Source organism: Thermobia domestica, chromosome 9, assembly GCF_964235325.1.
Source record: "Thermobia domestica chromosome 9, izTheDome1.hap1.1, whole genome shotgun sequence".
Lineage (NCBI taxonomy): Eukaryota > Metazoa > Arthropoda > Insecta > Zygentoma > Lepismatidae > Thermobia > Thermobia domestica.
Window position 1 is genome coordinate 235,643,686 of NC_137462.1, and position 136,079 is coordinate 235,779,764.

The 136,079-nt window shown below is 35.9% G+C and overlaps 1 protein-coding gene across 3 annotated transcripts; it reads left to right on the forward strand.

The window, feature by feature from the left end:
• The first annotated feature begins 19,655 nt into the window (after positions 1-19,655).
• On the forward strand, positions 19,656-117,527 carry LOC145660621 (TIMELESS-interacting protein). Of its 3 annotated transcripts, none has more exons than XM_081725903.1 (6): positions 19,656-19,958; positions 51,736-51,899; positions 61,589-61,670; positions 95,977-96,175; positions 107,421-107,648; positions 116,395-117,527. In XM_081725903.1, the coding sequence occupies exons 2-6, from the start codon at positions 51,746-51,748 to the stop codon at positions 116,722-116,724; spliced, it is 993 nt and encodes a 330-aa protein (XP_081582029.1). In that variant the 5' UTR covers positions 19,656-19,958; positions 51,736-51,745; the 3' UTR covers positions 116,725-117,527. The 3 variants fall into 3 exon arrangements, with proteins under 3 accessions (XP_081582029.1, XP_081582028.1, XP_081582027.1); XM_081725902.1 differs by lacking the exon at positions 19,656-19,958 and adding an exon at positions 20,917-21,148; XM_081725901.1 differs by lacking the exon at positions 19,656-19,958 and adding an exon at positions 20,917-21,136.
• The last annotated feature ends 18,552 nt before the right edge of the window (positions 117,528-136,079 follow it).

Consider the following 136,079-nt stretch of genomic DNA (forward strand, 5'->3'; position numbering starts at 1 on the left):
TAGCCACTCCACCTTATTATTATTCATCATTATTGTGTTGGTGTCTTTTGGTATGCATAGTTGTCTTCTATAGCTACCTGCACCTCACACTGTCCTATAGAGACTTCTTATCTTCCATGTTCAATTCTCATGTCGATTTTACTTTGCTGAGTTCGTGCCAAGTTATCAGTTCTGATCCGAGGATCCTACGAATATATCTGAACAAGCCTTTTATTTACAAGATTTTTTGTTAGCCCCACACCAAATCCCCAAGCTGGAGGATATCCCCTTGTCTGTGCGCGACTGCTTATTCAGTATATTCTCAGCTAACCTCTATATCCCAGAGGCCTTCTCCTCGATCACCTGAGGACGCGTCGTGCCGTGGTGACAGGAAGACCACATTTTACGGAAATTAATATATAAGTAGCTATATTTAGAATTACAATAGGTACTGATTATCCGTACACTGATTTAAAACACACAGGAACAATCAATATGCTCGGATATATGGATGCATATTAAGACTGTGAAACCTTCGATCCCGTAAAAATCGTAAATTAGGGACTAGTGTCAGTGTAGTATTTCATGAATGCATCGTACGTTTGACTATCCGAACTATTCTTGATGTATCGCGTTGTTTCGTTTTATAGCTACATAACTATAATATTTTTGTACTCTTTACCTGTTCTCTACCAATAGCAACTGTATGAATTTATAATACAAAACTGAAATACAGAAGAATAAAATTTTAAAAAATGTGATATTTCGCGGGGCATCTCATGTAAAGGGCGCCTTGTATTCTTCGCAGCTTGTTTATTAACAATCACTATTTGAATTTATTATATAAAGCTGGTACACAGGATAAGTAAAACCACTTATCTATAATGTGATGTTTCGTAGGGCGCCTTATGTAAAAGGCGACTGCACCTTTCACGGGTTCTTTATCAATATTAACTGTATGTATTTATTGTACGGAACTGTGGTATACAGAAGAGTAAATGAAATCGTTCATCTTTGATGTGGACTTGCAAGGACGCCTAATGTAAAGGGCGCACTGCACCTTTCACGGGTTCTTTACCAATAAAACTGTAAGAATTTATTACTAAAATCTTGTACCTTTATTTATACTGTGATGTTTCGGAGGGCGCACCGGGACACGTCCCGGTGTCCCGGTGGGCCAGCACGGGCCTGGTTTCGAGTATATATTCTAAATAAGTAAAATATATTTAATATATGTACCTATCAAGATCAAAATGTGAATATGATAATGGTATCTTAGAATGTTATTTTTTTCCCTTTGCCATCCATCATTTATTATGTTTAAATGCTATTGAAGTGTGTTTTTAATAATGCAATAATGTGTGTGAATTAAATAATGTAAAAGTGTTATCTAGAAAATCGAAATGTCAAAAAGGTGTCTAGACAAACTAAACGAAAATGTATATGTTATTGCTTATTTTGACAAGTCTAACTGATGTAAATACTTTGAGGGTAGAAAAGTAAATTTGTTTTATCTAAATTGTATCTTTTAAATTTTATTTCTATTTAATTCTCTATGAATAGATTAAAATTAAATGTACTCTTTTTAAAACTGGACTGCCTTGCTGTTATTTGTTATCTTTAAGTTAGGAAGTCAGTGCTTTCATTTTCTGGTTGAATTATGTGAGTATACTCTTTTTAGTCAAAATATTTCTGATCTCTCTCAATTGGATCCACCTGGGCATGTCCTAGCAGTAGCCAGAATATTTTATGATAATTAAAGCTCATCTGCACTCTTACTGTGACAATCTTACTTGTTTTATTGGATTTCCAGTTCTTTAAAGGTAGATGAAATGTTATTTCAATAAACTGAATAATTCCATATAATACTTTAGAATGGATGACAGTTGGAGAAAGAAACAAACACAATTTAATTAAGGTGTTCACAGACACATACTACCGCTACGCAAATGATACTTTTCCTTGGATTTTGTCCGCCTTGTCACAATTTAGCTTGGATTTTGTCTGCGCCCCGCCATGTTTCCACTAGTCAAACGTAGTCGCCTTCCCTGGTCGATCTGATCAGGGAATACAACCGGTTGCAAGTCATACTTTAAAATCATACTTTCAATTTGGTGGTCAGTCAAATCATACTCATAGACCAATAGGCGATTCAGTGGAAGTCCTGTTTACACAATCGACTGAGTTGAAAGTGACGTCCGTTCAACTGAATCGACCACAAATCGACTAATAGCACAGTACAATTAGGTTTGAACCCGGAAATTCAAAAAAAACAAGCCGAAACCTTTTCTACAATGATCACGATACTCTATTCGGTAACTCAGAGAGAGTCCAAAAATCCCGCGTCACGTTTGGTCACTATGGCTACCATATTAGATAGCCTATTTCCATCGCCAAAAGTTTTGGTGGAAAACATAGCATTCAATTTTACTGACTATAATAGAGGTTGTAAACACAACAGAGATATAAACGATACCTCGTTCAAAAGATATTTAATTAGTTCTTATTGTGTGAAAAGTGAGGAAATTTACATTTTCCCGAAAGGGAAAAGGGAAATTCTACAAAATTTCTCAGAACAGAAGTGAAAAATTGAATTTTTGTATTTTTATGACAGTATTGTAGGGAGAAGAAACAAACAAACAAAATAATAATAATAATAATAAGCCCATACCTTATCTAAACTGATCGTGATACTGTATTCGGTAACTAAGATAAAGTCCAAGAAAATCCCGCGTCGGGTTTAGTCACTACGTCCGTCATATTGGGTAGCCTATTTCCAAAGTCAAAAGTTTTCGTGGAAACCATATTATTTACTTTAACTCACTATAATACAGGTTGTAAAGATATAGACTATACATAGATATTTAACTAGTTGATCTAATTATGTAAAAATTGAGGAAATTTACACTTTCCCTAGAGGGAGAAAAGGAGAATTCCACAAACTTTGTCAGAGCAGAAGTAAAAACTTTTGTTGTTGATACTTATTACAATATTGTAGGAGAAGAAACATAAAATATGTGCAAATTGTTGATTAAACCTTTCTCAGTAAAACGTTAAAAATATACAAGATTAACACCTTCTTAAGATGGTATTTTAAACTTAGATTCACGTAATGCGTTAAATTCCCTCATGTCCAAATATTGTAAAATTATCACCTGTGCACCCACAAGCTTTGAGTCAAGTGATCAATGGACAGGCATTTAAAAAAGCTTTAGTACTTTGTATATCTTACAAACCTCGATGATGACTGTTTTGGGGAAGGGAAAATTTAAAAATTTGAGGGATTTTTTGAAAAAAAAGCTCTATTCTTAGCAAGCCAGGTTAGTCGCAGGAATTTGACATTTATACAAAGTTGTTGAAAAAATCATGTTTAGTAACGTATATAAATTCGTCATGTTTGAGCTAGGAAAAGGCCTAAAACCTAATTCCTTGTTAATGAAAGGTTTCAAACTTAGATAACTGATTTGAAAGTAACTTACTTTTACTTGAATTTATTCCGTACGAGGATGTTTGCCATCTTGAAATGTCTCTTCTGCGATATTCTTTACGGAAACTAGCAGATCTCCATCCACTTCCACTTCATCTTTTATGTTTCTGTTGGTACATCCATGCCATACGCAGTACATACACATGGTTGAACATCTTCACATACCTCTCCAGCACTCAGAACTTCCTTCACAATCGTCGGTGCAGAAACAATAGTTAAAATATAGTAGGTCTTCAAGAGCAGCGGATTTCGAAGTTGGTATGGGACGTAGATAACAATTGACTATATTGAAACCCTAGTGTAAAGTGTCCATGTTAATACCACGCCATTGTTGTACTTGATAAAAGACTTGGAGTAAATGATCACGAGCGGCTTCTCTTGTAGGAGGAAGTACAGATAAGTTAAACTGCAAATGTATAAGCTGTTTGGCAATTGTCTTCTCTTATAATTGGTGACATAAAATGTCCAAGTTTCCGGTATATTTTGATCCATACAGTGACAGAAAGAAAGATACACTAGCTTAAGCAAGAGCTTCAGCTGACACCTCGAGAATTATTGAAAATACTTGGTTTCTTTCTCGGTTCCTTATTAGTCTAACTTTTTGTAAGCAGAGATTTAGCCTTTTGGATGAATTGACGAAACTGAATCTCATCCTGTGAAGCCATATACAATTAGAAGAAAGTCCTTCATATCACCTATATCGTCTTGAATAGCCCCAATATGGTGAATCTTGTCTGGGCAAGTCTTCGTTCCTGGCATCATTATTTTCAAAGGTATGTCTGTTGAAACAAGGGCTAGTAGAAGAATTAATAAATCTTTGTCTTGACCAATCTAAGGTCTTTCTTGGCCTCTGTAATAGCCTGGTTGCAATCAGCATATCAACATCTGCCTTGACTGGAGTACCTTGCATCCTGATTTCTGGAGACGCTTACACAAAAGATGTCTGAATCTAACTTTGTTGCTGTGATTTAGGAGAAATTCAGTCTGAGCTACAGTAACAGTAATATTATCTTCTAATTCTATGTCTGCGTGACAAGTTTTTTTCTTGCACGTCGCAGACGCTCTTCATCTTTTGTCCCAACATCTTTGGTTTTTGCATGAAAAGCGACAAGTGTTTCCGCAATGTGTAACAACGTATGCAGTATATTGCTGACATACTTCTTTGAACGTGACTGGACGCTGCCATACAACACGATGAAAGAGATGCCCACCATCAACTATGTAGGATACACCCTGTTTTGAGGCACTACTTGTTTTCTGAGTCGACGTTCAGAACAGAATGGATAAACTGGTAACAGTACGACATTCCTCCGCTCGAAGTCTCGAGGTATATGTATTAGCTACTGAACCACAAAGTTGGGTCATCTCTGACGTATTCGGTTGTGAGTTGTAGTTGTGCGTGTTAGGGTATATTTCAGTACTTCTGAGATTTGTTAAATGGTTGACGTTAGAGAGCAATGAATTTGTATCAAGTTCTGTGTCAAGTTGAAGATAACTGTTGCCAAATCCCATCGCATGCTGAAAGAGGCATTTAGTGAGGGTGTACTGAATCAAGCAAGAACATTTGAGTGATTTAAATGTTTCAAATAAGGCCACGAATTTGTGAAACTAGACAAATATTCTGGTCGACGTCAACATGCATAACACCGGTAATCATTATGAAAGTGCGTGATGTGATTCTTGAAGGCAGAAGACAGACAATTCAGGATGTTTGTAACTGACTTCGACTGTCGTACTGTACATGTCAACAAAATTCTACCCGATGAACTGATCATGAGACGAATTGCAACGAAGTTAGTCCCTCACCTCAACATCGACCACAAAAGCCTCAGGACACGTACTGAGTTGCAACAAAGAGTTTGAGAGTGTCCAAAACCTCTTATACAGAGTCATTACAGGTGATGAATCTTGGATCTATGGTTATGACCCGGAAGTGAAGCCGCAATCATCACAATGAAACACGCCATCCTCTAAAAGGTCGATAAAAGCTCGATAAGTTCGGAGCAACATCAAGTTCATGCTGACCATTTTCTCGACATTCAAGGAATTGTGCATAACGAGGATAAAAGTTGCGTTGATTCTGTCATTATCCTGCTGCATGACTACGGTATTTATGCGTATTATCTGTGAAAGGACATTTGGAAGATCAAATCTCAACAAAGGCGTCTTACAGTTATTGCGGAAACAAGATAGTGGGAAACACTCTGCTTTGCAGAAAAAGTTTGGTTATTCTTCGAACTTATAAAGTACTCTCTCTGTACATAGAGTTGACCATACCAATAAAGAAAATTGATTCTACAGAAAATGTCAAACCAGAAGCTAGGTGTACAGCACAAATGTTCCTCAGAATATTTCAAGTGTCCTCATTGAAAGAGCAGAGAGCTGATTTTGAATCTGTTAAGAATGTAGAGTTAAGAAGTGAACAATGGATCAATAACTAATTTGAAGAATTAGAATGTGAAATCTTGGTTTCTACTGACCTGTCGACAACTCGCCTTCGGAGGTGGAAAAGGATGTTTCCCTATGAATGTGAAAGTGAAGCTACTTCTGATCAAATGAACAGGCACTGCATCGAAGCATTCAACACAATATTGGATCCGGTAATTTCGAGTATTTCTTCAAGGTTCAAGAAACAAGATACTTTATGGATTGTTTGGACCTTTGAAACTTCAACCAAGTGTTCCGTTACACAAGTAAGAGAACTTCCAAACACGGCTTTCAATCAACTTACTCATCTTCTGAAAAAAAAATCAGTAAAGAAATTTCAAAGGATTCTATAAAAGTCTTCTCTTGGACTTTTCAACGAAGAGGGAATTTTTGAAAGTCAATCTTGATGACGAGTACAACCGAGAAGAAATGACTGATGGCACAAGTGATTCAGAATTAGAAGAAAATATATTTCTTCACGAGGAAGGCGAGTGCAAAACGTGTTGCAAAAACTGTCCAATTGCAGATTTATGATTTTGCAGAGTTGTAATTTGTACAGGAATGCGTATCCAGGTTTGCTACTAGCATACAAATTACTATTGACTTTGCCCATAACTCAAGTAACATGTGAAACAAGTTTTTCAAAACTCAAATACATTAAAAATAGGTTAAGGAGTACCATGTCTCAGTAATATTTGGAAACATCTATATTGATATTTATTGAGAAATATTTGTTAAGGAATGTTTTGAATGATAAGGTGATAGATACAGTAGCATCAAAAAGTAGTACACTGAAACATCTGCTAATTTTGTAATATAGTATACGTATTCCTTGAAGCTCATGTAATACTTTGAACAATTCAGAATAATATGGTTAAGAAAGAATATAAGGTTTTAATTGTTAATTGTTAATATTATAGACTTGCTGTAGAAAGAAAACTACGCAACTTGATTTGTGACATTTAGATGCTAGTGATCCTTGTGGGGAAAAGCGCCCGCGCCTTCCTAATGATGCCTATCCGCCTCTGCCCACATGCCTGTCCTTACAAGAGAGATCCATAGCTTCGTGCTGTTGGCGCCATACATGCACACGCCCGTTCGAGTAGAGTAACTCAGACCGTGATTCATCGGACCAACACATCTATTTCAATCATCCATGGGCGATAAAGTCGGATGTGACGAGTCGTAAGGAGTGACAGGTGAGTGGGTTGTTTGCTGTGGTGCTTTATGCGCTCAAGAGTACTCCGTATAATTGCGTGAAATATCAATGTAATTTCTGGACACTGATGGTTCGTATGGCTGTTACTAGTTGTTTGAGGCTATTATCGCCCCACGTTTTGAGCTTCTGTACGCCCCTGTAGTTTCATATCTTGGAGATGGTTACCCCATTTTCTTCCCATTACTTGTACACATTCACTACACAGGAACGGGCGCATCCGACAAGTATTGCAGTCTGTATTATTGATGCACCTCTTGGTTGGTACCCACAATCATGCACTATTAAAATGCAGATAAATCCTGCCCACTTCCCATTATAACAGTGTGCTGTCTGCCAACATGTAGCCTCGAGTGTGTTCTTTCTCTGCAATAATACTCGTCAGGGTGGTCGTGTAATCAGCTCGGCTGCTGGCCACACATTGTTGTGTGGAAGGGTGGTCGCAATTCAGTGAGCACTCAATGTAATTACCCCTATTATTAACAAGGTAAAAGACCTTAACATAAAAATTCAAGTTCACAATTATTAAGACGATATTACGCACGTCTAGAAGTACTTCCGATAATGGAAACAACGTTGGAATCGATGCGTATATACTGGAGGGGACTACTTTGAAGGTGACGGAGGACATTAGGACGTAATTACAATTTTGTGATTTTTACAATGCACTGGCGTCTCTAAACTAACTCTAACTAACTCTATGGCCTATGGAACCCGGGGGTTCAATGCCGCGTTCACAAAAGCTCTCCACTGACTTCTATCCTCAGTTAACTGCATCCAGTTTCTACTTTGTATTCCAATCTCTGCGAGATCCATCTTAATATTGTCCTCCCATCTGCGCCTAGGTCTTCCTAATGGTCGTTTTCTGATTGGTCTTCCAGTCAAGACTTTCAAAGCGCTTCTACTTTCTTCCATTCTAGCTACATGACCTGCCCACCTAAGCCTCCTAGACTTGACGACTCTCACAATGTTGGGTATAAATTATGTAGTTCCTCGTTATGAAGTTTCCGCTATTCCGCATTCCCGTTCCTCTTAGGTCCGAATATTCGTCTCAGGATCTTGTTTTCAAATACTTTCAGTCTGTGTTCTTCCCTCAGAGTAAGTGACCATGTTTCGCAGCTATACAGAACGACAGGCATGATTACCGTTTTGTATATTTTAAGCTTCAAATTCCTCGACAGAATTCGCGACGATAAGATATTTTGAACCGAATAGTAACTAGTGTCAAGACCATAGATAATTATTAATTATTGGTTTAATTTGTTTAGTTTAATTGTAGTATGGTCTTGAGTTTCAGGAGACCTGATTTACTCTTGTTTATCTCTAAAGAGATATGTGCAAAGAATACAGTATGTGTATACTTCAAATTGTATGAATTCTAGTCTATCAACAAGAGCTTGTAATGTTATGTAATAAATTTGTTAACATCCACACTTTTCTTCGGACAATGAGGACATCAAGAAAGTGACATTGTTTCGTGTCATCATGATTGAATTGAGGTTATGAGAATTTGGTTGAATAAGATCTTTTTAGATCTGGGACGCACGTGGACGAAAATCGGCCCGAGTGCTGAAACCGTATTACTGGATCGTCAGCAGTTTGAGTTGTATAAAAACCTTTTATTTTATTCAATGAGATCATTATCAGAGGATCACTGTCAGAGGATCAATATTAGAGAAGTAGCATTTAAAGTTCTACAATTCGTCAAGTTAAAACATTATTAACTTCAAATACTAAGAGAACAGTCTAAGAAAGTTCAACGTTGAAATACAACCGACTGCTGTTACTAGTATACGATCATTCAGTGCTTGGTTCGACTAATCATCAACAACAGGTATGTGTCACAACCAAATTCTGTGCTAATCCAATTCGTTATACATGATTTACACATTAAATTACACTTTCTTAAGTCTTCATTACACTAACACCACTTCACACATAAATGATTACTAGTTCTGTTAAAATACACATGTTTAAGTAGACATTGTTGTTATCATTTTAATAGGGCTCTGGTTGGCCCTCAATCAATGCAACCAGTGGTGGAGTATCCCCAAACTTACCTCTCATATAAATGCAAGTAGATATAGATTTGCTTCATGCAAATTAGATCAATCTGGGGAGCTCAGAGTGCTCTACATATTCAAGTTTTACTAAATTTTATCAAGAGCAACCCAGGTTGGCACTAGGGATGGTCGGATCCGGATCTGGCCGAATCCGAAGATCCGGATCTGATTGAGTCCGGATCCTTTGGATCCGGATCTCGGTTATGCATCCGGATCTCGAATCTCGGATCTGGATCCGGATCTCAAATCTCGGATCTGGATCCGGATCTCGGATCTGGGTTCGAAATTCGGATTTGCATCCGAAATCCGGATCTCAGATCTTGATTCTTATCCAAACCCACATCCCACCCAAATTGTGATAAACTTGAATATCAAAAATTCATCGAAAGTAATTTCACGAGGTCCTGACAGTGAAGAAGAAAACAGAAAATTAAGACGGATATTGACAAGTCTATTTGTCTCCTTCATTCTACACTAAAGATCAAATGCTTGCCTTACTAAAAAATAATCTGATTTGACCCGGATGAGAATTCGATTGTCGAATCTAGGTCCACCGGTTGCAGGACCGAGATGAAATACACACATATTTATATTAGAAACCGGAATACAAAACTCTAATATTTAAAATTCCTCAATACACCTATTTCTTTGACAGTTAAGAAAACAAACAGTTAAGACAAGTATTGACTAGTTTTTACGTATATTTATCTTGCTCAGTCTGCTCTAAATATCAAATGTATACCTTAGAATTAGATTTAATAATTATTTAGTAAATCACAATATGAGCACCAAGAATAAACTATGAATTTTGGTGCCCCTTATCTAGATTTGAAATTTCGGATTCATACATAGAATCAGGCTGAAAGATAAATATTTGAGATCTGGACACCGAAACAAGTGCTAGTACCAAGATCGTAGCCGTTTTACCTAGGTAATGCGAGCGGAAGGCGAGCACTAATTCCGCATGTACCGGTACTTTGGGGAACACGAGAAACTAAAAACAGATAAATATTTTTTTCAGGGGCAAGTTGCGCTTTAACATCACTTTTCATAAGTGTTGTGTTCAAATACGAAAACTGTAATGGCGACTTGTTTGAAATAAATGCCTTTTCTTTTCTGGCAATAAAGTTAGGTACTTTCACATTGAATAAAAATTAGCAAAGCACATTTCACTGATTAGAGTACTGGTTCTTAGGGAAGCTTTCACACTGAACCGAAGATTACCTCATGTAGGTATCGGATTGCCACAATTCACCTTGCTGAAAGACGTGGTTTATCAGGAGGTCGGCCAAGATTCTTTTGGACTTAGCCTGTAGACTGCTTCTGGTCTCAATTATTCCCATATAACAAGACTAACCATATATAAAGTTGGTTCGAAATGATTTAAAATATCACTAATTGACCTTAAGGGGATAATCGCGATTTAAATATTCGTAAATCAGAAGAGATGTAAAAGTTAAGCGTTAAAATAAATCCGATAATTCCTAATGCAACCCAATGATAGCAATAAAACTCCTTATGTAACATTTTCAAAGCTAAGATTAACAGTTTTGTTCCTGAAGAGGGTTTATGGCAACATAGAATATTATAAATCCAATTATCATAAGTAGTACCTTTGACAGCCCCGCATTTCACATCACCATCGCCCTTCATCCTGACAAGTGGGCAATTCACTTACCACAATGACTTTTCAGGCATTCCAGTGACATCAATATCTCAGATTGGGTTTGGGATCATGCTTCGGTGAAACTTGACTATCACCATCAGCAGCTACTAGAAAATCAGAACTTATTTCTGTATTAGACAATGTGGGTAACTATAGCTTTTCGTCTATAGAAGACAGAGAGCGTGCCTTAGGTGCCCGTGATCATGGGTTCAATTCCCGGAGAGGCACTCAACAATTTCAATGTTGACCCAGCATCGTGAGAGCAATTGGGGAGTTATCTTAAGTAAGAGGTAGCGGACTGCAGTCTAGAAAGCCGGCATTAGGGACTTCGGGTGTCGATGCTTTGACTACACATCCACACTTTCAACGTAAGCCCGCTGGTAGGAACCAAAGGACTGTCGTGCCAAGAATTTAGTTTGTTGTAATTATCATAAATGGGTTCTTTATTATTAATTTCATCCAATATTTTCTTTTCAACTAGTTTGGGAAACTCAGAGCTAGCTACTTGTTTTCTTTTTAATTCATGTTCATAGTTAGCACAACTAATCACTAAGGAAAAACAATCTTTTCAATAAAATTCGCCTCGCGTCTTCGTAGCTCTAAGTTCAGTTATTTTTAGTTTTCTTTTTTTTTTCAAGTTGAAGGACGGTTTATCATTTTCCCCTCGCTTATCCTATTTTTTTTAGTTTTACCTATGTTTCTTTGCACGGACATTGCGCCTATACGCACGTGCTTAGTGTGTTCGTTTACAAAAGCGGGCCATTTTCCTTCCACTATAGAAAGTAAGAGTGCACTGTATCAGAGAAATATTAATTGACGTATGTAAGTGAATATATCTGTGACGAAGTCATAATTACTCAGTTTTTTCATCGTACATAGTTTTCTCATCCTTATTAATCTCTTGACCCCCGCTTCCTGAATTCCAGTTCTAGTATTCTTTCTTAATGGGGGACTGATGATGTCTTATGTAGGCTTATTAACTATAACATCAGCAATAACGAAAGTACGGTCTAATTTGCACTAATTTTAAAACATTACGTTAATTAACATTTTAAAACATTTTTCTAACCAGAACAAAATGAATTATTTAATAACTATACGAGTTTTGTTACAGTTTTAAGGACCTAACGTCCTCTTCATCAGACATTGAGAAAAGACAGATGACAGCAAACCTTATATCTTCCTCAGCCGTTAGTTAGCATTTTCATTTATATAATTTTAATTGTTGTTTTTATATATATATCTAAAATTTTTAAATTTGTAATATGTAACAATATCATATAATTACATTGTTAATACATGTTAATAGTCAATGCAATTTTACAATTCTATTGATCTTTATATAAAATAAAATAAAATAAAATAACAGAAATTTGAAAATATTCAAATTGCACTAATAGTCTTATGCATTTTTCTTTTCTATGACTTCTAATAATTTCTCCCATTGCTCATGTATATTTATACCACTTGTCCAGTTCATTAATTTCTTTTCTTGTTCTTTCTTTATTCTTCTCGCTTCCTTCCACTTCCTAATAATCTTTCTTTTTTCTCTTTCTAAACCTCTAGCTCCTTCTCAATCTATCATATGCCCCGTTTCTTTCACATGTTTGTAAATAGCATTATTTTTTCTTTTCATTCGAACATCATCTTTATGTTGTTTTAATCTGTCTATGAGCCTTTTCCCCGTCTCCCCTATGTATTTCATGTCACACTCACTACATTTCACTTCATAGATAACTCCTTCTTCTTCCTCCTCTCTATTACATTCCCTCCTTTTCTTTTTCTTCCTTATACATCTCAACAACGTTTCTCCTCCTTTTCTATGTCTTAATACCTCCTTCTCTTAATAACCTTTTTAGCACTTCCGTCTTTTCTCCTATGCTCTGAATTCCATACCACTTTTTATTTTCTTCCTCTTCTTTCTTTTATATATTTTATTTTTTCTTTCCTTTTATCTGTTCTATCCTATATCCATTATTTTTAAGATGTTTATAGAAATTTTCCAAATCTTTCTTCTTTCCCTCTTCTTCACTATTGATGTTCTCTATCCTCCTTTCCATGTTCCTAATGAAGTTCTTTTTCGTTGCTTTGTCTACATCACTTCTCCAGTGACAATAAATATCTGCCCAACACGTTTTTTGATACCAACTGGTAATTACTTTCTCATCTTGCTTCTCTATCTTCATATCCATAACATTGATGGATTTATTTTCTTCTACTTCTACTTCTAACCTTATACCTTTTTCTTCATCTTCTATGAGTTCAACATATTTCTCTAGTTGATCTCTATTCCCTGTCCATATGCCTAAACAATCATCTACATACCTGCTAAAGAAGATTAACTTTCCCTTTGCTTCTTTTGTCACTTTTTTCTCCCATTTATTCATCACTATTTCCGCTAAAACTGGACTCAGCTTGGATCCAATGCTTAGACCTTCTTTCATCCTTACTAGTCTTTCTCCAATTATACAGTAGCTATTTTCCCATAACGTCTTAAGCGCTCTTATAACTTTTTTCCATTGACCTCTAACTTTCCCTTCCATTTCTTCTTCTATCGCCCTTAAAACATAATCTCTTTTTATACTTGTGAACATGGCTTTAACATCTACACTAAACATTAACATGTTCTCTTGATTCCACTTAATCTGATCTAGCTTCTTCTTCAATTCTTCCGTGTTCTTAATTCTGTATGTCTCTTGCTCTTCTCTGATTTCATCCATTATCTCTCTTATTTTTTCTTCTAGTGGTTCAAAATAGTTACCTCTGCAGTCCATTACTGGTCTTAGCTTAATTTCTTTCTTATGAATTTTAGGAAAACCTTTCATTATAGGAATCCTTCCTTTTCATTTATCAACTTTCTAATCCCTTCTTTTTTACCTTCTTGCACTATCTTCTTCATCACTTCTTCTTTCATGTCTTTGTTACCTACTTCCTCATATGTTTGATCACATAGCTCTCCTAGTTTTTCTTGGTACCACCTTTTCTCCATAATTACCAATCCACCTCCTTTATCCGCCTGTTCCACTACAATGTCCTTTCTTTTTCTTAGACTTTTCAGTCCTTCCTTCTCATCTTTCCTTAAGTTACTTTCTTTCTTGTTCATATTCTGTCTAACGATCGATAATGTTTTTTTTTCCTTATTTTCTCCCTCTCCTCCTTGTCCATTATATCTGCTATTGCTTGTTCTACTGTGTACACTAATTCCTTTTTGTCCACTTCTTCTTCTTTAACCTTAAATTTATGCCCTAGACTTAAGCACTTCTTCTCTTCTTCTGATAATATTATGTTACCTATAACTACCACTCTGTTTCTATTATCCTTTTCTCCTGTCCAACCTAACAATCTTCCTTTGTTGTCTAATCTCATCTTTACTTTTCCTTCAAAATTCCTTTCCCATTCTTTCAATTCTCTTATTACTGCTTCCCTCACAAAAATACTGAGACCTTCCTTTATATGTTCTATAATTTGGTTAGACATTTCTTCACTTTTTCTTACGTCCTTAGTTCTTTTTCTTATGATATCCCATATTACTTCTTTCTCAATTTTCTTTACTAGTTTCTTGAATCTCACTGATTCACACATTAATCCTTTCTTCCTCACCCTTAGACCTTTTGGAGTAACTCCCTCTTCTAGACATCTTCTCAAAAAATTTATCTGCTGCATATACGATATTACCTTCCTTCTTTTGTCTTTCCATGTGTTAATCCTCCTTTTCAGACTTGGTGGTAAATCATAATAAATATACTCCATAGTTCTGGATAATCACAATAACATTTTAAAACATTTTTCTGACCAGAACAAAATGAATTATTTAATAACTATACGAGTTTTGTTATAGTTTCAAGGACCTAACGTCCTCTTCATCAGACATTGAGAAAAGACAGATGACAGCAAATCTTATATCTTCCTCAGCCGTTAGTTAGCATTTTCATTTATATAATTTTAATTGTTGTTTATATATATAGATATTTATATAGATAAGGCACGTCTTCTTGCCACTTCTTCCCCTGAAGCAGGTGCCTGGTTACAAACTATCCCATCTTCTTCCCTAGGGCTGCATCTTCCCGACGAAAGTTTTCGAATCGCTTGTGCGTTACGTTTGGGAGCAGATGTCTGTGAACAACACCAGTGCCCTGCTTGCGGAAGTTTAGTGGGTAAGAAATTTATACATGGCCTATCATGTGTTCACAGTGCTAGCAGATACTCTCGACACTCCACTGTTAACGATCTCATTATGAGAGCCCTCATATCCTCTGGAACGCCTTCCGTGAGAGAGCCAATGGGGTGTAGTCGCTCTGATGGCAAGAGACCTGATGGAATGTCTTTGGTGCCTTGGAAACGAGGGAAGGCTTTAATATGGGATTTCACTTGTACCGATGCCCTAGCCCCCTCTAATCTTCCTTCATCTTCGACAAAAGCTGGGACGGTTGCAACTCGCAGAGAATATGAAAAGGACGAAAGTATAGCAACCTGTTGGACAAATACCACTTCGTCACCATAGCCATTGAAACTTGTGGGTCCTGGGGTCAGGAAGGTCTAAACTTCATTAATGAAGTTGGACACCGTATAGCTATTAACACAGGAGACACCCGAGCTTCATCCTACCTTATACAAAGGATAAGTATGGCTGTGCAAAGAGGGAACGTAGCAGCGATGCTAGGAACTCTCCCTCCGGGAAAAGCTTTGGACGAAATTTTCCTTTTGTAATCACTCTCCTCTCACCAAACTCTCGAGAAAAAAAATATATTATTGTTTATTTAATGACTTTAGATTTCTGAAAACAATGTGTGCAGAATAAAGTGATTATAGGGGCAGAAGAAAAAAAAAAGTATAGTAACAATTATTTTGCATTTTTAAATATCAAGATTTGAAGGTATCAATTTTATCTTTAATATTTATATCAAGAAAATTTCATTTTCCTTCACATGAAGGCAATTTAATTTCACATTTTTTTTATTTTTCCTACTGTAAAGCTAACCTTTGTTTGTAAATAAATTTATTTAAATATCATATTTACTTTTCAAAAAAAAATATGTCATTATACAATAAAAATTAATTGTAATATTTCGTTGTAATAAAAATAAAAATAAAACTGATCTGGCCTTGAATCAATTCTGAACTGCTCCTTAAATGACAACTCTTGGATACAAGCATGTTTACCTGTTGGTTTGGGCGGTCTTGGTATTCGACGAGCTGTGGATATGGCGATTCCTACATTCTTAGAGTCATACCACGGATCTCTGCGTTTAATCGAAGCTCTCCTTCCACAGGGTTATTGTTTGGACCCAGATGGTTCAGTTCAAGAAGGTTCTAATAAGTGGGCAAACTTAGCAGATGCAAGCCTTCCGGAGATTAACAAAAAGTGTTATCAGTCATCTTGGTATACACCAATTGCATGTCAATTACATAATCATTTGTTACAATCTGTTCTTGTTCCAGAAGATAAAGCCAGGCTTCTTGCTGCCTCGTCTCCCGAAGCGGGTACATGGTTGATGGCGATACCTTCTCCACCTTTAGGCCTTCATTTGTCAAATGAAAGCTTTCGAATTGCTGCAGCCTTACGTTTAGGCTTAGCAGTTTGTGAGCCTCATCGCTGTCCAGCTTGTGGGGATGAGGTTAACCAACGTGGACTGCATGGCCTTTCATGCATGAAGAGTGCTGGTAGATTCGCCCGACATTCCTCTGTAAATGATATAATACTACGAGCCCTCAACACAGCTGGATTTCCTTCAATACGGGAACCTTCTGGTTGCTGTCGTTCGGATGGAAAGCGACCGGATGGGATGACACTGATTCCATGGATGAGAGGTAAATGTTTATTGTGGGACTTCACATGCGCTGATACATACGCTCATTAAAGTCTCCCTCTGTCAGTAATGAACGCTGGAGCTGTTGCTAATCGCAGAGAAGCTGAAAAGCAAAGAAAATACAACAACCTTCTCGAAAAGTTTGTTTTCACTCCAATCGCTATTGAAACAAGTGGTGCTTGGGGTGCAAGAAGTCTAGAATTCATTAGGGAGGTAGGAAGACGCATTTCTTGTGTTTCCGGCGAAGTTCGCTCCACATCCTATCTAATACAGCGCATATCCGTTTCTATCCAACGTGGTAACGTCTCGTCGGTCCTTGGCACTTTACCACCTGGCAAGGAACTGGATGAGGTGTTTATACTCTGAGAAGAATTGTCTTTGTAGAAGAACGTAATCAGAATCTAATTGCTTGATATTGTAAAGATTTTAAATATATTTGAGATGACAGGAAAAAAATATTGATTTTATTAGTATGTAAAAAATAATAAACAATTTAAATTGTTGAAAAAAATCGTAAGATTGGAAAATATGTAAATAAACCATATTTTATTGTTACATATTGAAAAAAAAAATAAATTTGTAATATGTAACAATATCATATAATTACATTGTTAATACATGTTAATAGTCAATGCAATTTTACAATTCTATTGATCTTTATATAAAATAAAATAACAGAAATTTGAAATCATCTGTCTTTTCTCAATGTCTGATGAAGAGGACGTTAGGTCCTTGAAACTGTAACAAAACTCGTATAGTTATTAAATAATTCATTTTGTTCTGGTCAGAAAAATGTTTTAAAATGTTATTGTGATTATCCAGAACTATGGAGTATATTTATTACGTTAATTAAATAATAATAATAATACGGAGCGAGCTCAGGCTACTTGTTAGGATTCTTGCTTCGCAATTGGATAATACCGTGTTCGAATTCGGAGACCAGCCATCCTGACTGAGGATTTTCCAGGGTTGTTCCTCAGTTATACTGGGAAAATGCTAGGTTAGTACCTTGATCTAAGGCTCTGGAGACCTTCCTTCCATTCCTTTTCCAATGTTTTCATCTGTTGATTACTACAGTGTAAAATGGCTTCTGAGGATGTATCTGGTAGCTTATAGTAAATAAACAATAACGACGTAATATATCTTCACGAAACGTGTGGGTTAATTTAACTACAGCCTTACGGTCCCAATAGATAGCTAAAGTTTTAATATCTATTTCCTGACTTTTATATACTATTTTCATATTGTTTCAGCTTTCACTTTTCTCATGTATGTTCCCACTGAGAATTGAACCTGAGATCACATGAACAAATGCGAATATGTTAAATATTTTTGAACACTTTAATATAGAAAACACAAAACGCTTCAATGATACGATGCATGGATATGTTTTGGTTACGTCCTGCAATATATGATTAAAGAAGCCAGGAGGGTGAAGAAAAAATAACAGAAATCTCTTTTATGTTTACTCCTTCAACAAACTCCCGACCTCAGAAGGGCAAGTCATAAGTTAGGTAACAAAGTCATACAACGTACACAACCATATCGCTCTCCTGAAATTCTTGTGTGTATGTTTAAAAATCTACGGTTGTTCCACGCCAACCAGTCTATTTTTTTGTTGTATGTACCTTCGAAGTGAAAGATATTCATTATTACATTTGTTGGTGGTTGGACTCGTGAGTCAGAAACTACTATTAATAAAGAGTTTGTTATGTCTACTATCCCTGCGATTAGAAGAGCCTTATCTAAAAGATATTTCACTTGTATATGAGAAAGAGAAGAAAGTTTATTTTCTAAGAATAAAATAAATATTTTCAATGTGAAGCTAACATTAAGTTTCGAAGAGGAGCTAAACAGAAGAATTTGTTACCATTTACATCAGTTTTCAGACAGTTCACTATACTCTGAAATTGGAAGAAATCAAACTGGGAAACATTTTACCACAGAGACTTCGACAGAAAGTGCAACATGTAAATATTAAAATAAAATAAAGAACAAAGGTAACACAAACGTGTTATGGAAACATTTAAAAGCACAGCAACCTACTATATCAGTGAATCCTAAAAAAAGTTTTAACGAATTTTAGATATTCAATTTTATCATCACAATTTCAGATACAGGTTTGGATACGAATTAAGATCTGAGATTCGAATTTCGGATCTAGATCCGAGATCCGGATCCAGATCCGAGATCCGGATCCAGATCCGGATCTGAGATCCGGATCTAGGTCCAGATCCGGCAAGATCCGGATCCGAAAATTTTTGGCCATCCCTAATAGTAACACGAATTCCCTGCTTTTAATCGACATTTAATTTCTCCGTGAATAGAATGAAATATTTGGGAGGACATCAAAGAAAGTAATTTAAATGGTATTCCTTAGTCCAACCTGTTTATTATCTTCAATTCCATTTCTTACCTTTCTGCTTATCTTAATGGACTCCCTAAGGTATATAAAGAACTCTGTTATAATACTTTCACAGCCTTAATAATATATTCCAAATAAATATAATTATTGTTTGTAAGTTATTCTGTCGTTAGTAAATTAATTAAATTTGAATAAAATACTTTATTCTTCAAAATATTAGGGGACGCGTCCTCCTTGACCCCCCGCCAGAGACGCCCATGTTACAATGACATTCTCGGATATTTTGTGAGGGACCTTGTATTAAAGCTGCAAAGAAGAAGAAGAAGAAATTATCTTACAGATAACAGGACTCGTAAAGATTGCGGGTGTTGTCTTATCTCTGTTGCTTTCTGCGTTTCCTTGTATTATTTAACTCAAAAGAATGCCTGGTAAACCAGCTGAAAGAAGACAAGAAGATACGGAATATCGAAGTGAAGCAAATGGAGGCAATATTGAAGAACGCACAGATACTCCCAGAGAAAGATCATTAACGGACCATTTGAACAAAAGATTGCTGTGTTCGTTTTTAGAAAGAATGAATACAACGAATGAGTTCGATACATTTTTGGTGCATAGAAACTCTTGTAACAGTGAAAGTGAATTTGTTTGAAGCATTGTGTTTTTTTTTGAATGGTTCAAGCTCTCGATCTTCACTTATTTTGTAATTTTAATTTGAAGGTGAAGGTGTACAAATTTAGGCGCGATCATGTGAAGCCTGTTGGATTGCGGTGTAGAAGAAAGGTGTATGTAAATATTTATGAGTGAAGTTCACTATTCATGGAAATGTGAAAGTTCAAAGTTGATAATTTGTGAGAATAAACTTATTTTTGTGCAACGAGTGAGCCAATATATTGCAGTTACAATAGCTTAGTCTGAAAAATCCGACACTGAATTCCATATTGGGTACAGGTAAATAATGAATAATAGACATGTCATATTTCAAATGTATGAAGTTTTATCTGCCAGAGATTATGTGATGTTTTATCATTAACAGTTCGCCTATAATTGTCATGGGTTATGTGATAGTATAGATGAAATTTGTAATGCATAAAAATAATTCGGCACAAAAGAATTACGGCTTCACTCGAGCAGACGGTTCTACCAAATAGGAAATTTATACGTAAAATGGGTTATAGTTAAGGAGCTGTACTTCCCATTTAGGGAAGGACGAGAAACGCCATACTTTCAGGAATTATTCATTGACTATCTAGGATGTTAAAAAGTAGGTAATAGACTGAGTTCTTGCCCTTGTACTTAGGGTGTTTAGGTAGTGCAACAGTAAGATGTATCCTCGTGCACGGGAGATGAGAAGTAGCTGTTCTTAACTATTACCTTGGGTAGAAATAGACGGCAGGAATTTTCGATTCGTACGTTAGGACCCTATTGGACGTTTGTGATAGGTGTAGGGCGATTCTAAGCTCTAACCTAACCTGAAAATGTAAGAAATATCTCAAAATTTGGTAGAACCCTCTGCTCAAGTCATGCCAGAATTCCTACGCATGTATCATTTTCAAATACTAATAATAATTCAGTTTAAAAATATGAGAACATTTCAGGAGTTTGAGTTACAAAAAGCTATCTAAGAGCCGTACATATGCAGGCCTAATAGCTTTCATTTAACTAGTAAGTTGTGGATAATACAGATGTAAAAGTTGTTGCAATAAATCCTTGGTAACTGGAGTAGCTTATTTTCTGCTGCTGGCGGCCCCGGATGATGCTTTCATGAACCTTTTTTCAATGTTGTATTACTAATATTATTTGCTTTGTGCACGTCAAGTTTAGGGACTCTAGTCCAAATAATTATTGAGAAATTATAATTCTTTCACTGATAACCTGAGTCCTTATGTTCTTCAACAGATTTGCGCTGAGCGACATTACATTGTCTTAGCACAGAGCAAGTTCGATAGGTCACCAGGAGCAGTTGTTGAAAAATTACAATTCTTTCACGGTTTGCATATAAACACAACCTGTGGTTTATAGTGTAAGAACAAACCAACAAAAAGAACGAATGTTATCCTAACGGAATCGTGCAGAGCGAAACTGGTGGTCCAGCAAGAACTGTGAATGAAGTAGGCGCTTCAGCGACGGTGGGTATGCGCGTAGGTATTTATTATGTAATTGGTTGCCGGCTAGTTTTCGACGAAACCCTAATAACAGCTATGAAAAATTTGAAGATAATTTTTAGTACCACTTTAATAGGGTATGTAGTAGAGTAGGGTAGGGTAGAATAAAGTAAAGTAGGGCAGGGTCGGGTTAGCTTAATCCATTTTGTTAAAATTAATAGTGTAATTTTTCATTTCTGCGTAAGGATACAGATTGAAACGTCTCTTTACACCTGCGCTGCATCCATGTTCAGAATAGAAATGCTCGTTACTTTTCCACAATTCTACCATGCGATAATCTTGCGCGAAGTAGTTTCCTCCGCTTACCAAATGGTTCCATGATTGTAACCGCTTATAAAGAAGAATAACCGCAACTTCACCTTTCCTTAAAATATTATCAAGCACACAAACGAGTAAATTATCCATTTCTTGCTTGTAAATTTTCAAAGTTTTGCTAGAGACGGACGACCAATTTTGGAAAACGCGTGGGTTTTCGTAATGATACGAGTTCCAATAGAACTTATAATGGTTGCACATTAGTATTGCTACACTTATATACATAAATGCAGCTTTTGTTCATTGTGCAGAGATACTCTGCCGGCGGGAAGTACAATCTGATAGAATCAGCTCATGCATATCATAAAGCATTTTTAATGGTTTTATACTAGTAACTTTACACTTGTAAACTTAAAATACAGCTATATTATTTAATATTTAATTCTGCCGCATGCAGAAATTTCCTTGTGTACATTTCCTTCCATGTAGAGTATTGGATTTTACCTTTAAATTTTGCAAAGTGTGGTGTGCCTAACCTTGACCAGAACCCTTTGCTGTTCCTTTAATATACCGTACCTACAGTTCCTCTTGTTTGGTTCCCATTCTTCTTTCCAATTTGTTTTCAAGCTTCCTTTTATCTTCCCTAAATACGTGTTTATCTATGTTTTATTACTGCGTAAAATTAGTATCTTTAAATTCTTTAATTCTTACGTATTTCAAACTACGTTCCAGGGTTGGCAAAAACTATGGTTTTTATTGGAAAATCAAAAGGACTTTTTGTTTTTGGTTTTGTTTTGTTTAAATCCAGTTTTTTGGTTTAAATAATTTACTCTATGTATTTATATTACATATGGACAGAAATAAGTTTGTTTCGCCTTCGGATTATGCAACAACCGGGTTATGCTGGAAGGGATCACATAAGCTTAAAGCGGAATCCAAACCGCTTCTCAACTTAAATCTGGGAGAAATTGTCTGCTATTTGAACATGAAACCAGGGCTAATTGGCCACAAATGCGATACGTCTGCCGACTCTCTCACGAAGTACTCCTGATAAAAGTACGTTGTACTGATCTTTACATACTTGTTAACAGGGTTGGCTGGTTTAAACCAGCTGGTTTTTTCAAAAAAAACCAACTGGCTTAAACCAAAAAACAAAAAATGTTCGTAAAAGTGTAAGTATTTGTAAAATCTTGATAAACACACATTTGTGGGTTATCACGTTTCACTCCGTATATTATTCGTATTATATTCAGACTTGAATTCCCCATTCATTACTCAAAAAGATTATACTACAAAAGCAACTTCTTTTTACAAGTTTATTTTGTGATTTTTTTGTAGTTGTTATTATTGTCATGTAATTGCGATCGAAGAAAAATTCTAAATATTGTTTCGTTTCAACGTTTACTATTGATAAAATACATCGAAAATGCCGTACTTTTTTTGTGTGTGTGCGTGGGGGGGGGGTCATACAGACCCCACGAGAGGCATTTAGTGAAATAAGTATCTTTGGTATCTATTTATGTATAAATGAGTTTGAGCCAAAGTGGACTCAAATAATTCGTATCTTTATTCACTTTTCTTATTGATATGCAGATTAAGTCGGTGTATTTCTTTAATTTGGACCAATAAAAATCGTTGTTAAGTAAGAACTAATTAGTTCTTCTGTACTCCGTAGTACTTTGAAATTGTTCATATGTAATTCTGTGTAATGGTTTCACTTGTGCAACTGTTTATCTTTTTGTCCTTCTGAAATGACTCTTGACAGTTATATTAAGAAGCATGTAAAGATCAGTATAACGTTTTTTTTTTTTTTTTTTATCAGGATTCCTTCGTGAGTGAGTCGGCAGACGTATCGCATTTGTGGCCAATTAGTCCTGGATCTGAGTTCAAATGGAGGACAATTTCTCTCGGATGTAACTCGAGAAGCGGTTTTTATTCCGCTTTAAGCTTATGTGACCCCTTCCAGCATAACCCGGTTGTTGCATAATAACATTAAGGCGAAATAAACTTATTTCTGTCCATATATGATATGAATATATAGAGCAAATCATTTAAACCATAAAAACCTGGTTTAAACCAAAAAAAAACCTGGTTTAAACCAAAAAAAACCGTTTTTTTTTGGTTTTTTTAATAAAAACCATGGTTTTTGCCAACCCTGCTTGTTAATGTAATTGTTAAGAGTCATTTCAGAAGGACGAAAAGATAAACAATTGCATAAGTGAAACCATTATACAGAATTGCATATGGACAAATTCAAAGTACTGCAGAGTACAGAAGAACTAATTTAGTCCAAGTTTGTTCACTACGACTTTTATTAGTTCAAGTTAAAGAAATATCAGTAAGAAAAGTGAACAAAGATACGAATTATTTGAGTCCACTTTGGCTCTGACCCATTTATACATAAATAGATACCAAAGATACTTGTAATTTCAATAAATGCCTCTCGTGGGGTTTGTATGAACGCCCCTAAAAAGTACAACATTTTGATGTATTTTATTAATAGTGAACATTATTAAAACGAAGCAATATTTAGAATTTTCCTTTGATTGCAATTGCATAACAATAACAACAGAGTAGAAAAACCACAAAAGAAACATTCATAAAGTTACATATATATATAAAGGTGCTTTTGTAATGTAATCTCTTTTAAGTAATGAATGGGGAATTTAGGTCTGAGTATAGTATGAATAATATACGGGAGTGAAACGTGGTAAGCCCCAAATGTGTGTTCATCAAAATTTTACAAACACATACATATAAGGACATTTTCGTTTTTTGGTTTAAACCATCCAACCCTGCTACGTACGTACTATCGACGAATAAGGAAAACAGTAAATCCTTAACCTTCTCAGTGCGATATAGGATATAGTTTCGAGACTGCTACAAAAATCATGAACGAGTGTTTTTATTTATTTATTTTTGTTTCAATAGATATTCTGCTAAATTTTTACTCTCTTAGAAAATGTTTCTTAACTGAAGAATTCCATTAATGGGTGCACATTCAATTCAGTAGTGCTGAGTGTAAATACAGCGTGTGAAAATATAGAAATTACAGTGCGTAAGACTAGAACCATCTGAAAACCACAGATCTACCTATGCTGGGTGGCCACTAATAAGCAAAAGTGCTATCTGTCAGAACAGAAATTCAGCACGGTGTCCCATGCAATTGTGCAAAGCAAGGTGTCCCATAGCGAGCAGGTGGGTATATGCATAAATAAGGATGGTGGAAAAAGACTTCATATGGCATAAGAACACATGCTTATCATGTGTATTTGGGAGGAGGAATTTCTTCATTCCTTCAAGAATGATCAAAGGATGGCTTTTTGACATCAAAGTATTGCCTCACTTCAGGCACAACATGCTAAATTTATAAAGTAAATCTCTACCACATTTGGTTAAAATGCAGTTTTGGTTTCATTTGTTTCTGCTGTTTTATTTGTTTTTTTCCTCCTATTATTACAACATATACGTCTTAGGCTAGATAGTAAGGTTAAAAGGGAGTTACCATGGCCCGGTGTTTTTTCGACTTCTGTGGGTTTAAACTGTAGATTTTGATGAGCTGTGTCCAATGGCACCACTTTTGATTTCTGAAACTGACTGCTCCAAGGTCAAATTAAGGGTCAAAAATAAAAAGTGGGACCATTTCGGCAATGCGGACCACAGACCGACTGGGAAAAATGGGCATCATTCTATTCGTTTTCACACGTACATGAATAATTGATATGCCATTCCCCGAAAATTTTAATTTTGATTTTCGTTGATTTTCGGAGTCAAAATAGAATTTTCGGGAAAATGGAATATCAGTTATTCATATACGTGTGAATACGGATCGAAATACACCCATTTCGTCCCAGTCGGTCACTGGTTCGTATTGCTCAAATGGTCCCATCGTTTATTTTTGATCCTGAAGCGGTTGTTTCTAGAAATCATAAGTGGTACTATTAAACACAACTCATCGTAATCTTTATTTTAAATCAAAAAAAAGTTGAAAGGTACGGGGCCACGATAATTCCCTTTTAACCGATAGTAACACAGTGGGTTTGAAACACTATTACACATTACGCTCTGTTGCCTGTTTATATAATATCGCATCAATACATGAATTCATATACTCTACAATTTAACTTGTTTCTCTGCATAATTACTCATCCTACTGTGATGACGTTTATTACCTTCTTTCTTAGTCCATGCTGACTAATGTTGTGAAGACCTAGGAAAAACCGGAAAATTTGGGTAAAAAAAAAAAAAAGTCTTTTACCGTCTTTTCTCCGAGCTTGGAAAAAAACGGTAAGTTTGGGGAAAATTGAAATTTTCGAATATTTTACTACATTATGCTTTTAAAATGGGAACTATTTTATATTTACTAGTTAAGATTATTGAGTACTTATGTTTCTTGTATTAGAATAAGGAAAATTTGTGGCAAGAAATATATGTCAGGGTGTCTGTTGGTCACGAAATTTAGCTTTTGGGTCACGAATTTTTTTTATCTGTGAAAATATAAGTAAGAATATCTATGGTCAGCTTTAGATGCTACCAAATCGCAAACAAACCACACATCTATCGCATGCATGAAAATTCGGCCCAATTCTTACCCAAATTCGCTCTTGAGAATGTTAACTAAATTTTATGGTTTGGGAAGGAAAAGGTCACGACATTTCATTTGGGAATTTTAGTAGACACCCTGTATGTGCACCACTGACTTAAAGTTAGTACCGTGATAAAATGGAGTTACGGTTGCAAAAGATACAAAATATCGGGGCCGGAATCGTTTTAAATAATACCCTATGTTAAAATCAAATATATATTTTATGGAGATATGTATTTTCTCTTGTGCTGTGTAAAATTTCCGGGAAATTTTGAACACATTAGAAACAAATCTTTTTTTTTTTTTTTTTTTTCGGAAATATTTGCAAAAGCTGAAAAATATAATTTTATACGTTTTATATAAATAGATACTTTATGGCACTAGAAAATAAGTATCTGTTTACATACAAAATTTTGTATTACATAAAAGTCTATGTTAGAATATTAATAGTAATTAAATGTTTTAGTGCATGAGTATTAGTGAAATTTGCCTACTGCTCTCTTTAATTAAGAAGTAATTCGGTTAAAATTAACAAGATTTCACCAGATCAAAGAGCACGTTAAGAACTCAGTTTCATTCAACGGCCCTATTTGTTGCAACATAAACGCTTCCTGATGGTAGATTCGTATGCTACTGTAAAAGTTCTGTAATTAATGCACAACAACGAATAAACGACTGAAAAGCACATAAAGGAAATTAGTGCTGACTATTAATTTTCAAGAATAATTACAACAGTTTTATTTTTGAATGCTTCTTATTTAAATATTCGCAATATTAAAGTTTCTCAACATTTTTCACGCGTTCGTAAAAAGAAAACGGTTTCATTACTAGTAAAATTAACCTAATACAGAGATTTTTGTTATTTTCCCAATTTCCCCGGAAATTTTACAACACTGATGCTGACATTTCGTCTGATTCTCTTTATGTATCCGTTTCTTTATTTATTTTGGGGTCACCATCTGCAGCGGTTAACCTGTTCTTATACCCACGTTCTACCGTATTTAAAGTCAGTGGCTTTGAACAACTACACATGACACCTACGTCTTAATCACGTTTAATAGTCTTCTGCCATTGGTTCCTCAGGCTTCCGCGCTACGATACAATTCCTCTTTTGCATGCGAACTTAGCAATATTTGAAAGTCTCCAATTTTTTCGAGTCGTTACGGCAGATTTATTTTGTGCCGATTGAGAACATGGATCCTCATATTTGTGAAAAAATTATATAAGAAATTTGTAATAATATTTTATTATACCAGTGAGTAAATAATTGAAATATGTTCTTACTTCTGAGAGGCGTATAGTTCCGGCGAAGTTAAACCTCGTAAGAACGAGTTCCGTCATTAACCACAATCAAGTGAGGTAAACTTAAGTGTCTCAAGGCCATGTCATGATCTGCAGCCATAGAAGTGTTCGAGAATTAATGGATCCACATATTTGTAAGTAATGTGTTACATTGTTTTACAATAGCAATGTGGAACCAGCTATATGAATGATATCCAATCATGTTTATTCTTGTTTTAACTGTCAACTCTTGTCCTTACCTTTGATCTACATTCCCAAGTCATGTGTTTACGAGTAAGTGTTCACTGACTTAATGTAGATCAAACGAAAGGGCAAGAGTTGACAACTAAAACAACAATAAACATGATTGAGTATCGTCCATATAGCAAGCAGCAAGAGCAATGAGTATTTACGGACTTTTGTCAAGTGTGCATTTTGACTTTCCTCGCCTTCTGCTGATAGCGGCATTCTTCACCAGTGGTGCTGTGGGTCTGATAAGACAGTGTTACAACTAGAGGAAAGAAACGAGCTTGAGAGTCTTGACTGGACTAACCATTCATCCTACTTTATTTTACTTCACAACAAATTTCTAGTTGAATTTGTGAACATAACACCTAGAGTATGACGTCATTCCTTATTACTTTGACTCCTTTCTGTTCAAAAACATAAAACGCGTTTTGTTGTGTGTTATGGTATACTAAAGGACTAACTATTCCAAAAATTTCAGATTTTTTTTATTCAGGCCCATTGTAGATACAGGACAGTGAAACATGCCAAATTGGCAGAATTCCCAAACTTTACGATTTTTTTTTCTTCAGGCCTTTGGGAGTAGCTACAGGTCTGTAAATTTTTGGGTATCAACTTATGACCCCGGACTACATGCGCACACAAATTCAGACCTCTACATCAGTTGTTTCCCCTTCCCAAACATGTCTTCAATGTCCAAAAATGTTGCTACTGTAGACCCTGGTTTCACCCCCTTCAAGTGGTTTTAGGCAAAAATGTTGAGATCAAAGTTTTAGCTCTGCACGAGTTGGAGACGTCCAGCAGTTTTCAATTTCGTGGGACAAATACATGCTGAGATGTTCAAGACAACGTAAACACCTAAAATGGAATAACACAAAATGGCGATAGTCGCTGCGTCGTCATGGGATGTTGTAAAAAATAATTGATTGTGGTTTTGAAGTACTCTGCTATAGGATAAACTTTCATGAAAAAATTAGTTTTTTGAAGATGGTCTAGGAGCATTTTTTTCTTTTTTCTCGATCACTTTGCATGGATTGACCCAAAAATTAAATATATTCTTCCCCTCCATCAAGCAATATTTAGAAATTCACAAAGAAGGCTCCTTCTGAATTTCCGTTATACTTCACAAAATATTTGTTTACAGTAAAAGAGCTAATTCTATGGCCAATGGAACCCGGAGGTTTATTGCCACGCTTCATAAAGCCTCTCCAATGACTTCTATTCTTACCCAACTGGATCCAGTTTCTACTTTGTTTTCCTATTTCTGCGAGATTCATCTGATCTCCCATCTGGTCCTAGGTCTTCCTAATGGTCGTTTTCCGGTTGGACTTCCAGTTAAAACTTGATCTGCCTCCTGAATTTGGTAACTCTTAACAATGTTTGGTAAAGGGTATAAATTATAAAGTTCCGCGTTATGACGTTTTTGCCATTGCTCATTCCCGTTCCTTTTAGGTCCGAATATTCGTCTCAGGATTTTATTCTCAAATACGTTCAGTGTGCTTTCTTCCCTTAAAGTAAGTGACTATGTTTCGCAACTATACAGAACAACAGTCATGATTATTGTTTATATACTTTAAGCTTCAAATTCCTCGACAGAATTCGCGACGACGAAAGATTTGAACTGAATAATAACACGGATTCCCTGCTTTCAATCGATATTAAATTTCTCCATGGATATAATTTTGGTTTGTTAATATTGATGCCAGATACTTTAAAGTATCTACATTATTAAAAGTATTATTTGATACTTAGACGCATCCGGAGGGGCGGTGGCTCAGTGGTAGAGCGTTTCACCTCCGGTGCTTGGGGTCTGGTTCGATCCCAGCTCGCGCCGTGTGGACTTTGTGGTGGACAAACACCGTGCTCGTAGGATTTCTCGATGTTCTCCCGTTTCCTCCCAATTTCTTCATTCCACCATTTCACTCATCTCATCATCACAGTCTCCTTTAGCCTAACCAGCATAACGGTGGGACGTAAAACTTAAAGATTTCATTTCATTTTTCACTTAGACGCATCCATAATTTGCAGTATTACAACCCCAGCGAACTTCCATGTACAGTATTTAGTTTTTTCTGCATTTACTTCTAAACCTGCAGGCGTTTAATAAGGTTTCTGCGTTCCTTTTTATTGTTCTCCTATCGTCTCCTATTAGATTTACATAATCAGCATACTCCATAACCTGGTGAATACCGTTTAGCTCTAGGCCTTGGTTCTACTCCTTATAGCATACTCCAAAATAAAGTGGAATAATAATCTCGACAAGCATCTCCTTATTTCAGGCCATTCTCGACGTGGAGGCCTGAAGTGGACAAGAACTTTTCCACTCGGACTTTACTTTTGGATTCATTTAAACGTATCTTAATTACTCTAAATAGCTTTTTCGATATTCCAAATTCTGCAAAAATGTTGTACAATGTTTTTCTCCTAATAGAATCGTAAGCCTTTATAAAATCAATAAATAATTGATGTACCGGGTTTCCACAAGGCAGTGTCTTAACTGGGACTCTCTTTGCTGGGGCGATATTGGGCCCTTCATGGAATATTGTACATGGACGACGTGCCAAATTATTACCGCTCCTCTGATCGCCACGTTGGTGCTAGACAATTACAACTCACTCTAAACAGGCTTTCACGTTGGTCGAACAATCATTGGATTTACTTTCTTTATTGACAAGACTGTGTTCACTGTTGCCGCTTATGCAAGTGTGCATTATTTGTGAGACATTCGATAATTGGTAATCAGTAAATTAAATGTCTTCCGCAACAAGAATTTAACATTTACGGAGTCGGCATGGATTTATATCCACTACTTTAAATAACACCTTTGTATGTTTTAAAGAAAGATAAACATTCAATTGTATTGGAATTAAACAAATAATTGGTCAGTGCATGACGAGTCTTGTCCTTTCATTTCGGTGTTCAGATAACAGTTTGAATTTTACATGCTTAGGATATAAAGTCAAGTGAATCTATTTCGACAAATGTCACACAAAGCGTGTCTGTTCAGGCACCAATTACTAATACTATGTGATAATAAACTTGTGAAGTCCTTAAGGTTCACAACTACTCTTGATGTATTAATGCTGATTCAAAATTTAAATCTTGTTGATTGGCAAATTGTTGCTTTTTAATTTTGTAACTTCTGAAGTTAATACCGTTAAAGTGTAGTATTGTAAATTAGATTCTCGTAGAAGGATGAAATAATGGTTAATGTGCAGATTTATAATAGAGGAGCTCACTTGAAATGCATTACATATCACCCTGTCTTTTTGCTAATACCTTCAAAAAACATATTCTATAGGTGCAGATTAACTTTAGGAGAGCATAATGGTTATAGCAATATAGAACGTTTTATGCAAAAAGCGATTATTCAATTAATAAGAAGAGCACTACAGGAAAGTGATCCCCTGGCTTCAAGTAACCTTCTTGGGCGCCATGGCCTCTAGCTCCCTAGGATCCTGCCTTATGGTCTCTGAACCAGAACCCATGGCACCTGGTTTTTATCCACCCTGCCCACACTTATGGTTTCTGGGGTCATGATCCATGGCCACTGATTGATGTCCCTGGTTCCAGGATTCTTCCCTAATGTCGAATTCGAATTAGTCTAATTCAATTAAAAAGAAAAAAGAATAATCACTAAACCGTTACAATGCTGCTGAACTTGCAATATCAAAACAACAGATCCAGTAATACTCATGTACTCTATATGCCTCGCTTTTATAAGAAAATGGAACGGGAATTAGCAATTCCAGTTTTAAAACATTCTTGTGAAGAACCCTGGTGCCAGTTCAATGTATTTTCGGATTTGACTTGTTGAAAACGTCTCCAACATCGGCGTATGCATACTCTCGGTGGTCTCTGGAAAGCTTGCAGGGAGGACTGGGTCCAGATTTCCTTGCCGACGCTTCGCCGAACTTTGTACCAATGGGAACCTCGGTGTTAGCCGATAGTCCAATATTGGTGCGGTCGAATATAATACCATGGATGGCGGGAGCGAGGTTTCTTATAAGATAAGTAACTTTCAATATTGGTTCATTATAAACCAAACAACCTTATATGTACACAAAAGAAAACCATTGTTACTTTTATAATCTCAAGAGAAGGATAGAAAGAGAAAACTTACTTTGTTTCGACAAGTACAAAACTAGTTTTTTTTTTCTTTCTTCATAAGTTCATAATCAGAACCAAAGCAGAAAGCAGATCTACATTACTAACACGGACAATATAATTATACAAATGTTTCAATATAATTATCACATGTAAACGTTCATGCGTGTTCATTGGTGAAGATGGGAGTAGAAAAGATTTGCTGTGTGGACGCACGGGTTTGGTACTTGGAAGCTCAGCCTGTTCAGCAAACGAAGACAGTTGATTTCCGATTTAACTCTTCTGCTGAAAAAGGTTATTTTTTCCCTATCGTTTAATGTACTTAAATTTAATTATTTTGTATAGATTTACAAACTTAATACTATGATATTCAATTTGTTTATAGGCGAAGGTACTTGATGAAAAGTTTTGGAATACGTTCTATTTGCTCTACTTTATTGAAATGATAGGGGAACCGGAAAAGTATCGCAGTACTGCAATACAGGAAAATATGAGGGCTATCAAAAAGTTCGTGCAGTCACCTAGAAGAAATCCACTCTGGAGAAATACGACACTATGGCTTTGTGTACGTAGTCACCGTGCCTAGCAACAGTTTTGCTGGCGATTCTTCACTTTCCGTAAGCCCGTTTTGTAAATGTGTGCAGTTTGGCTTTGAAACAATAATTCATCCTCAGAAATGATGTCATCCCTACTGTCAAAATGGCGTCCCCTGAGTGGACACTTCATTTCTGGTAAGAGAAAGAAGTCACTTGGTGCTAGGTCCGGTGAGTATGGGGTGGGGCGATATTTCGTGTCTAGATCCCACCACCTCCATCATGGATGCATGGGCGGAATGAGCTGGTGCATTGTCTGCCAACAGCAACACCCCTGTTGCGACCAATCCACGTCATTTTTTCTTCAGTTCCTCTCGTAACTTAGTCAGGAGATGGGGCTAAGAAGTACTAGCAAAAGTTTTTCCTTGTGGTAGGTAATCTGTCATGATCACCCCTTCACAGCCCCAGAAAACGGAAAGTATCACCTTGGCTTTCAGACTTCCGTACTCGTGTGCCTACTTACGGGCGGGGGAAGAGGAATGTTTCAATTGTCTGCACATTTCCATTGTTTCTGAGTCATCAAAGATAAATCCAACTTTCATCCATTGCCACTAGTTTGCCGGAAAAGTCATCTTGAACCACCTCACAGCGATGCAACATTTCTCTTGTAGCATGCTTGCGATTTTTCTTATGGAAAGGTGTGGGCAGTCGTGGCACCCACCCTGCTGGCACTTTCTGAAGATGCAGCTATATGAATGATATTCCAGGTACACCCATAACTTATATCTATTGCCAATGCCGCATTTCCCATTAGGCCAACTAGGCCCGTGTCTAGAGCGCAAAATTTAAAAATTAATATTTTAATTTTTTTTTCGTGTGGAAAAGTTAAAAAAATCAAGAGTAAATAGAGGATTTGTACATTTGATAGAGGCGCCGTGTACTTTGAATCTATGCAGTAATAAATACGAAAGCAAGGAACTCTCATCTACATTAACTTAGAAACGCTCCGAATCTACGCAGTAATGATATCGCATGCTCATCTTCTACTGCCAGCGTGGTCTCTTTGACCCTTCAATATACCGATATGGACCCGCCAAGAAACATGTAATTATTGAGGGCGCCGACAGCAAAAGTACTTAAAGGCACCGAGCTCCTAAGTGCGGCACTGCGGCTGTTGCACATACAATGGGTATTCTCTTGCCTTCCTTTATGATGTGAATTTTCCCGTCAAGATGGCTTCAGTGAAAGATGGTTTTCCAGATTTAGAGGCGTCCGCGGTGGTCATGTTGCTAGTTTGGAATTGCCGTTTCCCCTTGGATACCATCTCATAGGATGGGACGGTATCCAACAAGACTTATTTAATTTCTTCGTGGATCGTCTTTGCCGCTTTCTCCAGAAGATGGGAAAACTTAATGAGCTCCATAGCTCAGGCATGTCAATCATCACATCTTCAATGATTTACCTTAAAAGAAAAATGTTCGAACGAGTCTAGAATTTGTGTGGTTAAGATTCAAGGACTTAACTATAGAATGCGTATCCGAGGGTGTCCGTAGTTCGTCACTTTCTAGGTGATTGCACGAACGTTTTGATACCCCCTCGCATGTCGACCAAAAGTAGAATATAGATTAACAATTGTGAATGTCGCGAATTGAAAAGTAATTTTCCGGCGAATGAAGCTTAACAATTTGTGTGCCTTCTTTGTGATACAAAGAGATGATAGATTCTCATTCAATGACAACACACATTGAAGCAAAACTCTTAAAAAACAAACGCAAATCAAGACACTAAATGCGATCTGCTCAGTTTGATTTCTTTAATGAAATAGGAGCGAGAAGCTGCTGAGACAGTAATTGATTTTGTGTGGGCCATTAAGGTTCACATTTGGAAAGGAAGTGTAATTTCCTTACAAGAACACACAACTTGGCTGGCTGTGTCTTGTTGAAGTTGGCAAGTCGAAAGAAGATACAAAAAGTTTATTGATTTTTATATCGTCTCCATACCTCAGAAGGCAAGAATGGTGATTAGTTTCTGCAAGGTATTATAGCAGAAAAAGAACAGGGTCATGTGGTACTCCTCCGATGAGAGTAGATCGGAACCAATGCAAAATTACTAATTGGTATCTGCTTTAGAGACACCTTAGCTGTGCAACATGTTTATGTTTAATATTGCATTAGATAAAACCCAAAGGGAAAGTGTGAATATAAGGAGACAGTGATTTACTGCAAAATTCAGTGTAGATGACGTTCTTCGTCTTTTATTAGGTTTATTGGCTACATCTGGAGATAAACATGTAAGGGTGGTTAATATTGGTCTTCGTTTCAGAAATTCATATTCGTAAAGAGCGTATATAAAGCACCACGAAGGGAAAATATATGGTCTGGAAAACTAATTTAAAAACCTTCGAGAAAAATAAGATGGGTGTATACTTCGGAATATCGTATATTTTCTCGTGTCTAAAATGATAGGAGTGATAAAAGCCTATTTTCAAATACTGTGAAAACGTTCTCGGGAGAATACTCGGCTGGAAAGATACGTTAAGGGAAGCTACAAAAGGTGTACACTCCTTAATTACTAGAGGGAGAGAACATCAGTTCTAGTAGTAGATTGGCTTTAAAGATGCACTTTTGAGTTGAGTTATCCCTTCATATTATGAAAGAGGACGTTGAAGGTGATTTATCTTAAAACTATAAAATGGGTTTGCATAATCTGAAAACAGATTTAGTTAACCCCTCCGAAGGTGTAACATTGTCCAAAGTTGTATCTGCTGTTGTATTGGACCTATACCCAATAAAGACTTTAAGAAATTGAATACAGATAATAGTAAAATTTCATAATAATTCTGATAACTTCAAATGTATTTAAGCAATCTGCAAGAAATTTTAGTAAAATTATATATACTAAAGCTATACGAAAACTTTATCACCAATGTTGTAAGTTCTGTAATGTTGCCTACTTGGTATGCACTTATTTTCAAGTGGCAAACGTCATGTTATTACGTATAGAAGAGACTGCACAATAATGAACAAAAATATGTTCAATGCGTAACAGTGGTGCAAACTTTGAATTATTTGAGGAGATTGATTGATATAGTTTTGATCCATATGCGAGAAAAAAAAATAGTTTCAGACGAAAGTAGTTTCAAAGACGCCTACCCTCACCTCAAGTACAAAAATATGTACATTGAATCGAAAGCATTGTGAAAATATGAAGTTATCTTTCAGTAATTGTGTAAAGAATATTCCGAACAGATCAATTTCCAAATTAATACAACACATTTCTCGTATCAAAATAGTTTAAAGATAGAAACCACAGAATATCACAGTGAATTAAACAATATGATAAACAGTCAGACTAGGATGAGAGAGTGCCGTGAGAATCACTAAGATGAAAATCGTTTACCAGTTCTCAGCTTGATTTTTCTGGTTAACTTACTGAATTCTTACGCAGTTTATTAGGTTTCAAATTTTATTCAACTTTTTTTTCTTTCTTTCTTTCTTGTAAAGTAATTTTGTCACTTGGGAAAAACATTCCAACACAATAGAAAGCTCCATACTCATGCGAGATGTCAAATGCTAACATCAAACAAATAATGTTCAAGTAATACGAGGGTAAGTCAACTGAAAACCATAAAAGTAGAAATAAAAATCCGCACATGGCGCAAGTGATCTGTAAGTTGGCATGCCTGTTTACGATAGTATGCCGGATGCCTCCTAGGTGGCAGCAGCCGGCAGATGCACATACACCGGCGCAACAACAGTTCCAAAATGGCAGCCCAACTAGCCACATGCACCAGCGAGGAGCAGCGTTCTGTGATTCGGTTTTTGCGAAGTGAAGGTGTGAAACCGAATTGACATTTTTAGGCGAATGAAGGTTCAGTATGGAGATGCGTGTTTGTCACAACCACAAATCTATGAATTGTGCCGGAAATTTGCAAATGGTGTTACGTCTGTGGGCGATGCTCCACGCCCCGGCCAGGCTCGGCGCGTAGTGACTCCAGAGGCCATTGCAGCCGTTGAAGCCATCGTTTTGGAAAACCGCCGTGTGACAATAGACGAAATTGCAGCACGTGTACACATGAGTGATGGATCGGCACATCATATTGTGAATGATGTTCTCCAGTTTCATAAGGTGTCTGCAAGATGGGTGCCCCGACAACTGACGCCTGAACTGAAACAGCGACGTGTTGATGCGTGCGAAGACCTTTTGTGGCGTGCTGAACGTGACGGTAATGCCTTCCTGTCACGAATCGTCACTGGTGACGAAACATGGGTGCATTACCATCAGCCTGAAACAAAGCGAGCGAGCAAGGAGTGGCGCCACTCCTCATCCCCGAAACCCAAAAAGTTTCGGACACAGCCGTCTGCAGGGAAGGTTATGCTGACCCTCTTTTGGGACGAAAAGGGCATCATCTTGGAACACTACACGCCACGAGGAACCTCTGTGACGAGTGCTACGTACTCGGACCTCCTAAAAAATCAGCTCCGGCCTGCCATCAAAACGAAACGACGTGGATTGCTGTCAGCCGGTGTGCTGCTGCAACACGACAATGCACGGCCCCATACGGCGCGTGCAACGGTTGCGACCATCACAGACCTGAAATTTGAATTCCTCCCACATCCCCCACACCTCGCACCGAGCGATTTCCATTTGTTTGGTCCGCTCAAAAAAGCAATGGGTGGCAGGAAGTTCCACTCCGATGAAGAGGTACGCAACGCGGTGCACGAGTGGTTGCGCCGTCGCCCAAAAGACTTTTTTTCTGCAGGTATTCAGGCTCTTCCGAAGCGCTGGCGGACTTGCATTGAACGAGGAAGGGATTATGTTGAAAAGTGATTTACTTCTGTACCCTGTGTGACCAATAAATAATATTTAAAAAAATAATTATGGTTTTCATTTGACTCCCCCTTGTACTTGTGATACCTTGTTATGTAAGTAGAGTTATACAATATATCTATTTACTGAAGCTATAGGACATATATTCATAAGAGAAGTTACTTAACTTGTGCCTCCGTGTTTCTTACTTTAATTGAATATTTGATTTTTCTTTTGAGGAATAATTTGTAGAGTTCCATAGACTTAATTTCGGTTTTTGATTCCTTAAATGGTTGTCCCTGTGTTTACAGTTAATCTAGGCCTGCTGGTTTTATGCACAAACTATCACGGAGTATTTTCTTACAAATTGTTATTTAAAAGAAAACAAGAACTACAGTAAGAGATGTAAGGCTAAGAATCCGATGACACTTAAAAATATGGTACTAATGTAATTTCCAAAGAGGAAAGAAATACTCGGTTAAAGTAACGAACATGGAGGCAAAAGGTAAGTTTATTTTTCTTGTATAATTTGTGTTCAAGTTTTGAACGAGGTGTAGAACAAAATATCTTCACTTATTAAGAACTAGATACTAGAACCACCAGATTTAGGGTGTTTGACTAGTTTCGTCTGTTTGAGCTGCTAAGCATTGTTTTACGGATGTTTCTAGCAATTGTAACGAAACAAGTGTAATGTAGTTCGATCACGTACCAAGGAGTTACTGACTATGGAACGAGAAACACGCTAAATCATATTTGCATAACATACGGAAAGACGTGTTTAATAACGATTTTACTTCATAATGTTTACTTTTACAAATATATTTGTTTAATGGAGTTAATATTAAAACTTCCTTCCTGACTGAAAATGTTCTATATAAAGTGATGAGAAAAAAATAGCTTCTCTACAATAATAATAATAATAATATAGCTTGAATGGAAAAACACATTTGGATTTTTTTATATAAAATAAATCTTCATAAAAGTCGAAAGAATTTATAATAAGTCGCCATTTAAATATTATGCCGTGTAAGCCCAATGAGGCAGTGGAGGTGCATAGTCATACTAGCGAGAACCTTAATTCCAAAGAGGTAGAATGATTCAGTGAAAATAAGCAGAAATTAATAAAATAATGTTAAAGATTTATAAATAAATGAGAAATGTAAAATTTATTTATATTTCCAATCCGATTCTGATTACCATGACCATACAAATCCATCTGCCAAGTAGTTCAGATCCCTTCTCAACAAGACCCGAGCCCTTTCGAATAACGCAATCAGAAGGAAAAAATCCAAATCACTTATATCTAACTTAAAATCACACATTAACACTTTTTTTTTTTTTTAATTAAACATCAAATTTTCAACCAACCTACAATGGTATTATTATTGTTACAGGTGCTGATGCTATTGAGAGAAATGATAAGTATGTACGCTGAGATTTTTATTTCAAAGGTTTATTTCCCAAAAGGGGATACCAAAACAACGAAAAATATAACAACAAAATAAAATAAATTAATCGTGAATAAATAAGATAATCGTGATAACCATCCAACAAATAAATAAATATGGTAGTTAATAAGTTCATTGTGGAAGTTCAAATAAAAAAAAAAAAAAATAATCATTATTGTTCAATAAATAAATAAATAAACATTTTAAATATAGCAAGTTCACACATTCATCAAATAAAAGAAAGAAAAAAAAAATGGGCCCGAAATGATCTATCCTCACCGGAGAGTAACTGCTAGTGATTGGCACAAAGGAGTCAATATATTAGATAGTTACATTACAATTGTGGCAAAATTGTTTAATAGTTCTTTTTATTTTTATTTATTTATTTTTTTAATACTTCAAATCACAGCCTTCAAAGTTCAAAACATTTAGTATTCTCGTCGACAGTTAGGCATAAGATCTCATCCATTGTTATTTCAACATTTACCCAAAGAGAAAAAAAAAAATAACTTTATAACGTTGAAATGAAAGAGTATATACTTTAGTAGTTTCCTTGTTCATCAATTTAGTCCACACACTAACTTTGATAAATTAATTCTGTGACCAATTAAAATTAATGATACTTGTCCAACAGAAATACACGAAAAGCCAAATAATTCTGTATTAATTTCTAAATACTGTAAGCCGAAAATTTATTAAATATCCAAAATGCAACTAAATTCCACGGTATCGTCCAATAAAGAAAATTGAAAGCAGAATATTTTGTCTCAATTTTCAGTACCAAGATCGAAAATCCAATTAAATATGACTGTATATTGTATAAACTATCACTAACACTTCATCCAATAATCCAACCAAATATAACGAAAAGTTTAATGCTTCTGTTAAACTTTCAAAATTATTCTGAATTAAGATTGGTGAGATTTTTCCAAAATTATAGGTGATTTAAAAAAAAAAAAAAGAAATAATCAATTTGGTAAATGTCGATATCCAATTATCAGGTAAGTCCAATACTTCTGAACACTTTGAAAAAAAGAAACTTTTTTTTTTTTTTTTTCAAAATTTTCAAATTTCAGACGGCAGATGGAGGAATTCCAGGACCAGATTAAGTACCACTTAGATGTACCATTAACACGTACGCATGATCACCACATACTGTTTTTAATATCATAATGATATATATATATATATATATATATATATGGGTGATTCCACGAAAAAGGGAAATTTTCTGTCACGGGCATTTCTTCTAACTACTACTAGAAAGAATCATCTCATTTTTATTTTGTTTGGTAGTAACCGTCACAAAGTAGGTATGCCATGTATAACAGTTTGCAAATATAACACGAAACATACGTAAAAAATTAATTATTACCCAATTTCTCAACACCGTGGGCTGTCACAGACTACAGTTGACTGGTTTTAATCAATAAATTACAACTGAAGTCGCAAATCAAACATCATTTAATGGTAATTAAATGGAAGAGAACACTTCAATGTTTCGGTTTTGTGGAAAGTAAACCTTTATAACGATTATTTTCGAAAGCTTAACTATGCTTCGTTTCTGTCACCTCTATTTCGTCTCAACTCCATGGCAATAGGAAAAATTATCATTGCTCTCAACAGATAGCATGGTCGTCCACATTGGCAACACCCACAAGAAGACAAGGCAGACATGTTTGATTGAAGAACAGAAAAAGTTGTGTGCATGTGTTAAAAGCTATAGGAAAAATATTTTTGTGTGTGGAAAGCAGGTGCGTATATTAATTGACACTCAACACCATGGTATTTATTACTGAATGTATTTGTATGGTAAATACCTTCTTTCCCTTGAGGAACCTACGCCTTAACGTAGAAAATTCGTACACAATTACTCACACGTACTGGTTAAAAAGTGGGCCGGTAAAGATAAATTATATTCGATTTTCTCAACTCCATGTCTATCTGAAAACTAAGGAATCCACGGTGTTGAGACAAGTTCACGGAGATGATAATCCTAGTGTTTGTTATGCTCATGCTCTTCCAAATATTTGTTCTTTCAATATATTGATAGAAATAAAGCTCGTTTATGGTCTAGTGACTAGTACGCTCGCCTTTCGTGCGTGGTTCTGGGTTTGTTTCCCGGTGGAAGCTCAAAAAATAATGGTGTTTACTTCGCACAGTGAGGCAATTGAAAAACTCATTTGAGTAGAGATGTACTGAAACCTGATTGCGCAGACCATCACAACGGCCGTAGGAGCCGACACGCTGACCACGTATCATTCACACTCAAAGGCTGGCTGGTGGGTCCTAGCCCATTTAAGGAGTGTTTCGCGGAAGTTCAGATTTGGGGCTGTCAGGTAGCCGGAGGTAAAACTTCAGTCAAGTCAAGATGGATGGTATCTGTTTTTAACCTATTGACGTCTCAATCTTATGATCAACTAATTGTTTTCTTTTTAGGGATTGTCGAAGAGTCTGAGGGCAATATACGGACAGTCAATTTTATGACGCGGATCGGGAGGAATTTCTCCTGGCCTACTAAACCTGACGTTTAAAAAGCGTTGGCAGTTGTCATTCTGTGTAGACTAGAACAGCCCTTGCCTGTTTCCTCAAGACATTTCCTTCATTGGAGTGGAAAATGAGGGCTACTTAACAAAGAACATCGAATTATCCAAAGAAAACAGAAATGATGAGTGCCTTACACTATCATTTAGTGTGCATTATAAAGGGCGTTTCAAAACAATACCGACAAAGTTTGGGAGGTGATTCCTAACACCAAGATAAGATAAAAAGTATAAACCAATCTGGGTGCACAAATGCGTCCTTTCGCAGTTATAGGCTGCCGAAAGCATGAAAAAAATGAACTTTAAAGGTCCATAGCATAAAACTATGGGACCTACCGTAGTCGGGTCAGACTTCACTTAGGAATTAGTATGTGCGCTATCCAAATATCCATGTTTCAGAATCTTGCGGTACTTCCACAACAACTTTTATAGAAGTAGTTGGTGAGTACTTCAGATTATACGCCCGTAGCCAAACTCCCTCTATAAAAATTGCTTCGTGAGTACCTCAGGATTCTGAAACATATTTTTGGATAGTGCACATATTAGTTCCTAAGTGAAGTTGTGACCCGACTACGGCAGGTCTCATAGTTTTGGAGCTATGGACCTTTAAAGTTCTTTTTTTTTTCATGTTTTCGGCAGCCTATAACTCCGAAAGGAAGCATTTGTGCACCCAGTTGTCTATACTTTTCGTCTTATCTTGGTGTCAGGAATCAGCTCCCAAACGATGTGTGTATTGTTTTGAAACACCTTGTATATATACCAAATATACAAATACACGTACCAAATGTTGAAAACGTATTGCACTTTTGACACAGAGAAGACAGACGGTTTACATAAGCTCAGAAAACAAATGAAGTAGACAATAGACAGGTTTAGTGAATACTTCGTCTGTTTCGTAAGCTTATGTGAAAAGTTTGTCCTCTCCATATGATAGTCAACATATTGAAAGCGCAATAATTTTTCAATATTCGATAAGTGTATGTGTATTTCTTTTTTTCTTATTTACGTCACATATTCATATATATATATATATATATATATATATATACTCAATTTTGGAACCTTCATTAGATACATTTTCATATGTTTGCAGTATTTTCTGGAGTGTTTTTGTATAACAAATTACGTATCATCTAGTTTGTTGGAATTTTATTCAACATAAGGAGAATAATTCTAACTTACAAAAACTATTGGAAAATATTTCAATTTTTATGTAAATTATAAGCTTAATCACTTATAAACCAAAACTTATCGCCCAGATGTATCACGTTTCTCAACTCCACAGCAATTTTCAACTCCGTGTTAACTAATCTCAACTCCGTGACCTATGTTCTCAACTCCGTGGGTGCTAAAAAGTTTATTATTTTTTATTTACTACGCCAATAACGATTCAGCTCTGCTGAACACATAATTAAGATGTACTTAGTAGTAGTAAGTGCATGTTATATTTTTATCGAAATAGGCGACCATGAACGGAACAAAAATTTTCCAAGTGAAAATTTCCCTTTTTCGTGGAATCACCCATATATATATATATATATATATATATATATATATTGATCTCTTATTCCCATTAACGTACTGAATTCATATTGATTTCAATGACGTTACAATTACAGTAATATTTCCACTTCTAGGGCATTCACAAAATTAATACTTTAAAACCAAGTGCAATGAATAAGACGATAGAAACAGCCGTGGGGATTTTTTTTTTCTTTCTCAGCTCCGTTACAAACTTTACTATGAGTACTCATTTCGCCATTCATGGGCTATTTTTTACAATTGACGCGTCGCTACATAACTTACTCAATCAACGAAGAAAGGAGCTACATTTCTTAATCATTATATAATTAACTATGATACATTATTTCATTACAATTACATCCTCGGATAAAAATTAAAAAGAACCTTCTTTTAACAGTACATATACTTCCCAAGACTCAATTTAAGATCTGGTAGAGCGTTCACCTGTGGTGCGTGGCGTCCCTGATTCGATCCCCGCTCAAGCCAAATGAACTTTGTGGTGGACAAACGCCGTGTGCGTGGGTTTTACCGTGGTTTTCCTGTTTCCTGCCACTTTCTTCATTCCACCATTTAACTCATCTCTCATCATCATCGTTTCCTTTAGCCTAGCCGGCATAACCGTGGGACGTAAAACTCAAAGATGTCATTTTTCAATTTAAGCTCGAAATTCTAACATCTTTTATTTAACCCTAGAGGCCTAACAAAAGAAAAGGTACGCCAGTTACACAAGAGTGGAGTGAAAAACAAAGAACTAGTTTCAGAGATTCACGGTCTTCTTTTGGAGTTTCCAAAATTTCTAACTACTATTCCGAAAATGCAATAATTACTATCATTAATGAAGGATTACAAAATAAACGAAAGGTTGGATACACTTCAAACAGTCGAAAACGCGATAACATCTTTCCTTCATTTCGAAATTTTACATATTTTTCATCAGGATCAAACCAAAATAACTTACATAGCTTAAGGACAAATGAAAGTTAAATGTAAACACATATTTGTTGGATAAAAAATGGAAAGAATTGAGAAACGTAAGGTTGGAGAATCGAAATTAGACCAAAAATGATAAGTTTCGTAACATTTCCTCTCCGAGAATGATTTCATTCACAGCATTTATATTCGCAAACATCCAATCAGAGGTAATCATCTTGTATTCAATTCAGTAATACACAGTACCAAGATAGTACGAAAACTAAAGCAAAATAAATGACATGGAACAGCATAACTGACAACGCATAAAGTTATCCTTCTTTAAATACTTTTGGTATCAGACGTTATGACTAATTAAATTGGGTACCCTATACTCAAGGATAGGCATTCGATCCCCGAACATATTACAGTACACACAAAATTGGTAATTAACACACAAAAAAGAAAAAAAATCACATTACCGGACATATCATACAAAAGCCAGAAGAAATGGACAGGGGTTGTTAGGTGCAAAAAGGATTTTTTTAATTTTTCTTTTTCTTTTTTTCTTTTCTTTTCTTTTTTTTTTAAAACATAAAAGGCGAAGGATATGTGTGATCAACTATTTTAACAGAAAGCTGTACTCAATAAGACCCTCAAATGTAAACAACCCAAGATTTTGTTTTTAATAACTAAAAAAAAAAAAGTATCACAAAATAATTAATTAAAATATTAAACCAAATAATATTAACGACCCTCCTTTTTGACCTGTTCCATATCCTGAAGTAAACATGTAAACAGAAAATTTTACGTGCACCGAAATAACAATAGTATGCCATGACTAATCAGAATTTCAAAACTTTTGCTAGTAACGAACTTGATACAACACGAATTTTAAAAGAAATCTTGACTGTACATCTGTAACTACCTATCCTAATATTTAAAATTTAATAATTACACTACCGGAATTAATTATTCTCAATCTGTACCATCGCACCAACTATTAACTTATCAAAACTAATAATGTAGCGAATGATTACCATGATAAAGACATGGAATATGGTTTGTGATAATAGAAAATACAGTAAGGCTACTAGGAAAAAAAAAAAAAAAAAAAAAAAAAAAAAAACCTTTGAGAACGAGATTACTAAACAAAGATTTTATCCTCGCTTCCTTTATGTATCAAGAAAATTCTGTTTCTATTTAAAGAGGATAAACACCTCGATATTTTTCCTAACGCCAACACATTGTTAATAATCATCAACACCTGTAACTACTTTGAATTCAACAAATATAAACGAATTATAAGAAAATCATTTATGAGGGAGAATCAATAAAATAAGATTTAACAATGACTTCACATCATAGGCATATAGAAATCTAAAGAAGAGGGAGATATTGATAATTCTAGCCTCTTATATCCAATTATTTACACGTTACACAGAAATATGGTTGCCCTACAAAACATGCATACGAAACGAAATTTCTTGTCTTTTTTTCTTTTTAATAGTTTGAGAAATGAAACCTATTTTACAAAAATCAAAACTTACGAATATTCAAGTCCTTATTTTGTTTAGTCACTGCTTTCGTATTTGTTAGTCCTATATACCCATTAATTTAATTGAAAGAGTGACATTCAGGACGAAGCACCTCACCGGATCTTTTTTACATCACAATACGAGCGCCTCCTGCCTTTTTTTCTGCTTCTAACCAATGTTGTTAAATCCCTCTAATGTAAAATTCACCAAAAATTCTCATCAAGATTTTAATAACTAATGATAAAATTCTTTTGGAAGAACACTGCTTTAAGTTAAATGTTTAATTTTAAACGGGGCTAGTACAAGAAAAAAATGGAATTAAAAAATTAAAATAGGAAAAGAAGAAAAAACTGAAGAGAGAAAACAAACATAATGGAACGGATAGAATTATCGCGTTACAGTGTAAAATAAATGCAGTCATATTTTTCAACAAAATGTAATAATGGAAAATAAGTTCAATCCAATCCGCTCTTCTTCTCCTCCTCTCCTTCTCTAAAGCAGTCTGTATGGACGTAATATACTCTTTCCATTAAAAAAAAAAAAAAAAAAGTTATAGCTTTAAAACCGTCTCTTTCATTCGTATGTTCTGAAATGCCTTTTTAAGAACCTGAATAAAAAACGTCACAAAATGTTGTCATAGCATCATAAACGCCTCTACTGTGTTTGCATTCTTTCCTTTCTTCAAAGACTGCATATCACATCAAGCTAGGAAGATGCACCTTTTGAAATCTATGAAAATTGTCAACCACAGCAGTAGGTTTTGTGCTTCCCAAAGTCTGTAATGCGGGCGCAGAGCTTGAAAAACTACTGACAGAAATAAGTGATATTCAGTGATTAATTTAATTTTTTTCCCCAGTAATTGCAAGCAAATGTTGCAGGATCGTCATTTAGGCAGGACACGAAGGCGTAATTCCCCCTTCCTTGAGTTTGAAAAATATTTATTGTTCGATCAAATGTATGGTAAAATAGTGATGTAAAAAATGAAACCCTTCTGTCGGCGGAAAACCCCCCCTTCCCCGAACAAAATCTACAATGACGCTGTTTTTAGCAATAAACCTATAGAGTTACGATAGCACATTGCTAAAGCTCTTACATTTGGTTTCAAGAGTCGAAGTTTTGATCCCAAGCCATAGTCGACAACATTGAGAGAGAGAGAGAGAGAGATTCAAATATGGAGACAGAGAGGGATGATTTACATATGCAGATTTAGAGTTAGAGAAAAAATGATCGGATAGCATCCATATTGTGACGATTTTTTTTTTTTTGTTTTTTTTTTTTTTTTTTGTTTAACAGAAGAAGGAACGTTTCCGAACTGCAAGGATCACATCAGGCAGTTGTCGAATTAAGGTGGAGAACTGTTTTTAGAGCATCAGATGATTGCGATGGGAAAGAAAGATCTTAAGATCTGCGGAATTAAGAATTTAAAAAATCTTCAGCTTCCGAGACTAGTTTCGAAGCATGAACCTCTTAGCTATCGAACCATGACTATCCATTCAGCCACTGAGAGGTTTCTACTGGTCAGAGAAGTCAGAGAAAATGGTTCAGGGAAAAAGACTGGAAATCAGGGAAATTTTATAAAATATATTTTTTCTAACGTATATTGTACACCAACATCAGCTTAGCCAACCATTAATGATCATAGTATGGACCGTTGTTCAGATTTTTATGGGTGGTAAGTGGAATGTGCGTATGAGCAGTTGATTATTATTTGTCTATAGAATAAATGTTCTTATATAAATATTCACCATTATTTATTCCTTATTGATATATCAACGTCATCCGATACCTGTCATGAAAGTCAAGGAATTTCCTACCAAAGGTCAGGGAGAAGTCAGGGAAATAGATTTCTGCAGATCAGTAGGAACTTTGATATACTTTTCTTTAGCTACGTTAAAAATCTAATAGAATGGAATATTCCAAAAGTTGATTCGGTGGTGTTGGAAATAGGATTGAAGTAGAAGTGCTTACAAATATGAAAATGTTTGATAGGTAGTTAAGGGGACATAGTTTGTGCAAATAAGATACCGAATTATGATGGTTAATGTTTACGATATGAATTATTATGAAGATATTGTGGATAGTAAATACGTAGTAGCTGTGGAATGGTAAAGGTGAATTGTGATATTTAAAGAGTGCATAGGGCACGGACTTATAATAATGAATTATTGAAGAACGCAAGTATTTATGGTATACATAATAAGATTGAATATAGTTGCTAAGAGGATTAGACATATACAGATTACTCCATCTTTAGGCTCAGTTTTAACATTTTGAGCAGTGATAAAACATCTTTATTTTTTAAGTATTAACAGGTGGATGCGCCGTTGACATTGAACGTAGACCATTGTTACAGGGTGCATAATGAACTTCCCCATGTTCAGGAACACTTTTTAAGGCAGTAGAAGATTGTTACTACTGTGTTAATTGAGTTATATTTGATCGAATCGTCTGATAAAGTAGTGCCAAATACTCAGACACAAATCATGTTTTGCAAAACTCTAGTGGAAAATAAAACAAATTTTCGTAATGGTGTTAGACTTTAGAAAAGATTTTTTTTTTTTAAGCATTGGGATGCGCATAAGAGTGTCATTGGGATGCGAACCTTTTAAAAATAGCGCGGTTACGTTCTTGTGTATTATGTTGAATGTGAATGAATATGTTGTGTATTAATGAATGGTTAGAGTAAGGGACTTCTATGTGGATGGTCCTAGGTTCGAATCCCGACCTTTTCTTTTTTAGCAATACTCATAATGTGCTTTCCAAAAGTTCAATTTTGAGTTAAATGTAGTCGCAGCTAGTTTAAACCGAAATTATTTTCAAATATGAGACGTTATCTCATGCTTTTCATTAACTTACAACATTTAACATTGATATCAACTGTAAAAACTTTAATTTAACTCATTTCTTGACGTCATACCATGAGCACGTCGACCTCACGGTAAAAGGAGGTCATTTAAGTTTCGTAATTCCACTTTGAATTTTTATATGTAATTTCACTTTTTCCTCATATTCTAAACTTTCCTGTTCTTTAGCCTTAGATAAAAAAAAAAAAAAAAAAATGTCCTTTTCTAAGCCTCTTTGCTGCAACAACTCTAAGTTTCCGAAGAGTAATGAAGAAAAAATTGAGGAAAATTTTAACTTTAATGAATTAGCTAAATTTTTGATCTTAGGTAACTGTCATTGTTAGTTCCGTATTTGTTTAAACCTCTTCTCTTTTATAACTGTATCTCACTTTTCCTGTGACGAGAGCAACACCTATGCGAGCATTCAGTAAATTAAAAACCATTAAAACCTGTATTCATAGCACATAGTTGGAGATGAAATCGAGCATTTTGGCAGTCTTCAGCATTGAAAGTGAAGAAAGCCACATTGATATTGAAAAAGTAGTCAACGAATTCCTCTCCGAAAAGGATCACCATACAACTGTTTTTCAGATGGTAATTTTTGGATATACTTAAATTGGTTGCAATTCTTCCATAGTGACATGTAAAAGTAATCAAATACGAACGCTATTAGTGTCGAATTTATAGTTTTCAGGGTCGCAAAGATAAATAGTGACACTGTCGTTGCTGCGTGTAAATGGATTGGCATATGAATTTGCTGATGAAGTGGCAGACTTTCTCAACGTTCAGTTACTCCAGCGGAATAATTAATTTAACCCATAGCAGCCCAGGTTTTCCAAGTTTTCGATTTGCTTGCTCATCTTGAGTATTCTACCACACTACACATATTTTGTAAACAAAACGCGATTATTTTCGATTTTTGTTTTGGTGTTTCCCCAGGGGGTCCGTTACCAAATGATAACGCTGGGCTAATACAATATCAATTAAACTTTATTCCATTGAGATGCTGCGTTACCATGTGGTAACTTTGGGCTAATAAAATATCATTGGATATGTGGTTATTATATGAGTTTATTACGCATGTGTGATACTGCAAAGGTACTACAGAAGAGTACCCCTCTATGAATGATGCAGGTATTACTACATACATATTACGTAAAGAGTTTTAATAGAAAATACAAAATTTAATCGTTATCTTTATCTGATTTCAGATGTAAACTTGCATTTTACAAAATAACAAAATAATAAAAATATCAAATAATTATCGCAAAGGGACATGGGACAACTACAGGAAGCATGTACAACACTTCTATTTCTGGTGGTGGGGGTGAAAGCAAGAGATGCAAAGCCCAACACCACACTTGACACAACCTCTGCCACAGAAACCATCTTTCTTTCCGACTTTGAATATCTTCTTTCATGGTTGATTGGTTGTAATGAATTATCAGTAGAGGTAACAGTAACTGCTGTCTTGCAATGGAGCTACCAAAATAACGCCATTGCTGATTTTGTAGTCTTTAGGAACATGATTTTCCCTTATAGTCCTGGTAGAAGATTATCCACATTTTTTAGTTTGATAATAAGTTCATGTTAGTGAATAGACTGTCAAAATGCAAATGATAAAGAAGCTTCTTCTCATTAGGTAATTGGTTCAACAAACGAACCATGGTAGCTGAAGGCTTGCCAAGTACTTTGTAATAGCCATCACTCTGGTTTTGTTTACCTTGTGATATATCAAAATTGACCAGGTAACCATTGAATGTATTCAGACAACAGGCTTTGAATCCAAATCTAATCGGCTTTCCCCTAATAAATTGTTTACAGGAATGACTGCCACAATAGGCTATCACTGATTCATCAAAATCAAAGTGCTGAACAGAAATAAAGTGTTCCATAAAGTTCTTTTGTAGTTTACTTATTTCACTACTTCTACATTTTGTCTGATCTATCAACCTTGTTGTTATCTGCAAAACGCAGAAAACACATTATCTGCCAGACCCTGTTGCGCCTCATAAAATCATATACAAGTTGATTTCACATATTTAAGTCTTATTCTCAGTAAAAACGAAATCCAGGAAGTGGATTATACCCAGACACACAAGAATCCTCAAGAAACACTTGAATTTATCTTTTGAAATATTTGGATCAGGGCAGTTTCTGAATTCAGTATAACGACGACTCTCTCCTATCAAATCAAACAGCTTATTGTTAAAAAAAAGCTCGAAAATTTCAACTGGTGAGAAATCAGAGTACTTTGAAAAATTACTTTCTAGAAAGACTGCATTGGATTTTTACTAGATCTTTTTCCTTCTTTCGGAGAGAACTATTTGATGGCAAAAGTAATGTTGTTATTTGTATTACTACAGAAACACTTTTGTCCATTCAATGAAGAGCTTGGGATCTGTGAAACAATGTGAGATCCATGTAAAGGGGACAGGTCTTGATGGCAGCCCAATGCCCATGAGAAGAATCGATTTCTGAACTTGAATTCATGTCGTCTGACTGGCAATCCATCATAATATTTGATCAACACTCACCTAGTAATCTTGAGCTGTTCGTAAATACTACCGTAGCACCTGCAGAAAGTTGGTGGGAGCTAAGATTGCCCAGCAAGCCTCCATCTTCATCTCCGGAGTCTTCATCGGAAAGAACATGAGACTCTGGTGGCTCTATATAAATATTCTATATATTTGGTAAAGGCTCTTCTTTCAATAGTTCATCAACAATTACGGAAAGGATCAATTCTCCGCAAGAACAAGAGAGAGATCAATTACTTAACTTAAATTGGTAATAAAACTGAAGTGGAAGATAAAGAGAAGTGAGGAAAAATTGGAAAATTGATACTAAAACCACATTATTATTATTATTATTATTATTATTATTATTATTATTATTATTATTATTATTATTATTATAACATTTGTGGAATACACATAATTCATATAAAATCTTTTAAAGTACGTTCTGCTACATTGTAAAATTATTATTTTTATAACACAGTGCTTTGCTGTAGTTGATACGGTAAAAGCCCAGTGTTAGCAAATGGTAATACACAAAAACAATCGATTACAGAGAGCACGAAAATGAAGTTTGATTAATCGTGGTACCATTACACAATTTAATGATGTATTATGAATCAAAACGTGCAGGAAAAATGGAAGGAACAAGACATAGGAGGAAACAAAAAGCAAACATACCCTTCCGGGTGAGTCATTTTTGAATTCTCGCGAAGGCCAACCAAGGAGACGTGGCTCGCTCACACACAAATATGAATTTGACATCGTTCTCTCTGTATTACCACTATTTCCAGTCATCCTACACCACAACACAAGAGGCACTTCTTCAGTGTTAAGATTTTTTTAATTAAAAAAGATGCATATGTTTTACAAGATTTTTTTAAAATTAAAAAAGATGCATATGTTTTACGTTACCAAATGGTAACGCTGGATTAAAATGGGTTAAGGTTTATATTATGTATGAAGATCCTCGAAACTTATTCTAGTCTGTGTCAACCAAGACTGTCAGTAACGAACGCACTCTAATATTGCTTTATTAGTGTTCTTTTAATGTTTTCTACCCAAAAGGTTTTCAGATTAACACACTGTGCAGTTCAAATTTATGCATATGTATATCTGGTTACTTTTCTGTTACCAAATAGAAATTCATGTAATATTAACATACGCATGCTCTTGTATAGCTGGATGGTTAGCGGGTGTGTTCCTAGGTTTAATTTCCGATGGAATTAAAACTTTTGGTATTACCTCAGCAGTATCAGCTCAAGTTGATATGCTAACTAACTATTCATCAGCCAGCAAGTGCATGGACCATGTGGCCTTTCATGTGCCGGTGATGGCCCTTCTGCGCTGAAGAGACTGCAGTTCATTATATATATTAATCAGAAAATAAATAATAATAATCCCTTCCTGTAATTTTATACTGTAGGTAAAACAAGATGTCGGATGATAATCATTATTCTGACAACAGCCTCATTGGTGACCCAAATGACGTAGAAGACTTCATGGAGAGGGAAAATGAAAACGATGATAATGAAAACGAAAACGAGGATGGAGGAGGGAATGAACAGGAAGCTACAGAAGATCAGAACGGTAAGTAAATTTATCTGAATAATTTGATATTCAGTTCGTTGGTAGAACAAAAATTTGATTGCTTTTTGTCATATTTATCCTATTGTTAATCATTTTCATATATTTTTTGTTAAGATGGTACGTGTACATGTAGGAAGGAAGAACTTGACTCAAAGTTTGTGATTGAGATATTTAAATTGCTATTCCTAGGTCCGAATAAGTGGGATGCACAGTCTTGTAGATGGCTGTTTTTGAAGGCTGTATTTATGCCAAATTTAATGCTTGAAATCAGTTGAAAGTTCGATAAATGAAGTATTTACCTAGGAAGTTACCCGTGGGTGTATTCGTACTTTCATATAAACAATGCATGTTGTATAATGAAGTAACATTAATGTATAATGAAAAATCATTTTTCTACGGCGACTCAGAAGTCGTAGCATCTTTTATTTACTAGATCTTAGACTTTAGTGTTATAGTTGAAACTAATAAGGGAAGTGAGTGGGCATTTGGATCTATGGATCGCAATAGTTGCTCGCGGAAACACATACATATGAATGCGAACGCTACCGACTGTAGTGTTTGGATACTTGTTGATGATACAATATTACGTACACGAAAAACATACGTACGACATTACAATGTATATCCCTACGTGACAGATGTGTACAGCTTTATAAGTAGGCATGAGAATCTGCAGAACCTTATGTCCGGAAGTTCTGGTAGACTCTGTGATGCGTAGAAATTGGCTTCATCAGAATGCAAAACAATTTGCATGTATTCACTTTATCTTCATTTTGTTCAGCATGGAACAAGTGAATGCAAATCTCAGAGGATAAATGATCGACTTCAGCGCAGGGACGATCATCATTTCATAAGCATTTAATAAAAACACTATTATTCAGATCTTTTCGACAGTTCCATGTGACACTCCTGCCTGTCCATTTTATGGCTGATCACTTACACTACCAATCTACTTTCTGGAACTTTGCATACGGAATCCCTAAAGCAAATGTGACATATTAAAAAAGTCCCCGCTTCTCCTATGCTTACTTCATTTAATATGGCGATCAGTTCAAAATGGCTGCAAGCATACTTACAGGACGGTATAATGTAATGTTTTTCGTGATTCATGTTGCATTTACAGCAAAAGTATGTCTCAATAACTAGAATGGCACATACATATCACAGTTATTATTTCAATGTAATCCATAAGTACATTTACTCGTATATGAGAATAAACATATATTACTAAACTGGCCTATGCTCTTGTCTGTAACCGCGAATAATATTTTTCATGTCTTCCTCTCCCAGTGTTCATTTCTCTTCGTCTACGAATATATGTATTACGGTTAGATCTCTAATTGTTGGGTGAGAACATTTATTTGTTAGATAGCCGTGTGGTATTGCCAATCGTAAGTACGTAAAGAGCAGACAGTTACAAAGGACTAATCTTTATATATTTTCCGTTTTCTAAGTAACGCTCTTAATCGAAAATACGACCCTTCAGTGGAACAAGGGGCCTTGAATGATTTTTTGCCTTCTCTAGATATACCAGAAACACAATTTCATGGTTTTGCGCTCAGTAGTTTCGGAGGTTTGGTGAACAAGCAAACAAACAAACAAATAAAAAAGAAATGAAATTCTTCCAGTCCCATCTTAGAGAACCATTTGCAAAATCCCGTCTAATCTAAAGCTTAGGATGTAAGGAAATACGACACGAGTTTTGAGGATTCTACACTTGAGAGTTTGGTAGATTTAGAGAGGGCAAAAAATAATTCAAGGCCCCCTGTTCCCTTGAAGAGTCGTATTTTCGATTAAGAGCGTTACTTAGACAACGGAAAACATATAAAGAGTAGTTCTTTGTAATTGTCTGTTCTTTAGGCACTCATGATTGGTAATGCCACAGCTATCTAACAAATAAACGTTGTCGCCTAACAATCATAGATCTAACCGTAATACATATATATTCGTAAACTACTAACTGAGCTTGATAAAAATACAAATTCTGAGTCGCAGACATCGAAGGATATAGGAATTAGAAAGATCTAAAGCTACCATTGGAATCCATGTGTCCTTTGCCCACATGATCCCAAGTTCGATTCCTGTGGGAGAGCACAAAAATTTATTTGACAGTTATTTTCGTTAATTATCCATCTCTTGTAACTTAAAGAACGTAATGGGACGTTAAACTAAGAAAGTTTTCGAGCGTGTGTTATTGAGAATGTTTACGTGAAGACACATGAAGACTGAGAAAGTTCCGGAAAACAGAAATTTCATAGTTGGAGTAGGAGTGAGACAGGGACGTTAAGATATCTTTTCAGGTAAGTTAGGGAGAGATTGGGAGAGAGAGAGAGAGAGAGATGCGAAGCGATTTGTTGGAGAGCATGAGACAGGTCAGCAAAGAGATGATCAGAGAAGATCAGATGTGCAGATGCACATATGTAGTGACATACATGCGTGGATTGTGTGTATTCTCTCCTTTCTTACTCTGACCCTATGGGACCAGTCTTCTTTTATTTTCTGCCTCTCTGACCTATTTTCCGGGCATAGATTTAGAAGCTTGATCCACAGTCCTTTGCTGTCTGCCCGACAAACTCTGCTTATATTTCCTTTGGCCCCATCTATCTAAATACAGGCGCATGTTTCGTAAATAAAGATCGAAAGTTGTCGACTAATCCTGCAGGAGTTTGATGAAGGAGCAACACGGATCAGATTAACAAAAGATAACATTAAAGCTGGAATACGTGACATGTATTTCTTAATTAAAATTAAAGTTAATGAATTAATAGTGTTTATTTTTGTACTCTACCGGAAGTTAATTTATACACTGTATAGGACCTGCAATGAAATTAAAATTTGGAAATAAGAAGAGCAACAACACGTGAATCATTGAGAAACTTATTGTACTTCGATCAGGGGATGAGAGTATATCCTTTATCACATTCTCACGCATTATGTGTAACATTTGTCGATAATGACTCTTTTTCTTGGTCAACAGCGAAAAGAATATAGAAATTTTTATTTTTATTCAATTTTAATTATAAAGAATTTCAATTATTTTATTATTATTATTATGTATTATGTATTCTAGTTCCGCTTCTAAGGTGGAATATTATCCAAAAATTTTATTAGATTAAGAACAGGAGTGCTAAATACTTTTTACTTTATTGTGCTACCTACATGCTTACACAGCCAAACTGCAGTGGCAGCCAATGCCATATCACTTCCTGATGTCTCTGTGCCGCACTTTCGGCTTCGAGCGGAAAAAAACTCAGCGTATGTGCACAGTTCCCGAATCCCGAATTGTTGGGAAGAAAGTTTTAGTATTTAAACTATTTTGCATATAAGCATTTTGTGTAGTAGAGTTCGATTTTTTTTTTTAACATTCCACGGTTATGCCCTTTAGGCTAAAGGAAACTGATTATTAATGAAAGTGAATAACTTGATATAAATGTTTTGTGCTTTCCCACTGGGAACGAATCCTGGACCACATTCATCAAAGGTACATGTGCTAACCCGTAGATGAGCGAGGAGAGCTTGTAGAAGTTGAGGCTAACGTTCAAATAAAATTTTCCAGAAACTACAATGTTAGCTTAGACCTTTCTAATTCTTACACTCTGCAATGTATGCTGCTCATATTTCATATTTTTATGTCTTGGTTAGTGCTTTACGAATATATATATATATATATATATATATATATATATATATATATATATATATATATATATATCCCATGGCCTTGGGGAAGTCGATTGTGACTTCGTTTTTAGATTGTACCACATACCCATGTTCTCAGCATCTTAGACTCATGCCGAGAACACGAAACATTATTCAACATAACCACTCCTTCTCGACAGCAGCCACAAGTGAAAGTATCGCCACCTGCAGGCTAAACACGTCATAGACACCCCTTCCACGATGCTCAATGTGGGCAGCCTCCCCCGTGTAGTGTTTCTGAAAAGAAAGAAGGTCGAATAATTTTCAGAGAGGCCTGATATTCCCTAAATCTCAAGGAAGAGAGGGTGATTAAATTCTCTCGCAATTTGACTGATACTAAACCTAAATACCAGAGATAATTGACGAGCTTCAGAAAAATTTTGCCATTTTACTAAAGTTGTACGGCTTTGTTAGTTCGTACAGCTTTAAAAGCACCTAAAACTTTAGAAAAAAACATCACCCAATTTAACAGATATTACACGGATCCCAATGAAAAATCGGGCATTTACGAAATAAAATCCAGTTGCCAAGAGAGTTATATAGGCAAAAGAAAAAGAAATTTAAAAGTCCTGGTAAAGGAACACATCAGAGATTCGAAAGTGGAAATCCGGTGCCAGGTTTATCGAAATATTTAAAAGAAACACAACACAGGGTAGAAGATTCAAAAATTTTATTTAGAGCTAGAAATGAGTAGAAACTGGTTTTTAAAAATTTATTTATTCATGAAAATAAATAAATAAAAACAAGAGATGGCTGAGTGACCAGTGACAGACAGTTATCACAAAATTTTCATAGCATTGGCATTACAGTAAAAGTAACATGAGTTTTCAACCTTACAACAAAAAACAGAAAAGGCGCACAAACTGACTCCGGCATATTTTAGTTTGCTTCATCATCTGCTTATCGCTGGCCCACTTGACAACGTGTTTTGCACATAGCTCTTCCCGTTGGTAAGTCCGTTCCTTTTTATTCCTTAATGTTTCTGTTCTCTTTCTTTCTGTTTTTAACCTCCGTGACCAAGACTCCAGAGGAGAGTCGAAAGCCTAGAACTTTGAAGATTCAGGAATTACAGAAACCTGTAAGTAGAATGAATTCGTATAGTTTGGAATTCTACCGTAGTTTCATACTGTGAAACGAAACTCTCTTGTTTTCTCATGGTATTCAAATAAGGCAACTTTGAAGTTATGGGGAACTCACTTCCGTTCATGTGTTGATCTTTACCAATTTCAGTTGCAATTAATAAGGATGATGGGATTCCTTAAAGAATATACGCACATTATGGTTTATCAAAATCAAATATTTTTTATATATCAATAAACCAGAAGATACTCACTTTTGCTCATCCAAATTATTATAGGTGGTTTGCAAAATTATATTAAACTTCGAATTCTCGCTGACAGCTATACGCGAGAAAGATTTTTTAGTAGGAAAAAGGTATATGGTAATTTTTTTTTTTTTTTTTTTTTTTTTAAGAAAATAAAACACGTTGCTGCACCACAGAATACATCTTAAATAGTTGCTAATGCTTGGTATGAGGTACATTATTGGAAATCAAAATTTAACCGTTATCTCGAAATGTTGTACTTGTTTAAAATTTAATTTACACTGTATATACAGGGTGTTTCAAAACAACACCGCCAACGTTTGGGAGGTGATTTCTGACACCAAGATAAGACAAAACAATATAGACCAACCTAGATGCACAAATGCTTCCTTTCGGAGTTATAGGCTGCCGAAAACATGAAATAATGAACTTTAAAGGCCCATAGCTCCAATACTATAGGACCTACCGTAGTCTGGTCGTGATTTCACTTAGTAACTGGTATCCAAATATCCAAGTTTCAGAATCCTGCGGTACTTCCATAACAATTTTTATAGAGGTAGTTGGTGAACACTTCAAATTATATGCCCATAACCAAACTCCTATAAAAATTGTTGCGTGAGTACATTAGGATTCTGAAACATGTATTTTTGGATAGTTCACGTATTTGTTCCTAAGTGAAGTCTTGACCCGACTACGGTAGGTCCCATAGTTTTGGAACTATGGACCTTTAAAATTCATTTTTTTTCTTTAATGTTTTCGGTAGTCTATAACTCCGAAAGAAAGCATTTGTGCACACAGGTTGGTCTATGAATCACCTCCCAAACGTTGTCAGTGTTGTTTAGAAACACCCTGTATATATATTTCGGCCCCTCTGCGGGCATGAATTCCTGTCGTTGAGATAATGAATAAAAATCACCAGAAAACTATTGTTGTTGTCCTAACCCTGTAACTGAAGAAATATCCTTTAATATTCTGAACATGCACACTTTTTTAAGCCTCCACTTTCCCCTGCCTTTGCCATTTCATATGGTCTTATTAAATGGCAGACGCTACTGCCTCTTACTCGTAATTCTCTCTACTAGTTTTTAATTTATTTATTTATTTATTTCTTTTTTCGTATGATTTCTCTCCTCTTTTTATGATTGGCCTTAGTTAGGGCGAGGCGAGGCTTACCTTTTATTGGCATGATATCTAAAATGAAATTTAAATCATTCCCTATTCTTTATCTTTTTCTTTCTTTTTTCTTATTGTTTTTATTTCCTTTTAAAAAAGAAATTGAAAAGGTACACAAAGGCACACACACACATACATACATACATATACATGAGCAGGAAACACCTTGCATAACCTGTAAAAGTGTAAGATGAAAAGAGAAAATAAATAATTAGTAAATAATATAAAACAAGTATTACCAGGATCTTTTTTTTTTTTTTTCTTTCTTTCTTTAAATAGTTATCTCCTCTGTGTGAATTTATTTCTTGATGTTATTTATACCTGTCTTTCCCACTAGAAAAGGAAGTTCTTTGAAAGGAAATCGGACTTCCAGATTTCCAATTTTTCGTTAGTTGTTAGTTCTGGAAATCAACATCAGAACTGTTTTGGTTTATCTGAACTTCTCTCACCAGCTTTGTAAAGTCTTCTTATTTTCTCTCTTCTTCTTTTAAAACACTTGTTATATTTTAAAATCCTGCCACCACTATCAAAACACTAAACAAGGCACTATACACTAACACTAAGACAAAGAAAGAACTGGAATTGTCATCAGAACTTAGTTTTTCTTTTTCTTTATATTTACAATGTAGGGTGTGGGTCTTGTTAATTTCTTCTTCTTTCATCGTTTCTTTCTTTCCACAAGTTTCTTGATACATCTCTTGCAACAAATTGTAATTTTTCTAATTCCATCTTATCGTTTATAATAGTTTGTATATTGTCCCTTTTTAATTGGTCTCTTCTTTCTCTTATTTTGTTATTTCTTATATGATTATTGCAATTCCAGAAGACATGTTCTGGTGTTTGTAGTTCATAACATGTACATTTATCGTCGTTAATTATATTAAGTCTTCTCAGATGATATTTATACAGTCCATGTCCAGAGATGTATTCTATTAATTCACTGCTTATTGTTCCCATTTCTTCTCTTATTTTTAAGTTCGGGATAATGGTTCTTGTTCTTTGTCCCTTTAGCGAATCCCTCCATTCATCTTCGCACTTCCGTTTTATCAGTTTGTTAATATCGTCTTCGGTGCTTGGTAGTTCTCCCGTAATTTCCAATATCTTGGTTCTCTCGTTATTCTTTAGCCACGTCTTAATACATCATCTTAATATCTGAAGGTGTATGGGTTCTTCATTGGCCAAAAATTGTATTGTTTCTGCAAAGATAGTTTTTATGATGTCATGGGTTCTAATTAGCATTAATCGCTGCACTCTTATTAATTTTTGCTTTAGGTTTCTGTTTAGGAACAGTCTATAACCCCAGATTTCACCACAATATTGTGCAATAGCCATTAGAATAGCTTTGTTATACAATTTAAAAATTTTTCTGTTAAATTTTTTTATCTTCTCTGTTGTTTCAGTTATATGTTTTTCGTAGTTTAGCCGTTTGTCTAGCCACACACCTAAATATTTGAACTCATTTACAATTCCTGTTTTAGTGTTCCTAATTTTGATTATAGGTTCTCTCTGTAGAGTTTGGCCAAATACTGTATTTTTTGTTTTATTAACCGATAGATTTAATTTATTTTCTATACACCATCTTTCTAGATTTTCTAATATTATATTTCCTTTTTGCTCTATTTGTCTTCTTGAGGATGCTGTCATTACAATTGCTAAATCGTCCGCATATTCAACTACGCCTAATGTTTCTTTTAGATTGATTAGTTTTCTTAAGCATGGTTGGAAAGTAATGTCCCACATTGTACGTCCGCATATTGAACCCTGTGGGCATCCTTTGGTGCTTATTGTTGTTATATCTTTTCCTGGAGATTTTAATGTAATCGTTCTGTCAGTACAGTAATCCATTATAATTTTGTAAAGAGCTTTACTAATTTTTAGTTTTTTGAGTTCTTTAAAAACTGCGAGCCACCATAGATTGTCAAATGCCCCACTAATATCAGCATAAATAACAACTTGGTGCTTTTCCAGTTTACCTTCTTCTATAGGTCAATTAGTCTTTTTACAGCTGTTTCGGTGCTTTTTCCTTTTCTGAAACCATATTGCAATTTGTCATTATTTAAAATTCTGTTTTTTGAGCTCCGTGGCTAAGCGATTAGCGTACGCGCCTTTGGTCTGGGAGACCTGGGTTCGATTTCCGGCGGGAGCTCATGTGGTTCGTGTTCCACGTTAATCAGTAGGTTTGCGTCTCATATAGCCTCGCTGCTGAACGGGACGTTAAACTCAAAATCACCTCACCTCAAAATTCTTTTTTTGTTTATTCTTTCCACAATGGTTCGTTCGAAAAGTTTACTTATTACATTTAATAAGCAGGTAGGGCGATAAGATTTTGGATCGTCAGTTTTCTTGTCATCTGACTTTTTGAATATGATTAAATTTGCTTGTTTCCACCTTTTTGGAATTCGTCCTTTTTTAAAACACAAGTTGAAAAGTTTTGCTAGGTATTGTGCCAATTTGTCAGCATTATGTTTAAAAATTTCCGATTTTGTTCCATCCGGCCCAGGAGCTTTTTTGCTTTTAAGTCGTTTTATGTGATTTATTATTTCTTGATTTTCTATTACGTCTATTCTGTTTTCTAAAGGTGGTAATTGCTTCTCTTCTAATGAAACTTTGAGTTATCTTCTTCAGGTATATCCTGTGGTAATAGAGATTTTATTAGATAGTCTATTGTTTCTTCCCAATTATTAGTATATGTACCAATTGTTTTTTTTTTTTAGAGTTGAGAGGATGGTAGGTGTTTTAACTTTATTAGTTATAATTTTGTAGGGTTCAGCCCAGGGATCTAGATTTAAATTAGTTTCAATGTATGTTTTCCAGCTATTTTTCTTTGATTTTATTATTATATTTTCATATTTTTGTTTTAACTCTCTATATTTGTTTAATCTGTTTTGTCTTAGATTATTTTTTGTTGTATATTGATTTTCTGTTTATTATTATTATTTATTATTACTACTAAATAGATTCGCTTATCTCTCTTGATAGTGCTGCTTTTCAAAATTCGACATTGAATGTGATTTTTAGAACAAGTGAGTACCTCTGAGTTTATTGATGAGGTCGCTCCGTAAGCGGCATATAATAAAATGAGTTTTTACATGGTTATTTTGGAAAGTTTATTTGTCCGTATATGTATAAATTTGCAAAATGAGTTAGGTTTAACTCTTTTTATTCTCTTATTCATGATAAATTGTAGCCGCACGGTTGTTTGGGAAAGTTGGAGGAAGATAAAGTGTTATAAAAATCGAAAAAATTGTAAAACAGACGGACAAACACACAAATGCCAGTTGCATTGAATCGTTGAAGGTTGTTATGCTCGACTAAGAAAACAAGTTCTGACAAGAGAAAAAGTTTGAACAAACCACGTATATTTTTTTCCAATTCTTGTTTGCGATAATATACATTTTGTGTTCGCATTGGCGAGACATTTCAAGATATATTTTCCAGAAAGTTGTCTATTTCGTATGTTTTTCTTATATTCACTTCTTTTTGATGATTTCAGCTAATGCAGAAGAAAGGACAGTTGTAGAACCTAAGAAGAAACGAGTAGCGAAGAGCACTCAGCCAAAGTTGGACCCATTAAGGTATTTTAAGAATATATATATATATATATATATATATATATATGTCATAAATGCCTTATAAATATAAGCATACTTATGATTGACAGACTCTTACAGAGCGTCCCTATCTTTGAAATTAATTGATTCTTATCGTATATGTATAATACTTGAGGGTGTATGTGTGGGTGTGCGCTTATCTATCTATTTATCTATATGATTTAGTAAGAACAAAGTAATCCTCAAGCGTGCATGGAAATCTAATTACTTACGAGAAAATAATGAAGACATATTATCTCAAAAGACTCAACAAAGCTACATTATAAGCCCATTTGTTAAACGCTTCACAGATATTGGAAGAATTGAAAAGAAACAGAAGAGAAGTTGATTAGGATTTAAGATTTAGATTTCTGGACTTTCCGCATCTGTGGCCATTTAGCCCATTACGTATGAGGAATGACGTCCCTTGGCGAGCACACTATCCGGGGAAAGGGAAGGAAGGAAGCGACCTGGGACCTATAAGTAAGGTACCACCCGGCATTTGCCTGATGTGAATGAGGGAAAACATAGAAAAACTTCATTCAGGATGGCTGGCCTGAAAATCTTTTTATACTTTTTCGACCGAGTGCCCCCACCGGGAATCAAACTCGTTACCGCTCGCAACGAAGACGAGAGCGTTAACGATTATGCTATACGGAGCCACAGAAGAAAAATTGAATAACAGAAAAGTAGATGTGAAATCTCAAGTTGGGCGCCTATTGGAATGCCGTATGTGAACATTTTATGTAATATTGGTGAGAATGTGTCAGAGCAAACGAATTCTGATGCGGCAAAGTAAATAATTCACTTACCGAAATAGTAAAAACTATTAGAGACTGAAAGTGGAGAGAGAGAGAGTCCAGTTATACACTGAGTGATGTGGTGAACAAGTCTCCGGAATAGTGGATTCGACCTTGTTACTCTAAGTTTCGTGATCTCTCAAGCTGCATCCGGTAGTGCATAGTTACGGAGTTGGTTAGTCGGTAGTGAGTGTTCGCACGTGGTAGGTAATAGTCAAAATTTATCATTGTTTGACCATAGTCAGCGTATCAGGTTCCTAGAGTGGCGTATTAAGAGTAAAATCAGTAGGGACAAGTGACGAACCTTTGGCAAAACTGCAGACAATGACTCCGGGGTGAGCGTCACATTTAGTAGCTTTTACCAGCTGACAAGGTTAAGAATGTAGAGTCTCTAACTGCTGAATGCAACTGTAGTAAACTCGAAAATATTTTCACGGGCCGCAATGGCTCAGTTGTGGAGTGTTCACCTCTGGTGCGTAGGGCCCTGGTTCGATTTCAGCTCGTACCACGTGAACTTTATGGCGGGCAAACATCGTTATCATGGGTTTTCTTGGGGTTCTTCCGTTTCTTCTCACTTTCTTCATTCCATCATTTTATTCATTCTTATCATCAGTAGTTCATTTAGCCTACGCGGCATAATTATAGGACATAAAACATAAAGTTTAATTTTTTATGTACAAAATCTTTATCCCCTTGGTCATGAGCCGTATGCTCGCACGCATAGGTTATTTCAGCAGATATCCCCGCATCATCCGAGTTATTTATAGTCTAGGAGCCATACTACTGATGACTGTTGCACGGAGGTGTATAGAGAATTTCTCTTCAGAATTTGCTTTCTATATGCCTCAAGATAGTTTCGAGCTTGAGTACGCGTTTCTGGTATGAATGACATTTGGGTGTAGTTTTCATTTTTATTTCAAGCTCTTTTACTGATTCTGATTTGTTTGATTTTATCGGAATGCCATCTTTTCCCAAAAAGAATGATGATGGTGTTAGCTCAAATGTTAAAAGTTTATTAATTAAGTAGCTACGATATCTTGAAATATCAATTTTTCCCTCAGCATTAGATGTTTCCACTTTCACATCAATAGTTTTTTTTTTTTTTTTTAAATTTTTTTTCCACTCTGATGGTGTCTTAACGAAAAAATGAAATCTTTAAGTTTTACAGGGTGTCTAGCAGTCGGAAAAATCGTGAAAGTCGGGACTTTTTTTTGAATTAAAAAATTGGTCGGAAAATCGGAAATTTGGGAAAAACGTCGGGAAATTTAAATTCATGTTTTTAAATGAGAATTTATGAAAATTGGGCAAGAATATTTTGAAATCTTCGAAACATTTTCTGTACCGCGTCAAAGTTAGCAGGGACAACAGTCATAATTGAAAGTGCAATTGAAGACGTCGGACGTGTATCGGAGAAGTTGGTGTTTTCTGCATCAACATACTAAGATAAACCAAGAAATTTGTTTTAAAAATTCAAGGCCAATTTTCCACCAGTGAAATATAGTGATTTTAGTGGCCTCTCGGAATTTTAATGTATCTTAGGAGCGATATTTTGTAATTTTGTAGGTTTTAAAAATAAAAACAATGGCGTGCTAATTTTGGAAATAGACCTTTCCTCGACTCCATTATGTCCGAAAACATAAAAGTCAGTTCCATTATAATAGTTTTCATATGACAGTTTCATTATGGTGCGAGTAATAATTGCAACTTTTCATACATTGCCTTCAGCAGAATGAAATTCGAAAATATACATCTAATGTAAGGAAACGAAGGGTTACAGAATACAGGCCCCTATCATTTCCCAATGAAACCTAAAGAAAGTTAAGTTGTTTTGGCGTCAGCATCACATGTAGACGTACCTGGCATCCGCATTGATCCTCTTCCACGCTCTCCCATTAGTACTTTGACCCTGGACAAATATAAACTGAAGAATAGTGTTACACAGACAGAGATTTTGTGTTGTATAAACGCGGTGATGAATCACAACTCTTTACGTAATGCTGAAAATAGTGTTGTTGTTTTCACTAAGATGTTTTCAGACAGTGCAATTGCTAGTGAGATGAAGTTGCACAAAGACAAAGTGTCATATAGCATCGTGTATGGATTGTGCCCATATTTTCAGCATGAACTTAAATCCTTGATGCAAGAATGCGAACATTACGTCGTTGGATTTGATGGAAGTTTAAATCCTGTTGCGCAAAGGACTCAAATGGAAGTGACTGTATGTTTCAGGGACGACGGCAACAACAGTTAGAACAGTATTGAATTCCATTTTTATTGATCATAGTGCCGCTACAGACCTACTACATGGTTTGGAACATGTGTTGCAGTCGCTTGAGCCATCTAAACTTCTGCAGATTTCAATGGATGGACCAAAGCTTTTAAGGCTAATTAAAGAGGAACGTTGTGCCACTCTTGGTACAGATGCTCCACAGCTTTTTGAACTTGGCTCGTGTGGTCTTCACGTTGTTCACGGTGGTGTTCACAATGGCGTGAAAACATCTAACCAATCGCGGCCCATTATGGGTATTGGCATACCTTGAAAAATGACTAACGACAGGTTAAAGTTTTTGATTTTGAGAAGTAACCATGATATCAATATAACCCATAGTAGCAATGGAGGATGTATCTGCATTTCTTAATGTATACTGAAACTTCATTACCGGTTTTAATGGAAACCATTGCTGTTTATGCTTCACACTTATAGCAGACACAATTGCACTTGTATCTAGAATAAATTTAATATCGTGATTTTCACATCGTAAAGAAATTGTAACTGGTTTCGATTGCTAAGTATAATTTGCTTGTTGGTTTTATTTTAATCCTACCGACTGTGCCAATGTATAAAAGTAATTTACCTTATGTATATAATTATCTTTCAAATACTAGATTTCTTCCTATAAATCTTTATTCTAAATCTGTGCACCCTGCACTCTCTGGTAAACACAAATCATATTTATAATTCCACTTCTAGACCGAATTTCTATGCTCTAAATTTTCCTCATTACATATATCAAAAAACATTTGAAACATCCGACATTATGAACTACATTATTTACACATCCGGCTTCCCTAGCAACGTAACGGCCATTCGCATATTAGCGAGCACTTTCCGCCCAAACATATTTCTTAATAGTTTTAAGACTGGCATACAAAAAACTGGATGGGATTTTGATTTCTTTTGTTAGAGCCTTGTATAACTTATTCGAAATGGTACCAGCAAGGCGTGCTTAGTATTCTGAAACAACAGATTCGTTATTATTTCCTCCTTCATTTTGTCACATTCGGTTGCTGGGAAATGTTAAAACAGCAAAGCGAAGCCAATAAATGTTACCGGATGTGAGAAAGTATGTTGAGACTGTTAAGGGAACAGACAAAGAACTCAACTGTAACAGTTTCAGAATAGTAGCTGGAAGTTTAAACAAGTTGCTCCTTGCAAACTTAGCGTTTTATAAATTCCTTGCTGTAAACTGTGAGCCTCACCTGACCAAATATCAGACTCCATTTTGACACCCCTGTGACTCCATTTTTACATGGCAGCCCCACTCAGTTATTAAAAATATTGATGTCACGCGTCGTTAAAAAGGATATGATGGACAGGAAGAGTATCAAGAGATTGATGTTATAGAGAAAAATGAAAACCTCTATATTAATTTAGTACTATCAAAGAAATTGTCCTTGGATATTCAACTAGATCAGCTCTGATGAAATGTACAGAGGTTAGTGAAAAAGAAGTGCTGTGTTTTCGTAACAGGGTTCTTACAAATGTGGAAAGCTGGGAAAAGTCAGGGAAAATGAAACGAAGGGCAAATGTCAGGGAAAATGGTACTTAACCTGGAAAACCTGGAAATCAAGGAAAATTGGGGATTTTTCTCAGGAAATGAAACTATTGTCCGTCTTACTTATTTGTTAAGATAAGCCAATAATTCAGTCATTATTTTTTGTTCAGTTTCAAGAGTTATATTTATAGTATGTAAACTTCTTAAGTAATGTAATTACTACTTCATGTACAGTTGTACACAACATTATTTCTAATATTAAGAATGTAATTTATGAAGATAGTTTGAATTGTTACACTTCACGTGGTGGCATTTCTTTCTGTTGGGAACATAATAGTGTAGAAGTATTGCTGAGTAAATGAGGGTAATTTGCTACTACTGTATGCTTTTTCACACCGTAATAGACCGTAAACTTTTTTTTTTTTTTTTTTTTTTTTAAATTAAGAATATATAATGCCGATACCCAATGAAGAAAACTCAGGACAAAACGTGCTCCAGTGTGCCGTATCAGACACTGTTGTTAGCATTCTCTTTCAGGAAGCATTTTGGGAACTTTTTTGTACATTACTTGGAGCTTGGATCAAAGATTTAATATATTATATCCTGAAATTTAGGTGGTGATTTGTAATATTTTTAAGTAACTTATGATTTTTTGTTTGTTTTTTTCAACTGCAACGATAGTTACAATTCGTGTAAAAACGATGGCTTTCGTTTTCAGACTGTTTTCAGAAGTAACAATTTTCACATGGGGTATGTTGAATGTATGGGGTTGGTTGTAGCACATCTCCAAGTCCTGATTCATGTCTACACTTCTGTACTTCCTTTCTCCATGCTGAGCAACAAATTCGCCTCTTTTTTAAGACTACTATATAAGGAAGTTTCAAAGAGTCTTCATAGTAAACTCAGCCCCATATTGCATAATTGACTTTACCAAAGGCGAGACTCTGCCGAATGCACATGAATAGAGTCCCAGTTCCCCTCTATCAGCTCTAATGTGTCTCTCAATATATAGAATAACGTGTTTAGAAAAAAGTTACCAGGGTGTCTATCGGTCACGAAAGTCATGAATGTCACGAAAAAGTCATGAAATCAGAAAATGGTCATGAAAGTCACGGAAAAGTCATGAAATTTAGCTTTTGGGTCACGATTTTTTTTTTTAACTGTTTAAATGTAAGTACAGGTTGGAAAATTTTGTTCTATAAAAAGTCAAAGTTCACCACCAAAAATGTCTATGGTCGGCTTTTAGACACTACCAAATCGCAAGCAAAGTAAGTTTCTATCGCATGGATAAAAATTCGGCCTAATTCGCACCCAAATTCGCTCTTGAAAATATTAGGAAATTCGAGGATTTGGTAGAGAAAAGGTCACGAAATTTCATTTTGGAATTTTAGTAGACACCCTGGTTACAATAACGAAAAGTTTAGAGTTTTATTCGTCCTGTTTGATAAAGGTAAGAAAGTCAGCATAGAAGTACTGTGAAAGACCACTCACATCTTTAGTTTTCTTCTTCGCTTTATAATATGATTCTTATCCTTGCACAAATTTTCCAGACTTTTAAATTGTTCAAATAGTGCTGGTACTTCTCAATTTCATATTTCATGAAAAACTGTTAAACTCTGAGATATAGCCCAAGATAGCTTATTATGATTTTAGTTGTGTAAAATAAACCCAGTAAAATAAATAAATAAATAAATAAAACTTATCAGGGAACTACAACTATAGTTCCTTGGCTAATTGGTATACACCTTCGTCACTCCAGAGTTTCACACTCTTGATTTACCCGTATTAAAAAGTCCTGAAAATTTACCATGATTGTGTATATAGACGCTAAATTGGTGGCTGGAATAGGAAGAATGGGAATAGATGCTGAAAAGTTTTTTTTATTAAGTAATAAGTGAGTTAAAAGCGCTCCACAAAGGCAGAGCAATTATCTTGGGAACTGCTAGTAGGTAAGTCATAATTTGATTTAAAAAAAAATCGTGCCATTGACCATGTATTTTTGATGTTGAAACTGATGTTTGCGTGGCTGGGGTGGTTATTGGACAATAAATTATGATCAACGTTCTCTCTTACTTTAGGATTGTTAAATGCACGAGCTTTTGATAGCTCAAAACATCATTCAGTTTTTGTTGTGTTCACCAGATGTAAAATTATTCAAATCAGAGTTCTGAGTTACTGTATAATGATGTACATTCTGAAATAGTACTAGGACTGTCATCCAAGCTACCAATGCCTGATTTTGTATCCTCTTGATGGTCAAAGTTGTCCATAGCTGCTCGAAACGAATACCTCTGGCTAAATGTGTTGACAGCGGGACACGGTGATCCACCGTTACTTCTACAGCTATGCTACAAAAGAATGATTTATTCTTTGAACAATGTTATAACTACTGCATAAACTAACGTTGTTCAAATATGTTATTAAAGATTTAGATTTGCATGTTCCATGAATTGTATGTGCAGTAGAGGCATGAAATGGGGTCTTATATATAACACATATTTCAAAACTGCTGGTTTTCTTCTGTCAATTTGGTGCTGGAGTAAGTTATACCTTTTTATGATCTTTATTTGTCTTTTTACAGATGCAGCTTTCTAAAATCCTAAAACATAAAACAAATCAACATACTTAAAGGTTTCTTATGAAGTTTAATGGTTTCAAAAAATAAATTATGTTCACTGTCAATATGAAACTTTATATAATTTACGTAAAAGTAATAGCATTGTGCTAAAAACAATATTTTAGGAGATATAGGTTATTTTCCACCAACGCCGCACTTGGGCTGGTCGGCCATATTGGAAGGAACCTTCCCATACCAGAAATGCGTACTCAAGCTAAAAACTATTCATAGACAGAATAGGAAACAAGTTCTAAAGAGAAATTCTCTATACATCTCCGCGCAACAGTCGTCAGTAGTATGGCTCATGCACTACTAAGCCAACGACTAGGTGAATTCCCACCTGGCTATATGGTTAATGTACGCTCCTTCGGCGCGGGAGACCTGGGTTCGATTCCCTGTGGAAGTACATGGTTCGGATTCCACGTTAAGCTGTCGGCCCACGTCTTATATAACATCGGCGCTGAAAGAGACGTTAGACTCTAAATCTATCAACCAACAGCCAACGACTAGGGTGATGCTATGAACATGCTCTTTGGTATATACAAGACTGGAAGAATGCCTGCTTATCAGGTGAATAACGATTTTTACTGAAATCGATGGATGAGCGTGTGCGTGTTTTTCGTGCATAGTGTCAAGGAAGGTGTATGGCATGGAACACATTTAAACGACAAGAACGGATTTCCTGCAGATGGTACACGAATGCTTGACTGGTGTCTGGTATCGCGATCTCCTAGTAGATTGTGTACATATCGTTATATTGCACTTCAACCAGTGTGGCATGGTATTCTTCAAGACGATAATGCACCTAGCCATCACCTGTCCAGTACTGATTCCAGGAACACAATGCGCAATATCAGGATCTTCTATGGCTCTGAAGCTTTATAGCACCTATTGGACGCATGTAATGGCACATGTTGTGTTTTGAGACCTCCATCTCTGCATTGAAGGGTTTTAAAAGAAAAGATTATGTAGCCGTAAGAACAGACTACTACTGACATCTTGCTTTATTCCTTCCTCGTCAGATTGTTGCTGAATGCAAGGCAAAAGGAAAGCTTATGCGCTACTACGTAGATGATCCTACTTTAATGATTCGTTGGTATTATATATAACTGAAATTCAGGGTATCTTAAGCGAGAATAATAATAATAATAATAATAATAATAATAATAATAATAATAATAATAATAATAATAATAATAATAATAATAAAAATTAGCGAGAAATGAATTACTAAGAGAGTTAAAACATAGTCACACATGCTGAAAAAGTACTCTGTAAACACTTTCGCTAAAATACTTCATCAGATAAAGAAGGGAAGAGAGAGGGAGAAAAAAAAAAAGAAAAAAATGAAATGAAAAGGAAAGAACTTTGGAGCCTCCAGATGGGGGTCATATCGAAATGCAAAGTCACGTGGCCATAATAGTATTATTATGCTGGAAGTAGTTCAGTGGACGAATTTGACGGATACGTTGGTTGGAGTGCAAGACAGTGAAGGAGTAATAAATTAAGAGAAAAGTGTATAATAAAAGAGAAAGAACGGAAAAAACTCATTTCAGAAATTGAAATATAATAATCATAATTGTAATACCTAGAAAGTATGAAATAAAAAGCAAAAAATAAAATGAAAATTATATGAGAGAAATAGTTGTAAATAATAATCGTATTAGTAGTAATAAAATTTATTACTACCTTCATTTGTTAGTAACCCACCACTATTACCTAACATTGTTAGGGTCATTAAGTCAACGAGGCTCAGATGGACAGATCATGTAGCCAGAATGGGAAAAAAAGTAGGAACGCTTTCAAAATTTTAACAGAAAACCCAAGCGGAAAAAATACTATTAAGAAGTACCTAGTCGCAAATAGGAGGAAACTATTAAGATGAATATCACAGTAATAGGATGAGCGAAGAACTTTTGTGAATGCACGTTGAAACTCCGGGTTCGATAGGCCATAGAGTAGGTTTGTTAGTAATAAAAATACAAGGAATTCGCAAAGATAATAAGTGCGTGAAATGGAAGAAGTGTAGTGAGATTGGGTACTAGAAACAGTTAAGATCGGGAGGCAAGGGGGGCATACAGATAGTAATGTAAGTACCTTTCCATCTGCGGGATATGGAAGAGTTAGGGGAAAGAACCCTGAAGATTTCTGAAAAGGCACAAACGTTTATAATAGTACATTTACTAACACCGTTCATACCTTGACGGAGGAAAGGACAGCCGAACCAGAGCACTGGAACAAAGGTATTCACTCGGACACATGCTGTTCAACGTTTTCATTCAGAAACACGGTCCATGCACTCATGGCTCTTTCTCCGCATCTTCTTCTGCCACCCTCTTCCTCGGCTTGACTATCTTGCCTCTGGTCAATATGCTGTCGGCCTTACGTGGGCAGTCTGGTTAAATGCAGTATTATGAATGGTTGTGCATTTCAAAAAATCTAGATGTATGTAACCTTCTTCGATATTAGTTCGACCTTCCAACACCCCATAGAAAGATAACTACACCTGCTATCATTCTTGTCGATGTGACTTTTTCCAATCTAATTTACACACTTGAGTGTACCAACTGCTCAGCCTAGCAAAGCTGTAACTTCTCGATTTACATCAACAATCTCTGATACGGCTGAAGCGCTTAGACTGCCCGCTCGTCTTCCTATCCTAGAACACGCAGCCTTTCACAGCAGTAACTTTTATTTCTCATTGCACGAAGTATCCTCAAACTCCTTTCCTTCTTCTATGCTTCTTAGAAAGAGATGGAAAGACTCTTCATTACCATCTTGACCGCGAACTTCCTTCTGGTCGTTTTAAAGGTCTGTAATAACTAGACTTCGGATCTATATACACTAAAAAGCATCAAAATATACATACAACTATGCAGTAAAAATTGCAAAAATATGCACTTGGATTTGGATATGAAGTAACGAGGCCAATATGCAGTAAAATTGCAATTGGTAAATATTTAATAATCCTCTTCTGCCTTTATTATGCACGTTTATTGCGTTTGCTAAAGTAAATATGGGGTGAGGATGGCTCAGTAGTAGAGCGTTCACCTCTGGTGCATGAGGTCCCTTGTTTGATCCTCGGCCACGTAAGTTCGTGGTGAATAACATTGTGGGCTTCCTCCCAAATTATCATTCCACCAATTATTCCGCCATCATTCACTTGCCTTATCATCTGTCTCCCTTGGCCTTAAGGGCATAATTGTTGGACGTTAAACTGAAAGATTTCATTTCATTTTAATAGTAAGTAGGTATGTTCAATGTGATTTAGAGTATAAATGGAAGATACTAATACAAAGAACTGTGCCTTTGTTTATGTTAGAATAAGGACTAGAGTGGACTTCAAAAATTACACGTACATTTATTGATTTTTTGAGTTGCAATAAACAACTACGTGGTTTTAAATATTTTCTAGTGTTTTCTTCTCTGTTCCTTAACACATCTAACGTTGTGTTTGAAAAGTTTAAAAGGCAATGTTTCAATTATTCAATGTCACATACTGAGAAATCGGGAAATTCTTTGTTTATTACTTAAAACACTTTTGGCCTATATCTTGTATTAGTTTTAGATCCGAATATCATATAAATTTTAGATCTGAACGTTTTTGCAACAATTGACTCTGTGTTATGTGAACACTTTCTAATTGCCTCTGGAGGAATTTACGTTTGTAACTGATCACAACACTCCCAATGAAATTGAGAATTATAAGTCACTTGAGAGTTCTAAGTCACATTCTTCGTTGTTGTTTATTGAAGTTTAGCGTGCATTTCAACATTGCGTCTATATGAAATGGGACCTAGGTAAAGATGGAATCCTCTCCCAGCGGGAGTCGAGCTTGGAACCCCGTGCACCAAAGGCACCATATTATTTCAAACTTTTTATTTGTTAGTATTTAGAGCTCTATATGTAAATTTACTGTTCTCAAAACTTCATCGGTAAAAGTGGTTCTAAAATGAATCATCCATGTATTTTGTACCATGAATTTTGTACATGTACCTTGACCCATAGATGCATGTTCCTTTTTTTTCAATGACATTTGATGTTTCAAAAATTAGAGCCGGCGAGTACATTATGGCGAAAACTTTATGACCTTTGACCGCCAGAAAATGTTTGGTTTTTGGCAGGGATATATGTTTGTGTCTGCAGGATACATAAAGTACACCTTGTCAAAGATATATAATATCCGGTACGTGACGTTTGGGCGCGGACGTTTGGGCCCCGCCGTTTGGGCACTGGACGTTTGGGCGCGAAGCCATTTGGGCGCCAGACGTTTGGGCGCGAGTTAAATTAAAAAGTCATTGTGTTAGGCGCTGAGTACTAAGTTCCAATCAAGATATCACAAGTCTGCTGTAGTGGAAGTCCTTGAATTATACTGGATTTTGTTTTACATATTAGAAATACTGGAATTTCAAAATTCTAAAAACTGAATTAACAATTAAATTTTGTAAATTTAAGTTTCAGCCAAAGTTAAGTGTGCTTTTTATTTGATAACTTTTCAAGCCAAAAGTAAGTAGACCAGACTAGATATGATTGACTGCATTACATACATAGTGAGCCTATTCCATTAAAAAATTTAAACAGGCCTTCTACTGTGGTTATGCAACAAGTGTGAATGTCAAACACATTTCTAGTGGCTAAATGACCAATATATGTACACTTAACAATATTTTTCACTTTGAAATCGTTCTTTTTTCCCTTTCTCCACTTTCTTTAATGCAGATTAAATGCTTACAATGGGATGAAAATAAAGTGTGTTAAGTTTTGATTTTTATATTGGAATGTTAATATAAAAAAGTGATACCAGAAATACGGCATACTGCAGTTCCTAAACTCAATGTCTTAGACACCCTGTATTAACATCTTTCCCTGAACTCGATTAGGATTTAGGATTTTTAGATTTCTGGGTTCTCGGCATTTAAGGCCATTTAACCCGTCACGTTTGAGGGAGCACACTATCCGGGAAAAGGGAAGGAAGGAAGCGGCCTGGACCTGTAAATTAGATACCACCCCGGCATTATTAACAGTCGTCTGATTCCTTCATTTTCTAGCTTTCTTATATAATACAAAAATTAGATCATTAGATCAGAAGTACAAGAATAGTGAACAAGCGAAAAATCAGTCCATGACGAGGTTAGGCAACAAATACCACAAACGAATTAAACTATTTAATTTAGAAAATATACAGATAAATGAGGTGAATAAAAACAGAAGTATAGGAAATGTATATCTCTTGATTCGCGCTTAGTTTTCAGTGCCTAGCTTACTTTATATGTCGTAAATTGTGATTTTTACTATGTACCTCGCGCCCAAACGTCTGGCGCCTAAACGGCTTTGCGCCCAAACGGCAGCGCCGAAACGTCCGCGCCCAAATGGTGGCGCCCAAACGTCCTGTCCCGATAATATCGTTGTATTTGTTTAGCGCAGTCTTTACATTTGACTCATCATTTCATAGTTTCTTCGCCAACAATCCACTGCTTGAAAGGGGTACACACAACAGAATAATTTTGTAAAATGGCTTCGTCGATTAATTGAAAATTTTGCTATTATTGAGGTATGTCAGTAACACAACTTTTGTTTTTGCTCAGCATGTGATTTATGCATTCATTTACCCTCTTCACGAAACCGGGAAAATTCAGTGCAGATATTTAATTATTAAAGAACTAATTTAAACTTCTAATCCAGGTCGTCGGCTAACTGTGAACTGCAGTTATTTATTTGCATGAACTGATTTTAGTGAAGTAAAGTTTTAAAAGTGGGCAAACGTAATTCGTAATTCTGTAAATTGTGCATTTGTGTGTTGGTAGAAATATGCACTAACCTACCAAATGTGCATTATATGCACTAAAAACTTGATTATTTTATCAATAAATCAACTGTAATGGATATATATTAAGACAGCATATCGATATGTCATTACGAAAAGAACATAGAAGTATGCACAAATCCAAAGTTTAGTAATAACCTACGTCATTATAGTCGGTCCATTTGTCAATTTTATGTTTTGATGAGTAACTCATACTTCATATTTTTAGTGTGAGTATGTTCAACTATTTTTGGTAAATATTACATTATATGGATATATAAATTGGTAGGTATAGTGTATTATATATGATTACCAAAAATAGTAAAACATAATCTCACTATAGAAGATACTATATAAGTTCTTTTAGTAAACTCTTTGAGAGCTTGTAAGGGAAAAAAAATAAGAAATAAAGGGAGAAGAAAGAGTTAAACAACAGAAAAGTAATCGTGAAGTGTCCAGATGAAAATACAAGGCCATGTAATAGACCCTATGCCATAAACGTCGCCAACATCAAATGGCCCACTTGCCGGTAAATGTCGATCGTCGATATAGCGACGCGTCGAAGGATTGCCGCTAGCGTACCACTGAGGTCAGGGTTTTGTCGAGTCGAGACAAATATCTAGAGTCGGGGTGCTGAAATTACCACCGCGTAGCAGCGAGGACTTCATTTTGCGGGGTCAAGAGTAATCCCTTCTCTACATCATGAAGTGAAAAATCTTTAAATGAGTGCGTATGATTGTATGAATTTAGATGGCAACTATTGACGATCATTAGAAAGTTAATATGAGAAAATTATAAAATAAAGTAAGTAGACACGCGTTATTTTGTTATAAAATTACACGGCGAACGCATTTTATCTGATCCCAAACAGTTATCGTCGAATATACACACTTAAAGGAACACTGGCCAAATTAAAAGGACTTTTACGATTTATTCCTTTACAAGCGAGGGTTTCTTCATCGCCTCCATGACAAAGTCAGAAGAACATGCGCCTAGTAACCATAAGATTGGCGGTTCGCGCTCATCCCGGGATACTTTTTTTAGTGCTTTTTGGACTCACCTTAATGTAAACAAATCACACATATAGGCGATTTCACATATTTTGGGGGAGTAATTTAGTGGTTCATTGGCGTTTCATCGCGTCTCTGCCGCTAGTAGTATAATTTTCAAAACGGAAGTGGGGCTGCGGGACCGCCAATGTTTGGCGAGATGTCGCTAGTTGCCCATCAATGGTCCACCGGCGCATACGGCATGGGCGCGAGGCCATGTAATAGACCCTATGCCATGGGGCGATTTACCAGACTGAAAGTAAGAGAGGATAATACTATTGGAATGGATGGATCGGTAAGAGTGGAGGAAGTATTGAGAAATAAAAATATAATAAATAAATTAACAAGAAGTAATAAAATAAGTAAATAAAAATAGTAGTTCTACAATTGTTATCGTTTAACGTAAAAATGTCCAAATGTGAGATATATGTACTAATCGATAAACCTCAATGAGCTAACAGAATGATATCGGAAAATCCTCATGCGTAGCTTTTGAGAAAATTTATTAAAAATTGTTTTGGAAGCCTATAAATTGACGCTGTATGATAACCATGCCAGCTGTTAATATGAAACTGATACTGAAGTATATCATCATCAAAGTTTACATTGTGAGACTAAAGACAACAGTGCATAATATAGTTAATGAGATGTATCTCAAAATTGGCTTCAATTCTTAAGAGCCTAACATACTAAAATAATACAAAATTTACCATTTTTCTTTAGGTTGTTTTTCATAAGTGAAAGGAGATAGTGAAATGTTACTTACCACAGTCATAGATAATGTTATTCTACAACAGAAAATATGAACCTGAAGGATTTTCAGTGTTGCTATCCATAGAAATTACAGTGTTGCCAGAATGACATTTCCCCAAAATCTAAGTTAAGGCAGCGATTAGAGGAACGAACTCAACTGCATTTGATTACGTATTATGTTGTTTTGGTATCCTGTGAACTACTTTTTTTAAATAACATAATTATTTAATTTTAATAACAGTATGTTAAAACTATTTGGTTTGTTACAAACTAAAATACAACTATTATTTAAAATGTACTTCATAAGATTCCAAGACAACATGATGCGTAATCAAATGCAGTTGAGTTCGTTCCTCTAGTTGCTGCCTTAACTTAGATTTTAGGGGTGTTGTTTTTCTGGTAATACTGTAATATCTATGGATGGCAAACACTGAAAATTCTTCAGGTTCATATTTTCTGTTGTAGAATAACATTATCTATTATTTGGTAAGTTACATTTCATTATCCCCCTTCACTTATAAAAAACAAGCAAAAGAAAAAAAGGAAAATTTTGTATTATTTTTGGTATGCCAGGCTCTTAAACTGTTACTTTTGTGGGATACGGCAGTGCATTCATAGCGTAATATTAATAACACACCATATGCGTGTAAAGCTTTTTATTTATTACCTTTTATGTCAAATAGTAGTTATAAATATGCCATTTGTTAATATCTAAACTACTGTTTGATTCAGTTGATTAACGCGTGAATATGACTATGTTCAGATGATGTCTCCACTGCAAATTTATTCATCCAAGCGGCGTTGAAAGATGTTCATAACCCTTCGTAACATATTGCCTGGAATATTGCCGACGGCATTTCTGATGTGGTCGTTCAATTTAGGAATGGTGACGCAGCGTGTTCGAAATACTTCTTGCTTGAGGTACCTCCAAAGGAAAAAATCAGCACATATGAGGTCGGGTGACCGTGGCGGCCAGGATATGTCACCATAACAAGAAATTTTTCTCCGCGGAAAGGTTGGTCGCAAGAAAGAAATGCAAATCCCGGCTGTATGCACGGTCGCTCCGTCTTGTCGAAAGTACAATTGGTCCATATACATATTCAACATTCGAATTGAAGAAGACCGAATTCTTGCAGCATCCTCAGATAGCATTCACTGGTGACAGTTACGGCTACACCTGTATCATCCTCGAAAAAATAAAGCCCAATAGTCCCAAAGGAAGCAACACCACGCTACACTGACACGAGAGCTGTGCAGTTCATGCAGAATAAATTCTGTTTATTCACAGTCACATAACTCGAAAATGCGCCTCATCTTGTGTGCAGCATTTCTGGATTTTTCACGAAGGAGTCACATATGGTTATGCAGAACTGCTCTCGTGTGAAACGCAATCGCGAGGCTTAATTTCATGAACAAAATTTGCAGCTTATAAAGGTGAAAATAAAGATCTTAGTGCAGTATTCTCTGAAAGAATGACGATCGGACATTTGTAAACATTGGGAGTGTCGACGAGGAAATCTTTTTAGACTATGTAATATTACATCACGAACATTGTCAATGTCTTCCGGTGTGCGCACAGTTCCTTCGCTTCTTCCTGGTTTACAATTGCAAGCAGAAGCTGGTAATCGAAATGAACGTACTCACCTTACAATGGTCTGTTCATCTGAAACTTTCCCATGACGCCCCAATTAAAATATTGGGTGATATCAATAAAAATAGGTAACTACTCCTGAGAAGTCCTGTTCGAGAATCGGAGTAATTACACCTGGAGTAATCTCCTCCCTCAATTTTGTATCAATAAAACAAGCCACTACTCAGGCCTAGATTGCTCCAGATTCATGAACGTTCACTCGCGTTTCCTCTGCGCGTAGCAGTGAGTCGTATCAATAAAAGAAGTGATTACTCATTTCTCCGATTTGTCAGGCAGCCATTTCGGTGTTTTTAGCCTATGGCGTAGTATCCTAAACGCCACGGAAGGGGCAAGTAGCAACAACAGTTTCAATCAAAGTGCATTTGTGGATATTATAAAAGAGTTTCCAGTGGTACTTTCGAAGTCGCAGTTACCAGAAAGTAAACGAAGAAAAGCCGAAGCTTTGAAGGCAATTTCAGTGAAATGCAACGAAATGATCAAATACATCTATGAATGAGACACATCCAAAAGAAAATCTTTAATATTCGAGCGAGAATAAAAAAAGAAAAAAACTAATTTGAAAAAGAAAAACGGAAAACAAGAAACTAATACTAAAATCATGAGAACGAACCTATTGGAGCTAATGGATGTTGATTTGAATCCAGCAATATCAAGATTAACACAACAAGCGCATATCACGTACGTGTCCCCTTTCGCCTTGGCATAAGAAAATACATTCTCATGTATATACCCTTTCAATCAACGTTGAGTTGAGTTGATTTTAACGTCCTTTTCAGTAGCGAGGCTATGAGACGGGACCCACTGATTAACGTGGAATCCGAACCACATGAGCTCTCGCCGGGAATCGAACGCGGGTCTCATGCCAAAGGCATGTACGCTAACCGCTTAGCCACGAAGGAGCTCTTCCTATTAGCGTATTCGTGTCCAAAGTACTAGGTTTCTTTATTGCCACGTGTGTATAGTCAAGTGCTCCGATAGCACCCGGAAATGTATATTGTTCTTGCCACTCTGCCTTTGGTTTTTGCATAGTACGTACACTTCCGGAAACAATCTATTTTCAGATTTCGCAATAATCTCATCCATTACACTTTTAGTAGTCATAGACACAGTATTTTGAGCCACACCAGAATCCCCTGACATTCCGACCTGGAATCCCGGATTACTCACGTAACACAAGAAAACCCGCATCTTTTCGTCATTACGTAGTGCACCACCCTAAATTTAGGTTGATTCTCTTAAAAAAATGTCCTAACACTCTACATTTTCTTTCATGAACCTATAATGTTTTTCGTAATCTCCATTTACAACATTTCTATGCAGTTTATAAGTTTTTCTACGTAGCAAAACAATCATATACTCTGCCATATTTCTCACGGAGTCACCTATTTAGCTTGCTCCAAAAATTTGGAGAAGTTACTAGCATCACAGAGGATTCTTTGATTTTTATTGATATCAAACGCGGAGTAGCTACTCGGCTCGAGAATAGAGGTGTGGTTACTTCAAAGGGGCAGGGCTCCTCCGAGGTCAGCCAAGACGAGTAGTGCTCAGTTCTCTTCTTATTGATACCAATGCGAGTAACTACTACAAACTTGGGAATAATAAGTAACTTCTCCGTTTCATTGATATCACCCATTGTCAATAGAAGCTGGGCAGTAAATACAGCATCATTATTCTTGAAATAACTTTCATCGACAAAGGCTTGTTGCTCCGCACTCCACTGATCCATGTCGAACTAACAACTGAAGTGACATCTCAGTAGTACACGAACGTTGCACGAGATGGCGTAATTCGTACATTAAGTCATTGTACTACGCGAATCAAATTACGCTATGAACGCTGGCGCACCCATTATAATATTTCTTTTTTTTTTTTTTTTTTTTTTTATTCACAATGGAGTTCAGTTAAATTTTACTTCGAGCAAGCAAACGTATGGTATTTTGTAGTCTATTTTCTGTAAATTTTGAACATTTAACATTGGAATTAATACCAACAAAGGAGCGGCTTGGGAGAATACAGTGGTAAGCTTTCGGTCAAATGGAGTTATTAGGTGGAATAGCTTGGGATCGATCCACAGAACAGTATGTAAGTAGTTTAATTTCGGAAATATACCTGCAGGTGTCAAGGGAAGCTTGTTTGGTATATGCATGTAAGTGTGCAACTTTCTTTTCAGTTTACTCGAAAGTTAGGAAACGCTACATACCATCAAATAGCTATGATATTGTCGACTACCGTTAAACTACTACTAATTACTAGACAGTATTATTATTACCACCATTGATATTAAAATAATAATAATAATGATAATAATTATAATAATAATAATACGTAAAAATGTAACTTGGTTTTGGAGCTGCTTGAAGTGATGCTCATTCTGTCTGGATTTGTTGGCAAAATCATTTACGATCTGGTCATAGAAGTGTTCGTCTTTCTGTAGATCCAAAAGTAGATTTTTTCCGGATCCGTCCTCGTATATTGAAAAAAGTACAAAGCTGAAGAAAAAGATACTATTAACAATAGAGAGAAAATATAAGCGAAAAAAAAAACTACATGCAGCGATCACTTTTCCACATAATCACCAAGTAAATTCAATCATTTATCAGAACGAAGGGCCAATTTTTCTAACCCGGCTTGGTAGAAAACACGTCGCTGATCATTCAGTCATTCTCAGCAACTGTTTTCACATTGCAGTCGGAAGTAAACCTTGTTCCAGTGAAATGCTTTTTCAATATTGGAAAAAAGAAATAATCACTGGGAGCTAAATCTGGGCTAGAGTGGGACCGGCTCAATACTTCCCACTTAAACTGTTACAGCAGTTCTTGAGTTTGGCGAGCAGTATGGGGCCTGGCATTGTTGTGCAGGGGGATAATACCTTCATTAACATGCTAAGGCGTTTTCGTCGCATGGCTTCACGTAACCTGGTTAACGTTGCACAGTAACGGTTGGCAATTACGGTACCAGAATATGGTTGCTGTAACTTTACCGGCAGATGGTGTAAACTTCTTTCTCGTTGGTGATCCAGCGTGTTTCTACTCCATACTGCTTGTTGGACGAAATGATGAAGCCAGGTTTAGTCCCCAGTAACGATGCGATGAAGAAAGCTCTGGTCGTCAGCGTGGTACCAGAAATGTGAGATCCCATGTTATTCTTGTGTCTTTCTGCTCCTGGGTAATGCATGTGTAACCCAGCAGGCTCACACTTGGAATAACACAACATATCAGACACGACACGCTGCACGGTACTATAGCTCAATCCAAGCTCTGACGCAATTGCACGAACAGTTGCCCTTTGATCATTTTGAGTCATTTCTTGTATTTGTGCCGTGTTGAAGAACTTGGACAACCACTCACTGCCTTATTGCGGTTTACCATCTCCTACCTGCTCACTTGCAAAACACTACACCACTTAGCCGCATGTTTGCTCATTGTTTCTTCACACACTTCCACGATCTGACTGTGAATGTCCGATCGTCCCACTCTTTGCCCACAATAAGTGAGTCGCGACCAAACGAGACCATTTTTCTAAACTCACTCCGACGCATCAGCAAACTCACAATATCTACCCACACAACCGGTGACAGACAACTAGCATCATCTGTCTCTACTCTCGGGAAACAGTATTCCTTCCATAATGTAGTGCTGCTGCTTGTAACCTTTTTTGGGGATCCATCCTTGTATATTACAGGGTAGCTACTCTTTTGGGATTTTGAAATTCCCTGACCTTTCCCGTTTTTCCAGACATTTTCAAAAAATTTCCAGAGAAGATCCAAAATGTTCATATTCCATATTTTTAAGCAAAATTTGTCACGAAGCTGTAAGTGAACTATAATGTAGAACTAAGACTAAGAGCTAGTAACTAGTCTAATTTTAATTCAAGTTTCTAATTTCTCATTTTCTAAGGTCTAATTTTAATTATTTACCTGCCAATATTTGTCCACCACTGTTCCATACCACTTTGGTAACTTTCAGTCTGAAGATTTAACACTATTTACAAAAGGCAACACACTGTAACTGTTTCTAAAATCCAACACGACATTCACTGAACTGTTTTTAATATCTCACATCACACTAGCTGTTCACTAAAACCAAAGTATTGGTATTGATACAACATTCATGAAATGTTCAAGACCTCAAATGACTGATTTCCTTATCAATTGCAGACAGCTTCTCCTTAACTTCAGCCAACAACTTCATTTTCTTTGTCTCGAGTTCAACAACCTTACCCTTAATGGCATTTCTCTTCTGTTTCATAACTTCCTCTTTCTGGTTCTTCAGGGATTCAACATAACTTCTTGATCATTGAGAGCAGCATGGACAACTTTCTTTGTAATCTTGAACTTTTCTATATCACCAACAGCTGAAATTGTATCGTGCACACTCCTTGGTGCAAATTAACTCTGCTTACTTTGATTTTCAGTCAAACATTCTTTGTTGATTGAAAATCCCCTCTCTATACTAGCATTTTCATAAGGAAGAATTAGGAGAAATTTCACAAAATCAGCCGTCTGCGTTGAGCATGCGCATAAATCTTGCATTTCCATCCAATGGTCATCTAATCTCTTACTTTTTCTATCGTAATTCTTCATTGCTTCCTACACCAGAAGATTCTGAGAAAAAGTTTTAAAATCACCTTCGATTTGATCAGCCAATGCTCCTGAAAGCCAATATCCGGATACCACAATTTCCAGACAGTTGGACACTCTCTTTGTAGCTACCTTGTCCTAATGTGGTCATTCCTTTAGAGAGCTTTATGGTACTGTGTGAAGCTTCCTACCCTTAGTTTGTAACAATAACATTTAAACTTTTACATGTGACTTCCATCAAAAGCTGTCGTTGCACCTAAGACCCCGGAAATTGACGATATGGAATGGTAATATCAGTCATATATTTGTCTGTGAAAGTATTTTTCAATGAACATATGGTATTCAAATAGTATTCTGGGGAGGGCCAACAGTGGTCGGGGTGAGCCTGCCCCCAGGCCTTCATCTAGTTACGCCTATAGGGATTTTACCAGCAATAAGAAAATCTCAAATTTGACACAAAATAATATTAACGCTGAATATGGATTTCTCGCTTCTACAGTTTTCCTTCGTCCCAGCAGTAGAGGCTCTTGAAGGTAATCATATCGATGAAAATTAAAATTTTATCGATACAAGTTAAAGAAAGCTAACCTAATGTGCTAATTCCTTTATACAGCTTTATGATGCTGTATAAAGCTACCTACCGTTAGCTCGTAACGATAAAATTTAAACTTTTACCGATGTGACTTCTCTCAGACCGCCACTGCGCCCAATTCCCCGCAAATTTACGATATGAAATGGTAATATACCACTCACATACGTATTTGTTTGTGACTACATGCATGCATTTACAGTGCCATTTCAGACACAAACCAATTTAAAATGTAATTATAATTCAATATAATTATGTAATAGGCACGATAGAACAAACCAGCGCTTTTCCTTTGATCACATAATAGTCGACTTGCTTTGGCACAGCAGAAGACAGGCCTGTTTGCAACCACGGTATTGGCTAGCTTAAGGTCACGCGAACAGCATTGCCTCCACCCTCTCCACTAGCACCGAAGTACTGATAAATTCATTATTGCTGTAAACGAAGGTCTGGGAGCAAAGCCCCCAGAGACCGAGAGGATTTTGAACGAAAATAGAGGGGCTAAATGGCTAAGAAGATTGTATATTTTCATCGAAGCAGAAATTTCTGTTTTTTTTTTTTTCCTTTCTTTCTTTTTCCCTCCAAAATTCTCTGACTTTTCTCGGTGTTTGTAAATTCCCTGACTTCCATGTTTTCCCAGTTTTCCAGGTGGGTGGCCACTCTAAATTAGTGATAGACTTTCAAGTATGTATTTGCATCAGAAATGAACAAAATAAGTTCACACAACTTCAGTACCTCTCCATAAGATTACTCCAGATGATTTGTTTTAAGAAAAACTAGTAGGTCACAAACGTTTTTTCTTCTGTAAGTCACCAGAAACGTATGTCGCTATTAACTGCGATCGAGGGGCAAGGAATTAAAACATATTGGGATAGCACATTTTAAAGAAATCCACAGCAGTTTAATTTGTTTTCATCTGAATTAACTGGATGGATGGTGCACAAAGAGTGGAAAAAATCTTCGTATCGTGTTCTTATTATTAAATTATTCTGACATAAAAATGTTCAGGAATTTGCGAACAATATTTATGGTAAATGAATTCAAATAAAGCATCAATCTCTCTCTCTTTAGTCATTCTTCGAACCTAATTTTTGTATGTTATTTCAGTGTCAATACAAAATGTTTTATAAAGCAAGATTCTTTCAAGCAAGACGTGTAAAAATTTTGTAACTAATATATTTTTGAGAAAGGGGCACAAAAAAGTATTCGGGAGGTTTGGATATTGCACTCCTATGTGCCCTCTGCTAGCATCCATATTCAGAAATACGTAGCTAACGTAAGACTGGAATTTTTTATTTTGCAAGCTGAAGCAAGATTTCTTTATTTCTTTATTTAGTGAAATGCAAGAAAAGGAGGGATGGTCAGAATTTGCGATTGCAAATAATATTAATAATTTATTTCCAGTACACTGTGAAAGCAACGAAGTTTCATGATGTGCAACTCCTGTCTTAATATTGACATTTTCATATCTTTACTGTAGGAAATAAATCGTAAATGGGATTTCCGTCATGTTCCTATCTTTCTGTTCTTTACCTTATTTTGCGATTTTAGAACCATAGAAACAAATAGGTTCATTCGTAGTGATGGTTCATTATCACGTGTTATATTGAATGAAGAAAACTGATCCAAGCGATTGATCATATTTCAGATTGCAAGTTTGAAATACTGTGCAAGTTGATACTAACTTAAACACAAACTCACTGGCGTAGTCGGTAGATTGTTCACTTGTTGGACCGAAGTTCCTGTATTGAAACTATAGGTGCACGATATAAATTTTATGGTAAATAAACACTGAGGAGGTGGATTTTCTCGGGATTTTTCAGTTTCTCCCCTATTCACATCCATTTCGTCCTCATATCATTAACTCTGTAATTACTGTCTCGTTTGTGGGATATTAAACTAATTCTTTATTGTTAAATATAAATGTTAATCAGTTACTTTTCGTCTATCAGTAATCATAAGACGCCTTCAGGAATTGTAAGACTACGAATTTACAATGGTTCACTTCTTTCCCTTGGGTCAATTATGTTCGTGGACATGATTTTATTTTTCCCAGGTATAAACTCTTCTCTGTTCGCGTCCTGGCATGCAAATTTAGTGTACTTTCGTGATGGTATTTCTTACCGGAAAATAGAATTTTGTAAATATCTAAATGTGGGAATCCAATATTTAATAAAAAGTAATAAAGGCATTTTTACAAGAAATTCCAAATGAATAAACAGCAACCTGAGAATGAGTGTATACGTTTTATTATCGTGTATTAAGCGCGTGATCATGTTTCGTTGTCTACGTGCTTTAGATCATCATTTTATTTATCTTGGAAATTTAACAATGCTTATACTCCTACACTAAACATTAAAACAGGCTATGCCTGAAACAGAAGGAAAAGTAATAGCAAATGTTAGTTGATTTATGCAGTAAATTCAGACAGAGTACGTGTCAGAAGGAAAATATTTAATCCAATCGTCAGCAAGAGGCCTGTAACTTAGCTTTACAGAACTTAAAGTGTCTGGTAATGTTGCATGTTCAAACGTGGATTCTACGATGAAAGTGGGTACGAGTTCGGGCATGAAATACAGTAGTTTACAGAGATTCTTTATATATATATATAAAGTAACATTATAAAAGCCGAATTAGGATAGTGTATTCAAAGTGCAATGACATCAATGCGCACTAGTCTTAAATATGGCAAATTTTAACTTACGTTCACAGACAGCGAGATTGACGGAAAATGCAGCTGCAACATTACAGAATAACATACACTATAGTTTAGAAGTGAACTAATTCAGTTGCTGTAAGAGACTTGCATCTGCGGATCTGAAGTACAGTAAAAGAACAAGTGAACATGCGTTATTGACATCGGTGATTTTAGGAAATTTACAATGCCTGACCTTTCAATCACTTTCAGAGAGACACTTTCACGCTTGAATTTTAGTGGAATTCAAATTTCAGTGGATGGCCCCAATGTTAACTCCATATCTTTAAGTCAGATATTAAAGCAGCAGTTTTACTTAGAAATGCATTTTTTATAAATTATTTCCATTTGTAGAGTTGAAAATTCTAAAAGGAATGGTGTTTGTTTGATCCCGATACGTTCAGTCGTTAGCGAGTAACAGAGGAAAAAAGATTTTGTGATGACGTCATCGGTGGTCAACTGCGAGAGTAGGCTTCCATACAGGCAGTGCCAAGCGTTTCGTTCGTGAGTGGTCCAGTGCATTGGCACGTTCTAAAGTGTGGTTTCCTTTTTCAGAACTAATTGCGATGACTGATACCTTCAGACCTTATCACTTCGAACCTCGAGCTAGTGGCAGCGGAGGAAGAAAAACGAATGAAAATGATTCTTTTCGTGGTCGTTACAAAAATTTGGACTGGTGCAGTTGCAGATGTTGCTCTCATATGGCTACCGAAGAAGAAAATACGTGTTGTGTTCAGAGCGAGACAATAAATAATGGCGGAGGAAGTGTTGAGTGTATAACATCACACAAAAACTTTGCTAGTGTTATTTTAAATATTGATACTTTAAATACCGCCAGACAATTCATGATAATAAACTCCAAAGACAAAATTGTGAAAGATAAGCTGACAACGAACACAAATGCTATGTGGCGATTTGTAGCTTACAGACAGTTCGTGTACTGGGTCAATTCATGGAATACATTGGGGAAAAATGTACGAAAAGTCATACCAGCTTCTGTGGTAAAGAAAATCCGTGAAACATTCCCTGAAGTGAATAACATTTATGTAGGTTTTAGACTATCTGTTAACGGAGAAGAATACGATTATTTTGATTAGTTTTTGTATCGAATATACAAACATGTAATATTATATGTATATTTATCCTATTCTAAATCATTGCATTCGATATTAAAAAAAAAAGTAAAAAAAGGCAAACTCTTATACTTACCCATAAATTTACAATTCTACCTCCTCACCACAAGTAGATGGTCGAGGTATCGGAGCGATGTTCCTGGGAACTTCTATTGCGAATGTGTCTTCGAAATAGAGTTTTTCCACTTGCCACATCCATTACGCTGCTTTGTAGTGATTCACGGCCTGATGAAATTTTCACGCCGCCGTACGTTGTTTTCTTTATCCATTGTTTAGTAGTCTTTGAAAATTGAAATTTGAAGCCTGTTTCTTTGCGATTTACGTTATTGTTATGATCCAGTACCGCTAGCATAGTTCTGGTCACCATACCGTCATAAGAAAAATGTTTTGGAGTGTATTTGAGTCGTTCACTGTGATACGATTCTGAAGCACTTGTATGACAGAAATGATTAGTATGTTTTAAATCTTGTATGAGCTGTGGGTCAGTCACTATTTTTCTTAAAACGTGAAAGTCATGGAATCCAGGATGTAACCATTCTTTTTCTTCTAATATGGACCCATGTTCACATTTTTTAAATATATTTTTGTCACCCCATTCATGTACATTTGTAATATGATACAACACTGAGGTAAATTTCTCAGCAAGTTCATCGCAGTCGCTGTTGCATGTTGCAGATGACCACCATAAATGATTAACCAAACTTGGTTTCCATAATTGTAGTTTAGTACACCGCCTACCACCGCCTCAGCCTTTTTGCAAAGCTTTTGGCTACATGCCGTACGTCAAATTCGTGAGTTACTTTTCTGAATTCCGACCTGATAAGTTTCCTAATTCCTTTATGGCGATCAGAGAGAAACAGAGTAATACTTAAATTCTTCAGAAGCTTTAGTTAAACTTGTTTACAAGCTGCTTTTTCTAAATCACCTTCCACTAAACCCTTTTGAATGACTGTAAAATCTACAATTTTATTCCTTCGCAAACCCATTACACTATATGTTAAATATTTTGCCGAGAATCTTGGGGAGTCGTATTGTTCATCCTCTGACAACCAGACATCAAAACCGTGCAAAGATTTAGAAATGTTATTTGCATGTAAAAAGTAATAATACCTGATGGTGGGTTGCACAAAAGTTTTTATAATAGTATAAAAAAGTAGTTTTCCCTACAAAACATAAGTTCAACGTTTTACAAAAAGAACTAAAAGTTTCGAAACCAATACCATTTAAATAGATGGCGGACGAGATCGCTACAGCACGTAAGTACCTTTTCTTTAATCTTGGTTCCGATTCCCAAACGTAAGTATGTTCATTTTCACATTTTGTTGAAATTTTTAATGATGACCCTATAATTTTGTGCTTCAAGGTATGTATAGGAGCGCGGCTTATGTGGCAAAAATGAAATAACACCTGTAAAGTTTGCCAGAATACGAAAAATACTTTATTGGTTAAATTTGTTTTATTCGCATCACTCTCCGCGGAACCCTCGTCACCCATTTCATCATCATTGCCACTTGATACAGAAAAATTAAACGATGAATCAATGTCCTGATGAACACTGTCATCGTCACTGATTCCTTCTACAAGGCGGTATATTTCACTCCCTAATTCACATTGAATAGCACTTGTATTTGCATTTATTTCTAACACAGTACTTTCGGAATATTGAGTGACACCGTCGCTATTACCCTCTAATAACTCGTCTTGACTATAACCGGCAATCGCGTCTTGTACGATTTTTTTTTTTTTTTTTTTGTTGTTGTTGTTGTTGTTGGTAACTGGACATACATCGGTGCTTGTTTAAGGGCTCAGATTCTAAACCTATCAATAATATACTTGGAACAGCATTCTTTCTCAGTTTGCGTGTAAATGTTTCTCCTGGCATTACTTTTTCTTTTAGTAAACATGACTGCTCGAAGTCGGACTCTTCAAAATGTTTCGAACAAACACGAGTGTTTTTATTTGGCTCAAAATTTTTCCTATTTATCTTCTTGAGCGATAGTTTATATCGATCTGGTGATTTCTCACGATTGGGAAATCTAATAAAAGATATTTTATGTCCCTCAGTTTTAATCACACGAGAATTACATCGAAAACACAACACGTGTTAGGCATTTCTACCTCACTTCACGCTCACACACACATAAAGCACTGTACTAACACTTGTTTTCTACTTCGCACAACACTACGTAATCACTGCTCTATTTTTTTATAGTACTCCTGAAGAAAAAACAACTAACGAAAACGTCCCTCAAGAATTCAACACAAAGCAAGACTGCTAAAGAACCAAAACAATCCACAAAATCGACTGCACTATTAAAGGATTATCAGCTGCTCACAAGAAAGTGGTTGCTGACTCACATTGAATTCCTTGCAGCCCACCAGTGACGTAAGCATTTGCGATTCATCAAAAACAAAGGCATATGGAAGCTGAACGAGACGGCCTATTAACATTTAAAAAAAATACGTGCCTCTTATTTCTTTTTAATCTTTCTATTGCACCAAATTTGTTTTTAAGTCGAACTGCTCCTTTAAGACCTCATCAAATGCTCGTGTAATATTTAATATTGGAAGCTTGGGTTACTTAATTTGCGTAGAGCATTTAAGTCTGTACTCAAGGTAACAAATTCAAGAATCGTTGAGTTTCTAGAAGCTCTGCATAACTTATTTAAGGATCTTGTAGACACCATGCCAAGTACGATTCTATACAGGCTGAGAAAGTTTTCGGGGAACAATGTGGTTCAGTGGTTGAGCGCTTACCTCTACTGCGTGGGGTCATTGGTTCGATCCCTGGCCAAGTTAGTTTGTGGTGGATAAGATCGTGTCTGTAGGTTTCATCGGGTACTTCCATTACCTCTCACATTCTCATTCCACCAATTATTCCATCATCATTCACTTGCCTTAATCATCCAGGGTTCCCACATTCTGGAAGATCAGGGAAAGTCAGGGAAATCTTGCATTTTGCGTAAAATGTCATGGAAAGTCTGGGAACGCAAATGTGCAGTGTAACATTGGACATTACCTTCCTCAATCTGACATTGTTTCCTCTTTGTCAGTTGTACAGATTGACATGAAGAGGATCATAATGGTGCAGTATTCCCATGATGATAGTGATGCAGTGTTGCTGTTTCGTTCTGAGGGAGTGAGGTACTGTACATGTGTATGTATATTTGTGTATGAAAGGGGGATAATTGATCATGTAAAAGCAGAAATCGAAGTATGACTTGTCATCTTCGTGGACATCGATTTTAAGACAGAAACACTTCTGAAAGAACTGGAAGTATCACATAAACTAGCTTTCAGGCTTAAGTGTCGAAACCTTTTGCTGAGCACAATCAAGAAGATTGGAGAAAAAATTCCGCTGAAGTTCAAACTGGTACGACTGGTACGTGCTCTGTCAGCTTTGGACTCCAGGCTACAAAAGAACAATTCAGAACTTGCTTAGACTAGGATGAAGCGCATCTTACAAACTCTGCAGAAGCATAACAGAATATCTGATTCTGTAGCTGGAAAGCAAAGTGTGAATTTATATCTACTGTTCTGAAATTCAGGGTTCTCGTGACTTCCGAGAATACGAAGAGAAGATGGACAGCATCAGGTTAGGTAACTTCTTTGCAAAGATAATGTTTAAGAAACAAGAATATTCTGATTTGTGGAATGTTATGAAAATGTTTAATTTCATCCCACGGCAATGTCTTAGTGAAGGGCGGATTAGTCAATAAGACACTTATTTTAGAAAACCAAATCGAAGATTCTCAGGTAGCACAGACGCGGGTGTATGATTCATTTACGTACTATATCGGTGTAGAATCTGTTCCTGTTGATCGAAGAATGCTTCTCTTAGTTAGTTCAGTTCGAAGACGCTATGATGAACACCTTAAACAGAAACGAGTCAAAAGTGCAGAGCAAAGTAAAATCAAAGGTGAAAAAGGAAAGCTAAGTGCTGAAGTTAAGAACTTGGAAGCAAAGAGGAAACAAATGAAATTATGTTACAAATAAGAACAAGACGCTGTCGTAGAACAAATTCAAGAACTGAAAGCAAAACAAAATTCTGTTTAAAAAATGTAAATGTGAGGATTAATATATCTCAAGAGTTGGCAGTATTAGAACTGATAGTGGGCAACGGTTGCTCAGTTGTAGAGCGTTCACCTCTGGTTCATGGGGTCCTTGGTTCGATCCCATCTCGCGCCAGATGAACTTTGTGGTGGATAAAAACCGCGTGTGGGGTTTTCTGGGGTTCACCCATTTCCTTCCACTTTCTTCATTCCACCATTTCATTCATTTCTCCTCGTCACCATCTCCTTAAGCCTAGACGGCATAACCGTGAAACGTAAAACTTATTCATTTTAGAACTGATAGTAATAGGTCTCAGGGTGAGTTAGCAATATATTCTTCACGTTACATTGATTGTTCTTTTTTTTTTTTTTTTTCAAGCAAAAAAAAAAAAAAGTAAAATTTGCGATGTCAAGGTATGTGGTATTATATCATACATATATTATATACTTTCATGATAAATTTTGTGAAAATAACAATAAGAAATATGTAAATGGTAATGAAAGGAGTGTGTTGGATGAGTATGGGGATGGAGGAGGCCGTTAAAAAAGTGTATGATAGAACTTACCCCATATCTTCCCATTTATATTCAATGATTTATGTTAGGGAAAACAAGAATTTGTGTCAGGAAAAGTCAGGGAAATCGATCTTCACTTTTTTGTGGCAACCCTGTCATCTGTCTCCAGGGTTTTTCCATTGCACTTGATGGAAACTCGGTACTCTCCGGAATATTTAAAAAAAAAAAAAAAAAAAAAAAAAAAAAAAGATGGCTTTGAGTGTTTCACATTTACAAACACAGGGAAGATGACTGACCTTTTCTCCAGCAACACATTAGATAAGTTAACAAGAATTATAATCTTTTTCAGAGGCTAGGGGCACAGAATTGTGCTTTGGTCCAGGTCTTAAAAAAAATGTAAATGTGGTCCTGACAATTACACACGACACAAGAAGAAATATCCGCTTTTCATCAGATTAAACTGACGAACGTAATTTTGGCAAATACAGCCATGTAAATAAATATTGCTAAACGCGCGAAGAATATTGAAGGTAGATTTAAATAATTTGCATATTGTTTTCCTGTAAAGCATTTTTATAGCACATCTTAAGTTTTTAGGTATGTTCAGTCTGTACAATTAATTGCAGGGTACGAACAGAGAAAAGCAGCTGCTGCTTAGTGAACTTTCGCCTATTATATTCTTGAAAAAATAAAATAAAATTAAATAAAATGAAATCTTTTAGTTTTAGTCTTACGGTTATGTCTGCTATGCTTAAGGTGACGGTGATGATGAGAAATGAATGAAATGACGGAATGAAGAAAGTGAGAGGATGTAACTGTACCAAAATTTTGCTTAAAATATTTTCCGTATAAACGCAAATTCTGCGTTAGTGCATTATGTGACGTTCATCTGAATTCGTACACTTTGTGTGGTATATGTTTCTCACTGATCATGCTGCCGCCTAGCGGTGCTAAATGATAGGATAGAAGAAGAAGAAGAAAAGGAAAGAAGAGAGAGGCAATAGTTAGTTTTTCGTTGTAAGTGTTGGTGCGTGTTGATGTTAATGACTCAGCTATTTTTTGCTGATCATGTCGTGATCTTGTTACCAGACTTTATTTTAAAAAAGTAGAAGCTATCATGTAATTTGGAAAATCCATCGTTACCTTCGAATATGCGTAAATGCTTAGTAAAAATAGTATTGCTAATCTAAATATTCTGGTGTTTTTTACGTAAGTCGTTATTAAAGTAAATCAGCCCCAAGTAATATTTTATAACGACAAGGGGGCGTGGTCGAGATTACGAGTGAAACAAGAAACTTCGCAGGTTGCTCTTGAAGGTAATGGACACATAACTACAGACTAAACCAAAAAAAGTCTGAACAACTTGTTTCATCCAATGGTAGCTGCTACATAATGCTGTTGTTAAGTCGGCCAGGAACGACTGTTACATAAACACTTTAAATTTGAAGAAAGAACAATTTCCATCTGAAGATTACTTCAGATTCGGTGAGTGAACAACAAAATGTGACTAAAGTAACTGGCGCCACGACGGACCAAACTGTCATAGTGGACGATTTTAACGCGTTTTTACGAACTTACTACGTAAGCGGGGCTATATATCCAAAATAATCAGTGTATCACAGGTATGTTTATTTATTGAATAAATGGCACTGTAATGTTTAGATTTGTTCGTTTTCTCTTTTTCTAGATCGCATGACGAAGTAAGACTATGGTCATTGTGTCGCTTGTAAGTAATCTATGAGAGTAGGTGATGTTATCATCTATTTTTCGTAACTCGCCTTAGATCTTCGCCCAGGTGGTTCCGTCCGGATCTGGACCGTAACGGTCAGGTGTGTCGCGCCTTCCTTAAACGATAGTCGTGGGGACGAAGTTTCTGAACCCTCAAATAAAATAGTGCAAAACTATATTATTTGAGGGCGAAGAGTAGAGAGAGTTCTCTGCGGAGGCCGGTTGAGGATGGTGTGCACCGCGCAGCACTATGCTGCTCGAACCCAGAACCGTAATAAGGAAACGTGAGAATCCCGAGAAAACCCACGCGCAAGGTGTCTGTTCACTACAAAGCTCACTTGGAGCGAGCTGGGATCGAACTAGGAACCCCATGCACTAGAGGTGAACGCTCTACCACTGAGCCACCGCGACCTATTATACTTTTGTTCATAACAAGACTACAGTTCATTGCATTGTGTTGGAAAGTTGAGGGGTGGGGGGACCTGAGGGGTCTCGTACTCTCATGGAGAAAATATGACAGGTTTATTTACGCTGGAAGATGTTAATTTCATATAATACATTTTAAAACATTTATTTATTTCATACAACATGAATTGTATCTTTGTTTTAAATTAATAGACCCCTTTTGGTATTCATATTTGACAAACGTCAGTCAGGCTTCTGGATGATTTGATCTACCGCCGAGCTCCTTCATGGCTATGTGATTAGTGTACGTGTCTTCGTCGTGGGACCCGGGTTTGCTTCCCGGAGGGAGCTCATGTGGTTCGTATTCCACGTTAATCAGTAGGCCCCGTCTCATATAGCCTCACTGCTGAAAGGGTCGTTAAACAGGTACAACTTTCGGCCTTCTAAGTTAAAATTTTCAGAGTACAAGCACGAGACAGTCTAAATTTCCTGTATAGATTTTGGCGGCAGACCAACGTAAATATCAAAATGGCGGCCATTTTTTCAAAACAGCGAGCGTCCACGCTACGAAGCGCAGTTTTCAGTCTTTTGAGTTGAAATTTTGACGGTGAAAGCACGAGATATGCAAAATTTGATATACAGATTTTCTCGGCGATCGAATGTAAAATTTCAAAATGGCGGCCATTTTTTCAAAGCAGCAGTGAGTAGAAAATTGTTGCAAGTTGTAACAATGACAGTCTTGAAATATAAATCATATTTTAACAGTTTTACCCCAAAGACATTGAAATATTTCGAAAAAACCCAATTAAACCCGAAAAATGCCAATTAAACCCGAAAAAACCCATATGGGCCCAGGTGGGTTGGGCTTTTTCAAAAAAGCCCGGGTTTTTTCAAACCCTGTCTGTCTCCCTTAGCCTAAAGAGCATAATCGTGTGACAATAAACTGAAAAAATTCATTTTATTATCAGAAAATTTTCCAGTGGAGTATTGTTCTGTGTTGGTTTAAAAGTAGTAGTTGCCTAGCCGTATATTCTATCCGTATATTCAGCGTGTCAGAAAGGATAAAAAAGTTCCGATCTCTTCTAGATATCAGATCGTACCATGTGTGTTCCAAGAGAATAGAGGTATTCCTAAACTAAGGTCTTTGAAAGCACTTTTTCCAGAAGTGGAACCTTTTCTTACTGATAACCAGACTGGCTTCTCCTCCCAGTCCATTTCTTTACAACACTTTATCGGGCATGATAAAAATGTGATGCAAAATAAATTTGTAAAACCTTTGTTGTTTTTTTCTCAAGTTTATGTAAGCAAATTGATGTGGATAATAAGGAAAATCATGTTCCTGTTAAACACGTTGACATTGGTTTTGATACACATACTGCGTTTAAGAAATGTCAACTAATAACGGATTTGGACATTTGAATTTGCCCCGAAATAGCAGAAAGTGTCTACAGAAATTTGTACTTAAAATTCTGGAGATGTCATCTTTCAATTATAAATTGACTAGAGCTCTTTGTGTTTGATTCTTAATGTTCGTGCAGGATCTGATGTTGGAGTAAATCGCGTGAAGTCTCTTTTAGCTGAACTACTTGAAAATAATTGGAAGTTTTGAGTCCCAATTCAGGGAGTTTTATTCGAATTCAAATTGCAAAACAACTAGGAGTCAATATTCTAGAACTAGTCAGTGTTTGAATGACTTTTGGATAAATAATTTTGATGCTTTAAAATAAAATGGTTTAAAGATAATGTTAAAATGGACATGATTTTCTTTCGTGAAAATTCAATCTAGAAAGATTATTTTCAGTCAATGCACAACGTGTAGCAGATAATTTAAAAGAATAAACTTTAGTGGCACTCAGACGTGTGTTCGATTCAGTAGCTTTTTGTGTAGCCTTGAGAACCTATCTATAAGGAAAAGCAACAAATCAACGACGAGGAAAAAAAAAACAAACAAACAAACAAAAAAAAAAAAAAAAAAAAAAAGAACAAAAGCTGAAGACAGGAAAATAAAGGCCATTTTGAACGATAAAATAAAGTAATGGAGGATGTGTGCAATATTGATGAAGAAATAAACCGTTTGGGGAAGTTAAAGGTAATTTCTATTTATTTAATTTATTTTTATGTAATTTTTATTTATTTATTTTTGCAGGCTTTGTGGCCCACGAGGGATAATTGTCTTAGAGGAAGTGTTCCAAGATTTTAAATTTTATGGGAAAGGATATGAGAAACAAGACCTAAATAGAATTTTGAAACGTCTAGGTCATTGGGCACATAGACTGTTTCCTCGCTTCCGTTTCGCTGATTGCTTAGACAAAATTGAAAAACTAGGAACCAAGCGACAAGTACAGGTAATATTAACATGATTTCTTAGCTTTTCATATCATTATTTTTTTATTGTTTATTTATTTACTAGCGTTAATTACCCGCTTCGCGGGGTTAAAATAAGAAAAATTATTAATATTTTCGTTAGTCAGTCTCTTTTTACTATTACTGAAGCGGTCTCTAGTCGATAGAAACAAAGAAAATATAATAAAAAATTAGAAATTAGTAAGTAATCTATATAATAAAAATTAAATATTACTATTCTGGCCTGAATTTGGATTTAAACATCATCATAAATGTCGCTGTTCATCTCAGCAACCCCGAAAACTTTGGATTCGACACTAATTTCGGTCATTTTCGATCATTTTTATATATTCCCCCCCCCCCTCCCCCAAGTTGCAAGGCTGAATTTGGATTTAAACGGCATCGGAAGTGTCACTGTTCATCTCAGCGACACGAAAACTATGGATTCGACAATAATATCGATCACTTTTATATATCTTCCCTAAGTTGCACCGTCCAAGTGAAATGATAAAAATCATCCCAGGCCCAAACCTCATCTATGTTGAAAATTTTGATCGAGATGGGACGGGTGGTTCAAGAGTTGTGGAGTCACGAACATAGTCATTTTCAACGAACTTAAAAAGTTCTTTACTGATTATCTGTGTGTGTGCGTGTCTGTTATTTGCGAATTTTCCAATTCTGAGCCCTCCATTCGATAGAGCATCAAAAGCTTTGTCAAAGAAGCAATGGACTTTTTCGCATCACTCTTACTGTTCCCGAGATATAGGTCTTAGTTGCGATTTCGGGAGATCTCGGGAAGCGTAAGTCATAGAGAGAGTCACGAAAAAGTCTGTCGGTCACGAGTGTCACGAAAAAGTCACGAAATCAGAAAATGGTCATGAAAGTCACGAAATTTAGCTTTTGGGTCACGATTTTTTTTTTAACTGTTCAAATGTAAGTACAGGTTGGAAAATTTTGTTCTATAAAAAGTCAAAGTTCACCACCAAAAATCTCCATGGTCGGCTTTAGACGCTACCAAATCGCAAGCAAAGTACGTTTCTATTGCATGGATGAAAATTCGGCATAATTCGCACCCAAATTCACTTTTGAAAATATTAGGAAATTTTATGATTTGGTAAAGAAAAGGTCACGAAAAAGTCACGAAATTTCATTTTGGAATTTTAGTAGACACCCTGAGAGACCAAATTTGTTGTTGATCAATACTACGAAGATGGTGAACATTTTAGTACCAAATAATAATCGGTGACCACTGGCCACCCTTCCCCAGATATTTGCCAAAAAAGTTCGGATTTCGGGAGATTTAAGGAGCCATATTTTGGGAACCGTAAGTCAGAGAGATAATATTTTGCGATTTTTTAAAATTTTGAGCATGTTTTTTCGTAAAACAACATATCGTAGAACGTTTTAACAGAACTCTTAAACAAAACATGTGAAAAAAATTAGTACTCAAGAAAATTATACATGGATAGACATACATTACAAGAATTGTTTATTGAGTATAAAAATAAAGTACATAGAACAGTTGGTATAAGAAATTAATAGTGAGCCTGTAGAAGTTAAGAAAAAATAATTCTTTTTAAGTTCGTTCCGGCGAGCTCTTGAAGCATTCTCAACTAATTATACGTATATAGATTTTTGTCTTATTTATATTGGATTTTTTCTTCCTTTTATACTGATTATTGACTGTACAATGAAAGATTTCCTTTCTTTGATATTTAAAATATTTAGTCCTTTTTGCTTTCTCCAGCGATTTTACGTGTTTGCCAATTCCTAAGTGCAATTAATTATTGCAGAGCATCCCAACGTTAAAAAAAGAATAAAGAAGAAAAAAACCTTAAAATTGTGAACAAAATCATTGCTAGAGAAAAATACTATACAGGGTGGCCCATTTTAATCTTTCTACGGAAATATCTCGAAAACGGTTAAACATAAATGAACTGAACAAAAACTCAAATAGAAAATACCATGGGGCAACTAAAATGGTGATGTCGCGGTGCCCCTCAGGGCCGCTTTTCAAGGTGGCCCAGGACCCAACTTCAAAATTTTAAATGAAAACATGGGGCGAGTGACACCTCGTTCGATAGGTATTTAAAAACTAAAAAGCGATGTGGCAAAAGATTTTTCATATCGGTCATCGTATTCAAAATGGCCGCCAAGATATGTTACCTGTGTCAGATAAACGTCCAGTACCACTAATGTGAAAACGGCTGAAGATAACGGATGAACAGAATAAAACTCCTATAGGAAATCACGGAGGATATTGTCATTCCACAGCTCGAAAATGTTGTAACAGAGGAGAAGATGATTAGAGTAAAAGTGCCATAATGCAAAAGAGGAAGTCTAATTCCTAGTAAATCATCGTTACAACGTCCTCCGTAAGTTGCTGAAGCGGGACGGGAAGGAACGGTGAAATTGCAAATGAGAACCGTAGTTTTTGCAAATTGTATATACACAACAAAATTATTTGAAATGTGTTTTTATAAGAGATAGATATCTGTAAAGAAAAAAAAAGTAGGTGTTAAATGGTACCTTCCATTTTGATTGAAGGTAATGATTTGTGCAAAAATGAACCAACTGAAATGCGAAATCAATTTGTCGAACAATGCAATTTTAGAACAATGTGTACCAGCGTTAGGAGAGAAACATTATACAACGTTCTTACAGAACTTGGAATACCGAGAAAGCTAATTAGATTAATTAAGATATGTTTAAATGAATCCCAAAGTAAAGTCCGGGTAGGAAAATCTTTGTCCACGAGCTTTCACGTCGAAAATGGCCTGAAGCAAGGAGATGCGTTGTCGCCATTATTATTTAACTTCGTTCAGGAATATGCTATAAGGAAAACCAAAGATAGCAACCAGGGCCTAGAGTTGAACGGTATTCACCAGGTTATGGCATATGCTGATGATGTAAATTTAATAGGGGATGATAAGAGAACAATAGAAAAAATTGCAGAGATCTTATTAAACTCTTGCACGGACATGGGTTTAGAAGTAAATGCAGAGAAAACTAAATACATGGAAGTGCGTCGGGACCGGAATACAGCAAATTATGGAGCGTTAAAATATTAAATAATACTTTTGATAAAGTGGATAGTTTCAAATATCTAGGATCAATATTAACAGAGGAAAATCATATTCACGGAGAAATTAAATGTCGACTAAAAGCAGGGAATTCGTGTTACTATTCGATTCAAAATCTCTTGTCGTCGCAAATTCTGTCGAGGAATTTGAAGCTTAAAATATATAAAACGATAATCATGCCTGTTGTTCTGTATGGTTGCGAAACATGGTCACTTACTCTGAGGGAAGAACATAGACTGAAAGTATTTGAGAACAAGATCCTGAGACGAATATTCGGACCCAAGAGGAACGGGAATGGGGAATGGCGAAAACTTCATAACGAGGAACTACATAATTTATATGGTTCACCCAACATTGTTAGGGTCAAGTCTAGGAGGCGTAGGTGGGCGGGTCATGTAGCTAGAATGGAAGAAAGTAGAAACGCTTTCAAAGTCTTGACTGGAAGACCAATCGGAAAATGACCATTAGGAATACCTAGGCGCAAATGGGAGGACAATATTAAGATGGATCTCGCAGAGATAGGAATACAAAGTAGAAACTGGATGCAGTTAGCTAAGGATAGAAGTCAGTGGAGAGCTTTTGTGAACGCGGCATTGAACCTCCAGGTTCCATAGGTCATAGAGTTAGTTAGTTTTGTTAGTTAGTTAGTGTACCAGCGTTATTTTGCTCAAACGTTGTCTGCACAATATTGGTTCATTACAGTACCCGTCACTTGTACACTCAAGTGTTTCAGATAAACCATACCTAGTGCAAGTAAAAGTGGGGTTCTCATTTGAGATTTTACCATTCATTCCCGCTTCACCCACTTATGGAGGGAGATCGGAAAGATAATTTTCTAAGAATTAGATTTCCCCTTTAGCATTATGTCACTTATACTTTAATAATCTTTTTCTCCGTTGGATTATTCTCGAGGCGTGGAATGATAAATACCCTTTGTGATTTCCTATACTAGTTTTATCCTGTTCATTTATCTCCAACCGTTTTCATATTAGTGATACTGGATGTTTTATCTGATACAGGCACCATGTCGTGGCGGCCATTTTGAAAACGGTGACCCATATGAGCAATCTTTTGCCACAACGCTGTATAGCGCATGAAGATCTATCGAACGAACTGTCACTTGACTCATATTTTCGTTTAAAATTTCTAATTTGGGCCTGGGCCCTCATGAAAGGCGACCCTGGGGGACACCGCGACGTCATCATTCGATTCGCCCCATGGCTTTCCTATTTTTGTTTGGTTCATTTATGTTCAACCGTTTTCATATTAGTGGTACTGAGCGTTTATCTGACACAGGTAACATACTTGGCGGCCATTTTGAATACGATTACCGATATGAAAAATATATTGCCACATCGCTTTTTAGTTTTTAAAGATCTATCGAACGAGGTGTCACTCGCTTCATGTTTTCATTTAAAATTGTGATGTTGGGCCCTGAGCCACCTTGAAGAGCGGCCCTGGGGGGCACCGCGACATCACCATTCGAGTTGCCCCGTGGTATTTCCTATTTGAGTTTTTGTTCAGTTCATTTATGTTCAACCGTTTTCGAGACATTTCCGTGGAAAGATTAAAATGGGCCAACCTGTATGTCAGAAATGGCCAACGTATCAACCGTGATCTACTAGTCACCCGGCAAGTCGTGGAAGGTAGCCTGCACCGGTCTGTGTCATAGTGTCAGTAACGATGATTGTTATTGATTTATGATTGTCACTAGCGAGCTAGTGAAGATTTTGATTACCCCTGATATATATATATATATATATATATATATATATATATATATATATATATATATATATATATATATCGGGTGTCCAAAAATTCCACCGACAAACTTTGGGAGGTAAATCCTCTCATACGAAGAAACAAAAAGTCTTAGTAAACATGGGTCCGGAAACGCGTTGTTTCGGAGATATGAGGCACCGAAACCGTGGAAAATGAATCTTCAAATGCGTATATTTCAGAAACTATTCAACGTAGAGGGTGCGGTTTAAAAACTCACCAACGAAGTCATACCTGCTCTTGTTAAACATGCATGTTTCATAATCTTGCAATGCCTGCGGAAGGGATTCCCCAAAGGAGCATAGGGATTCCCGGATAATCTGCCGAGTGAAGATGGCTCGAAAGGGGTATGAATGGACGACATCCTCACCCGTTAACAGTACTTCCTGGTACCAAGACGATAACTCAAACGGATACAAAATAATGGACACTTGTATACCTGTTGTGTGTGGTTGCATAACCGCCACATACGGATGATGCCCAATAATGAATTTCGGAATATGAAGTACTGTGAATATACAGTTGAAGGTTCGTAGTGAGGCACGTGCGGTGTTGCTACAGCATAACACACGAAGCAGAGTGATTGAGAGCTGTTGAAACTAGATGCAAACCCGCTATCAAAATGTACCTAAATTATCGTGGACAAGTGTATGTTAAATATGCAGCATCGTGGAGTATAGTATTAACATACGTAAGAAGCAGCTGAGAAATGACCTCCTGGGAATAGCGATAATGTGATTCGCATATTAGTAGCATAGTTGGTGCCGTGCAATGCTGTAAAGCATAACCTCCAGTCACACAAATAAAATACACAAAGCACAAAGACAGAAGAAGACGAGTCAATGCAGGAAATGGTGTTTGTAATTCACTTGTACCTTACAACGTCACGAAATCTACTAAAAAAGTGAACCATTGACTTTAATACACAAGAGATAGCGTCGAAGCACTTCGTCTCGCACACTAGGAAAAACGTCGTGGTTAACACGAATTCTTGCGGAAGCCTCGACAATGTGGCCCACAAGGTCCAATTCACTCTCCACTGGTGTCTGGTAGACCAACTCCTTCATGTGTCCCCATAGGTAAAAGTCCATAGGTGTCATATCCGGTGATCTAGGAGGCCATGCTACAGGACCAGCATGCCCGATCCATCGATTCCCAAACATATCAGAAAGTACATTTTGAACACGCCGCGGCCGATGGGGTGGACCTCCGTCATGCTGGAACCACATTTGTCGCCGGACTGCAAGGGGGACATTTTCTAGCAGTTCCGGGAGTACCTCTGAAAGAAACACACTGTAAGTATGCATGTTCAGTCGTGGAGGTAATACATAAGATCCTACTAAGACATTATTCACTATACCGGCCCACACATTAACTGTGAATCGTTCTTGATGACCTCGGCGAAATATTGCATGCGGATTGTTTGCTGCCCACATATGCCTATTATGAGCATTGTAACATCCGTCACGAGTAAAACTACTCTCATCTGTGAACAAAACATGCCGCGCGAACTGCGGATTCTCCACACACTGCCGCAGGTACCATCGGGCAAATCGCACACGTGTGGGATATGGATAGAAATGTTCTTTATGTAGGACGTTCCACATTTGCTGGTGCTGAACATGCAACACATGTCCAACAGCCCGCGTGCTTTTTCAGGGATTTTGTTCAAATTGGTCCAACACATTGTCTTCGAATGCTGGTGTTCTCACTGTTCGTGGTCTTCCTGCATCAGGCCGGTGTATATGTAAGGAACCTGATTGTCGCAGCTGCCGATCAATTGACGTAAATGTAGTGTGATGGGGGCACCGTCGTTCTGGAAAACGTTCTCTATACAGTCTTTGTGCCTCCCTTGCATTTCCCAAAGCTGCACCATATGCCAGATGCATATCACTTAATTCTGCCAAAGTAAACTCCATTTCCCACTACGGTGTTTTATAAAGCACAGACAGTAAGCACTGCACACAAGCACAGTCGCTTTCAGAATACACGTCAGTCTTCAGTAGACTAGCTTCTTTAGGTGCTCTTCTGTCATATGGCTTAGAGTCGAATCCCACTAACAGCATGACTCTGTTAATCAATGTTTATTTTATCTCTTCTATCGTATTTTTGTTCCTATAAACAGTTTTGGACATAAGACAAACGCTATGTACTGTTATTTCAAGGACAATGTCTTTTTGTTGAATATTCTGGACTCAGTTAAAATTATCGTGTGAAACTGAAATACCTCTTACATGTTTTAATATTTAAAGAAGACCAGAAACCAATTTCCTTGCACACAGTAAAATGATAATCAATGTTGTTTTTGTTTTTCAAGGTCGACAATACCCTACAGAGTACGACTGCGTATGCATGTAAGTGCAGCCTAAATCTGTTTACATTATGAGAGTTAAGGTGTAAACAGACGACTAAAGTTCAGACACAAACGCAGGCGATCTTGCGGCCAGAGCGTTTATAGAGGTACCATCTTGGCATTCGACTTGTGAAACTGAAGAAAGACACTCAGAATGGTTGAACAAAGAGTGGCGAATCTCGGGTGGGGTCGGGGGGCCTTGGTCCCCCAATTTTCCTGCGTTACTAGAAAATCACTAATGTCATAAATACCAAAACGCAGTCCAAATTACGTATTTTACATAGCAAAATACTGACACCCCCTCCCTCGCCAGTTTTTACTTTCAAGATCGGCTACTGAACACAATGATCGTATCCGGTTCTCTCTACACTTAATCTACTGTGGTTGATAAATTGGAATAGGCGTATAGATTTGAGGCTCCAGCAGTTGCATTGTAAGCAAAATTAAACATGAGAAGAGTATGACGTTATGATTATTATTTTGTAATAACGTCCCCACCTTATAGACCTAACAAAATGGACACGAAGACAATCTTGATGTAACTTTAAATGGAGGAATAAAGACAAGATATAAAATATGAAGGTGGTTTATTGTTCTCTTTACATATTTTGGAATCCGTTAACACGAGCGGCTTGGGTACCCGAAGAGAAAACGAAACCGTAGCAGGACTTACGTTTAATTTAACGAGCTAAACCAGTTCATTTAGATATCACATTCGCGCACTACAGTATCATTCAATTGTACGTTTATAACAATTGTTTATTGTTTGATTGTTTATTTGTTAAGATGTTCAACGTCCCTTTTCAGCAGCGGCGCTATATGGAGACGGGACCCAAAGTTTCAAATGCGATCCGATCCATCTCTTAGTTGTTGAGTCCAAAGCTTGGACTCTTAATGGGGATTGACCCCGTGACACGGCGCGCCAACGTGCAACCTTGCTTTCTGTTGCTTCCTTGCTTATCCACGTAACGATGTAACAACTGAAAGGAACAAGTACCATTCAAATCAGGTGGATGGTTGCAGACTTATTAAGATAATGCATATGATTTCAAATCACAAATCTCTTATACATTTAATCAGATCATTCATGTAATGTACTTAACATTGGGTCTCGTTCATTAGTGACATTCACTCAGTTCACTAGACATAACGATATTTGTAGCCATTGCTAAACATTACGCATATCTGGAAATGTGCTGACTGTATTCGCTATCGTGCTATTTGGGGGTTTCCTTTGCATCAAGTGTTTTCACAATTTCAAGCACTCTGCTTCGTGTGTTATGCTGTAGCAACACCGCACGTGCCTCACTACGAACCTTCGACTGCATATTCACAGTACTTCATATTCCGAAATTCATTATTGGGCATCATCCGTATGTGGCGGTTATGCAACCACACACAGCAGGTATACAAGTGTCCATTATTTTGTATCCGTTTGAGTTATCGTCTTGGTACCAGGAAGTACTGTTAACGGGTGAGGAAGTCGTCCATCCATACCCCTTTCGAGCCATCTTCACTCGGCAGATTATCCGGGAATCCCTATGCTCCTTTGGGGAATCCCTTCCGCAGGCATTGCAAGATTATGAAACATGCATGTTTAACAAGAGCAGGTATGACTTCGTTGGTGAGTTTTTAAACCGCACCCTCTACGTTGAATAGTTTCTGAAATATACGCCTTTGAAGATTCATTTTCCACGGTTTCGGCGCCTTATATCTCCGAAACAACGCGTTTCCGGACCCATGTTTACTGAGCTTTTTTGTTTCTTCGTATGAGAGGATTTACCTCCCAAAGTTTGTCGGTGGAATTTTTTGACACCCGATATATATATATACCATCCACAGAACTTTTCCGTAACCTAGATTTTAAAAAAAATCTCGAAATAATTCTTTCTCATGTGCTGTGTTCAGATCTCTGCACCCGCTGAGACTGTAATACATAGACACTTCTGATATCAGTTTGTTATTTCACCGCTGTATCTCTGCACCCCGTCAAGGGATAAAGATCATAACAACTGATCTTTCGGGATTAACAGTTCAGAGCTGTTTAAAACTATTTCCACTTGAGAATGCAGTCTGATGATATTGAAAGGAAAAATGTTTATTTCCTACATTACATCCGGGAAATTATAATATAACATACATTGAGGAAGAGGAGGTTGAAATAGTGAGAGCGCCTGTTATGATGATATTTCCAGGACGCAAGATAAGAAATATATTTTCCTTGTCTAAATATTCAGTAGGCATCCTATAACTTCTTTAAATAAAGGTTTAATGATGTTATAAAAAGCACTTTTACTTAAATAAGCACTTTTTTAAGAATTCCAAACTATGTTGTAGATAAGTGTCGGAAGCGTTATACAACTGCTTTGTCCGTCCATCTCTTGTCAGCTATCAGAGCAAAAGCGGTAAAAGGTATCGAGATGTATTTTGCAATTGATTCAACGTTCCAAGGATTCAGCACCATAAAATGAAAACGGTAACAGCAAAAAGTTTTTTTAAAAATAATAATAATAATAATTATTTAACGTCTTATGGCAACATATGACTTTCCAAAGCACTTTACCAAAACCGGAAGTGGTTCAAATTTACTATTATTTTCAATTTCAATACCGGTATTAACTTTTATCTCTATAAATGAAAATGATAACAGATAACGACAAACGGTTTTCTGCAGATGATGCACAGTAAGTGTATACCTCTCTTGTTTTATGTTCACGTCAAAAAATAAAGAAACAATAATAATAATATTGATAATGGTATGAGTAAGTGTTTTTGTTTGTTTGTTTGTTTGTTCAAGTTATAAATTTAATTGCATATTTAATTTGTTCAAAAGTTTACAGCAAAAGTAGAAAAAATATTTTTAACGCTAGTATCTTCGTATTGTAAGTAGCGGTCTAGAAGAAAAGAGTTTCAAAGAGTTTCTTCTTGATGAATTGTAGCACAAAGGAAGGTTGTCACGGGACGCAAGGTTTGCTTCAGTACTGGGGAGAAAATTAAAAGATATGAGTAGCAATAGTTTCTAGAAAGGATACAAACGAGCACATCGAAGTTGAGACTTGGAGGAGCATATCAAGCAAGTTCATGTCTCCTTTATTCTCACGCTGTAGATCTCTTAAAAGTTAGAATATACATCATTACTGATCTGACTGTGAGTATGATACCGACGATTCAATGCCATTTCGTATTTTTTTTTTCTGACCCAAAATACCTAAGTACTATAATTTCGTTCTTCTCTCCTTCTATTCATTATTTAGTGCGATCTTCCACTACGAAAATTATTGAATTTATATTTTGATAGAAAGTTTTTATTCGTTTCTAGCATATTATAAATTGATGTCAATTTTATTAACGACTGTGGTCCATACATTGTCACTTTCTGTAGTTATTCCTTGCCTGTTTTCCTCAGTCGCCGCCCTGGAGTGCGAGAGTAGTTAGAAAGTGAGTGTTAATTCACAAGTGGACGGTGAGAGAGGGCTAATTCGTAATAGAAGAGTCGACCCTTTCAGCAGCGAGGCTCTATGAGATGTGAACCTATAGCTTAATGTAGGATCCGAACCACATGAGCTCATACCGGGAATCGAACCAGGGTCTCCTACGCCAAAGGTTCGATAATGCGAACCGCTTAGCCACGAGGGAGCTAGAGTGTAGAAGAATAAAGTCTAAATATGAGTAGTTGGAGTGTGGAGCATCAGGTAGCGAGGGCTAGGTTTGAGCAGAGGATGAGGATAAGAGAAACATTATTATTAGGGACCATTAATATGGAAAAACTGACGTTGTGTATACATTATACGTATATGTTGAGGAATAGAGAAAACGATCGATACTTCATTATTAACAAATAGACTTTGCATAAGCATCCTTTTGCTGCTAGGACTTCACTTTGATATTTACGAGAATTGCTGTAATTATTTCCTTATGTTTCCTTAGCTTTCTTTTTTTGTTTGTTTGTTTGTGTGTGGATATTTGTCTGAATTCATTAACATTTCAAGTGAAATACACAAGCAAATAATTTAACAACTTACATTTCAGACTTACTTAACAAAATTACGGATGGGTATGATATCAGCAAGTGATGAGCTCGCAGATGATTGTAGGCGTAATGATGATAATGACCTTGATGTAGATAATGACCTTGGCGTTCCATCAGAAGCTGTGCATAGTGCATTTGATGATCTCCTTGATCAAGAAATGCAGCCTCGTGACATACAAATGGGAAATAGTGCTCCAACAAAAGAAGTGCCAGTGCAACCTGCTATGGTAAGTATCGTGAATGGTGTACAAATATATCAAGCGACTAGCTTGTTTGATTTTCGATCTTGATTTATTGATGTTAAAAGCGGAATCCGAACCGCTACTCGGGTTTCTATCCGGAAAGTACATCTGACCGAACCCGAGATCATATGACACGTGTTTGAGCTAGTAGTGTACAAAGGATAAATATTTATCATTCTACTTATAGGCTCGTGTAATTCCTGAATCTTTAAATTTCCAAGCTTTCGACTCTCCCCTGGAGTCTTGGTCACGGTGTTTAAAAACAGGAAAGAAAGAACAGAAACATCAAGCAATAAAAAGGAACGGACTTACCAACGGAAAGACTTGTGTGGAAAACACTTTGTCAGGTACGTCAGCGATCTGCAGATGTTCTTGAAGCAAACTAAAATGGCGAAGTCAGTTTGTGCGCCTTTTATGTTTCTGTTGGAAGGTTGCCAGCTCATGTTATTTTTATTTTCATGCCAATGCTGTGAAAATTTTGTGATAAGCGCCTCCCATTCGGTACCTGCTGTTGGCTTACCACCATTATCACCATTGTATGCTAATCTAATCCTTCATATGGTTGAAAGCAGAATTTTGAAAGAACGGAAACTTGGTTCGGTACGATATTATAGATATGTTGACGATCTACTTTTCTTGTACAAGGACGATTCACAACTGGAATACTTATTAAAAGAATTAAATAACATTCATAAGAATTTGAAATTCACGGTTAAGTAAGAAAAGGACGGTAATCTTACGTACCTAAACCTTAATATTAGAAGGTCTAACAACAAATTCATTACCAGTGTCCACCACAAGCCAACAGTAGGTACACAGTACGTTCATTATAAATCTGCGCATTCAGCGGGTACCAAAGCAAATATTTGGAAGAATTTCTTTCTGCGAGCCATAAAATTGGGCCTGATGAAACTGGGTAGTCTGAACGGATACCCAGCTTCATTATTAAATAATAATGACTGGTATAATCGAGTTAAAAGGAATGTAAGTTTCGATAAACCTGAAACCGACATGATGGATAAAAGATGGATAGGATTGTGTATTTTTCCTAAATTGTTAACTGCATTAAATAAAATTTACACACAATACGGTTTACGTACAGCTTTAAAACCACTTCAAACTTTAAGAAAGAACATCACCCAATTTAAGAGTTACACAGATCGCAATGAGAAATCAAGAATTTATGAAATAAAATACAGTTGGCAAGAAAGTTACATAGGCAAAACGAAAAGAAATTTAAAAGTCCGAGTAAAGGAACACATTTGAGATTCGAAAGCGGAAAATCGGTGTCAGGTTTATAGAAACATTTAAAACAAACGCAACACAGGGTAGAAGATTCAAAAATTTAATTTGGAGCTAGGAATGAAGTAGAGAAACTGGTATTTGAAAATTTATTTATTCATTTAAAAAGATCAAAATTACACTTAGAACAGGGATGGCTAAGTGACGAATGGGAGCCGGTTATCACAAAATTTTCACAGCATTGGCATTATAATAATAATAATAATAATAATAATAATAATAATAATAATAATAATAATAATAATAATAATAATAAAACGAGTTGGTAACCTTCCAACAGAAACATAAAATGGGCAAAAACTTACTCCGCCATATTTTAGTTTGCTTCAAGAACATCTGCAGATCGCTGACGTACTTGACAAAGTGTTTTCCACACAGCTCTTCCCGTTGGTAAGTCCGTTCCTTTTTATTCCTTGATGTTTCTGTTCTTTTCTTTCCTGTTTTTAACCTCCGTGACCAAGACTCCAAGGGAGAGTCGAAAGCTTGGAAATTTAAAGATTCAAGAATTACAGAAACCTATAAGTAGAATGATAGTTACAACTCCTGGGTGTAGTTTTACAATGATAAATATTTAGTTAGTGTTGGTGAACTCTGCTACAAAATAACGTTGATAAAATTAGAATGTAATGTTACTACATGTTTTTATTATATTATTCTAATATCACAAATAAGAAATGAATGAACTTCGTATTTATAATGAATCTATTATCCATAAGAATCCATTGTGCCTTTACAATATACAGACATTTTTAGGGAGACATATTATACACTTTTTGGCGATATAAGTAGTCCTTCAAGCAACTATACTTGCAGCCTTATATTATTATCTTAGCAAGAAAAGTAAGAAAAAATCGAAAGAATGAAACCAGATTTAAAACTGTAATACAGGCACTCATTTTATAGCCACGAAAAGAAAAAATAGTGTACTTCATTAAAATTCGAACATGAACCAGCAGGCTTGTAGGTAAGAACAGTACTCACTAAACCAAAAATTCACGTGCTGCACTCGTGCTATTAAAATTAATATTCAAGTGCAGTTTATATTTCTATTGAGTGGAACTTAACATATAACTGTTTTTCTGTGTTTTATGCTTCTACGCTATTGTGTTATGTGTTGCGTAAACTGCATTAGCACATGTTATATTATTATTTTATTTTTACCAAAATTCACAGCTTCAAAAGTTTTAATAAGGTCAATCAAATGTTTATGTGATCTGATTTTCCCATACTTCCATTACTACAACGGGCAAAATATACTATGCTGCAAACAAAGAAAAAAAATTCTTTTATTGTGACGGATATTAACGGATATTAACTATCTTGGATTATATTTCTGTCATTAATGCCTATCCTAATGGGTTTCAGTGAGTGCCAACAGTAGAGTATAGAGATGCAAGGGCTCGCAAAAAAACCGGCTTTTTTGGAAAAAAACTCGGTTTTTTCTGCTTTGCTTTTTTGCTTGGGAAATTTTGAGCTTTTTTCAAAATACTGCTTTAAATTGATAAAACAGACTTTGTATCGCTTCTCTATAACACAAAAAATCATTTAATTAGTGGTTGATGCTGATAATAATATAAAACATCGAAAATAAACTATGAATTTCGAAAAAATATTTCAAACAATTTTTCTTCAACATATTTACATTATGAATTCCCCAGGATTAACCAATGTATATAATAAGAATTTTTTAACCTCCTATATACAAAAGTAAGCAGAGTTGGCAAGAACCGTGGTTGTTTTTGAAAATGCCAAAAACCGGTTTTTTGGGGGATGTTTAAACCAGGCTTTTTTGGTTTAAACCAGGCTTTTTTGACTTAGATTTTTTGCTTTATGTATTTATATTACATATTCACAGAAATAAGTTTGTTTCGCCTTGATGTTATTATGCAACAGCGGGGTTATGCCGGAAGAACTCCCATAAGCTTAAATAAGTGCGGTCAGTAAATTTCTTAAGTTGAGAATCTCCCGCCCTAGCCATTGGGAAAATCCCGTCATTACTTGAAATGTAAGACAATAACGGGAAAATCCTGTTATTGCTTTGCATGTAAAATTTAAAGGTCAACGTACCATAATCAGTACGCTAAAACTGAGGTATTAAATTACAAATTTAGTACCGGTACGTAGATATCATTGAAAGTCCAATCCAAGCTAATGTTGGAAGCTACGTAGGCAATCGATAAATTTTGCCAATTTCTATCAATATATTTAAGCAATATTGGCTTCTTTATAAAACAACACGCATTTAGGCATGCAGAAATATACAATTTGGTTTGTTTCGTATATTTAGGCTTAACATCCTTACGAAATACCGAGGTTATCAAGGAGAAGACTTTCTCTTAAACTGACATCCGAACCGCTACTTGGGTTACGCATGAAAGAAGGTTTGTGGTTCGACCGAGAATTGAACATGGGACACCTTGATTAAAAGGTGAAAGGGAAATAAAACTATTGCAGGTGGTTTAATATCTGGAAACGTCACCATGAAGTTCACACGATTCGCATTTTTCATTCTTTTTATTTTTGTGGTTTAAACCAGTTATTAAAAAAAAAAAAAGAAAAAAAAAAGTTGGTGTAAACCAGCCTACCCTAAAAGTAAACACTTCTTTTTAAAGAATACACAAATAACTAGCAAAATAGTATGTAGTATTTTTACTTCAAAATATTCCATACCCTCTTTTTGAAACAAAATAAAATTAAAATAAAACATAAGAGAAATACTTAGATTTATATGATACACTTAAAGGCTGCACATCTAGAGCTTTTGGTTCTGTATATTCTTGAAATTCTACAGTTAAGTTTTATAGAACCACCATCACAGTTTACCCAATCCTCAAGTTTTCTGAATTTTTAACAAGAGGGATTCAACATATCATTACGGAACTCCCCCCTCCCAAAAAAAATACTACGGAATATATTTAAGTTAAGCTAAATACAACTGCACAACAAACATGACTGAGTGATTAGTTTTTGAGCTTCTATCGGGAAGTCCGGGATTCAACCAGCATTCGACCATTCTGACAAAGCTTTTCTTTATTCCATCTGTGAATGTAGAAATAGTGCGTATACTGTGAGTTGGCCGACTTCCTTTCTTATTGTTTTTAAATAGTTATTATTACTAATTACCAGCAGTGACGGTTTTGCGAAGGTTAGGGGGGCGGTCTTTCGGACTGAAGCCCGTTCCCCAAAGTTACGGAATGTCTGCAACAAACGAAATATCTATTATTTATGCCTTTACTCATAAACTTTAAGCTCCCATCAAATAAAAATTACGAATGTTTAAAAAAACTAAACATTAGTAAGAAACCTTTCCCAAAATACTTTTCTAAATCCGCCACTGATTCTCAGTATAAAATGATTTTTAAAGTTGTATCCGGAAGATTATTGCTAAACGTATAAACGAAACGAAATATTAGTTATGCCTGTACTCATAAACTTCAAGCACTTCCCAAATAAAATTAAGACTTTTTAGGAAATGAAACAATCAGAAAAACCCCTCCTAAAGTACTTTTCTAAATCCGCTACTGATTATTTGTATAAATTGGTATTCAAGGTTGTGTCCGGAAAATTATTGCTATATCACTTCACAGCTACAGTATAACAGAAATGTGGAAGTACGGTTTGACGGATATATTGAAAAACGTACGCTTTGACGGATAAATAGAAAAACGGGCAAGTTTAACTTTTGCGCTAGAAGCTAGAGTACTAAAAGCTCTTAGAAATTAAACACGGATGACAAACTAAAGAAGAAAAAAGATGTCGATAACTCAAAAGTTAAAATAAAGTTAAATAGCCTCTAAAATTACCCTCAAATACTACATTCTTCATGTTAGCTTTAATTCGTAAAACATGTGCTCCATCCATCTTGATGGTGAATTTCAGAGCGAAATATCACATTCAGGTCATGGAATTCTTATCTAACTATAGAATATACCATAAGAAAGCTATTTAGATAGAAAAATCATGAAGTTGAAAAATGCCAAAATTTCCAAAATTCTCGTTTTTTTCCCAAAAAAGCCGGCTTTTTATGTGAAAAAAACCATCGATTCAAAAAAGCCGGCTTTTTTGCATCTCTAGTAGAGTAGCTCACGAGCTCCTCGTATCATGGAGATGAAACTTTGTGTATAAACTTCTTATTAAAAAGCTCACACGTTCCCTAACGTTTCCAGAATTTCTGCTTCAAGTGGCAGAAGGACAATGTCCAATTTTTTATCATTAAATCAAAAACTATACCTAGGTTGTCTCATAATTGTGGGGAAATAGATTATTTTTTTTTTTTTTTTTAATTTGAGTTAGCACTTGGCTCAGACTGGGCTTTTGTCATGTCACTGTTAATAAAATGTGTATCATAAGAGGAAGAGAGGCTTCAAAATTAATGCAGAAAATAAAATTTCACAGGAGCTCTTCAAGTTAGGGAAATGAAATTCAGTGTATAAGCTCATTATTTAAAAATAAACAAATACTTATCCCAACTTTTCTGAAAATTTTGCGTTAGCGGAGGGGGAGTAATTTGAAATTTTTATGAACATAGCATGTTTTCGATCCGCGTTTTATAATGTTACTTTTATTAAACTGAAGTTCTTAAGGAGGAGGAAAGGTTTAAAATGTATGTGAAAAATTGAGTATCTTACTAGCTCGGGAATTGTGTCCCACTCCCCCCTGCAAGCTATCCAGGGTATGCGGGCGGCGATGTTGAAGACGTCGTTTCAACAGTTCAAATGCGCAAAAATCCACTGGACTGGCATCAGGGCTTTTCATAGGAATGTCTTCAAACGGAATGACACGAATTCCTACTGGCGATATGACTCGAAGCCTTGTCCATATGGATCATCATCTGGTTCGCGTCCATTCTGTATGATTGTGGAATGTCTCTCCGATAGCTAGGTGTCAGAATCGATTCCTGGAAGTATCTTGCATTCATCTTCACGTTTGTCCATCTTGCGTATCATCAACTTACCCTCAAATCCGAATCCGTTAACAACCATTATAAAGCCATGAGGGAAACTTTCCTGCACTGATGAGTAAAGTTGCTACCCCCCTTGCCGTCAATGTCACGGTATGTGATCGCCCGAATTTGACCACCAGCAGTGAGATGGACATCTCCATTTAGATTAATCCATTATGACAACTTTCTTGATTTGGAACACGCCAAGTACTTCTCATACAGTTCCTTGCAGTTCTTATTATTTTCGGCAACATGACGCGGTAGCAGGTGGTGTAGACGGACCTTCCGCATACACTTCAACCTAAGGCGCTTGCGAATTATTTTGTTCACAGTTGACGTTGCGAGGTGGAGTCTGTGGCCCATATCATGTTGAATCGGGGGATTTTCTTGGCACGCCAATCGACGGATCCCCTTACCACTACGGGTGTCACTTTGCTTGCAGCACTTCTCCTGATGGTTTTTGTGGGTGAATGTTTCGTAAGGGAAGCTTGTTATGTGTAACGGGTCACGTTAGCTTTCGCAGTAGTCACCCCGAGTGTTAACCCATTCTCCAGACGCTGTTCAAAACGTGTACGTACGAAAACAATATGTAAAAGGGCCATACATAACCCTCCCAGTACCAGTTGATTTTCGGCGCTATTTAGTAACATTGTCTACCAACACTCACTCACGTACAAGGTCAGACACAACAGTGCTTCTGCCAGCAAAGTTATAGTTGCAACATGGTATGCAGGTGGCAGAACCGAATCAAAAATGGTTGGATATATAGCGGACAGCCTTCTGTTTATTAATAACTTTGAATAAATCGAAGTAACTTAATTCCACTTGTTATTCATTTTTTTTTTTCAGACCAAGTCTCGTTTGAAAATTTCGTATTGTGTAAATAATTTTCCATCATTATCTACCTCCTTCGACTGTTTAATTGTATGCAAATGGTGAGGAAGTGGTAGATTAATTATAAATTAGATAAAATGGAATTATGAGGATGTTTAAATATGAAATCACTTTAGTTATGAAGTTTTTAGTATGATTTGAAATCTTCAATCACTAATATTGATTTTTTTCATTACTATGTTTTTCGCTGGTATTAGTTTTGTCAGACCAAAAACTAAGCTGATAGAATTTTAATGCGTCAGGCACTAAGTGTTCTAAAGACTGTACTGTTGATGTTTAGATGAGGAGTTATATCATTTTATGTATTGACTAACTTACTGGTTTCCAAATTCTCAGTGTGGTCTCTTTGGTTAAAATCGATTTCGTTCAATTTGTTTTGAGGTTATGCAAAATTATTAAAGTAAAATTTTCAGTCATCACTCAGAAGTTAAAGGCCATTTTCTGTAAAACACCTCAACTCTATACAAACTGCAATTAATTTATGTTTAATTATCATTATCATTATCTAATTTTAAAAGTTACTGTACGGATAAAGAAATGGGAGGGAGAGCAAAAATTTCATAACCTTCGAATGTCAAAACAAATATATAGGTATAACAAAAGTTACGGATCATTTATATGACGGGCAAGAAAATCAACACCTAAAAGTTTTACGCAATTTCAAAATCAGATTGAGGAAAATGATTTCGAATTGTTTTATTTATTTATTTATTTATTTAAATCAGTTCCTATACTGAGTTTAGGATCAGGAACTTTAACATAACACGGCATAATATAAAAACACTACAAGATCGCAAATAAAATCTTTATCACATTAAGTTTATCACCCAAATGTTACATCAGTTTAATTTTTGATCTAAGGCATCAACATCATTGATGGTAGAGGAAAACAAACAAGTTGAACATTGATAGAAGACTATATAAATAAGATGATTCCATATTCCGAAAAGATCAGTAATCTCATCTCATTGTTGGCGTGGGAGATCCGGGTTCGATTCCTGGCGGGAGCTCATGTGGTTTGGATTCCACGTCAATCAGTAGGTCCAGGTCTCATATAGCTTCGCTGCTGAACGAGACGTTAAACTCAAAATCAAATCAACTCAACTCATCTCGTTGTATCAAATATGTAACCACTACATCCTAACCCTCATAAAATTAATCGAATCAAAGGTCAGAGCTAATGACCGAAAATTAGTGTGCACTTTTTCTGCGCAAGTACTGTAAAGTGAGTGTTGTCTTCAAGTACAAGTTGATTAATTTTGAGAATAATTCCACTTGTTCAGATCATTTATCAAAAGTGTAATGATCTACCATTCTTTTTATTAATCTACTGTTTGTACTTTTAAAACCTGTGATATAAGTCGCTGCATTTAACTAAGAAACCGAAATTCATTTGCTATCTTCAGTTAGTTAGAGTTTCGTACAGGCAAAAGAAAATGGTTTTCGTAACCATTTTTGCCGTAATAATAGTAATAAAAATATAAAGTGTCACGATTTTTTCTCTTATGTACCCTATCACTCGAAAATTTAAATACGAGTAACATAACAATAGATGCTTAGCAGATTTATAAGAATAACCTTTTTCAATTTCAGGTTATAACCGATGAGCAAAGAGCAAGAATGTTGAGGAATAGGCTTATTGCGGAAGAAAGAAGGCTGGCTAGATTAAAGGCTCAACAAGTGAAACAGTCAGTGGCTGCAGAAAATCCTACTGAAGAGAATACAATTGGCTTACCAACTGAAGAGAAACAAAATGATTCTGTCTCTCAAAGTGCTGATACTAGTCACAGAGAAACTGAATCGTTAAGTAACTTAGAAAGTCAAAAACAAACTGTTGACGATAGTATTCCCTTAATTTCAGCTGCAGCCGATCGTAATAGTGAAATCGTGAGTGCGGAGAATAATTTTGAAACTTTAGGCTGAAGAAACAGCGAGCTATTGGGAAGCATTATTGGCTGTTTTTTTTTTTTTTTTTTTTTTTTTTAAATCTAATAAGTAAATAAGCAGGAGGAAAGTAGATCACAAGAACATTGTTGGAAGTCCGTATTATAATAATTGGCGGGTGGGTGTGTAAAGTGCGTTAAGTCAAGTTAGTATTTTAGAAAAGTCGCATTTGAAAGTTCAGATGCGTTCAGACGTAAGTCCAAAATTCCGATTTTGAGTTTCAGACATAAATCCAAGAAACAGTCTTATTAACATGAAGAGCTACAACAGCTAATCATTTTGCCTAAACTGGTTTTGGATTTATGTCTGAACTTTCAAATGCGATTTCTCTAAAACACTTAATTTTTGACTTAACGCACTTTACACACACACACACCCGCCAATTATTCCTTTATTGAACTGACAGTAATAAAATGGATAAAAAACACTTTCTAATTTGAAAGTAAGCGAGACTTTTCGATAATAGATTTGGGGGTTATAGGACAAATTATGGAAGTACAAATTAAGTTATGTACAATGCCAAGATGTTACATTGTACCATATCTGTCTACATCTTCCTTTTTAAATTTATTTCTTTTTAATTTTGAAGCAGTAAATAAACATTAGATGCGAAATGAAGAAAAAAAGATGAGAAACTTGCAATTTTGACTACGGATTATGGTAACCAATCGTTTAAGTCACATTGCAGAGTACTTTCTTCGATGCTTGATTACTCTGAATTAAGGTTGATAATGTTGGTCAGTTTTTTTTTTTTTTTTTTTTTTTTTAATGTTCATAACCCCTTAATAGCAAGACTTATGAAAATGAAACTACTCGATCACTTTATTATGTTCATCCCTAAAAATTTAGATGTTTATGAGAATGTATTAAAATAAGTCCATAATCGCTTCCAATATCAATTTGATCATAATAAACTCAGATAAGGTGATAATTTGTGAGTTATAAATATTGACTGAATACTTAATTCAATTATTCAAAAAAACATTGTAATTTCTTAAGCTCACTGATTACTATTATACCAAATTGTAGCACCATTTCATCTCAAATTTCATTTGTATAAAAAAAACTGTATTAGTAGTTAGTAACAGCAATTATATCAATTAAAATTATTCTTTCTAACATTTTACAAGTGTAAATGACTTTTACCATGATTATAATAACATGGCTCAGAAACATATGGCTTCTGTACTGGCGGGAACTCGAGCTCCCATCTCTCACTTTCTGGGTAACCATTCTTCTCTCAGAGACATGCAAGGGGAGAATTCAGCAGTATCTGGAGACATCTAGAAAGCACACGCCACACCATGAAAGATGTTCAAGTTCTGCACAAGAGCCTTTCTCACATCGATAATTCAATATTTGATTGTATCTTCGTTAAAACTAAACTTAGAGCATTGAGCTTACCAGGGATGCTTTCTAACAGTAAAATTGGTTTTACATAATATGAAAACTGATCTAGATAGCTAGCCTCAAGGTACAACATTTCAAAGTTGTAACTGCTAATCGTCATAAATAATGAAGTTACGGCACAATAAGAATTTGAGAAAAGTGAATCCGGACAATTTTAAAATTTTGAGAATAACTCAAATCACAATGTATTTAAGCATCTATAAGGGGTCGCGGTGGCTCAGTGGTAGAGCGTTCACCTCTGGTGCATGGGGTCCTTGGTTTGATCCCATTTCGCACCAAGTGATCTTTGTGGTGTACAAACACCGTGTGCGTGGGTTTCCTCGGGGTTGTTCCGTTTCCTTCCATTTCTTCATTCCACCATTTCATTTCTCATAATCACCGTTTAGCCTAGCCGGCATAATCGTGGGACGTAAAACTCTAAAGATTTCATTTGATTTTTAAGCATCTATAAGAAATGTTGTTCATGAGGATGGGTGGAAAAAAGTGAATTTTCGAATATCGAATTCTAATAGTGCGGAAAAGTTATATATTCTGATGCTTGTCTTCACTTTGTTCAAGGAGCCGGAAGATAGAAAAAGAAACACCAGTTATTGTTTCAACGCTCAAATTTTGAAGATTTTTTCAACTCCTGATAGGATGAAATTATTTTAGGTAGTTAGCAAGAATGAAAATATTTTTAAAATTACAGCAGTGAATTTAGAGTTCGTGCATAAGCGTAAACTTAGTGAATTTCAATGAGAGATTGATTTTTAATGCTATTACAAGCACGCACTTTTCTATTTAAAATATGTATAAATTTATTTTTTAATTCATTTGTTGTAGACAGTGTATGTATATATTGAAATCTGAGATGTAAACATTAGTTTGCAGATCTTCGTCCATTTCGCAAAATAATTTTGACAAGGTAACCCAAATCACACCACATGGAGGTAGCTGGACTTCTTGTACTTCTAGCTCCATCCATGCCTTACCCTACCCAATCATCCAGCCGCTAAAGAAATGCTAAATTATGTTGTTTACCAGAATCGGTCAAGGGCATCATCTTGAAATCGTATTTCTGGTCTAATTTAGGCATCAAAGATTGCAATTTTACTCAAATACAGCCATCTCTCTTATTCTACGCGCATTTTTTCAGCGTACTCTGTCAGACGTTTAACACATCTTTCCAATGTTTGAGTGCGACAAAGGAAGTTCGTAAATGCAAACATCAGGCACAGCTTAACTTTTAAACAAGTGAGTATCGTTGAAACTAAGACTTCGAAACTAGTCGAATTCAATACCCAAACTTGAAGCAGTGGATCTGGTTGCAATAGTGTAATAAGATGGAACGTGTTTCTCGAACGGTGAATCCATATCAAAAAGCCAAAACTCGGTGTCTCTTACTGTTTTTTGTTCTATTGTGATAAAGTTTGAATCGAAAAATCGTTTATTTCACTCACTTTCAGTTTGAATGGAGGACTTAGTGAGGAGATAGTGCCTATCCTTGGATCGATACTGAATCGATTGCAAAAAACTGCTTCTTGATATATTTTACTGTTCTTATTCTATAGAGATCAGTATTGAAACCGGCAATAATAATAAATTTCAACTACTTTTTGTGTGTGTGTGTTTTTGATAGTCATGATACATTGACTGAAGATGCTAACTCGTTTGCAAAAAATAGCTTCTTGCTATCTGTTACCCTTCTCGTTCTATGGCGACAAACGTTGAAACTGGAAATGGCTAATTTTAAGTTCTTCCGGTTTGAATGGAGCTTCAACGGTGGACACGACATTTATTCTTGGGATCTGAATCGATTGCAAAAAACGGCATTTTGATAACATTTACCGCTTTTTCTCTACGAAAATCAGTATTGAAACCAGAAATAACAGAAAATTTGAACTACTTCCGATTTTGGCACGGTGTTGTGGATAGTCATGATATATTGACTTAAGATAGTAACTCATTTGCGAAAAACAGCTTCTTACTATCTGTTATCGTTCTCGTTCTATGGCGACAAATGTTGAAACCCGAAATGGCTAATTTGAACCATTTTCGGTTTGGATAGATAAACGAAACGCACAGAATTTATTCTTGGGACGCTGAATCGATTACAAGAAACCACATCTTGATAACATTTAGTGTTTGTATTCTACGGAAATCAGCATTGAAACCGGAAGTGAAGGCAAGTTGAAACCGCTTTCGGTTGCGGTAGAGTGTTTTGAATCTGTTACTATTTTCGTTCTATGCCGATAAACGTTGAAACTGGAAATGACTAAACGGAATCACTTCCGATATAAATAGAGAGTTATAAGAGGAGACGGAACCTATTCTTTTGACATTGAATCGACTCAAAAAAACCGCATCTCGCTGTCTCTTACCGTTTTTGTTCTGATACCTATCGACAGACGGGATGGACGGACAGATAAAGCCGTTCTATATTTATTTATTTGCCTGTTTTGCATCAAATGATAGTATTCTCGAGTACACATACAGTTGTCAAAATTACTAAGCAATTATATATATACCCAAAAAAAAACTTTCTAATAAAGTAATAAATAAATAACTATGACTTTTATAAACATACACATTCATAAAATAATTAACAAAAGACATTTAAACATTGTCTTCAAAAAACTCATTTACAGAGTATTACCACTTATCTACTAAGAACTTACCGGACTTAAACATAGAATATGATTTATTTTGCTTTAGAAAGTCAGGTAACTTATTGAAACTTTTTGTGCAGTTAATATGTACGCTTTTTTGAAAAAATGAGAAATTTTGGGGAATAACATGCAAATTATTAATGTATCGAGTATTGTAATTGTGAACGTTACTGTTTTTAATAAATAAGTGTTTACTACTTACAGTAAACAAGATAATGTTATGTAGATACACATAAGGTGATGGTAATAACTTTTGTCCTCGAAAAACGAGCTTGCAAGAAGTCGTTGGTGACAATCCAAACACAACCCTCAGTGCTTTCTTTTGTAAGCGAAACGTGCGAATACATTCAGTAGAATAACCCCAAAACGTAATACCGTAACTTATTAAAGAATAGAATTTTGCATAGTACACCAAAACTCAAGCCTGTGTTGTGACTACCTCAGTCTACTGAGGCCGAAACAAATATTTCTTAATTTTTTGTTGAGTTGAGAAATATGCTCATTCTAAGTTAGTTTCGAACTAATGTTGACAACAAGAAATTTAATTGAAATAGAAAAGTCGACTTCTTTGTTATATACCATTACATAAGGAATAAATTTATTTTTGAAGAGGAGGATAAAAATATAGCAAGGAAGTTTTATCATTGTTTAAAACTAATTTATTGCTACTTAACCAGTTACTTAATCGAGAAAATGCAGTGTTTATGTTATATTCAATATCATGTCGTGAGTTACCTATAATAATAATGTTGATGTCATCAGCAAATAAAACACATTTATTAGACAACATTTCTTGTGTAAAATCATTAATATATATAAGAAAGAGCAATGGACCAAGCACTGATTCTTGAGGTACACCAGCTAGTATTTTAGATCTATAAGAACTAAACTTATGAATTTTACGCCTGTCATACCTCAGCAGGTTGAGGTGAGGCACATTTCTTTTCAGCATGGCACCTAATATTTAAAACAATACCATTTTATCTTTCTTTTTTGTTTTGTTTTCTCTTTTCTTCATTTGTCCTTTTTTAAACGCAGAAAATAACCTGAAAAAAGAACTGATATATTAGAATCCTTCATATACCAAAAGCAAGGTAATATATCATATTTTTACGTATCATACAAAGATTCGATATGGGCGCCCTTCGCGACACGGCAGCAAAGGTGTCTGCGATTTGCTCTCCCAGCTCCATGAGTTATTGAGACAATGGTGGGACAAAGACGGGGTCTTTGATAAAGCCCTATAAAAAAGAAGTCGCATGGTGTTATAACTACAGACTTCAGGGGCCATTTCAACAACCCTTCATTATCAGGACCAGTGCAACCTATCCAACACTGTGGAGGTGTTAATTCAGATACTCTCTTACGTCGTTATAGAGGTAGGGTAAAGCTCCATCCTGCGGGAAAATGAAATCTCGGGAGTCGTCTTCAAGTTGTGGTATCAAACTATGTGGAGCATGTCAAGATAAAGTTCTTTCAAGAGGTTCCGTTACAGTTCTTTCTGCAAAGCAAAATGCCCCATAAACTTCGTTTGGCACATGGCAGCAAGAAAATAAACTTTAGAGAATCTCTGAATGCTCACTGATTCGCCGAGCGTGTTCTGAACCCCAAATTTGAACATTATACCTGTTGACTTTGCCGTTGTATAATACATGTATGAAAGTATATTAATATTACAATTCTAAAATAATTAAAGCACAAAAGTATATATTTAAATATAAATTCAATACGTATCTATCATAATGTAATACAGGAAACCTCTGAATATCGAACAGCAATGGAATATTAATTTTTGTCCGTTACAGAGTTTACAGAAATTTAATTTCTCACAACGGTAATTGTATGCAGTAATATAGAGTCAATACATTACGTATGAGCGTAAATACGTAAAATTGAACATGAAAATACTCCATTTATACGTATTTGAATTACAGGGACGGATGAAGGAGAAATTTGTTTCTGTTGAATAATATTGTTGCTGGGGATGTGTTAATATATTCGTATACTGCAAAACATAATGCATGTATGATAATTTTCTTAAGGAACACGGCACTCTCTTTTGTACTGCATTTAATGATGAAGAATAATATACCAAAAATGTTTGGATATTTTCCTACATGGGAGGGGAAAGCGTTTTTCATTTATTTTAAATTCTCAGAACCTTTTCAAAAGATGCGTTAGGAACTAACTAACCGACTAAACACTTTTGTTTAACAAAAACGGCATGCTTTTTCCTCAACAAGGGTAATAAAACTCATTAGCAAGTGTTCTCTGAGAATCCTCACTACGGTTGCGGAAGAAACACCATCTCCCCACACACCACACACATACATACATACATACATACATACATACATACATACATACATATATGTGTGTGTGTGTGTGTGTGTGGTGTGTGTGTGTATATATATATATATATATACTGGCGCAGTATCTTTGTTGGCGGAATGAATGAAAATGCAAGTTATTGGGAGTGCATATGTTTATTGACCCAGCCGTAATCACAGAGAATATTCTCTAAAAGACTGTGAAAAAAAAGCCGGGAAAACTCCAACCCAGACTTGTTCCATTATCATAAGTAAAATGATTGGTTTTTGGTTGTTTTTTCAAAAAGTAAAGCTGGGTTGTCACTTTACAAGAATCTTGTAGCTGTCATTAAAAACATCTTGTAACCCGATCTTCCTATTTACTGTTTACACATTACAACTTTCTGAAAGCAAGAAAGATATCTCCACTCATGCAGTACTGCATTCTAGTGGACGAATAGTGAACCTCCTCATTAAAAACGTGTATTTTGGCGCGCTTCCCCTCCTCGTCCAAAAGAATCCGTTGTTTCGGAAGCGGCGAAACTAGTTTTTTTCTTTATGTTAGCTGGAGAGCGATAGCAGGTAGCAAGCAAGACGACCCAGAAAGTTGCACATGGCTTGACTCCTTGCAAGATGAAAAAATGTGTGTCCCTTTCAAGACTATGTTTACATGAAGAAATATTGTAGAGTTACAAGATTTTTTTATGACAGCTGCAAGATTGTTGTAAAGTGGCAACCTAGCTTGAGAGAGGAAACATTGCTCGTTGAAAATGTTATTCTAAAACAAAAAATGTTTGTTTTGTTATGTATGAAATTGTCGGGAAAGATGCAAGTCCCAGAAGAAAAAGAACAAAATTTGTTAGAGAAGGAAAGATCCTTTGCATAGAATTCTTGGCCAATCGACTAACCCTGTATGAATGTTTTTGCTTATTGAAAGTTTTGTAGGATTTCTACCAGAAAGCAGTTTATTGCGGTAGAAAAAGAAGAATTTAAAGTTTAACTTGAAGCAGTTCTGTTTCATGGTTCACCAGGTCTAGACTCATAATAGATATACTTTCTGTCTACTGTAATATATCACAGAACCGAGAATAATTCCTGTTCGTTATAAAAAGGTTATTGAAACATTGGGGGGGGGGGGGGGGACTGTCCGCGTCTGTATCCGAGTGTGTCCGTAAAAGGGAGGGTTTTGTTCCGTAAGAACATATATTTTTGCCGGGACAAAAAAAGTCTGTCCATATTATAGAGGTGTCCGTTAAGGGAGGTTTCACTGTAATATAAATGAGTTCTCGATGTTAAACCACTTCAGTACTTATGTAACATGAATCTAAGAGACTTCTGCATTCACGACGAATGCTTACTTCACAACCCATCATGGAGAAAACTGTCAGTTGGAATGTCAAGTTCGACGTTACTGGCAGTCTCAAGTTCTTATGTGTTGATTCAACTTCACATGTAAGTATATATATATATATATATATCCCGTAACTGTGCTGGTGGGGTATAAATATACCCCATTACCTCTATTATGTTACGCATGTTTATTTCTCGGTAACAAATGGCGCCATCCTCCACAGTAATTTCACTTAGCATTGCGCTTGTGCATGTGATGCTGTTATGACGTAGTTGCGACTTAACTGCTGCGAATAATACGTTATTGGGGTGCAATAATACCCCAGGAGCACAGTAACATCAGTTTTTTTTATATATAGATTATATTTTTACTTCTTTCTCACTGAAAGTATTTCTTGCTTTTAACATATCTATTTGTGTTGTTATACTGAAAACATTGCAGACAAATATCGCAATAGTAAATCCTTAGGTGAAGACAAAATCACTGCTATTCTGCAGAACGAATTAGAATCTCATGTTGAATCAAATGCAGATAGTGAGTTCTATATCGAAAGCGGTCATTCATCTAGTTCAGAACAAAGTGAAGACAGTACGTCATCGGATGATGATAACGATGATGTTTTAGATTTCTTCTATAGAAAAAATAAATGTTTTAAATGGAATAAAGGTGCTCATGTAAAGAAACGTACCAGGTCTTGCAATACCTTTCTGCATTTACCTGGAATAAAAGGCTGTGCAAAAAAAGTTTCTTCAGAAGATACTGTTGGTTATTGGGAACTGTTTTGTTCACAAGATATGTTACGTTGTGTTGTGGAAAACACAAATGTGAAGATCAAGAAAAACGTGGAAAATTTCGTAATCCCAAACCTTCGTACACAAATGACATTGACATGATAGAGCTTCGATCGTTCATAGGCCATCTCTACTTATCAGGAATGATGAAATCAGGACACGAGGATGTGACAGGTTTATTTGCTTCACATGGAACTGGAAGGGATATTTTTCGTTCTACTATGAGTGTGTCGAGATTTCTTTTCATACTTTCGTGTTTACGCTTTGATTGTGCGGAAACAAGAGATCAACGTAAACAAGATGATAAACTTGCTGCAATAAGAGATGTGTGGAATTCTTTTATACGTAACTGTCAGATATATTTTGTTCCCAGTGACAACGTCACTATTGATGAGATGCTTGGAAATGCAGTTTCAAGATGTACATTCCCAAGAAACGCGCCAAATACGGAATAAAAATTATAGCACTTTGTGATTCAAAAACTTTTCATGTGGTTAATGCATTCGTTTACGGGGGAAAGAATCCTGACAGAAATCGAGACATTAGTGTTCCAACAGAAGCTGTTCTGAACCTGATATCACCAGGGAACGAACAGAAATATAACTGTGGACAACTGATTCACTTCGATTGAACTAGCAGAAAAATTGAGGGAGAAAAAGCTAACCATGTTAGGAACAATGAAGCAAAATAAACCCCATAGTCCGCAGGAGTTCAAAGCAAACAGGAAGCGACCAGTTGAGACAACAATCTTTGGACACTCGAAAGATTATACGCCTTGCTCTTATGTTCCTAAAAAAGGGAAAGCATTTCAAGTGTGCATTTTGATCAAGCAATTGATGCAGAAACGGGGAAGCCTGATATGATACTCGATTATAACAGAACAACAAAAGGAGGTGTGGACACCTTGGACGAATTATGCGTAAACTATTCAACGTCCCGTCGAACCAGCAGATGGTCAATGGTTATATTTCATGCTATTCTGAACATAGCCGCAGTAAACAGTCAAGTAGTTTCTAAAACAAATTTAACTTATTTCGGAAATGAGTTATCTCCGCCTGAAAGAAGAAACTTCTTGATGGAACTAGGTATGTCCCTAGGGAAACCTCACATTTCCAGAAGGGAAACAAGATATTTACCTAGGGAATTACAAGAACCTGTAAGATGGATGAGCGGAGAGAAACGTAAGAAACCCGAAGAGAGCAGCAGAAGAAAATGCAAGTAAAAAGGTAAGGAGATGTGCATTTTGCCCGCATTCACTGGACAGAAAAACAAAAGTATTTTATAACAAATGCAACAAAAGTATCTGCGAGGACCATTATCATTATGTTTGCCCCGATTGTGTGTAATATTTTCTGTATATATTATGTACAAGGAAAATGCTGTTATATTAATAAAGTTAATTTTTACATGGGGTGTTTAGGTACCCCACCAGCAGGTAAACGTGACTTTTTTTTACCAGCACAGTTAAGGGATATATATATATATATATATATATATATATATATATATATATATATATACTGCTTGACAGTTGCTAAGGAACAACTGATTTATGCCACGTAGCATTCTAGACAGTCGACCAATTACAGTCAAATGCAATGCAGGGGGCGTAGTTCAGTAGGACTTACTATCTGTATAAAAGGCAGTGCACGAAAGCTCTGTACTCAGTCGAAAGTGCATGCAGTGAGGTATTTGACGTAAATAGCGGTGGTGGAAGTCTCCACGTTATCTCCACCTGAACGCAGGTATACCAGACTGTGTTTTCTGTGGCTATGAAAGCTGGTTACCAATATCACAAGTAAAATTATATCAACATTGTTCTCTGTTATATTCAAGCCTAGGGATATGAGGACTTTTCAGATACTCTATATGTTCTCTTATAAGGACGGCAATAAATGAATAATAGTACACATTAAATCCAGAAAGAATTGACACTTACAAGGATATAAAGTCTCTGACACGACTGGTTTTCTTATTTTGCAATAAAGTAGATTTCACTACGTACGTACAGTAGCTTACAGCGTTACGATTTAAAGAAAGAAAGAAAAAAAAACTACACAGTTACAATTTTTATTAGATACAAAACATGAACAATAAAAATCTAGAAATACGATTGTTCAGTTATGAACGTTTGAAAAATTATCAGAAATGATATTCTATGACAATGAAAATGATTGATGCATGTTTCTAGGGTAAAATGAAATACGTATCCACTGCTCAGAACAAAATATTGTACCACTACTACATTTACAAGAAACTGAAATCCTACATTCAAATGTTGTAATAAACGTGTTAAATCACTAGCTACATCTTTCGATTGTTTAATGAGACAGAGTTAGTAGTTAAGGGATAAACATGAAATAGAAAAGAGACATAGTTACTGTAGTTATTAAAATAACTTCTTAAAAACTCCAAAATGTATTTGTGTGACACGACATATTTAGTTTTAACTTTTATATATAGATAGTTATCAAAATAATTGAAACAATATTTGCGGAACGTAAACTTCGTGTACAATATGACTGTTTTATGTTAATGTTGTGTGTAGAGTTACAATAGTACGCGAGGTATAATGCTGATTCGTGTATGTGATAAGCCAGAATGAACAAAATGGAGGGAACTCTCCAGTTTTCAAAGAGGACTAATTATTATAGATATGCGGTTAGTTGGAGCTATTGTATGCAAAATAGCAAGTATGTTGGGTGTGTCAATAGCAAAAATGTTCAAGGTAATAGGGGCGTATATTATCAGAAAAGAAGAATAGGTGAAGCAAGTTAAAGTGAGAAAGATGGCTAAACATTAAAAGAAATTATCAAAACAACTGTAAAGTTACTGTAGCACAACAAAATGTAGACTTCAGTCAGCATTTGAAACGTAGTATTTATAGAATCACAATCCAACGGAGCATATGTAACCTTTATTATCAACGTCGGTTCTGATTTCGGAGTATCTAATTACCGCCATCAACACGGTAGCGGAATAAAATATAGTATGAATCAAAAAAGCCAATGGCTGCAAAATACAGTAATGTTCGATAGGCCGAAGAAATGTATAGCCAACGTCAAGACGGCGTATGGTTCAGCATGCGCTCACATGTATGCATAGTTTCAAATTCCTATCTTATTACGTATTTCAATGAATGTTACTTTTTCTACACTTAATAACATTTCAACATGTCTTATTACACTTAAAAAAAGAAATCACATCACATTTTTTTGCGATAGCGAGGATTGATTTGGAGGCTCGAGCTTGACATCTTTGATTTACTATTCCCAACATCCCCAAAGATGGACTTAGAGAATTTTCACCTGAGAACAGCCATAAACAATACAGCTTTTCTTTTATGGTTAGGGTGTACCTCGATAATTTCGATGGTTCGTTTCGTCTCGTTTCATGGATAAAAAATTGCCAAAATTCAAATATCGGAGGTTACTCATTTTATCGTGTTTCATAAGGATTTATCACATTATATGATCATATGGCTTAGTACAAGATCCATCCCTTTTACAAGACAAGGGTTTGTTCATGCTCCTTACTTAAATTTCGGGAAGGGTTCATTTGAAGCACCCATAATTTAATAATTAACAAAATAAAAATTCATGAATGTTCTCCACAACTCGAGTAGATACTCCTGTAAATTTGATTGGACCAGCTTGTTTCTTTTTCTGGATAAAAATTTGCCACGTGGGAGGATATTAATCTATTCTCTTTGATAAGGCTTTATTGTATTGTATTGAATTGTTATAGGGGTAAGTACAGGGACTAATTTTTTTTTTAATAGAACACAGATAACATGGTGCACTCTCAAACTTCGGGAGAGGTACATAGGACCACTCCTTACAATTTAGAATTGTCAAAGTAAAATCGGTAATTGTTTTAGGATATAAATACATATCTCTAAATTTGGTTTGTTCACCTCATACCTTTCATGTGAAAAATTGCTAAATATATACGTAAGCAATACTAGATATTTTGGTGGAAAATATGACGTTATCTGCATGAAGCGGCAATTTAAAATTTTGTGCGCAAGATCCATGCCCACGGCCCTGGTTTTCTTGACCTAGAATTTTTTTTTATTGTGAAACTTACATTAGAAATTTAAAACAAAAATTGTCATTTGCAAAATTAAGAAGAAATTCGAACGAAAAATTTTGGAACAAAAATTTTCAAACTAAAAAAAATAGTTAAAAAATTTTTAAATGAAAATTTTAAACAAAAATTTTCAAACAAATTTTAAAAATGATGTCTGAAACGATTTCTCAAACAAATATTTCGAACTAAATTCGGGAGGTGTACATTCGATTCAACCTTGAATGTGAGAATTATAAAACAATGTAATTGTTCTTAAGGACTCATATAGATATCTACATATTTGGGTGGTCCATGTTTGTTTCCATTGGCAAAGAATTTGCCAAAATATACGCAAGTAACACATTTTGTTATAGGTCAGATGTATAGGAAGTGGTCCGGAAGTGGGCGTACCCCCCTTTAGTTTCAACATTATAGTGTTAGTTATGATAGAATGTCTGTACACAGTTACCTTGAAGTCTTAAGAGCCATAAACATCGGTATGATCACCATCCATGTCGTAACACAGCTGAATTCTGCGCCAAGTTCTCGCAGATGTTTTGCGGATATATTCCGGAGTCATGAGAATGAAGGCGTCTTAAACAGCTCCCTTTGCCTAGTCTCCAAGAAGTCCCGATCTGATGACACCAGACAATGCTCTCTGGGGTTTCATAAAGCAACAAGTAAGAAACACTCGATATTACACACCGCAGGAATTAAGAGCAGCTGTGGAACACGCCTTCACCCTTGTGACTCCGGAATATCTGCAAGAACTTTGCGCAGAATTCAGGTGTGTTACGACATGGATGGTGATCATACCGATGTTTAGACTCTTAAGACTTCAAGGTAACTGTACAGACATTCTACCATAACTAACACTATACTGTTGAAACTAAAGGGGGGTACACCCACTTCCGTACTACCCTGTACATAAGCTCTGCGTCCTGGACTAAGGCATCTCTTCTTAAAATTTAGGGATATTTTTGTACTGATTTAATGTTTCGCATTGAATAATAATAATAATAATAATAATAATAATAATAATAATAATAATAATAATAATAATAATAATAATAATAATAATAATAATAATTCGTTGTTACCGGTATATTATGATTGGTCCGTATTCATTCATTTTTTTATATATATAAAAAGCAGTAACGTTACAAGTTATACTTGTATTCTTACACATATTGTATTTCGGCAAGTCGCACAGTGTATCTTGTTTCTATTCATCTGCCAGCTGATAATAGAAAAGAGAAAATGAAATAAGAAAATGCTTGAAAAGTTGTAAGTGTGTGTGGATGTGTGATGGACAAAAAGGGGAAAAGAAAAAAATAGAAGAGTCTTTCACGTCATAGCTCTCCTCAATGTGTGTGGGAGGTGTATTAGTCGTGAAACCAAAAATCTTCTATTATAATAGTGACCAGATTAGAAAAACTGAAATAAAATATAAATAATTAACTGTTTGAAAAATTCAGTTTTGTCAATTATTGATAATATGATGTCAATATATTGATCTCCTTTATCCATTTCAAAGAACACAAGTTTATTTTAATATTTGAGAGTTTTAGAAAATTGAGAACAAATATTGATGTCTTACGCGATAAAAGAAACTTTGCTCTTTATTTAGGAATGCAAAAGGACTAAGATGTAATGAAACTTAGCTCTTACAACAAGTTTTAAAAATAACAAAATAGTGCTAACAGCTAGTAAAGTTCTAAGGAGTTCAGTGTGGAAAATACAAAATTGCTTTGAAATATGTGGTGAATTGAACAATTTTGTTGTTTGTTGTGAATACGTTCGTGGCCACTCATGGTCACTGGGTTTTCCACAAATGCAACATACGAAAATTGTAATTGTGACTTAAGTGTTGTAAAATGTTGTAAGAATGTCGTAAAGGTTTGTATGTTTCAAAGAATTTAATTACCAATAAATTGATCAGAAACATTTTGCCCAACAAGATAGGTATGACGCATGTTGCATGACATGACACAGTATAAAGTGTTGGTAAAAAGGAAAGATGACATAAGTTCATCTTACCGCATCTTTTCTCTGTACTATTTGGACTAATAGTTAATTGTTTGACTTGCCGTGTCTTTTACGTACGGCGTTAAATTCTCTTTCATAAATACAGTTACAATACAAACACGCGCGGAACTTTTCCGTACTTGGTTGGGGCACGATGCTGAGAAGAGCTTAGCTGGCTATTTTGATGTATTCAGAGGTGGTCATAAAGACGGAAGGAACCTACCCCGCGTTGTAATATATCTTGCCAAACAGGGACATATATATATATATATATATATATAATAGAATATTCCATCATTGTTTTACAGGCAAATGTTTAAATAGAAATTTGAAAAATGAAACAGATCTTTACTATATTTTTGTAATTTGATTCGGTGTTCTGACGTCACATTCACACATTTTATGTCTTCAAAAATTATAAATTTAGGACTTAAAACTTGATAAGTAGTAAATAAAATCAATTTACATACAAGTTTCACACACCTTGAACCTTAGGTTTTGTAAACGTATCTCATAATCTAAAGTCATTGGTAGAAAGTTATGTTTAGCTAATCACTTGCTATGTGTTATACAAGTTCATAGAATTGACATAAGGCTATTAAATTCTGACAAACTTTGGGAGGAAGTATCTTGACCAAATGTGCATGAAGAACCTGAACCTTGATGAAATTGTTAAAAGTCCTCAGATGATTTCAATTAAGTAGGCTATCTACAAATTTTGGCTCATAAATTTAGGGATCAGTACCATAGCCGAGGACACAAACTATGATGAACTTGATGTACTTCTCAAGTTCAAGGATTTAACTTCGACCAAGGATTTAACATTCAATCTATGAGGGTCATTTAACTCGAAGTGGCAACATAGTTGTGAAGTGGAATGTAGTGAATCACTCACCTCAAGAAGCTTACAGTACTTTGATGTAGTCTCCGCCAGCCTGTTGAACCCTTCGCCTGATGTCTGGTAACCGGTGAATACCTGTCAAAGACCCACGTTGTGAGAGGGTGTTGACAGTGCGCCCTAAGGCACAAACAATGCTGAGAATGTCTCTGAAACGTTTGCCCCTGAGAGGTTCTTTCATTTTTGGAAAAAGATCAAAATCGCAGGGGCTCATATCCAGGGAGTATGGCGGGTGCTCCAGTACCTACCAACCCCATCGTCATAACAGAATCTGGACTGAATGGTATCTGGCATTGTCGTGTAGGAGAATTGGTCCAGACTCCAGGAGGTGTAGACGTTTGCGCCGCAATGCTGGTCGTTGCGGCGCAAACGTCTACACCTCCTGGAGTCTGGACCAATTCTCCTACACGACAATGCCAGATACCATTCAGTCCATTCAGTACAGACTCTGTTATGACGATGGGGTTGGTCGTAAATGGTGGTTGAGGTATGAAGCATAGTATGCAGCATTGACGGTAACGCCCGATGGAACTTGATGTGACAGGATAATGTCTTCGTAGTCGTATGACATTATCATCATCACCTTCACGTTTGCTGGTTCTTGCCTAAGTTTTTTCTGTCGTGAAGATTCTGGGTGGCGCCATTCACTCGACTGATGTTTCAATTCAGTCTCGTAGGATCTTTCCCACGTTTCGTCACTTGCAATAATGTGGTACAAGAAGTCATCACCTTCCTTATTGTAACGTTGAAGGTGTAGGCACGGGCATGCCCACCTATGCCACTTTTGAACCTCGGCCAGAGCATGGAGTACCCATCTGGCTGCAATTTTCCGCATACCAAGATCTTGTGTTAGCATGCGGAACACTGACCCCGAAGAAATATTCAGCTCCTGCGCCAATTCACTACAAGTCCAGCGCCGATGACTGTCAAGCAGTGTCCGTAGTCTTGCAAGATCAATTTCGTCCGTAGCCGTTCGCATATGCTCTCCACCGTGCATTTTGTCTGTTGACTCGTCCCGCCTGAAATGCTGCAACCCATCTCGCCACTGTCCGATATGGTAGAGCAGCTTCACCACAGGCCTCTACTAATCCTCCGTGAATCATCCTAGCATTTCGCCTTCGTGCCACCTGGAATTTGATAAACATACGCTGTTCTGCACGCGTGAACATTGCTTTAGGGCGGTATTTCACACAGCAATCAACTCGCACACATGCACCGTAATATGGGACGGCAGCAGCGTTGAACTGAGTCGTATACATCCACGAAACACACTACGTTTGTCATTTATCTCCTGCCCACACGACACTCCAATCGTAGCAGTGTTGCCAGTTCGAGTTAAATGACCTCGTATTATAAGTTATAACACAAATCGAAATTAAGGGTGAACAATAACTCCTTTGAAGCATAATTTTTGGCAACTGTTTACACATGGAAGGAATTCTGCTTGTGTAAATAATTTCAATCAATAAAAAAAAATGATTAAAACTTTTTGCTTATATTTAATAAGATTTCTTCAGTGGTTAACTTTTCATAAACTACCTTTACTACGAGTCATGACTATAATTCTCAGGTTCAGAGTGTTAACTGAAGACTGGGGCAAAAACCCATCAGTCCTAAAAGTAAAAGTATAAAGGAGATGGCTTCACAAGGGTTTCTTGTCATCCAAATTTCTTCAAACTTGGCACGTATATACTAGACCGGAAATAAATCGACATGTTTTTTTTCTCTTTCGCAAAATTGGTAAGGAGGGCAAAAGGCCCCTTTTCAAAAAAGCATCCCTTTGATTAAAAAAAAACATTAAGGAACGAAACTCTGCCGATGCAAATATGACTTCAGAGTAGGAAATATGGGCTTTGTCACTTTTGCAAGAAAAAGGTTGCAGGGGGCAATGGCTCCTTCAAAATGACAAAGGGCCCCCACAATCCTTACGGAAACTGGATTTCGGTGGAACTGCTTGAAACCGCGATATGTTGTAGATATTGTGTTTCTGAGAAAAAGTCTCAATGAGCACAACCACCAATCACTGACCGTTTGGCCACTACGAGGCCACTTTTTTGAAAGCAGTCGAGCCGAAGATAGTGATATTCTGGATTTCGGTGGAAATGACAGAAACCGTGATATGTTGTAGATATTGTCATCCTGAGAAAAAGTCTCAATGAACACAACCATAAATCACTAATCGTTTGGTCACTACAGGGCTACTTTCTTGAAAACAATCGAGCATAACTATGTTCTGGATTTCGGTAAGATTGACTAAAACTAAGGTATGTTAAAGATCATCTCATTGTCAGAAAAAGTATTAATGGACACAACCATCGAATTAGGACCATTTGGCCACTTCAGCTCCAGTTTTTATTATTTATTTTTTAACAGCCGGGTATAACGATATTTTTAATTTCGGTGTAAATGAATGAAACTGTGATATGTTGTAGATGTCATGATCCTAAGAAAATTGTCTCGGGTTTTCCAAGGTTTTCCTTTGTCCCACAAGATGAACATCGGAATGTTGTCTATGTTTAAATGATGTTGGCCGCTAATCTCCCCATCCCTTTCCCGGGTTGTGGGATAGGACTTTTCAGGGTTTCATACAATTCTACCAAAATTCCAGAGTATCCTTACCTTCTGCTGTTTTAAAAAATGTGGCTTCGTATTATTGGTCACAGATTGGTAATTGTGTCAGTGATAGGTGGTTGTGCCTCTTAACACTTTTTCTCAGAACCACAATATCTAAAATGTATCACGGTATTAAGCAATTCCACGAAAATCCAGAATACTGTTACCTACTGTTGTTTTCAAAAGTGTGGCCCGGTAGTGGCCAAATGGTCAGTGATTAGTGGTTGTGCTTATTTAGACTTTTTCTCAGAATCACAATATCTACAACATATCACGGTTTTAGACATTTTTGCGGAAATCCAGAATGTCGTTATCTTCGGCTGTTTTAAAAAAACGTGGCCCTGTAGTGGGCAAATGGTCAGTGATTTGTGGTTGTGCCCATTGAGACTTTTTCTCAGAAACACAATATCTAAAACATATCGCGGTTTCAAGCAATTCCACCGAAATCCAGTTTCCGTAAGGATTGTGCGGGGTCATTTCGAAGGTGGCATTGCTTCTGCAACCCTTTTCTCGCAAAAACGACAAAACCTGTATTTCCTATTTTGAAGTCATCTTTGCATCGGCAGAGATTCGTTTCCCTTTTTAATAAAGGGGACTCTTTTTTTTAAATAGTGCCCTTTGCCCCTCTTAACCTATTTTCCGAAAGAAACAAAAAAATACGTGTCGATTTTTTTTGGTCTAGTATATATGTGCCAAGTTTGAAGAAAATCAGATGAAGATAAACCCTTGTGAAGCTATCTCCTTTACACTTTCACTTTTTGGACGATGAGTTTTTGCCCCAAAGTCTTCAATTGATCAACCAATCAAATTGCACCAAAAAGTTCACTAATGACACACTACAAGCGTAACTTCAAATCTAGGTTCAAAGAAACAATTGATTAACCAATCAGATTGCATGAGAAATATTTTATCACCAGTGACAGATTACGAATCCTGACAAGAAATCATAAGGTTTGAAATGTGAAATTACTACCATACATTAATAAGTTCTAATAATTACTTATCAGGTTTCAAGTCTACATTCAAGTCAAGTCTACGAATGGGACCGAATTTATGTCTATCAAATTTGATTCATAAATTTTGGCACGAATTCTAAATTAAAAATTTACTTGATGTGCTAAAAAATTATCAATAAATTTCAACTTAAAAATTTCAAACAAAATTTTTCAGTGATTAAAAACTTTTCAAACTAAAAATTTAGAACAGATTTTTTTA

Coding starts and splice junctions, on each gene's coding strand:
- LOC145660621 (XM_081725903.1), top strand. CDS start 51,746: ATGTCGGATGATAATCATTATTCTGACAACAGCCTCATTGGTGACCCA. Junction 61,671..95,976: donor CCAAAGTTGGACCCATTAAG/GTATTTTAAGAA, acceptor TTATTTTTGCAG/GCTTTGTGGCCCACGAGGGA. Junction 107,649..116,394: donor TGCCAGTGCAACCTGCTATG/GTAAGTATCGTG, acceptor TTTCAATTTCAG/GTTATAACCGATGAGCAAAG.